The sequence below is a fragment of the Macrobrachium rosenbergii genome, chromosome 45 (assembly GCF_040412425.1).
Source record: "Macrobrachium rosenbergii isolate ZJJX-2024 chromosome 45, ASM4041242v1, whole genome shotgun sequence".
Classification (NCBI taxonomy): Eukaryota; Metazoa; Arthropoda; class Malacostraca; order Decapoda; family Palaemonidae; genus Macrobrachium; species Macrobrachium rosenbergii.
In genome coordinates, this window is record NC_089785.1 from 33,567,726 (window position 1) to 33,710,759 (window position 143,034).

The window sequence follows — 143,034 nt, forward strand, 5'->3', positions numbered from 1 at the left end:
ATGTTAGGTTGCTGAACAAGAATCTTCTGAACCAGATCTGAAATCCAGTGGCTGATAAACGAATGACAGGGAAGCCTTCAATACCTTCTATGGAGAAGCACTGGCCATATTTTCTCATTGTTCAGTTTACTTGGAAGAGGCAGCCGACGGTTGAAGGCAATATTACCCTAAACTCAAGCAAAGCAAACTGAAAAACGTCGGTTAGATCAGGCTACCTCATTCTAGCAAGATTAGGTTTTGTTATCGTGGATTGTTAAACGGTAAACAAACTGCCATCTTGGGTTTAGTAAAAGGGTGCCATATTCAGCAGGGCGGGGGGAATAATTTGAGATACTTAACAAAAGGTACAAGCTTGGTAAGTGTCTTTCGTTTTAGGTTTTCAGAAACATGGCGTTTAAATGACAGTTACCAAAAAATAATAACCTTGGCTACATGAAAAGCACTTAAACCTAATAACACCATAAATACAGGTGACCTAACTACAGTACTAATAAAGAAGATAGTTTAGAAACTGGAAAGGGGTGGCTAATTCAGTGCTGCCTTTCACAAACTTATGGAGCCTAGTCTTCGGGTCATCAAAGTGGATTTTAAAATGGGCTACTGCCAAGTACCCGCAGTTGTATCTTTTCGGCCGTACCTAGGTGTCGTCTTGGAAGTTCCCTCCACCTCCTCTCAATTTTTGTATTTGTATGCGCACCAGTTACTGGGTCCACAAAGTTCATGGAGTGATTGACGGTTAATGCACGTAGCCTTCGTCCTTCAGGCAGTCATAAGCTCTCCAGCAATCAAAACAATAGTTGTTATAGGATATTAATAGTCCTTATAACTAAGGTATTATAATATGACACAGGTAAGAGGCAAATTGCAACTTGGTTACAGGCTCAGAGGGCGGGAGGTTCCGGCATGCGTCCGTCATCATGCTGGGTTGAACAAAGTGAGTGAACTGTGCACGGTGAACTGAAGAACAGGGTAGGAAATATAGTTGGGGGGTGCTAAAAATGTATTTCTGCTTTCAACATGGGAACGGCGCTGCGTGCCTTATCCGCATTTTTTAAAATAATCTGCAGGCTAAAATGCTCTGGCAAGCGGTAATATTGCGCTGCGCGCGCCAACCAAAGGGCTTACAAAATATGTAAAAAAAGGTTTCTGTTAACTTCACTGAGAGAAAGTGGTAGAAAAACGTCCTGCAAGACCCTTCTCCTCCTACCCCATATACATTTCAGGTGTCTGCCAACAAATGTAAAGTAATTTTGTAAGTTATTTATGGTAAAATCATGTTGCGAAGAGACGTCAATATATTTGTGAACGGAAAAGTATTGAAGAACGTTGTAGGCACAAGCTACAAGAATAGGAATTGGTTATAAAACAGTTGAGCAAAAGGAATACATGTAACTGAGTTTATGTATCCCCCAAATTCTCCACCTGGGTGAAATGTAATGTTGGGGTAACGTTGCAACGTGATTGGTTGGGTACAGCCACCCGCCAAAAAACCCACCAACTACTCTCTCAATTGGAGGCATTGGTTGAATGAAAGCTCCTGTAAGACCGCGCATGCGTGACATGGCCTGCAATCAGCAGTAGTAGTGATATGTGAAAAGTACCTTTGTAACGGCTCGTGCTGTCCATTTAGTCCCACTTATTTTTACGCTTGTTTTTCGTGTTCCAAATGACATATATAACTGGAAATACAACAATAAGTTGCCCAAACCTTTTCCCAAGTTATTTACCCCACCCAGAACCCCGGATTCCCAACGGGTCCCCCTCACCGTGAGCTATTCTCGAAAGTGTTTTTACCCACCCAGGACCCAGATTCCCAACCGGTCCCCCTTACCGTCGGCTACAGTTCTATGGTAATTTACAGCTCAATTACAGCCGAGCGACAAAATATAGAAAAATGTCAACTGCCATAACCTAGTTCCACCGCGGACATGCCGGCTTAGATCTACCGCAGTACCTAATGCTGGATAAACTAGAGTCCGACATAATGGTCAAAAATTTAAATGAATAAGTCAATGAAGATCCAAAATTTTAAGTAGCTTCACTTAAAAACCAAATTGTCTTTTCCAAATAAAAGCTAATTTTTATTTTATGTCTAAAAATATCATGTTTTTCATCTTCAGTAAAAAGTCTGCAAAAGGGTTCAGTTACCAAAAGGTTTTAATGTATTTCTACGTGTTGATGCTATTCATGACGTTATGGGGGTCTAGGTTGTTTTATAAGGCACTTAATTCAACTCAAGTTGCAAGTTTTGGAACCAGTTACTGATGTCTTGCAGGTATACTTTTATTTATGTTTCCTACACTATTGATTGTGAGGCAGTGTTTCTATGTAACATTTACACACATTTATGTAGGAATGCATGACTACAAAAAGAATTGAGCTGCAGTTCTCTGTGCAGCACATACATCTGTTTACATACAGTATATGGTGCATCTAATAATATGTTCACGTAAACATGGAGCAGTTAACCTTAGTGGAATTGAACTTGCTCAGGTGCTGTTGAAAGTCATCAGATGAGGAAGAACTGGGTGTAGCATTTGTGGATTATGTTATCCGTAAATATTTGTCATCCATATTTTCATCTGGGAAAATAGTTGGATCAAAATCTGTCTCAGGCTGTTGAAGAAACCTTACTTATAGTGAGGAACCTTGTTTGTTCCTTCAGCAGGTAAATTAAATTTTTGTAACTCTCTCATTATTTTTTTTTCAGATAGCCATAGTAGAAGCGACTCAGAGTTTATCGGCAGAGGAATGCTTTGCTGTGGGGTTGAACAGAGCAACTCTCTTGTGCTCATCATGTGATACTTTAAAGGAATTTAATCTGGAAGCACTAGAGTGAGTAGCATTTCTGTTCATTGAGCCCTACCCAGCCTCTCTCCTTTGGGCCAGCACCCCAAGAGTTGAGAATGTTGACTGAATGGTCTGGCTAGGCTGTGAATTTTTGTAACAGATGTCATGGCAAAGTTTTTGTTTGTTAAACAACATCCTTTACTAATAATGCACTGTGATACAAGGACCATTAAAGTACTGTGTTGTATTTTTTTCATTGTATGGCCCAGCAAACTGCACTTTTGATTTCAGTAAATTTGTTTAGTGGTAAATCTGTTTTCTCAGTTTAAAAACTTGATTTCTTCCTTGTTCTGCAATCCTTTTTTTTTTATGCATGTATTTGTTCTTAAGGCTGCCTGTTCTGTGTGTTTCAACCAAAAAAAATAGTTTGTTTGGACACTTAATACTGCACTATCTGAAAGTGTTTGTTTGCTACAGGAGCAACTGTAGGCAGTGTTGCAACGTTGATGATGTTAATGCCACCCCAACAAAGTACCCACGTGCTCAGTTAGAAGTGTGTGGGTGACGACTGGGGGCATTCCCACAGGTCCAGGGTAAGCATGCTGTATATTCTCTCGAGTGTTGATTAGAACAAAGTTTCTTGTGTAAAACAGTTTTACTGACAATTGTTATTTGTATTTATATGACCTCTCTTCCTACCAGGATAAAAACCTTCGTCTTTTATGTGTACATATCCTCGGCAAAAGTTGGTCCAGTTGTTGAAGCTAGGTAACAAGTGGTAAGTGAGGGGATGGTGAACCTACCTACTCACTTAGCTGTTGTAGATATCTTCGCCCTGCTAGATGCAGCTATGGCTGCTGCTGTTGAAGTTCTGCACCCTTTTGATAATCTGTTTGATGGCTTTTGGCTCTCTTTGGTTGTGGTTATCTTTATGGTTCAATAAGGCTAAAGGCTAGGGTTGAATGGTCGAGTGACTAGATTCTCCTCCTCCTTCCTCCCCCTGCCTGGCAGCAGCTCAGGCTGAGTATAAAGTAGGCTGTGCAATTGAACATTCAGCCTTAGAGTTTTGCTCATGAAGTGCAGGTGCAAGTGTCTGTGCCCTCCCTTTACACAGGGGACCAGGGTTGGTTTAGAGCCCTAATCTGAGCTCATTAATTGAATTGGCCAGATACAGCTGCCTGGCAACTTGTTACTCCACATAAGGTCATAATTTGTTCTCTTTACATTTTCATATATGTAACTTACCAAGTAATTACATAGCTATATTTTTTACTCAATCAGCAGTTAAAAATTTAAAGTTCACGGTAGCGATTCAATTGTTTTAAGTGTAGGTAACAACCCTGCCCTTTGTCTGGGAATGATAGGTACAACAAAACAGAGAAAACAACTTTTCTGCTGAAATTCAATGCATCAAATGTTTTGGTGGTTGGGTTTGAAGTTTTCTTCATCGCTTTTCCAAGGAATTGGTGAAGTATTGTTGATTTTGGTAGCTTTTCAGCTTAGCTTAGCTTAGCTGTTATTCCTACAATATGTCTGATTCTAGCTTGCCAAGTTTTAGATATTGTAGCGAAGGGTGTAAGGCTTGTATGACTAAAGTGACTTATGATAGTCATACAATTTGCACTAAGTGTAGAGGACAAGAGTGCTCAAAAGATCTTACATGCGCTGAATGTGGTGGATGGGATGAGAAAAACTGGAAAGTTTTGAAATCTCATTTGGGTAAATTAGACAGGGATAAGAAGAGGAAGGCGGCTGTTAGAGCCGAGAGTAGGGCTGTGACTTTAGGACCTGTATCTAACATTCAAGTCTTAGACCTTAATGTTCCTCCTTCTACTGCCCTTGTATTATTCCCCATCCTTAGTCCTCCAAATATTTTTCCATCAACTCTGTTCCTGGCTCCCATGCTTCCGATCCCGATGCCGTAGCCAGCCTTGAGAGTAAGTTTGACCGTAAATTTGATCTTGTAGTCAACACTGTATCAAAATTAGGTGAATCGCTTAAGGTCCTGATGGACGAAGTTCATGGTTTTAAACAAGTGTCAGTGCCAGTGGAGGAGGTGGCTGTTCGTCCCTCTGATTCTCCTAAACAGAGGTCACTGTCTCACACCCCTGAACCTGGGGAGTAGACATACCAGCAAGGTTTGCCCACGGGCAGTTGCCCGCAATCCGATTCTGTGGTGCGTAGTTCCAACAGCCGTTGGAAGGGCGTCGCTGTGGGTGCTCACCAGTTGTCGTCGGATTCTGATCTCTCCAGTTGAGGGTAGAGATGTGTGTGATTTTCTGGGCAAATCTCGTCCTTTAAAGAGACCGCATGGTTGAGAGCCCTTTCCCATTTCTCCCAAGCGCTTAGAGACCCTGCTCTTAGTCCGCAACCAGGTTGCAGTGAGTGGCCCATCCCAGCTTGTTGTTCTCCTGATCGCTCCCATGCTGAGTGTCAGTTGTTGGTTCCTAAGCGCTCATCCAGCAAATGCTCATCTTCTGGGCATCCATGTGAGCGGTCAGTGTGTTCGCCAGAGCGCCATCCAGTCGCTGAACGCCAGTCTCGGACTTCCAACTGCCAGTCTCGGACTCCAGAATGCCCTTCTCATTCTCCGGAGTGCCTGTCTCGTAAGGTTCGGTGTCATCCGGGCGCCCCGCATCAGCGGAGCGTTCTGCGCCAACTAAGCTCCCATATTCTTCTGCTTCGCCTGTCTTAGTGTCAGAGAATTCATCTTTTGCACACATTAAGAAATAGTTGGAAAATGTGCTTGGCTTGCTGCACAAGGCGAGCCTTGCTGAAGCCTTCTCGAGAGGCTTCTTTGTCTCCATTGTCTTCTGAAGAGGAAGAGGTTGTCCAGAAACCCACTCCTACTGCATATATTTCTTTGATGAAGTATTTTTTAGCGTCTCTCCCCTTGTATTTTCAACCAGCTGCTCTGGTTTTGCCGCCTCTATCTTTCTGATGAGGAATCAGACAGACTCTAGCTCTCGCCTACCGAAGATGGTTCTTTATTCCACAGCTAGGAAGACTCTCGAGGAAGTAGAGGATTGGTTGTTTGTTAAGAGGGAGCAAGGGAAGGCCACTTCTGCTTTTCCTCCAGCAAGATTGACAGCTAGGAGATATCTCTCCTATTCTACAGGAGAAGCTCCATCCTTGGGAGGCACTGCCTCTTCCTAAGATAACTTCTCGGGATTAATCTACTTGGCAAGACGTTCAGCTTTTTCTTCAGCAAAGGTATTCTTCACCTTGTCAGAATTCGACTACGTAGTAAAATGCCTATTTAAGGTTCTTGAGGTGTTCAGTTTTCTGGACATGATGACAGGAGCGCTAGCTAGAAAGATTGAGGAACACGATGTGCTAGCAACTGACTTGTCTTCCAACTGGCTAGGTGTCTTATCCTGTGCAGATAGGGCAGTGGGGGATGGCCCCTGAGAACTGGCAGCTCTTGCTCTAGGGGTCCTCAAGATGAGGGAGTTGTGGTGCTCCTTAACCACCAAAGTAGTTATGTCCTTCCAGAAGTCTGCTCTTCTGTACTCCCCTTTGGACAGACATTTCTTGTTCCCGCAGTCGGCGGTTGAGATTGCCACTGACTTACAGAAGAAATCCATGCAAGATCATCTAGCCCAGTCAGCGAAGCGCCTCAAGGAGCCTTCTGCTTTGGTTCCATCCAAGTCGGTATCTCCTCTACAGCAGCAGCCCTTTCGAGGAGGCAGACAGGTCTTCTCTTGACCCCATTCCAAGGTGTGGTTTTCAACAAGGTCCTTCAAGAGGACTTCCAGCAAACCCTCTTCCAGAATGTGGCTTTCCCATCCTTCACGCACCTGTAGGGGCCAGACACTCTCTCTTTTGGACGAGGTGGAGTGGCAGAGGAGCAGGACCTTGGACGGTCAAGGTTTTATAAGAGGGTTGCTCAATTCCTTTCAAAGAGGACCCTCCTCTCGTAACTTCACTGATCACATTGATGGCATACTTGGAGGGCTCCGAGAGTTTTGTAGCTCTCATGGAGAAGATGTCAGCTCTTCTAAGAAAGAAAGCCATAGAAGTAGTGGAGGATCGTTCTGCAAGAGGTTTTTACAACCGACTGTTTGTTGTCCCCAAGTTTTGTGGGTGTCATACCTCTTTTGACTTAAGATAAGAGTTTTATCATAACTGGTGGTATTTGTGGGTGATTTCAGTTGGTCTCAGTTTGTGGCCAAGTAAGGGTTATCAAGTTGTGCGTCCAACAGTTTGTTCTAGTTCTTTCACTCTCGGCTTTCCTTTGTCGAGTTGCCGGAATTAGACTTTCAGGTCTTCTCTTTCAGTTGGCTTCCACCGTTTCATGATTATGCTTAATTAAAGGTTTCTTAAGAAGCCTTTGTCCAGCTCAAGAGTGGTGCCGTTAGGGTTCATTCTCCCTCTTATTCTGTTGTTTTGTAGCAATTTCATTGATATTTATTTTCAGTCACTGTAGCAACAGTATCTATTTTTGAAACGGGAATTCTGCAGTAGCTTCTAAAGATTTTGGAGTTATAAGAAAAATCATTAACGAAGCTATGCATGGTTTGATTAGACAGTTCACCATCCTTACCCTCCGAACAACTTTTACCTCCTTCCTGAAATTTTCTCTATCCTAACCTATCCTTAAATTATTCAATTATGTGATCCACTCACCTGTTCACGTTGTTCTTTTTACTCTATGCAATCCAGCTTTCGACAACAAAACCACAAACAGACTTACAACCCAACCATTAACGACCTAACCTTCAGAGAGCTCTCTCTACCTCTTTCCACCATGCTTTTAACACTCCCGCTCCTTGTTTGTTTACATTTTTTCTCCCTCCCGCCATTTTTGTCCTGTGACGTCACTTCCTCTGACGTCACAACAATAACATGCTCTTTAAACATAAGGAATGCTATGCTATAAAAACATCTTATAAAATTAAACATGTGCCTTCTTTTTATACATTCTGCAATACCCATACACTTCATCAATGCAGAAAATAAAATAATGACTAACTTATAAAACTAACATACAATCACACTTATCTCCTTCTCCCTCCCCTCCAGCCTTTTCTTATCCTAATCCCCTCTAATCTCCATTATTCTCCAATTCTTTACCCTCTACATAATTCCTAATGCTTTCCCCCGAAACTCCAGCTTTGGTTAATACATCAGCTATCTGATGCTTTCCTTTTATCCATCTCACCTCACTTATTTCTCCAGATTCTATTGTTTCTCTTATTGCTGCAATATCAATTTTTAATCTCTTACTACTTACTCCGGTACTTGATTTTATTGCAGTCATTAGGGTTTTACTGTCAGTTTTCACCAGTGCTTCTAATTTTCTCCCTCCTACTATCTCTTCCCACAAATGTTTGAAATATATCAATCCCTCTATGGCCTCCCCAACACTCAGAGCTTCTGCTTCAATGGTGGACTTTGCTACTCTTCTGGATTTCCACCATATAGGGCTTCTCCTCTTACCATCTGTCAATGATATCACATAACCTAATTGAGTATGACCATCTTCAATATTCCCGAATGAAGCATCTGCATAGGCTTCCCAATAAACCTTTTCTTCTTCTAACTCACTTATTATCACTTCTCCCATTATGCACTTAGTTTTTCTCACTATCTTAATCAGCTTTCTCATACCTTGAGTTGTTCCTTCTTTAAAAGCTTTACTTAATTCACTAACATCATATGATATTTCTGGCACAGTATGTAGCGATACCCAATTCAACTGTCCTACCACTGATCTATATTCTGTTAACTCCTTTTGTCCTAATACTCTAATACCTGTAAATCTTCTGGCTTCTGGTTCTCTTATAGAATTTATATACTGCCACTGATTAAGACAAATTCCATTTTCCTTATGCTCTACTATTACTCCTATATACTTAAAACTTTTACTTTCTTGTTCTCCTACTTGTAATTTCCTTTCAATTTCCCAATTGTTTCCTTTAAAAATCCTTCAGTTCCTCCATAGCAAAAAATCATCTACATGTGTACATAAAATACCATTCAATTTATTGTCTTTCTTCCAAAAAGAATATATTAGGTTCTAATCTACTCCTCTCACCTTTAAGCTCCTCCACCAGTTTTACCACCTTACAATACCATGCCTTTGCTGCATCCTTGAGCCCATAAACAGTTTTCTTCAATTTCCATAATCCACTCCAACCATCTTCACTAGGTGGTTTTAAATATACCTCTCGTTGTATTTCATCACCCTGTAGATATGCAGTTTTACATCTAACGTATAACAATTCCAATCTTTCAGTTTTATTACCGTCAAACAAAATTTTAAAATTTCGGCATTGCATGTAGGAGCATCTTTTTCCCATTCAGCCATTTCTTCTTCAAAACCTCTAGCTACCAATCTTGCTTTACATATCCTTTCCCCACCTTTTACCTTTTCAGTTACTATCCATCTTGTAGATATAGCTTTTTGTCCAATGTCATTTACCTCCTCATATACCTTGTTTTCTCTCCAACTTTGTAGTTCTTTTCTTTAGCTTCAATTACATTTCTATTTTCGAATCCTAGCAAAACCTCTTCTTCATCTTCAATTTTTTCTACGTTACTATAATCTCTTAAGTCAACCCATCCCTTGTCACCTGACTGTGAGTCTTCTACATTGTACGAATCAGCCCAAGATTGCTTGATTCTCTTTCTATTTTAAAATAGTTTTTCATTTTACTGTAATTTTCCATTAACGTATCTTTTAGATACACTTCATCTAGTTTGGACAGGATTATCTTTGACCCCTCGCTATCCTTAAGTTCATCTCTATCTATTCCTTCTGTTACTTCTAAAGCTTTCCCTTTTAAGCTCATCCTTATCTCTATCCCCGGATATTTCACTTCTTCTCCACACACCACAAGCCAATCTTCGACTTGTCCTCTCCATCCTTTATAATCGCCCTGTGCCCCGCTAAATCTCGGACAGATTTCATCTCCCAAAATTTACCATCAGATCCGTCCATTTTTAACGAACCACGCTCTGCTACCAATTGAAATTTTCTCTATCCTAACCTATCCTTAAATTATTCAATTATGTGATCCACTCACCTGTTCACGTTGTTCTTTTTACTCTATGCAATCCAGCTTACGACAACAAAAACCACAAACAGACTTACAACCCAACCATTAACGACCTAACCTTCAGAGAGCTCTCTCTACCTCTTTCCACCATGCTTTTAACACTCCCGCTCCTTGTTTGTTTACATTTTTTTCTCCCTCCGCCATTTTTCGTCCTGTGACGTCACTTCCTATGACGTCACAACAATAACATGCTCTTTAAACATAAGGAATGCTATGCTATAAAAACATCTTATAAAATTAAACATGTGCCTTCTTTTTATACATTCTGCAATACCCATACACTTCATCAATGCAGAAAATAAAATAATGACTAACTTATAAAACTAACATACAATCACTTCCAACCTCTCTCCTTCCACCTCTGTCCAACCTCTCTCCTTTCACCTCCGTCTCCTTCGTCAGTCTCACGAGCCAAATGACAATGCATGATGGTATTACTCAAAATAATTTCCCTCCTCTAAAGCGTTTTATATAATCCTGTCAAAAACACTCATAAACCCATTTTTCACGTTGTATATTGTTCACGCTTATTTCTTTTTGTCAGTGTATTTTAGTTTTTATGAAATACGTAAGTAAATATATGTTAACTGATAAGATGTCTGCACCAATCAGCCAGCACCAATCAGCCAGTAGTGTTACTACTTAACTACATAAACAAAAGCAGCATTGCCATTTATAATGTCTCGTGAACTCAAGGGGTAAAAGGAATCTTTTCCCCGACTGTACCATCTAAGGGTATGACACTTGTTGTATGTGTTCTGTTTACTTCAGAGGTGCTTCGGGTCTGTCGTCTCTCCTAACAGAGGTGCTTCGGGTCTGTCGTCTCTCCTAAATTGCAATTCAGGCTAAAATGATTAATTGGTTTGTACAACAAACTTCTTCAAACAAATTAAGTTTTACTGCTAATCATTGATCATAATATTCAGTGTCCTTCCTTCCCCTCACCAGTTGGAGGGTGGCACAGAAGAATGAGACTTGTTGCACTGCCATTGGACTCTACGCTGGTATGCACCTTGGAGCCCTCCTTTCAGCTTTCCACATCATTGTGGCTAGGTCCATTTAACTGGGACAAAGGCTAAATATGATTAATAAATTTGTATAAAAAGTTTTTAAAAGTGTCTTTAATGGCACTTGGTTTACAAATTGGTATTTGAATGACAATGTTAGTCCATGAAAGGGCCATCCATCACAAACCATTGCAGTCAGTGTTATCAGCAAGCTTTCTTTGTATGTTAGTTACTTAGAAACTGATGAATGTAATGTGTTTTAAGGTTTGTTTAACATAGTACAACAGCATTGTGTTTTTATTTATGTATATAACTTTTTTCATTGTATATAATTCAAATTAGTTTTGTCTAATGGCTGACTGTCATTTCAGCGTTCGTAAAGAGCGACCGACCTCTGGCGTTTCCAAACCTTACTGTTAAGTAAGTATAGATGAGTGACTGTTAACATTTTATACCTTAAGAACCACATTTCATTTTCTACTCAGAAATTATTGTAATTTTGTAATACATTTTTTAAAGTCCTCTTGCATTAGTTTTTTACTCTTGTTGATAAGTATGCTACTGTGAAACTTTATAGGCCTTATTAATTAATCATAAGCCATCCAAATTTATAATACTGTACTATTCATCTTTTTTTGTCCATACTTTGTTATGAGAGATGTTTTTCTTTTTCACTTGCAGTCTTTTGTATTGAAGTTTGCTTGGCAAGTTAATGGCATAATAGCTTTTTTATATGTTCCAAGTGAATGAGTTAACTTGGAATGGGTTACTGTAACACATCAAGTAATTACTTAACCTTCTGCTGCAGGTATGTTAGAGGGGCAGATCCAGTCATCAAACTGATGGATGAGGACGGTGACGTCATGGAGACGTTGGCAATTGACAAGTGGAATACAGATTCTGTCGAAGAGTTTCTCAACACTTATCTTATTCTTCCAGGGGACGAGGAGGAAGATGAAAAGGAAGAGGATTATTTGGAAACAAACAGGGTTTAATGTTAGCTGGGAGCATTTCTCATAGCACTGAAGGTCAGGTAGTTTTAAAGTTAAAAAATGATAGCATTTGATTGGCAGTTTTATTGATAGATCTTGCAATTCAGTTTCAGGATTTGTACATCAGAATTCTGAGTTCAGGTAATTACGGACTGTGGAAGAGCTGGAATTTGGTTGCTTCCTTAGGTTTGGTGTCAAGTTCGAGGAATAATAATTGGCATTTGATAGACTTGTCGAGTCATTTTTAAGGGATGCATATTGAATAAGATAGTGTTAGTTTTATTAATTATATACAACTCACATTGAAACATGTAATAAGTACCTTCCCTGTGCTGAAAGTATTTATAGAATTTCTATATCTGACTTGAATTAGTGTTTGTTGAGCAGAGGTGTTTTGAAGTGTTGTGTATGTATGTCTATTCAGTAGACGACAGTTTATAATTTAAACTTTTACATTTTATATTTGATTTCCACTGGTTTCTAGTAAGGGTCTTGGCTGATTTAACTCATAGAGTTCTGAGTGAATGTGATGAAATGGAAGCCGTAAACCTTTCAAGGGAGGCTCTTGTGGAAGTTGTTTGCTTACTCTCTGTGAGGTAAGTCAGCCACATTGCTACTACACCAAAATAAATTTACTTTTTCAGCTGGTTATCATTTCCTCCTATATCATTCTGTAAAGATATTTTTAAGTGTGTTTACCATTAATATTGAACAGGTAACTGCAGAATACCAAGATCTATATGGCTGGAGTGTATTCAGATGCCGAGATTACAAGTGAAGTTGCTGATATATGTAGTGTCCAAAAGAAAAAGATGGTTCAGGCAAGTGATGAGATGGGGAGATCTGGTAGTACTGGGGCAAAGACCTGGAGAAAGAGCTAAATTAAAGATAATCTGGATCTAATGGAAACTGAGGCAGGGAGGACAGGAGACAGCAACAAGAGTGTATTTAATTGCTTGACCTCCTGAAGGTAAAATCTGATGATTATGACTAAGGATGATGAACTTATTGCTTGTACTGGAGAGTTCAAACACAAATATCTACTTTTAAGAAAGCTAGAAACTGAAGGTAAAGGTAAGTGTCAGCAGTGTTTCTTTTCTTTTTGCCTTATTCTTGAGATATTACGCTGAGTGTGTAGTAGGAACTCTTGATAAGTCAATTCTAAGCTGCTCGAGTCCTGCAACACCAGTAAAGATGGAAAATTCCTGGGTTTAGTCTCTGGGCTTTAAGCATCTCTATCAGTATTTAGCAGTACTGGTGTGTTTTACTTTGCCTCAGCCTATTTCTTTTGTTGTGCAAAATCCCAGATGCTTAGTGTAAAAGAAAGAGCATTATTAGCTGGTTACAAGTTGGCACTAAGCACAGGCTCTTTGGTTACTGACTGGTTAAATGCACCCAGAAATTCAAAAATCTTAAAACTTAAAACTGTTCTAGGTCAGTGCATATTGCCTTTTTTTTTCTCTCTCTCTCTCTCTCTCTTAGGTTTATGAAGAGTGTTGGCAGGGTTTCTTCTCTAGGTTGGAGAAAGTCGGTGAGTATTTCCTGTCTCATACCATTTTCTATGAACTGATTTGAAATTGTTTGTAGAGCTGTTAAAATTAAAGTATTGTCATTTGTAAACTGTACTGTAGTTGTGAGTGTCTGACTGGCAAAAAGCTGTTAGCTTCTGATTTCAAATTAGTGACCTGTTGGTCCCTAATAGATAACTTGAGTGTGTTTCTTACAGTACATTTGTGTCATCACAAACCCATTGCTTTGCAGTATCCTAATTGTGTGCACAAACTTTCAACTACTGTAGTTCTTCACTGGAGGGGTGGGTAGAGCTTTTGGCTAGCGTGCTGTTGGCCCAGCGTTCGACTCTCCGACCGGCCAATGAAGAATTAGAGGAATTTACTTCTGGTGACAGAAATTCATGTCTCATCATAAGTGGTTTGGATTCCACAATAAGCTGTAGGTCCCGTTGCTAGGTAACCATCCGGTTCTTAGCCATGTAAAACAAATCTAGTCCTTCGGGCCAGCCCTAGGAGAGCTGTTAATCAGCTCCTCAGTGGTCTGGTTAAACTAAGGTATACTTAACTTTTTTCAACTACTGTACTCCACAGAAGATATACTTCAGTCTTTACAGTGAAATTTTTTTTAATATATTTTTTAATGTAAAGTACCTGTTCAGTGGTATTTATGAGGCATTTCTCAGTTCTGCAGTAGTTTCCACTCATCAGGCAGCCTTTTGTTGATGGCTTTTCAGATAACTATTTTAACCTGACTTTACCTTATTTATAATCTTTTAATGGTATCAAGTAAGTCTAGATTATTTCTAGTTTTAAAGTAGCTCTCTTACAGTAGCATAGCCTTTTTTCCATATTTCTTATTTGGATCTTTTGCCCAACCAGTTGAGAGAGGAGAGTTTTTGGGTACACAGGGAGGACTTCCTAGAATTGAGAATATCTTCTTGGTTCTGCATGCATTTTCTGTCAGGAAGGAGCCACACCCATCTTAACCCCAAATTATTTCTAGGCAAGCTCTTGATGTGGGCAGACACCCTTTGCAGGTGATAGCAGTTCTGCCTTGAAAATTTTCCTTGCCTAACATGTCCCAAAATGCTTCAATTATACAATCCACCCACCTGTTCCCGTTTTTCTTTTATTATACAGTCCAGCTTACAGCTACAAAAACCACAAAACACTTACAAACCAAAATTATCAACCTAACCATCAGAGAGCTTTCTCCACCGCACTATGCTCTATTCAACATTCTCGCCTGGGTGTGTTTAGTTTTGCTCCCTCATCTCCCACCATTTTTGCCCTGTGACGTCACAACAAGAACAGATACTTTTTAAACAAAGAATTCTTTGCTAAAAAACATCTCATAAAATTAAACGTGCTTTTTATACATTTTGTAATGCCCATACCATTTCACTATTACAGAAAATAAAAATAAAATACAGTAATGATAATTAACTTATAAAACTAACATATAATCATGCCTGTCAACTTGGCCATTTACGTTAAGCATGCAGGTGCTATGATAATTGTGGGGTTTTGCTCCTTCTATGGCACTTTTGCATACAGTCCAGATGTTATACTTCTGGTCTATAGTCTTTGCAGTCTACAAGATCATCATTCTTATTCACACAGGAGCCTTTGCAGATGGAAAATTATGCACAATCCTTTGCTGAAGGTTCTGTTGCTTGGGGACATGTAGCCTTCATGTTCAGATAGCTTCCAACAAGTATCCTCATTGCTGGAGGTTTCTGCTGATAAACTAGATGCATCAAGGTCTGGTGATGTCATTTTTTTTTTCCTAAATGTGGGAGTCCTTTAGTGCCAGAGGGGTTAGTATGCCTTGCTTCAAGATCAGGTCTGCCTTTTTTCTCAACCGGAAAGTTTTAGTAAAGGTTATTTCAGCAGTATATTAGGAAATGGTTCTCAAATTACTTTAGTCTTCTTAGCGGAATCTAGTCCTGGTTTTCAGGTGACTTCATTGAAGCTTTGGTATGAGCCGGCCTTTGGACTTCCCCCAAAAGAGGGCTTTCTCATGAGTTTCTTCTGAGGGACTTCTGTATTTTTATATAAGCCATCTCCAATTCAGCGTTTTTATACAAGTCACCTCCAATTCAGCAAGAAACATTCTCTTTACAGCTTAGGGTTACTTAATCCTCTGATTCCAATGAACTCACTTTGTAAATTTGGGTCCCTTTTCCTTGCTTGGGTGTTGGCATCTCAGTGCTGTTCTACCTTAACTGCCATACAGGTTGTTTTAATGGGGTTTATGATGAAACAGTGTTGTGCAACACTCAAAATAGGCTATGTTGTTGGGTTTAAAATATCAAGTTACAAAGATTACATTTCATACTCTTAACTTGCTGCTGCTCAGCCAAAGAAAAATAATGCAAGATGGATCAAGATCACAAGAGAGGGAAAATGAAAGACACTATTGTGAAAAATATTTTATTTAAAGACAAATCCTTTATGGATGTTTAACAAAACGCAGTTTGAATGGACGGAATTGGGATGGATCCAGTGAGAAATGGACATTGCTTCATGAAGGGTCCAAGTATTGCAGTGCAAATACTGGTTCCCTTCAATAGCATAACAGCATCATGTATTTCATACAAATTTGACTGCTGCTAATATTGCATATCTTCTCCCATTTGGTAAAATACTTGACACTGATATCGATAGCACGCACAAGAGAACATGTACGCTAGAATATGGGCAATCACTCGCATAAAGGACTGATCAGAGAGTAGCTTAACTTACAGTTTGCCTTGACATACACATGGCATACATACAGGGATTCCTACAAAGACATTGGAACATTACTACATTATTTTTTTCTTACAAAAGTACAGTACTGTATTGAGCTACGGAATAAGTCTTATGTTAATAACATAAGAGTGCTTTGGCGTACAACCTGAAGATAAAAAACTTCTTTACCATACACTCTATTGATCCTTCAAGACCACAAAGTAAGAGCCTTCAAGACCACAAAGTAAGAGCTTTATTTCCATTGTAACTGGAGATATGAAATATTTAACCAACAGGGCCAACTAATTTCATGCCATTTTAGGATCATTACTGCGAAGTAATGTACAAAAATCAACTTGTCATATTTATAAACCTATTGGGCTTGCCCAAAATGTGCCAAGTAATTTATGAAGATCAACTTGTCACATTTAAAAACTTATTGGGCTTGCCCAAAATGTTCTGTTCTTAAATAAATGAAAGATAGATAATCATGCTGCACAAAGCTTTGGTAACATTTGCACTGTGCCACCTATGGCCTGCTGCTGGGGGCAGTACTCCTTTACAGATTAGTAAGAATAGATACCTGTGTACATACCACCTCAATGTAATCATGCCAGCTCATTGAGAAAGTCAGCTCTGAGGTAAAACTACATAAACACTTATTGCATAATAAAATGACATTTCATTGCAAACCCATCCACCATACTGTACCTAATATCCACAGTTCTAAGTGTCCTCAGACATAAACTCTCTTTTATCCTCCAGACAGAAAATGGATTGTTCAAACATGCGACCTGTGGAACTGCTAGTAAGTACAAAAACTAAGTACAAACTATTATCCTCATAAATCATGTCTCAACAACACTTCTTTAAGAATGTCCACATTGTTTGCGATTGGCAATTTTTTTAGTTTTAATCAAACCTTTCATAGATCTTACCTTCTGAGAATGAATTGCCCACTATTTTTGAGGAAAATGTAACCCTATATGATTTTATACTGTGCTTTCAGTAAGCTACATTGGCTTGTTTTTACACTATTGCTGTGAATTTTGCCTCAAGGTGGTTGCTCGTAAAGTTCTGTTCAGGTTTTCTTACTAGTGTATAATTTGTGTATTTTTCTGTAGATGTCAGTTTTGCTTTTATTACTGTCCTTGATTAGTTAATCATTTTCTTTAAGCTATGTAAATATATTTTCTATATCACTTGTGTTGCTCATAAGTGATATAGTGTATTTTGTACTTGTGTTGCTTTGTTTTGCAACTACGGTATATAGGTTTCTTTTGGTGTGTTTGCTACTTTTCTGTCATTGGTTTGTAAGTTTGCTGTACTGTACAGTATGCCTTGGCAAGCTTCCCAAGGGTGAACTTGTGTCCCCCTGATTAGCACCTATCCTGAAACAGCACTTCTTGCCTGTATGGAATCCTATATTGGTTGCTAGCAAAGTGGTCAGGCTGTGAGAAGAGAAGATTCTCCAAGTCAAGGTAAGAGTGTCACTACAAACATGTCTTCTGCTTTTGCTCCCCAGTCTTTGGCCTTTGGAGTTTTCTTTCTTTGGTCAAGGTGAAGGTGCAGTCTTCTGGTGGTATGTTTCTGGCTGCTTGCCAAGACCACCCACTTGCATGCAATACCTATAATGCCCCCAAAAAAAAAAAAAAAAGCCTGACTGACCATTCTTCTGTCTATGTTGTTTTCTGCCTGCCCAACCATGACTTCCCTGCCATGGATTTTCTAGTGTCAGAGATTTTTTTATTGTTGCAGGAGAGTCTTGGAGTGATGATCAGGGCTAGCCTCAACCAGTTACACTGGCTGCAATGACTGCTGTTCTCATTAATTTGGCATCTCTTACCTTGGTTTTGCTGGTTACTGTTGTTGTTAAAAGTTTTGCCTACTGTTGGCTTAGGCTTAGCTTCACGGGCAACCTTTGCTGTGCCTATATCTGAGTTGTCAGCACTTATGCCTTCAGTACCTGTGACTTCTGTGGCACCTGCTGACTCTGTTGCTTCTAAGGTACCTGCTGTTTTACCTGCTGCTTCCTCAAGGTCTCTGGGTAGTCTGGACTATTTAACTGCTACAAGGAATGATCTGCTGTTCAGAGTAGACCTTCTACCAGAGCCTTCACTACCTCTTCACCTTCCTTTAGTGACATATAGCCTCTCATATCAACTGCCACAGCCAGCCATCACAAAAGGAGGCATTACCAGTTACCTAAGACCATCCTGGGTCTCATAACCATAGGAGGTACGACAAGATGCTCTTGTTTAGCCAATGATTAAGATTCCTACACTGTAATGCATCTAGAACATTTAGGTTGTTGTCCACTGCTCCTGCTCCCTGTAAGAAGATCCACTTTGACTCGCTCTTTCTGTAAGAAGTGTCAAACTTGAGACGATATATACAATGGAGTAGAGGTTCCTTTTCTGAAGATTTTGGATGCCCATTTCCAAAAATAATGGCCATTTTCTGAAGATTTTGGATGCCCATTTCCAAAAATAATGGCCAACGGAAAAGGATTCAGCAGCAGAACTAAAAGATGTGTTTTCAGTAACCCAACCCAACAGACTTCATCAACTGGGGCAATTCTAGATTTTGAGGCTGCTCATCTTGGGCATAACTGCTCATCTCAGGCATAACAACTTCCCAATTCAAGGAGGGAGTGTCCAAGATGGCTCTGCTTCCTTTGCTCTGTAACGCTTTCCCTGTCCTAAGTTGATGAGGAAATTTCTCCCAGAGTTCCTCACTGTTATCAATTGGCAGGAAAGGGTACTGAAAATCAACAATTCATTTCTTATGGAGGTGGTCAGCAGGGCCAGGAGTGCTTTAACTGGGCAAGAGACAAATGCTGCATGTCCAGATGGTAGTGTTCCAGTCAACTGCATGATAAAGCAGCGAGATGTAGCCACCTGGACTTGTCCAACCTGATATCCTGTTGAGAGTAATTTATAAATGGATGGGACTGTACTAATGAGGCCACTAGTCATGGCAGGACAGCTTTATATGAAGATGCAGTACTTTAGTCTCCTCATCCTCTACATCTTTTTAACCAACCTTTATTTATTATTAATGCATCTTCAAGAGGAGTGTTCTAAGAGGATCATGAGCTCCTACATCTCACTTCAGTCAGCTGATGCCTTCTCTGTTTGCAACACAGTAGTGCAGAGTTCTTGTTTTCCTCCTGGGTCTTTGGTCCCACTTGTACTTAAGTACTCTCCTGGACCCACTGGACATTTGCAATCAAGCTGGTGACCTCAACTTCTTTCTTCTAATTTGCAATTTGGAGACAACATGATTGATGGGGCTGCGATAAAACTAATTCACAAACCTACCAACCACGTATTCAGTGTCCACCTCCTGTTCCTTTGTATCTCACTGTTCTTCATCCAGCCTACACAAATTATGAGGAAAATAGTTTGTATACAGGGGAGTCCACGGGACATGCATGAATGATAGCCCTCTTCTGTCCGGAAGACAAATAGTGGCATGTGTCTTGGGACATTCAAGGACATGAATGTCAGCCCAATACAGATAAGTATATATAAAAAATCATTCAAAGCTATCCTGTCAATGCAAATTTAGGTTACATACTCAAGCTGCAATACCTCCCTTAGCCCTCATGATACACAAGACAGCAAGACTGGCCTTTTAACAAGTGGGAAAACTTGATGATGCAAAAATTACAGAGTACTTTGTATAAATATTAAACCATTATTATGCTGATACAATACATTTAGCTTACCCATTACAAGTGCTCTCGCCAAAAACTACATCATAATTTATTTTATATCAAATGAATGAATAACAAAAACATACTATGGAGAAATATTTTGGTGAAAACAAAAAGTTCAGTTGCAAGAATTTTATCCCCATGTTGAATATTTTTCACTTGAAAGTAATACTCAGTTTTTCAGTATTCAAGGGATAAAAATTACAAACAATGATAGTGCATTGTAAGCATAATGTTTGTGGCTATGAAATTTAGAACAATTGTATTTGTCAAACATGAGGTGTGAAATATAATTTTCGTCACTGAATGGTTCTATATGCTACAGACATCACAAGATGGCTGTCCTTTCAAGTGAAATTCATCCAGATATTACTCTCAAGGAAACACCCACATACATGTCCACACGAATACAATGAGGAAGAATAAAATTTTTATCGTTTACAGACAGATGAGTATTTTCATGAAACTTGAGCTACAGCCTTAAACTACAATGTATTAGCAAATACAGTATATAACTGCTACGTTATAATAATATAATGTTTGTACATAACTTGATATGAATTAATTTTGCAATTTGCACTACATGACTAGATAACCATAAAGCAATTAAGTTAGTTTGTTAGGCAGGACGTTTTATTTTGTTAGTTTTGATCTTCAGTGATGTGATTTGCTTCACAGCTGAAACTTACTGCAATAGCAAATGTTCCATTACAGGAAAAGAACTAATGAATGAATACTAATTTGGACCTTCGTTGTACGACTGCCTCAAAAATTTGTACAATTGTAAACTTAATGCCCAACTATTCCAGCTACAAAGAGGGAACTTAATTCAATTTTTTCCATCATTATTCATTGCATCAATAGATAAAAATATTCAAAAGTTTGCCTCTATTTAACCAGTGAACTTCACTCATACTGTTTCAACCAGTGAACTTCACTCATACTGTTTCTTCAATGGAACACATTTTTCTACAAATCTTATGATCATAAAATGCCTGTCTGAGAACATCTCCAGTCACACCAACTTTCAAGAACAGTTAATAAATAACAAAGTGGTCACTTGTATATGTTAAATGTTTATTTCTCTCTTAGTCTTCCCGATACCATTCACTCCTGATGTGTAGTTTGTGAAAAAAAGAAAGCATTATAAGAAAAAGTAACAAATATTACATCCAAGTTCTTGGTTTTTACAACAAATATTTGTAATTTTTAATTAAATCGCTAGGCTAGCTTACCAAGCTGTGTAATGTAGATTAAGAAGGCAAAACTACGCTACCAAACAGCATAAATAATTTCAACATGTACTGTAACAGATATATCATTCCTTTAACCCTTAAACGCCGACTGGACATATCGTACGTCGACTACAAAAAGTTTTTTTTAAATATTCGCAGAAAAATAGTTATAGGCCTAGTTTGCAAAAGATTTTAAATCACGTGCCTTGAGGGATGCTGGGAGTTCACGGATCACGCTGTTGTTTTCTTTACAAGCGTTACCCAGCCGCGCATACGCGAATTTCTTTCTTCTCGCACTACAGAGCATCAGCGACGCATCTCAGAAATTCTTTCGTCACTTTGTCGTCATTTTTGCACCGTTTTATATTAGCCGTTACATAAAGTTTTATATATGAAAATGTGCGCAATTTCATGTAGAATACAACAAAAAAAACAACTCATGGTTGTAGCTTTTATAAGTTTTGAAATATTTTCATATAAATCATGATAAGTGCCAAAATTTCAACCTTCGGTCAAATTTTACTCGACCGAAATGGTCGAAAAAACGCAATTGTAAGCTAAAACTCTTACATTCTAGTAATATTCAATCATTTACCTTCATTTTGCAACAAATTGGAAGTCTCTAGCACAATATTCCGATTTATGGTGAATTTTTTTAAAAACTTTTTCCTTACGTCCGCGTGCGGTAGCTCGGCCGAAAATCTCAGAAATTCTTTCATCACTTTGTCGTAATGTTTGCACCGTTTTATATTAGCCGTTACATAAAGTTTTATATATGAAAATGTGCACAATTTCATGTAGAATACAACAAAAAATAACTCATGGTTGTAGCTTTTATCAATTTTGAAATATTTTCACATAAATGACGATAAGTGCCAAAATTTCAACCTTCGGTCAACTTCAACTCAACTGAAATGGTCGAAAAACGTAATTGTAAGCTAAAACTCTTACATTCTAGTAACATTTAATTATTTACCTTCATTTTGCAACAAACAGGAAGTCTCTAGCACAATATTTCGATTTATGGTGAATTTTTGAAAAAAACTTTTTCCTTACCTCCGTGCGCGGTAACTCGGCTGAAAATCTCAGAATTTCTTTAGTCACCTTGTTGTAATTTTCGCACCGTTTTCTATTAGGCGTTACATAAAGTGTTATACATGAAAATGTGCACAATATCATGTAGAATACAACAAAAAATAACTCATGGTTGTAGCTTTTATCAGTTTTGAAATATTTTCATATAAATCATGATAAATAGAAAAAATTTGACCCTCGGTTAACTTTAACTCGACCGAAATGGTCGAAAACTGCAATTGTAAGCCACAACACTTACAGCCTAGTAATATTCAATCAATTACCTTCATTTTGCAACAAACGGGAAGTCTCTAGCACAATATTTTGATTTATGGTGAATTTAAAAAAAAAAAAATGTCTGCACATTATGAATTCATGCATCATTTTGTGATAATATTTTCTCTGTGTTGCTTTGATCGTTTTACAATTTGTTATATACCAAAATCATCGCAATTTAGTGTACAATAAAAAAAAAAAAAATAACTCATTAGCTTTAACCGTTTTGCTCACAGCACGATTTGTATACATATAAATTTTTTTTTGCGCTGTCATATATTCCAATATTTATATATGATAATGATATTTTTTCATTTCTGATAGTTGCATACTAAACTTCAGGTAGTGACAAAAAGGAGCCAAAAATTAACTCTTTAATCTTAAAAACTAAGTGTGCTGTGATTTTTTGAATAATCTTAAAAACTAAGTGTGCTGTGATTTTTTTGAAAAAAACTTTTTTTCCGCTTTGGCACTAACTCCCGAATGCCGCCGGCATATGACAGACACTTTTGTAAATAGAGGCTCGGCGTTCAAGGGTTAATATGTATCATACTGAGAATAAAAAATATACAGACGTTATACAGCACCAAAGGAAAGTTACACCACCAAAGTTTATATAGTATGTTTTAGAGTAACAAACTGAATGCATTAATTACTTTAAAGAATTATTACGTAAAAAAAAATGCATTAATAATGTCCTGATATCTTTCTTTTAAAACTTTTCACTGTCAAAATTAAAATGTAAAAATCATGTGTATGTCTGAAGGCAAGTAAAGTTCTTAAGGTATGCTATGTAATAAAATCGAATACAGTTAACTGCAAATACTATCGTGAATTAGTTGTATAATTGTATTTTTTGTATTATATTTTTCAGTGCCAGAGTTTAAAAGTAAAATAATAGCATATGTTTTTAAACTGTTAGTTCAAGCAAGGTTGGATATAAATAAAGTTTTCTTAACATTCAATCCAATTTCTGTGTCGTATTATCAATTGCAATCAAATGTTTTTAATTGTTTGACTGTATTTAATGTATTTGAATATCTGAAATGTGTAATTTATGAACTAACCAGTGACCTAATATACAATGAATGTAAATTATGCACTTGCAAGGGACCACTGGATTATGAACTTTTTCAACTTCAGTTTATTTATTGTTGTAGCATATTTTTAGTATCGTCTGTTCCAAAGATTTATTGGAGCGGATGCAGAGTAGGGAGACATAGGTAAGTGTGAGAAATCCTAATCTTTCTGAGAATACGTGTCCTGACCTAACCCTCATAACCTGACTTAGGGTGCCATATCCTGACCCCCAAGTAATACTGAATATCCCTGTCTCCCTACTTTTGCATATTACCCTATTTATTTAGGTAAATAAATAAAAGGTTACTAAAAACTACAACTCGCCACCTTCCTCGCCAGTGGAGTGTGAACTGAGCATGCACGAGAGGAAATTTCTTTTTTAAGATCTATCAAGCTAGTGTGACTGGAAGCTGTTTGCACAGGGGTATATATGACTAATGGGTTGTAGGAAAAATGTTTTATTGCAAAAACACTGCACAGTTATAAATTTTTCAGTAATGATCCATAAATTATCATCTGCTCACCCAAATGTGGATTAATGAGGTCTGGATTTTGAATTTTTTGTACTTACAACAAACCAGTAACAACTAAAAGACATAATAAAACCTGTTGAGCCTTGTAATCAGCAAAAATAAACTGGGTTCAAGCTTAGAATGGTCTTGCATAGGAGATTCCTCTGCATTCAAACAAACCACATCACTAGAAAACAAAGCTGACATTTAATATGGACATCATTGAACATTAGTTATTTACTACTACAATATTTAATTTAAAAAAGGGACATCCTGACAATGTCCTGATATTACAGAGCAAGCTAAATGCAATGCTAATTTCATACTGCAACTTTACAAAAGGAAACTTACACTTTATGTGGCAAAGCCCCAAGTAGTCCCTGTACAGTTATTACTTACTTGCTACATGTAAAAAATAATTTTCAGATTCACAAAAAAGTATTAAAACCTTAATGACTAACATAAAGCAATTGGAATGTGTGCTTTGTAAAGGATATACAGTTTATTGTAAGTTCTTAAAAACCACTTTGTCTCAAGGTGTGACTTCATCACCTTGATTCAAACTACGTTGTATAACGGTAAATGCCACGTCAATTCATCTCTGACCAAGATAGATGCTTACACATTTCTCTTGAATGGTGCAGAAGAGAAAGTATCCTTAAATAACACAGAACACCAACCACAGCATCTCATGACTACACAGTACCTCTAAATTCTGAGGAGTTAATTACAAATAAAGTGTTTTCCAAAAAAGCTTTTCATCCTAATGCCTTTTACTACCAACATTAACAAGGTTTGGATTTTCCTATGTGGCCTTACTACCCTTGGCAGACAGAAAAAACTGCCTCTAAGAAAATTATAAAACCAATACTGTATAAGAAAGGGTAAAAATATTAAAAAGTAGTGTAGTACCATAACTTACGTACGACAACTAATTTCAACTTTTTGACTGAGAGTGAGTTTGCTTCAATGTATGGAAAGAAAGGAATTGTTCTTTGTACTTACTTCATTAACATAAGATATGGGAGAAGCAAAAATAAAAAATGGAAAAAAAAAGTGTAAATAGTCTAATAAAGTATCAGAATACATTTCTTTGCTAAGGTCACCATGGTTACACAAGGACAATGAAAATAAAGTAAGAAAGAACCAGTATTTAGGGAGTGAGACACTATATAGCCTTTTATGACACAAAGGAAGTTTGGACTATGCAAAAAACCAACTCTGATTCAACTATAAATTCTAGCCATTGATGCATGAAGTGAAAAGCTCATTTGGTAAGCACAATTGCTGAACTTAGCTCTATACCAGTATGTATGGACGGCAACAGACTCAATATCACTATATGTCAAGTTTGGCTTTGAGCGAATAAAAAGTGATTTCTTTACTGAACAGAGTCCAAAGTGGCATGCCAATATGGTAACCATAATTCCTTATTCTATACTACTATATATGGATGGTAACAGTATAGCACTACTTTTCAATGATATAAATAATGATTATATAAAACTGTAAATCTACAGTAACCTCCTCCTCCTACTTATGGCAATGACTAGGATGGACTCATGGAGTGCAGCATCATTGCTTAAAACCTGCAAAATAGTGTTTGAATGACAAGAAAAACCCATCTGACTTTGCCTGGGGATTTTCAAGACATTCCACTTGAAAGATGGGATTTTGTTACTCAACGGGTTAAGGTTTTTGGCAAAATCAGTGTTCAGTGTTACATCCAAGACCAGGTATCTTACTATCACTGGTGCAGTACTCTGTTTTGGTAGTTGCCAAAGTTCCAGTGGCATGGTAATCTATTTCAGTAGTTGCCAAAGTTTTATTAATATAAAATAGTTTAACGAGGCCAATGAATTACATTTCAAGACTGATTTAGGAAGATGCATCGCATAATGAATGTCTTGGAGAGGCCTGAGCAACCAATGGTCACTAATGTACACTACACTGTTTTTTTCCCCTTTCCACTGGATCACTGTACCTTTCATGGGAATTTAAGTTTTTGGGCCTGGGACAGCCTGCACACTGTTCTTCTACTTGTAATACAGGCAAAATGGAAGCCTTCCCTTCACTGGGGGAGACCCCACCTACCATCTAAAAAAAATGTACAATAGAGGCTTTCCTTTGTCTCAGGAAATCCTGCCTATCACCTGCATACTGTACCATTTTCTTCATTTTCAACAGCTATATAACCATCAGTCTGCCCCATCCTACCTGGACACTTGACAGTGGGCAAATTTCTAGATTAATTTATCATAAATATATAGCAGCAGAGATGTTTAAAAATGTAAAACAATTATAACAAATAAAAATATACATTTGAGCACGTTATCATACATAAACCTGCAACCAAGATGTAACTCCTGATAGCAAAACAGTATGGAAAACTATATTATATAAGTAGATAGGACTTTAAGAAGCACAATTCGTCAGTACTGACTAGAAACTGGTAATGCATGTTCTCAGAACAAAAATTAAAAGGGAAAACATTAACAAGAAAGGCTTGAAAGTACCCACAACGAAACTTATGTCAATCATGTTCATTCATGAACTTTGGCTAATCCACAAGACCTAAAATATTCAAATTAATTTAGACTGTTTTCACTCTAATGGTCCTCTTATTTAAAAAAAAAATGCTTAAGTAAAAGTCATAGGTAGCACCTCAACTTAACAGACACTTTGGAGGTCTGGCTTTCTGATGAGTAACAGCCTGTTAAGTAACAAAGACCCTACAATATAGCAAGTACATGCTACATTTCCGTTGTAGAGCTAAAGATACAAACCATTTTTAAAATACCCCAAGACAAACTTGCCTCATTTACAGCTTCAGTGTAATGCTCAGAATATTAAGCTTCTTACATTTAAATAACTAGCAACAGGCCTACTAACCAGACTAATAAAATTATTAGATAAGTCTTAATTCTATTTTCCTGAATCGCTTGAAGATAACCAGAAGATTTTATAAGAGTCCTAACCTGTACTTGAATATTCTCTAGATATCTTACAGCTAATGGCAATTTCACATGATGTAGTTCCTACCCTAAACTTACCTGCACTTTCCACACCAAATTTCATTTAAGAGATAAATCTAAAAATGTATCACATATAAAATGGTGGCATATTGAAAAATAATCATTATATGGTAGCTGTTAAGTACAGAAGTCTGCTAAGTTGAGGTGTTACTGCACTCCAAACAAAATTAATGTTCTATTGAACAAGAGACTTGAACACGATACCAGATGTCCGGTGAAACAAAATCCTGCAGCCTCCAAAGCGATAATGACTTCCTTTAGAAAGAGAATTACAAATCTTCCGTTAACTATTCAGCAATGCCAACAATTCGTAGATCAGCCGCAGTGTTCAGTCTAATAGCAGATTACTGTCATGTGGTGGTAGCTGCAGAAAACCAACACGATATAAAACTGCAGTATTCGGGGTGACCTGCCTTGATTGGACTGTTAGCGTAAGATTACAAAGTACAGTGTGGAGTGTCACTTTTCGCTTAAATAGTCTCTTCAACAAAACTGGCACAGGACCTTGTTACTGTCAGAGGTGTTCAGAAAGAGGTGTTATATAGTCTTTATGCTACTGGGAGGGAACACAGTTGTTGACCGAGTCATCTCTCCCAGTTAACTGTCTCAAAGGACGCAAAGCCAAGTGATAAAGTCCAAGTCTTCAAATCCTAAACATTTCCTCAAAACAGGCAACTTCACGTGCTGCTAGTGTGAGGTGAGATTCACGATGACGTTGACTGGCACACTTGTTGAAGTTACAGGCGATTTTTTGCGTGTCTTCGTTGTGTTCAAAGTTCAACACCGTCTTCATCTTCTAGCCTACCAGAGACTATCAATCAAAGTCACGCTTGATCTGTCGCTAAAAGAAAAAACAGTACCTTGCCTTCGCAAAAGTACAACATGTAAAGACTTTTGTTGTTATACTATTATTAATTGTACGATGAACTTGTTATGGGAATTGAGATTCGTAGGTTCGCTTGAAAGCAGCACCAAACAATGGAGAGAGAGTCAAGTTTTCACAATACAAAATAAATTAGTCCGAATTAAAAACCATATAAAAATGTAAGATTAGTCATTAAAGAGAATAACACATTGTAGTATCGTATCTTTCGCTGAATTCATGTTCTAAAATTGCGAATGAGATCTTCTGAATCGAGAGCGATTGAAGTATAGACATTTGCCAAGAACGCTGACTAATGAAAATAAATTGACCGCACAAAGAGTCATCAGACAATGATCAATGAAAACAAGAGTTCAGAGTTGAAAAGGACGCAAGGTAAAGTTTGTTTTCGTTCGAAACACATAAAGATAACAATGAATTTCGCTGAACAAAATGCAGCATATATGTAGTTATACAAAAAGTCCTCGACATTTCCAACTGGGACAAAGTTGGCCACTGTTAACACAGTAGCTGGTCGCAAAACATATTGGGACTGATCAGACCTTACATATCAAACATCGATTTGCTGAGCCGTTATTTTAGAAACATAAACCACAGATAAACTTAAACAGCAATGGAATACACGCACTGACAATTCACTGTGAGAGCATGAAAATTAAGAGTTAGGTTTGTTGTTGCATTGTAGATGTAACTTCAAAGACATGTGGAGAATTACTCACAAATATTCGAGGCAGACACGCAACATGCCTGAATTTGAAGAAATGAGATAATGCTTCCTTTTTCAACAAGGAATCTCCAGCCTGCTGAATGTTAGCATGTATTCACCTCAATAAATTTAGCAATAATAGTACAGTAGCTGAAGCAAAGATGAGCACAACACAATAAGCAAAATGAGCAGCTTTGAGCAGGCCAGCATGAAAGCCAAAACACTGAGACATGACTCCAGAAGGACACATTATACATCAAGTTACTGCTGGAACCGGGTGCCATATCTGCTGCGAGTTGCTGTAATATACACATATAATGAAGTCGTGCCAGAACATCGCCACCGTAGATTCTACAGCAAGTAGTTTTCACAAATGACCACGAATCGTGTCGTTTACGATATTCATAGGGCCAAAAGTCGATTTTCAGCTCATCAATACCCGTGTCATGTAACGAAACTGGGCATTCCAACTCGGTCAATTCAGAACTTCGATAAATAATTGGTGAATCCTGACAATAATTGTGAGCCCAGCCAGCCTGGGACAAGCCGTAAACCGACCGTCAGTGGCCGCAACTTCAACATGCCGTTTGCCATCCGGGTGTTCATGCAGGCATGCCATACCGGTGCCATGAGCTTAGAAACCGTCATCCGATTATAGTCAAAAACGAACAAGTAAGGGCCGTCGTTGCTCTCCAGGAACGAACGCATATGTGGTCAATGGTATTCACGAGATTTTTGTCATTCGTGGCCAGCGATGCGACGCAAAATGAACCGGTATTTTTAGATCTCGTTGGTTCTCAGATAACAAAATCGAACAAACTTCTTGGCTTGGCTTTCTCTCAAAAATTATATACATATGTTCAATATACATCTTTCCTTTCTAATAAATTTAAATATTGACATACTTTTCTTTTACAATAGTTCGTTTTCTCATTGTACAATTTACTTCAAGTTCTTTCAGCCATTCATTTTTATTCGTTCGTGAAGTTTGCAATGACCACAAATACATTTTATTTTTTCCAGGTAGTAAACACAGCTCATTAGTCTCTTATGATGCCGATTTTTCTTGTAATACCGCATCAGTTCACAATACTTTGTTTTCGTCAGTAAATGAAATAATGCAGCTAAACATCGAAACATGTCAGTTATCGCCGTGCATTAAAAGACCAATAATAAGTCGATGTCACAGAAACAAACAGAACAGGCAGGAGCAGACACTAGTATGTAGACCATGGGACACAAATACTAACACAATTATATCGTGCAGTTCAACGCGTACTAAAAACAAACATGGTGAGAGACTGATTTTATAAAGTGAGAGGAAAAAAAGCCGAAAATGAACAATAAAACAGAGCAAAACATACACTCCAACAGCATATGGGTCGCGCTGGAATTAAATTACACCAGTACACTACAGCTAGCAGTAATTACCAGGAAATTTCCGTGATCGGTGCGATCGGGGAGCGGCCCAGAACAGCGTAACATGGTCGTGGCAGAAGAAATGGGAGAACAAACGCTCACCGACAATATGACAGAACATACCGGCAGTCAACCAACTTCAGCAGTGTCGTGCCGTCCTGCTGATTGTCACCAGTTGTTGACTACGCAGCGTACACTCAGCATGGGTCATCGACGATCAGGGAGAACATCTTCAGTACAAGAAAGACAAGAACACAGGAAATATAGCGTAATCACAAAGTCTACTCGCTCCAACAAATGGATCGCTCACAGGTATCATCAGCGAAAAGCGCCGTTCGGTATAAACAACACACTTCAACAAAAGAGCCGCAGAAGGAGTGGTGCTGTCGCAGCCTCGACAGGCCGGCACAAAAGAATGCGCAGAGAATCATCGCTATCAATCGGATTGATTACAAGAACAACATGACTACAGCCGCCTGAAAATACATGTGTTGATAATGCGTACCGGGAACTGAACAGCAAAGCTACACAATCAGACTATCGTCTCACAATTTTCATGATTTCATGACAAGTACAGTATGGAGGCACAATCATCTGGATGCTCATGGACATCGCCGCTGGTATGAAAGAGCGAAACAGATTAACGGGCGATTGTATCTGCAGGAGTCGTGCGCTCCAGTCACATAAAAAGGCAGAGGTCGATACATGTTCGCTACTCCACATTATAGAACAGTGGTTGCCGTTAGTAACAGCGCTTGTTACACAGCAGTTTTATAAATACATATTGGGTTGGCACTAATAAAGAGTTGGTCATTTGCTTCTTCTGGTTACACAAACATTATTCAAGCCCGTGTTATATTGGTTGATTAACAGACAGGCTGGGCTGCCGAACATGCAGTGTTTATCTTCATATTCGATTACCTGGCCGCGGCAGTTGCCAGACAAACACATAGAGGACCCGGGAGTCAGCCGCAGATAAAAGCACCGCAGATAGTTATATTTCGAATGATCAGAAAAGAACGCCATGCAGAGTGATACTGACTAAAGCCACGTTGCAATCAGACACAGCTCAGCAGCAGCGGAGGCAGCACAGATCACAAAACCAACATGACAACATATCGCACCACACCTGCCAGAACACTACATACCAAAAGGAAAGGAGGGAGTTCAGACCATGCCAAAGACGGCAGCGCAGCACTGGGCAAAACAGCGAAGATGAAAGTGGTTAAGGGCTTATAGATAGTGAGATGATATCTGCAAACAGCAGACACAGAGTAGCGAAAACAGAATAAGAAATGGCACAGCAAACTGGGTCACATGGACAGTTACGGCACAGACAAAGAATTTGCCAAACACAAAACATGTAAGTAACAGCTACAGCAGTGGGAATCTCAAGATGAAACAGAGAAGAAAGAACAGCCTATGCTCAAAGAACAACAAATTACCATCCAGCAAGTGAAATTAGCACATAGCAATAGTAAATCATCACAAAAGAAATATCAGTAGCAGCTCATCACTGAACCTGCACAGGCAGTTTGCAGTATTGGCAGTACGAACACGGTTCCGAGGAAGATACAGGGTCTCTGGGACTGTGGTATCGCTGAACAGAGACATGCAAGCACAGCCCAGACTTGAGGAAGGATTGAAAATCGCAGCCACCACCGATGCCAGAAACATCAGAATAGAGCGCAGCGGCCACTCAAAATGAAGAAATGCACTCATAACGTACGATCCAAATCCTGAAAATTAGTCGCGCAGTAGCAACAGCATAGTAAGAAAGTGATGACTTCTGCACCTGTAAACAGATGACTGGTGTTGAAAAAATAATAATAATACTGTAATTTAAATTCGTTTAAATTCCTTAACAAAGTTTTATATCAATAATACAAATACAGGCTTCCTTCACGCCTGTTCAACTTACTCAGCTGTAATGATACAGCACTCTTTCAACTTGAAAGCTAGAAGATCAGTATCATGACCGGTACAGCTCTGCGCGCTCAAAATAAGTGCTCCTCATTGCCAGGGGCACACAGAGGGTCATCACCCACTCGCAGCAGTCTTCACCCGCAACACTAATGACAAATACCAAAGAGTTTGGAGCGCCACTGGGTTCACCCATGAGAACACAGCACCGAAAGGGAAGCCGAGAGCGAAAAGCAAGTTTGAAAGGCAACGAGAAGAGAGCAAACCTGCGCCGCACTCGAAACATCACAGGCGCAAAGCAAAGACGGTTATATACAAATACCGACGTGCTCACAAAAGCACCATGGGCACTAGTCAATGCGGGGACCAGCATTAACAAAGAAAGAAGACCGTCAGATGACTACGTCAGAGGATGAATGTTAAAAGTCCAGTTTTTAATTCAAAGAAAATGAGTTACAGTTTAATATTATTTTAAGATCTGTGATGTTTAAGTTATGAACTTTTGATGAAGCCAAGCTCAATAGTAAACACAAACGCTTGAAATTACATTTTATACATCTACTAACAGTAAAGATATTCTCATCTGTATTTGCCAGTTTCATATCAATCAACACCGAAGGGAAATATTTGTCATCGTACTGTATCCAGCTCACAACACCTTTCAGTACCACGCAGGTACAGTGCGCGTCGATGCAATGATTGCCGGTAATTATCAAGAATCATAGTGAAATTATTTAATTTCGGTGAAGATAACAGGTTCTCGAGAGCCATTGTTAGAAAGCATACTGGCAGACACGATCTGTCGTGCAGTTGCCTGGTCACTTCGGACTTCGTTAGTGATATCACCCGTAAAATCTTCAGAACCGATTCATATTCATAAAAATTGTGTCTTCTTCAGTTCCGTATATCAGCCAAACATCCTTCCGCATAATACCGTAATACCTCGAACTGCCGCAGTTTTCTTCTCTTTTACTTATCATCCTTTCTGCCTGACTTCTGAGTTTTTCGACCATGATACCACAAATTCTGAGAACACCTGAAGCCATGCCCTCCTCAGCGGTTATCAGCCCATGTTTCACATAGCAGCCCACGCCTTGCACTCCGTTCACTTTACCAACTTGAAAGCTAGTAATGCATTCTTTTCCATTCTTCATCTTCCTTCCCCTTCATTTATCTGCTTTCAGCCCCTGACAGTTACCATTTAGTGCTTCAGGATACACATTCAAACTGACTGTCGACAAAGCCTTCCCAGATATGGTTCTAGATCCTAACATTTCAGCACTCAATTGTGTTCTGTTGCTCATCAAGAAACTTTGTGTTCAGTTAGCTTTCAGCTTAGCATGGCAAAGACAAAGTTGGTGATACCAGTTATCAACCAGATAATCGGGCAAGGAAATATAAGGCTTCGGCATCTCCTTCAGCGTCTCAGATTTGAGTCGTCTTCAAAGCCGACTGCAGTAAATAGATCCACAATAAAATCGCGGCCCTACCAGCAGCAATACAGAAACACAGCGCAGTAACAGTGGAGGAACTTAATGCTGTGTCTTCAGTGCTACTGCATGTTGGTGGATAACAGATACGCACAGCAACTGCAGGCTAGACATAGTGTGGGCCCTGTTCAGCCTGGCAAATCTGCTGTCTCCCTGTCCATGCTAAGACATAAAGATTAAAATACTGTACAGCTATGAGCAGTCCGAATGTGAGATACAGACCGACATTTTAGCTGCTTGTGATTCAGTGCAGAAAGAGACCGGGATGATATGCAGAAAATAGCTTTCAAATCGAGCAGATCTTGAATGTACATGACAGCTTCTTTCAGCCACATGAGATCATAAATACATTGATTATCTTCGCCATATATATATATATATATATATATATATATATATATATATATATATATAGAGAGTAGTAGTATATATAGTATCATCATGTATACAAATGCATCAAAATGATTATACTTCATTGCATAATACACAAACATTACGCCGCTACGAATAGCTTCTTTCCAGGCTCTCTAATGTTTAAAATCACACGTGCTTAGCAGCGTAGCGCTCAAAGCATATTCCGTCATACAGCAGATCCAGGACAGAATGTCTGCACCCGACGGAATTTAACCTCTCTCATTTTAGCTACAGTTCAGCATTTCTCCAGACCGATTGCATATAGACGTCCAACAATTTCGAGTTGCGTAACAATTAGTCATCAACATGATTTGCTTTTAATAATTCAGATAAACTCATTGCCAAAACTAAGACTCAGGTTACTTCGAATTCTAAACGCTGTACCTTCACTGGCCATTGCCGCAGCCTTCGGCTAGCGATCAGTTGTTCTTCTCGTTTTCTCTCTTATTTGAACCACTTCAACCCGTTACCTACCTTCGACGCAGACAGGCTGGGGATCGTTTCGCTGGGCCACCTTAGTGACAGAAAATTACAGCAGCAACTTCTTTATGTTGCGGCACCGCAGGAAAAAAGTCTTTCTTTGAGCAATGCTTGAACCACTTAAACAGTTACCACAAAGCCAGAACTTCGTACTTGAAAGGACCTTTCAGTGGAGATGTCATCAAAGCCCATATTTGCCATGCAGTCGCCAACACCATGGCAGCGGCAACTGCAGTTCAGCTCAGGTAGCAGATCGAGTATCAGCAGCTGTTCCTGACTCGAAGATAAATGTCTTTGCGCCTGTCACTGGTTTTACCTTATTCGCCATACGATACACCTGGCAGCAGCGCAGAGAAGACAAAGAAAACTCGTACCTCAAGACAGAGCCCTGGTCTCGTAATTTATTTAAATATCTATACAAACATGTTGACTTTTACAAAATAAAATAATTATTAGAAAAACACATAACTTCTGCAAATTTACGAGCAGTTTGCAAAGAAGTGCTCAGGTTGCAAATTGTCACCATTTACACTTCAGTTCGCATCTTCGGTGAGTTCTGCCGGCTTCTTTTTTCTTCAGTGAAAGAGCAGCATACCACACAACCGGACAGCCAGCGACTGGGACTATGAGAAGGAAAGGGGAATTGAGATAAAGATGTTTAAGATGTAACAGAGTGAAAACTCAATGACTGCACTATGACACGCAGGGCTCAGAAGTAAAAAGAGAATATAAAGCTGCTGTGATTTAGTTATGCTGAACGTTAAGAGTCAATACAGGCAAAGCAGTAATTTCCACTATATCAGTGAATAGGCCAACATCACATTTAAAATGTGTTGGTCATTAGGTGCCTGTATTTTTGCAGCAGCCAGCAAAACAAATTGAAAGCCTCACAACATCACACTGCAGTGAGTAAACAGAACAGTTATGTAAAAGTCAATATTTCAGTCTGGGCACATACAGTTTCAGCAGTTTGATGCTGTAGTCATGTTGGTACGGGACAGTAGTACAAACAGAGCAAGCTGACAGTCTCACATCTCACAGACATTGCAGCACGCCTGTGTGACACATCAATAGTATGTTTTGTCGCAGCTCAATTTCTTTTCATCAATACTGCATTACACATACTGTGCAGCTCGCTAACTTCTTGACCTGTTCAGCACAGAATTTGAGTGTACCGCCGGTCAGGATTGATTCGCTCCACCTTCCTCGACCAACAGTAGTTAGGAATTGCACCCGGTTCGCGGCTCACCTGACGTACGGCATAAAATGCACACACGCTTACTGAACACAACACAAGTTTACACGGCTGTTACTTCCAAGCCGGTTAGGGGAAAGGTGTCAAGTCGCAGAATGAACTTCTCAGCGACAAAGCTTGGGGAGAGAATAATTGGTCAGCATGGTCGTAGCCGTCATTTACGTGATACAGACAGTTACCGAAGAGCCGACCATCACCAGCCATATAACATTGCTGGCCATTTGCTCAATCAGTGAGTTACAGATTTGGGATAAGAGGCTCAGTACTGGTGCTTGGTTATCATGAAGCTGGCAACATACTGGGGGAGTTCGAGTCTCACACGCAGGCGCACATGGAAGTGAATAATCAACTCATACAGCTATTTAATGCACAGTCATTTCACCTCTTTTTGTTTCTGCTACCGTGTTTTCATTTGATAAGATTGTTTACGATGCACGTATATTATGCAGAGTAGCATCAAAACACAACAGGGTTAGTTTTCTCGCAAGTACGATTTTGTTTACAATTGAGTCTACAGCGTTATTAATGTAATGACACGATAAAGTCAGGGTAATTTAGTGCCCAAGATGACAAGTCAGGGTACCAGTGATCGCTCGCCCAGCCTCAATCAGCAGGCAAGTGGTCGAAGCGTGTTGTGTTGACGGCTCAGAACAAAAGTAAACTGACCAGACAACTTCCGCCCAAAACTTCCAAAGCACAAATGGCAATATTGTGACAGCTCAAGCGAACAATATCTTTCAAAGCCATAGACTTGTTCACACCTACAAACACGTATTCGCCCAATATACATGATATTAAAACACAGTGACTGCTCAATAAATACAGCAAATATCAATTCGAAATGCCAGCAATAAAGTTATTTCTTGTATGGACACACGTGATAAAAACTATTTACAGCAATGCACATTTTTACGCTTCGTGGCAAAATGGTATTTCCGATTTTCGACTTCGAATTGCCTGCTTCAGTTTGATTCAAAAGTTAATTCACTACTGTTTTCCAGTCATGTTGGTCAATTTCGATTGGGTAGGGTTCATCAGAATGAGCTTCTTCTAGCTCAGAACAATGCTGTGTCAGCTTGGCTAAATTTGTAAGTAGTTTCTGGTTCATTAATTGAACTGGGGTTATTTTATTAGGCCATGTTATTCTCAAGTTGGCGACCAAGATTTAAATGCAGATGACAGCAATTTTGGTCATCACCATGATATTTCCACCATTGCGCTATTTTTGGAAAGCCAGTGAAAATCTGAGCAACAATTACTCGTTAGTATCATGGCATGAGTGTGTTCATACAGGTAATTATATGAGTCACTGACTAGGACAAAGACACCTTCATTTCTGGCTTTCTACAAATGAATTTCGGACTCTCACAAATATCACAGTCAATATGGGATTAAACACTGTCGCTACTATGCTGGAAATTTTGGGAACCTACATTTAAGGGATCATGAGGGCCGAAAGGAAAATTGAGAGCAAAGGTGGGTTTGTGCTGCGGTAGTGGAACTTCAGAAACAATTGCTAGGAAGGGTTGAGAGGCAGATAAAGGCGTTGATGAATGGGAGGCAGCTGAACGAGGTTGCAGCCAAGCAGAGTGCACAAAGAACCTTTGTACGCCTGCCAGCACCCAGACAATAGTTTGCACGTTTCTCAACCGACCCAGCCAGTCAGTGTTGAACGACTTCCTTAAATGATGCGGTTCTTTTGGGACAAATTTTTGACCTCTGACCGAGTGATGTCAGTCTGCCGAACCCCGTGTTTCGAAGAACCAATGCATTACAGATGATTAAAGAGCAACAGATAGACAAGCTTCCTCTTCAGCCTTTCAGCTCAGACGTCAGTGTTATCGTCCATGTTGACCGACGGCGACGCCGACACCAATTTCCGAAAAGATCATCAAAATAACAGAGCCATTGACTACGTCATTGCGCCACAAAATGCAGCAAAGAATTATATCGTCAAGAATGTTATTCATCCTTCAGGGCAACGACATTTTCAGGATCCTGCAGCGCTAGTGTTCTTCAGCATCAGCAGCGACTGCTCAACACGTACTTTCAAAGCATTAAAGTCGCTCCGACATTTGAGAGCCCCACGCAAAATAAATTGCTTAAAATGGTTTAATAAGACTGTTACGGGCTACACACGACGACCTTTTGGCTTGGCTCAAATAATACGACGGCTGATCGTGGTCATCACAGGTATAATGGGGAAGAAAACTCACTGTGCATCAGTGGTAGTAATAGTTACATCACATAGTTGAGGTGCACTGATCATTTGTACTATTACAAAGAGTGAGTATTATTTGCTGCTAATAACAGACAGCCCCGTTATTGATATGGTTTCAGGTAGATCTTTCTACGAATAGTCATGTTCCCACAAACAAGAGGACAGAAAATAAGCTACCGTTCTTCTGAGATCACACCAAATATTTATCAAGTCAAAGACCAGGGCAAATACAAGGAGAACGGAATATGACTCCAGTTGTGCAGCATTCCTTGACACCCATGAAATAATCAAACACTGAGAAAGGAAGTCAAGGAATCAAATTTGTAAACAGCGTGAAAGGGTCCACAGCAGAACAATTACTGATGTCTCAGACAAAAATCTCTCAGTTTTCCCCGGGCGATCAGAGATCACATCAGCATGCCTGCTTCGAATGGATTGCCGGTGCTCCCGGAGCTGCGCCACCAGTCGCAGTTTACGACGATACAAGGAATAACACGTACTTCAACATTAAAAGCAAAGGTAAAAGTTAGCATTGGCGTTTGACTAAAAACATAGAAGCGCCTTTTACCTAATGAGCGTTAGATAAGCATTTCATATCGGGTAAGACCGACAGCACAATGACATGGGTTTTTCTTGAAGAGTTATTCTGTAAAACATCGGAGAGCGAGCTATAAATCACAATACTGCAATATTTTTAAGATCAGAGCACTGCAACAGTCATTTAATTCATTTTTACTACAGCTGATTATCTTCACATACACAAAGTCATTCGGGAAAATATGCAATGGGTAACACATCTCTGCCTCCATTTTCGATGCCGAAGTATTATGCTCCCTTATACACGTTTCAGAGGTGTTTATTCTCCTCCGTTGGGACAAACATAAACATTGCTCGACGACACAACAGCTCATCATCTTCGCTCACTAGTTCGTAACTCAATAAACACAATTTTCGAATGGAAAATTCGAAAACCTTTCAAATGTTTGTTCGTGCCTCAGCTGCAAAATGCCATTTTTGTCTTCAAAATAATGCTAATAGCTACTTACTGTTAGTTTGTTCAAGATCATTTATGTAATCACAGCCAGTTCAACAGTCGGCATCGCTTACTGTTTCTTCGTCGGAACAGGAATATTCAACAGCGCTCAGATTACTTCTGTTATTTGAAACCGGAGGAGGCCGCATATGCAACTATGCTATGTAAACATTATTTTAGAATAAAAATGTCATTTTAACACATACACTTACTCGTTAGCATATAGTTGATTACCTTAGTGACAGCAAAGAGTTGTTGAAACATTGTTATTAATGTAGAAATTTCTAAACCTCAAGGTAGTTGATTAGCACCTGCTATTCTAGAAACCGCTACCTGGAACAAGAGCTTGCTGGTCAGTCACTAGATGGCCGTGACAACAGCGTATGCTCGTGTCAGGTGCAGTTATCATGCATCTGTGTGTCACTCAATACCAGTAGTGGCATACTAAACTAAAATAACCGTGGGGGTAAAATCATGTTCACTACCCCACACTTCCAGTGTCGGTAAAGGCTGGTCTCCTTGCGCCTCATACGTGCCAGAGCACGTACTTAATGTGTGCTGCAATCATCAAACAGTACTGAGATACGCAAAGCAAAATACAGACCATTCAGTAAGCCGTACCGGGCTTCCGAAGGAAAGAGGCCTTTATAAGCTTGCAGCAGCGGCAGCAGCTCACTCGTGAGCCTTTCATTTCAATATTTTCGTGTCATTCTTCGAAATATTGAGTGAAAGCCAAGAAATCGCATCTCTGGTCGACATGGTTGGGACATCGCCCAACAGGCTTCCCTGACTACATCATATGAATCAAGCGCTCTGGTCATCTTAGTCCTTCAGTCAATACTGTTGCGTTTCTGACCGGGCAGAGAACCTCTCCCGCTACTCCATTACCTCAGACTTCGAATTGCTGCTTCTGCTTCATAAAAACAGCTTGAAAGAATTGCTTTAAAACAGAGAATCTCTTAATGACTAAGTGGATTCACTGATTCCTCTTAGCTGTGCTAACAAATCTGTGTTAGGGTTTTCTCAAGACTAGTTCATAGGTTCCTCTTCAGAATAGCGTTACCTCACTATTCATCGCTTTAAATGAAGTATTTAATAAGGTCTGTTACATCTGTTGACATCCAAATGCCCAGGCATACACAGTTGTGTCTTTTAAGCGTGACACAAGAAAGCGTCTTCTGTCTCTGGTACGAAAACCGCATCCGCCAACGGTGTCTTCGAAACAGTCGTCTTCGCAATCACGAACATACCACCGACTGCGACTTCTGGTTTACTTATTGATCGAGCCGCTTCTTCTCGAAAATCCTCGCTTCGAGCAAGATCGTGTCGATTAACCGAACTATTAGCTCAGGCCTTCCGGCCGTTCGAGTAAATTCATATTCGTTGGAAGGCTCCGTGCGATCAGTTACATCCGAGTAACCGAATCAATCCGGAAGCTGCAGAGGGTTAACTGGCAGCGATGTGCCGAGCTTCAACATCGCGTTCCACCTGAATCCAGGAAGGCCGATTCACGTTCGCTGCTGTCCGGGACAGAGAGTTAGTTAGCTTTCTTCCAGCCTCGGATCTTGCCGAGCTTCAATGGCATTGTCACTGTAGCGATATTCAGGCCGCCATTGGGAAAATCGCCACTTTATTTCCAGCTTTTTTATAAGACACTGTGGTAAAACCGACCGAAGATCCCGTGTTTAGTTGTGAGCGCACTGTGCGACAAAGCCGTCCTTCTGCGATACACTTTTTCACGACTCAGCAAATCTTACTTTATACCGCTCCTCATCCTACTTTCTGACGAGCTGCAACAGTCGTGGCTCGGTCGACGGAAGAGACTTCACCAATCACCTAGATTCTCTCGATAAGCCGAGCACGAGCGCAGTGAGTTCAGCGCTCGCACCATCCCGAGTAGCGTTCGTTTCAGGAGACAAACTTTTTATTGATCGCCAGAGCCTCTCAGGAGAAGCCATCCAGCCTTCGCGAACAGGCAGTCCATATTCACAGGAAGTTTCGACTTCTGCTAGACAAACCGGTCTGACGGAAAAGCTGCGAAAAGCGAACTGCTTCCAGTTCACTCTCAAATAGATTCTTGCCGCAGGGAGGTGACTTCTTCCGTCCGATTAGAAGTTCTAAGCTTGTGTCAGACAAATTTCTCCGTTATTCGAGACGAGATCGGGAGCCAATCGTTCAGATAGAGAGAGTATTTCCTTCGGAGATGAAGAGTTTGGCAACAAAAGGACATAATCCTGTGAATATTGGAGGGTTGTAAGACTGAAAGACAGAAACCTGAATCGATAATTTAGTTTAAGAAATCTTCGATGCTGGATGGACGTGCAAAGTACGCCCGCAGAGACCAGCTCATCTTTCGACTAAGAGAATTGAGACGATTGCATAGTCTCCAATGAGAAAACCAGTTTCTCGATGGAGACTATAATCCATCCTCACCCTTCGTCCGGATTGATGGTCTCAATAGACTACATCGCGCTGCTTTCACATTCCGATCCATCCCGCGTCTGGTGGTGCCTTCGCCGCTTTCGTGAGGACTTATCAGTTCAGGACTCTTGTGCTTCAGTCTGCTCACAGCCTCGGCACCACAAGAGTTATGTCCACTGCTGCCAAAGCTCTTCATCTCAGAGAATAAAGATCTCTCATTTTAGACAATTGGCTCCTTCGTTCCCAGTCTCAGTCTCAGTGCTTGGAGGATTTGAAAGCAACTCGATTCTGACACAGAAGCTAGGACTTCTAATTATGAAGAAGCCCACCATTCTCCTCTACAATCCAGAATCTATTTAGGAGTGAGACTGGAAACAGTCTCTTTTCTGGTTTTTCCGCTGATTTTAAAGAATCTCGGACTGTCTCGCAAAAGTCCAGAACTTCTGGATATGGATGTACCTGTCTCGCAAAGGCTTGACATTTCCTGGGAACTCTTGGCGTCAATAGAAAGTTTGTCTCCTGGGAGACTTCACATGAGGCCCTTCTACGCAATTCCTCAGGAGCAATGGAACAGGTAAACGCTTCCCAGACTCCTCTTTTTCCTTTCCAATCTCGACCTTATCAAGGAGGATCTAAGGTGGTGGTTAGATCGAAGAAAATTAGAGAAAGGTCTCTCTCTATTTCCGGTCGAACCAGAGCGCCACTGAACTGTCGCAGACTCGTCAGAAGTAGGATGGGGAGCGATTGGGTGTAAAAGAAAATTTGTGTTTGTGTAACGCGACAGAAAAAGAATACATCAACAAGAAGGAGTTGAAAGCAATCCACCTGAGTCTCGTACACTTCCTACCATTCGTACAGGGACAAACAGTTCTGGTTCATTCAGACAGCACCACAGCGTTGTCTTACATAAAAAAACAGGGGGGCACTCATTCTTACTCCCTCAGCGAGGTAGCAAGAGACCTCCTTTTGTGGGCAGAGAAGCACAAGATTCTGCTCCTTACGAGATTCATTCAAGGAGCCCTCAACGTGAGAGCGGACTCCTTGAGCAGGAAGCATCAGGTTCTGTCCACAGAGGGATTTTTGCACGAAGAAGTGTGCAAGTCGCTGTGGGAGGTTAGGGTCAACTCTCAGACCTGTTACGACGAACAAGTCGAACAGGCTCCCCAATCTTCTGCTCTCCTGTCCCGGACCAAGCAGTTTTCCAGACGGGACGCAAATGTTACTGAATTGGTTGGGTTCCGGGACTGGTACGCTTCCCGCCGTTCAAGATGTTAGGTGCGGTGTTGAGGAAATTTCAGCACCACTCCAACACCAGAATGATGTTGATAGCCCCCTTCTGGCCTTCCAGGGATTGGTTCCCAGTTCTCATGGATCTCTTGATCGACTTCCCGAGGAGCCTTCCAAACAGAGTAGATTTACTCAGACAGCCCCACTTCAGGAGATTTCACGAAAACCTGTCAAGTCTGCGGCTAACTGCGTCCGGACTATCGAACGTCTACTCAGAAGCAAAGAATTTTCGAAGAAAAGCGGTTCAATCCATCGCTAGAGCCAGAAGACCATCTTCGATCAAGGTCTGCGAGTCCGGCGGAATATGTTTCGTTCATGGTGCAAAGATCATGACATTTCCTCTTCCAGAACTCCTCAGACGCAGATTGCGGATTTTCTTTTTGTTCCTCGAATAAGAACCTTTCTGTATCCACATCTTAAAGGTTATCGTAGCATGCTGGCTACTGTTTTTCGTCACAGAGGTTTGGATATCTCTAATAACCAAGATATAACGGACCTTATTAAATCCTTCGGTACCTCTAAGAGGGCAGATGCTGTGTTGTTTCGTGGAATCTGATGTAGTCCTGAAGTGGCTTATGTCTGAGAAATTTCCAGAACCTATGGATTCTTTCTTCTTTAAGAGATCTTACGAGGAAAACCCTTTAGTTTTGTTAGCTACAGCTAAGAGAATCAGTGAGATCCACGCCTTGGATAAGAGAGTAGGATTCTCTGTTTTAAAAGCAATTTGTTCTTCAAACTGTTTTTGCGGCAAGAATCCAGACTCCTTCGCACTCCGTGGCCTGTTCTTTGAGATCTCCGGAGTCTGTCGGAATTGGTAGGTATGAGCAGGAGAGGTTCCTTTCGCCCAGTCAGAGCCTTGAAATATTATTTGCTATGACCAAAGATAATAGAGGTCCTTCGATTCCTTATGGTGTTCCTCGGGTCAGGAACCCTAGACCGGCGTCCAAGAATGCCATGTCCTTTTCATTAGAGATCTGATTTCTGAAGCTCACCCAATATTTCAGAGAATGACTTGAAAATGTAGTGAAGGCTCAATGAAGTGAGGGCTATCTCTACTTCTCTCGCTTATAAAAGGAACCCTCTCCTTCAAGATGACAGCAAGCAAACCTTACTGGAGATGTAAGTCTGTATTTGCTTGCATTATCTCTCGCAAGCAGACAGTGTTTGATGAGTGGCACGTTAGGCCTCTTTGTTGTATCTGGCACGGTATTGGTAAAGGGGTAAAGGAGGATTAACCTACCTTTACTTACTTGTTTTTTGGAGTGTGAAGGTTTTGTGTTGTCTGTGAGGGTAAGTGTTGGATAGTTTTACCTCAGTTGGTTTTGGTTTTGGGGTGGTTATGCTTTTTCTTTGGTATTGGGTGACCCCTTTGTAATTCATGATGTTTGTGCAGCCCTGAGCAGGGGCATACTTGTGGTATTGTCACGGGCTATGTCCTAGGTGACTGATACCCAGCTTAAGCACCAAGCACTCAGGTCATTATACCCCGCGGTTGCTCTAAGGATAGCAGGTTACTGAAGCAGTAACTGTGAATCAGCTACCCAGCAGGTGAGGAACTAAGAAATTTTCACATTAATAACCTTAATGTTTCCAACAACTCTTTAGCTGTCATTGCCCCACCCTAAAGGTCAATCAGCTATATGTAACTAACAGGTGTTGTATAAAGAAATGACACTTCTAAAATAATGTTTAACACATACTACCTGTTAGTTACATATACGAAAGCTCCACCCCCTCCCCACGGGGACAGGTAGCAAATTATTCTGAAGCATGCTGGAATAGTTCCTGGTACCCCGACAGAGGGCAGGTATGGCGATCACCGATATGTTGGACTGGAAAGCTGCCGCTGCTTTGAAATTTTGCCATGATGTCAAGACTAAAGCTATATGTAACTAACAGGTAAGTATGTGTTAAACATTATTTTAGAATAAAAATGGCATTTTATGCACAAAGAAGTAAGGGCCACTGGATAAACCTGTGATGATTTGAAGGTTTCCAGATTTTTCCATTCCAGAAATTTGTGTTTGTCATTTATGGAACTTTTGTGGGTTGCAGACTAGATGGGCAGAGATGATGGAGGCTGATTTGTGTCATCAGGCAATGTTTATGTCCTGTCCAATTAGTTTGGGAGGAGTAGAGTAGGTTGACACCTCTGGAAGAGTTGTATAGGGACATAATACTTCTTGGCATCAGAAAGTAGGTAGGATGTGGTACCTACATTGCATATTTTTCCCAAGTGGCTGTGTATGTGTAGAGATGAGATGTCAATGTAAGTAAAATGGGTCATGAAGCTGTTGCAGTTATGCAGTCTTGCAAAGTGGTGCAGTATTGGGTGATTTTATAAGCTCACTCTCAGAGAGATGGTCACACAGGATACAAGCCTAAGAAAGCCCATGTCCTCAAGGACGTACTGTCAGTCTTACCAGAGTAAATAGAAATCTTGTCTGTCATGCTAGAGATATCTAACACTCATTAAGGTAAAAGGTCTTCTATATGTTTTTTAATTCAAACTCAATAAAAAAATACAACCAGTAAAAAAATACAACTTTACCTTTGCTTTATAATGACAAGTACGTGTTATTCTGAATTCAACTTTATTTTGCAGATTGTATCAGTCATCGAGCATTACGACTGGTGAAGACTTTAGCTCCAGGAGCTGTGGTCCGTGAAGCAAAGGCATCTGTCCCCTTTGTGTGAATCTCACTGGTCTTCCTTTGTTCCAGAGCCCTGAAGGGGACACACACATACGTCAGGGACAGGATCAGGTGGGAAATCAGTGGTGTTCTGTAATAGTTCCCTTCCACAGCCATTTTAGGTTTGATTTCCATGACTTTGGAAGTGTTTGATGGGAAAATATAGTTATGTGTCTTTCTGCTCTCAATTTCTGTTTCAGTGCTGATTGACCTCATAGGTCAAAGTGCTTGGCCTTTGGCCTAAAGTCCATATTCCATTCCGTTCCATAATCTCCTTATGGTCATGGCTGCCCTGGATGTGACTTGATAAATGTTTAGTGTGGTCTGGAAGGTTGATCAGTCAAGCATTTTTTCCTTTATCATGCCAGGACAATTATCTTGTACAGTAGGGACATGACTATTCAGTAGAAGGTCTACCTGAGCCATACTTCTAATGAGGTTTGCCTGTTATTAACGTAATACACTTTTCTTTGTAATAGGTGCAATGATCAGTGCACCTCAGCTGTATTTACTCGTTGTGCAGATCCTTTTGGTGCGATAAAGACCTGAGTGTAGGCTAGGCTATACCACTGGAAGTACTTTAGTGTAGCTGCTGGTTTTCTTCCCCATTTATACCCTGTGATGATACATTTGATCAGCCATCAGTATTTGTTTAAGGCCAGAAGCCAAAAGATCATCATTATTATTATTATGGCTGTCTTATTGAAAACCATTTTTAAGTAATTTAATTTTTTAATAAATTTCAACATCAGACTTGGACTTAATGCCGAAAGGGACATGTAATGATTGAGAGCAGTGCTGCTGTTGCTGAAAGGACACTAAGGAACGGCCATTAACGCTACCTAAAGGATCCCGTGAAAGGCACACTGTCTTCTGTTCACCCTGAAGGATGAAGCTTATGCATGACTGTCTCAACATTCTTGACTGATATGAAATTCTTTGCTTCGGTTTTGTGGCTTTGAATGACTTGGAAAGTAAAGGTATCTTTCCCAGTGACTTCTGTTTATTTACTGATGTTTTTTCTTTCAGAGTTGAAGTTCTGAAGCGTCACTTTGCATCAGTCAACACGGACAACAACACTTCGGATTAATGCTGGCTATTAACTCACTGAGCTGAGGAGCAGGTAAGCCTTTCAGAGGGAAGCTTGTCTATCTCTGGTTATGCTTGTATGTGTAGTCTGTCAGTTGTCAACTTCTACATTTGATGTCTTCAGAACCACAGGGTTCATTTCAGCGAGACTTGGCATCACTCCTTAGGTCAAGGGTCAGAGTTTGTCCAAAAAAGGTGCCACGTCATTTAAGGGGAGATCGTTCAAAAATACTGACAACAACGTTAGGTCAGTTGGAAAAAAATTGTCTAAAATAATCTACGTAGGGGATTAGTGACAACACTGCACCTCATGCAGTGCACTGTAGGCATTACAAAAGGTTCTTTGCAGCACCCTCTCTGCCCTAAGCTGCAACCCCTTTCGTTCCTTTTACTGTACCTCCATTCATATTAGCCTTCTTCCATCTTACTTTCCCTGGGTCCTCTAACAATTGTTTCATGAGTAGCAAGCAGTTTCCCTTCTGTTACACCTTTAAACCCACCTTTGCTCTCAATTTTCCTTTCAGTGCAGAATGACCTCATAGGTCCATAAATCTTAGGTTCCCTAAAATTTCCAGACATGAAAAACTAACTTGACAGTTTCCAAAAGTAGTATATTGTAGATTCAGATGTTCAATCCATGGCTCCCAGGACTATGATAGAACCCCAGTAGGGGTCCAGGGTTCATTTGTAAAGTAGGAAGTGTGAGAGTCCTGTCTGTCCTAAGTCAGAAGTGTGATCAGTGATATATAATTTTCTGTATGAACTTACACTCATGCCATGATACTTATTGTGGTGTCAACAGGTAAGTTTCTATTGTTGCTCAAAAAGACAAATGTCAGAATGATGAGTTTGAAACTTTCCAAAATCGATCAAAGCACTGCAAAGGCCTGTGAGGTTGGATTTCTTCACAAGGAATTGTCATCAACCATGAGTGATGTTAGGGTTAATGTGCTGTCATCATCGTGTACTCACACATTTCCATTTAGGATAAATCTTGGTCCATGGCAAGGTAATGCTATGGCCTGTGGGCTTTGTCCTATTTTACAGTTCCAATTAATGGACTGTAAACCACGGCCATTTCCTAGGTTGTAGAGTTGGTCTGGAGTGTGCATTGTTCCTGAGCTAGGAACATTATGCAAGAAAATCATTCTGACAAAGTAAAGCCCTGCCCAGTCAACAAACGAAGAGTTGATACAGCATGACAGGAAGATGAATGAGGTGAGACAACTTTGAGATCAAAGAACTGAAGCAGGGAACAGTTCAGAAGTCGAAATCAGATACCATACATATACCATTTTGCCACAGGGACATCTTAAAAATGTGCATTGCTCCCTTAAATAGTTTTATCTACTGTGTGTGTCCATACAAAAAAGAGTAGCTTTATTGTAACTCAATTTCAGTTGATACATTTTTGCTGTAACATTTTATTGAGGCAGTCATATGTAGGGTGAGTATTTTAATGCTGAATCAGGTGCAAGTTCTAGTTTGGGTACATATACTATTGTTGGTTTCATATTCAGAAATGGGCTGAATACAGTGAGCATTATTATATTCCCAAGGTTTACACACATCAGGAACAAGTCCATGGCTTTGAAGATATTGTTCCTTTGAACATCACATTGTAATGTGCCATTTGTGCTTAACTGGAGATTTTGTTGAAGTTGTCCTGAATCCAGCTCTTCACTTTTGATTTGCCAATACAAGTACCATCCAACTTACAACCTGCCGACATACGACCACTCTGTACTTACAACTCCTTCTGGCAGTGGGGCTGGGCAGGCTGATGCATAAGAGTACCCGCCCTATAACACTTGACCACTGAGTTGCTTGGCAATGTACCATCTTGGGAGAGCTCTCTCATCACTCAGGCAGCATCACTGGGAGTTACCCTGGCCTATCAGTAGTATCATACAGTAATTATTGGCTGTACTGTAGACTCAATTGTAAACCGATTTACATTAAAATCAACTTCCGACATACTTGCAGGAAACTAACCCTGTTGTGACTTGATGCCTACCTGTACATAATATACATTACATAAATAAATAAAATATATCAGTAGAAGTACATTATGGTAAAAAAAATTGAAATGACTGTACATTAAATGGCTTCAATATGGGTTGGATAGCTTCTAGTACCTGTTCACCTCCTCCATATTGTAGGCTCCTTGCGCCTCTTATTATCTATTGGGACATCAGACTCCCAAGGTATGTTGCCAGCTTCATGATCAGGAACCAACTGCCTGTTGTAATTTTGCTCACTGTCCAAATCTGGACAAGACCCAGTGTTGCCCAACTTCACTGATTGAAACAAATGGCTTAGCAAATGTTATAGTGGCTAATTGATGAATAACTCAGTGACTGTCTGTATCCATGTAAATGTAAACAGCTGGGTTCCTATCATTTTGACTCCATTTTGACCAATTATTCTTCTCCCCAAACTTACAATCACTGGAAGTTTTATCCATTTGTTTTGCTTCCCACAACCACTTTTTCAGCTTGAGTGAGCTTAAAAGAAATTTCATGCTGGTATCATTTGCATTGTAAACTTGTGTTGTGTTCAAGTAAATGCCATTTGTGTGTGCTCATTTGGGGATGCCATTGTTACACTTGTAGGGCCATGAGGCCAGACAGCTGGTTCCTGTGACAAACTTCTGTTGAGTGGGAGATTAAGACAGACACTGTGTGTGTGTGTGTTTGTTAGGCAGATTTTCATTTTCAATTCTGTACTGAACCAAGTCAAAGTTGTAGGCTCATAGGCTCACCCTGAAAGATATGTCATGAAATGCAGTGTAAATAAAACAGTAGAATGAAAGAAATTGAACAGCTCAGTGTGAATTGAGCAAGAACCTTTATTACTGTGTGTAGTGTCACACAAGGCATGCTGCAGTAGATGTCTGTAGGATGATAGGACTGTCAAGCTGCTCCTGACATCTTCCTTGTCCAGTCTGAGAAAGCACTGAGCTCCTTTGAAAGCACAGCGTAAACCTGTTTGGAAGCTGTATGAGCGTAGCTGGGGAATATTGAGCTTTTTTGCATAACTGGATTCCTGTTCTCCTTTGAGTGTGATATAATGATGTGGAACTTTCAATTTGACTTGCTGGCTGGGTATGCAAAAGGAATTCCTCTGGTCAGTATTGCACTGGTACCTGGTATTAGCACAACAGTTTGTCTTGAGTCTTTCATCATTGTGATTAGTCCAGTATTCACTGATGCTGCAGATTTATTGCTACCTTGATTATAAGCCTTTTTTCTACGCAGGGGTAATGCCACCCAGCACACCATGTGGTGACTGTAACCATTACTTAGGTTCTCTGCGGCATCCCTTCAGTCCCTAGCTGTAACCCCTTTCATTCCTTTTGCTGTACCTCCTTTCATATTCTCTTTTTTCCATCTTACCTTCCTGAACCCTCTCCCGACAAGTGTCTCATAGTGCAAGTGGTAGGTTTTCCTCCTGTTACATCTTTAAAACCTTCTTTACTCTCAATTCCCCTTTCAGCACTGAATGATCTCATAGGTCCCAGTGCTTGGCCTTTGGCGTCAGTTTATTGTATTCCTGTCAGCCTTTTTGCATGCCACTTGTAACCCTTAAGAAAAAAAAAGCCAATCAATGGAAAGCGGAAGACATGCAAGTGCACACCAGGGTGTAAGGACAAAATTCCATAAAAATGTTCCCTACCTTCTGCAGGAAGTTGAAAGTGACCATTTGCAACCCCCTGTGGGGCCTCTTTTGCAAAACACTCGTAAATTTTACCAAGTTATACATGTTTTTTCTAATAATTTATTTTATTTTGTAAAAGTACAATTACAGCTCACACAATATCATAACTATGTTTCTTGTAAAATATTCACGTAAATTTACTGAGATTGGGAGATGCAGTAACTTTTTTGGAGGTACACAGGTTTTCTCTAATATTTCTCTGCACTTTTCTTTGCAAAATTACAATTATAACTGACATCATATCATATAACAGATAAGAATTAAAACCAACAGCAATCCCTGAGTATATTTATGAGCAAATAAATAAAAAGACATTTACTCTTCAAGTCAAGAACAATACTGATCTCCCCTGAGATGCCCATCACTTCACCTGAGCTGAATTCTATAGTTGCTCTTCATGTATGGGCCATTGACCACAACATTCATAATAAATAAAAAATAAAATAGGCCTTTGTTGTGGCATGTGTACTCCACTAAGAAGATCCTTTCAAATTACACAGAGACTGTAACTTGGATCATGACCTTTCATCGTGCTGTTTTAAGTGGTTCAAGCAGTACTCCAAGAAGACTTTTTTCCTCATATTCTGAGTGTTATATAACATAAAAAGTTACTGCTGTAGTTTTCTATCCACAAGTCCTTTCAAGGTCTTAGCAGAGCTGTCCCAATACATATCTGCTTTGCAATGGGAGGTAAAGATTAGCAAAAGGTGGGGTTGAAAGTGAGACAGGCAGGTCAGAAGAGAGCAAGGGGGAACAACTGATCCCTTAGGCCAGAGAGGACTGCAGCTGGTAAACCAGTGGGGAATTTTGCTTGTTTAGGATTCAAGCAACCTGAGTCTTAGTTTTAGCAATAGAGTTTACTCTCAGAATTATTAAAAATAAGCTAAATCATGTTATTAACCAAGGTATTTTTTCTAGCTTTCAGAATTGAGCAGGATGCATGCATGCAGTGTTGCTACTGAGTGCAAAATCTGGAACTTCTTAGCTAAAATGAAGAGGTAAATTCTAAATCAAGATTACCATGGAAGCTAGTCTGATCCCTGGATGCTTTAACATGGTAGGTGCTCTTTGTAGAGGCTTCACTCCTTGTGCAGCCTTTAAGTTTTGTGTGATTTTAAAACATTAGAGGAGCCCTGAAAGAGCTCCATATTCATGGCAACATGAAATGTTTGTATGTTCTCTGTGGGATATAATCATTTTGATGCATTTTGTACATGGTGAATTATCTAACTGAGATGTCCAAGTGTATTTATGAGTGTCCTCTTGTAGGCAAAGAGTACATCATGTACATTTGTAAAGATCTGCTCAGTTTGAAATGTCTGCATGACCTTCATCCAATCTCTTTTCTCATTTTGAATCATGATTTACAAACAGCTAAAATGTCCAGTCTGTATCTCCTGAATTCAGTCTCTGCCTGTTCTCTTCCAGTTTGATCTATAGTTCAGTTTTGTACAGTATTTTAAATTTATCCTTATCCTTAATCTTTATATATATATAGTCTTAGCACCCTTAGATGCTAGGGACTAGGGGCTGTTTTTAGATTTTGCCAATTTATGAACAGACAGGTTTACTGTAAAGGATAGCCAGTTCTGTCTAGCCTGCAGTTCTTAGCTTGTTAGGTCTAACTACCCTTGCTGTTGCGTATCTGCTTATATACAAGGTTATCCACCAAGCATGCAGAGTTTAAGCAAGGGAACACAGCATTCAAGGACCTCCACCTATTCTGCTGCTAATGATTTCTCTTATTATACTGAGCAAGGCCACAGTGTTTTATTGTGGATCTAACCTTTACACAAAGAGCCGTCAGCTTACAAGACGGCTCATCCTGAGCTCCGGAACCTAATTCAGGTAGTATCAGGTGGAGCAGGAATGCAAGCCCTTAATGTATTTCCATACCCCAGTTATCTAGTTGTGGTGCTGAGGAATGTTAGAGTTCCAGAGCACTACATATTGATAGTTATCACCAACTTGTCTGCTATGCTAAAGGAAAATGAGAAGCCCCTAACAGAAAGTTGACAGACTTTTTAGATCTTCAAAGTTTCTTAATGAGCATCAAGAGGAAATTTAATGATCAAGTTGAAATAGATTTGCAGTTCTAGGAACCATATCTGAGGAGGAGCACAATCAGTGAGGTCTGGTTTAACTTGATGAATGTGTATCAGTGTTCTGGGAAAAAAGCACACTGGGAAATGGGGTAACAGTAAGGAACAGCTAAAAGCAGAAGGTCATGGATAAAATGTCAGGAGGAGATGGAGAATGGAAAAAGAATGATTACAAACTCAAGTTGAAGTAAAGTTGAACAGATTGCAAAAGGCATTGGAGAGAATACCTAAGGAAACATAGGCTGATACGGAAGACGAAGCATGTATTTAGGGAGGGGCACATGGCTTGGGTGACCTCAGAATTACAGCTATCCATGGGTGAAAAATAAAGGGACAATTCAAGGCCAAAGGAAGGATGTGATGGCATAAAAAGGAGAAGAAAGAAACTGGTGCAGTTCAGAATATTTTTGAGCAATATGCAGAGGAGGAATAATGATATACAGGAACTGAAGAAAACCTGAATTTTCTATTAAATGAAATGAGTTTCTGAAGAGGGTTACACCAGGTCATGATGGAATCACTGTAGAGTTGATCTGAGTTCAGAGTGAAGCAACACCACTTGACAGCTGCGTGGATATTGTCTATAGTATGCTTTCCTAACAAATGGTACTCTCAAAGAACCTGTATGTACCAGAATTAAATGTCTGGGCCTTCACCTTGATTCTTGATAGGAATTACCAGCAGTCATTTGATAGCTGCATCATTCCTAGCACTGTAGCACTGTACACTGTAATGTGAAGGTACACTTGAAAGATTGCTGAGGCATTGTAACACTTGAACTATTGGATCACAATTACTGATGATAAAATATTTCCCTTCAGTGTTGATTGATATAGCTGGATGGGGAATTTGGTCAGCCAAAGGTGTCTGGATGGGGGATATCTTACTGTTAGTAAGATGTATAAGATATGATTTTCAAGACGTATTTATAAAGAATATTGGGTGATAAACAGGCGAGCTAAAATTCAAAAGTTCATGGCTAAAATAACATCTGAATCTTAAGAATATGTGGACAAAGTTTTGGAAATACCTTTAAACATATGTGATCAGTATTGAAGAAACCTCATTTTATTTCAGATTAAAAACTGAACTACAGTTTTAACACATTCAAAATCCCTCTGACGTGAAGTTCATCTGGCTGAAGCTTGAGGTCAGTCTTCTTGGAAATTGTGGCCTCTTCTTTTATATGCTAAAGGTTTTCCCCCTGTAGTGAGACTAGTGCCATGGTGCACTGTAGGCATTACTTGATAGGGTTCTTTGCATCAACCCTTCCATGGCCCCTGCCTGCAGTCCCAGTCATTCCTTTTACTGTAATTCCTTCTTGCCTTCTTTCTCCATCTTTCTTTTTGCACCCCCTCCCAATAATTGTTTTAAGCTGGTGCAGCTGCAAAAGGTTCTCCTATTCTAAGCTGCACCTTTTCAAACCTTTTCACTCAGCTTCCTTCCAGTGCTGAATGACCTCATAGGTCCCAGTGGTTAGTCTTTGCATAAATGTTCAACTCAAACTCTTATTATTTAATCATTAGTGTTGCAGCAGATTAAAATGAAATTTTATAGATATATATAAACACTGATATGAATAACAGTGACCAGATCCTCCTGTGTGCCCCTCTTAGTAATGAAGACTTGTGTACAGGATGCTTGAGGCCTGGTTGGAGCTAATTCTGTCCTCATTTGGAAACCTCGTAAGCAAAAAGAACGCAGTTTTCCATGATACTGACTCTCTTCTAACCTTTCCAGGTCATCTACAGCTTTCAAGTTCTGAAGGAAGTGCGAAACATTTTAACAAAGGCAAGAAGGAACGAATTTTGAAATAAGGTTTGTGGGGAAATATAGTATTTGTGTGTGATATAAAAACTGTTAAGGAATTTAAAACTACAGACGAGGTTATTATTACAGCACACAATTGGATTTTACCATGTGCGCTGTTTCTAGCAGCACACCTTCCGCATGACCCCCGGTGCTACTTCTGCATCTAGTTTCCGTTCCTTTCAGGATCTTGGGATCGTGCTCATTGTTCCTATGATTATGGGCAATTTCCACTGTCATATCTCATATCATTGTTTCTATTTTTGGGTCTTGATAGCACTTAACAATTTTTTCTCTTATCTATTCTGATGTCTCATAGTACTGTGGCATCAGTGAGTGACACTTTCTTCTTGATTTTGTCAATCAGCATCAAGTCTGGGCTATTGGCACGTATCACCCTATCTGTTCTGATACCACAGTCCCAGAGGATCTTTGCCCTATCGTTTTCTATCACTTCCTCAGGTTGGTGTTCGTACCACTTATTACTGCAAGCTACCTGGTGTTTCTTGCACAGGTTCCAGTGATGGGCTTTTGCTACTGAGTAATGTATCTTTTTGTAATGGTTCTGTGCAAGCACTGGACATTCGCTTGCTGTGTGGTTTATGGTCTCGTCTTTCATATTGCACTTCCTGCAGATGGGTGAGATGTTATTTTCATCTGTTGTTCTTGGACACATGGCGGTTCTTAGGCCTGATCTTGTGCTGCTGCTACCATTCCTTCTGTTTTCTTGAGTTCCCCTCTGTAGCTGTTGCCATGTTTTGTGGCTGGCCAGTTCTTTAATCTGTCTCATGTACTGTCCATGTATTGGTTTGCTGTGCCATTTCTCTGTTCTGTTTTTCATACTCCTGTGTCTGTATATTTCTGGGTCTTCGTATACCTTTATCAGTCCTTCTCATGCACTCCTTAGCCACTCATCTTCACTGATTTTCAAGTATTGCCCCAGTGCTCTGCTCTCGATGCTGACGCAGTCCTCTATGCATAGGAGCCCTCTCCCTCCTTCCTTTTGTGTTATGTAGTGTGTATGTATTTGCTCTTGGGTGTAGTGCTTTGTGTATTGTCATATTTCCTAGTTTTGTGGTCTATGCCAGGAGTTCAGCCTCTGTCCACTCCATCACTCTTGCGCTGTATCTGATTACTGGTACTCTGCCCATGTGTTTATGGCTTTCGCCATGCTTCCGGCGTTGAGTTTTAACTTGAGTATATCACCTTCAGCCTCTGCATGGCTCTTTCCTGATCATTCGAGTATACTTCATCTCTTGCGCTTTTTATCCTGCTATTATTCCCAGGTCACATCTATGTGTTTGATGCTATTCTCGGGTAGCTTATTGCTATATCCCATCTGTACTTGGTGGAATAATCAGAGATAATACCGATGTCCTTAAACCTTCTTTATTTGTCTTCAACCGAAGCTACAGTAATCCTGTTAATCCAATAGCTATATACAGACTAGTGAGATAAGTATTTATGTAGCCAGAGGTAAATGTTAACTGCTCTTTGGTAAGTGATCACCAACCCAATATAACATATTTATAAAACTGCTGTACTTAAACAAGCACTGTTATATTACTAACAACAATAGTTATACTCTCTTGTTCTATCATAAATAAATATGAATGTAAGGTATATCATTTATGCCTTCAGGCCTTGTCACTTGCCTTTTTGTATGTTGACTGAGGCGCATTTTCTATTCCAAACTCCATCCTGATGTCCCCAGATACAATCCTTACAGTCTGGATTAGGGTATCTGTTTCCTTGATGCTCTTACCATACAGCTTGATGTCATCCATGAACATCAGATGGTTAATTCTGTTGCTTCCTTTCTTGAGATGGTACCAGCATCCATCTTCTGCAAATACTTTGTCATGGGAATCATGGCTACTATGAAGAGTTGTAGGGACAGTGAGTCACTCTTGGAAAGATTCCCTCTCCTGATGTTAACCTCAGTTAGTCTTATCCCCGAGCTTGTAAGCACTGTATTCCAGTTGTGCATTGTATTTTTTAGGAAGCTGATGGTGTTTTCCTCTGCCCCATGTATTTTCAGGCAGCCACATGTGCGGTATCATGTTGAAGATTCTTGTAGTCAATCCACGTTGTGCTTAGATTGGTTCTCCCTTCCTCTTACTATTCTTTATTACCATCTTATCTATCAGGCTGGTCTGTGCCCCTACACTTCCTTCTGCAGTCTTTCTGTTGCGGGGAGATGGTGTTTATATTCTCTAGGTAGTTGTACAGCCTTTCACTGATGATACCTGTAAGGAACGTCCACGTTTTTGGTAGGCAGGTGATGGGCCTGTGGTTACTTGCTATATTTCCTGTGTTCTTGTCTTTCTGTACTAAGGATGTTCTCCCTGTGGTCATCCATTTGGGTGCATAGTGGTTTGTGATACAATGCTGGAGTTGTACTGCTATGCATGGTGTAGGACCTTTGGAAGTTTTTGAGCCGTATCCATGGACTCATTGGGACCTGGGGCTTCTAGTTGGGCATTTTCTTCAGTTGGTGTCTTGACTGCTGTGTCTGTCATGGTGTTTGTGAATCTTTGTTTTGTTCTCCCATTTCTTCTGCCTTGACTTCCTGAGCCATGTTGCATGTTTGTTGTGTGATACCAGATTGTCAGATGTTTTCCCAGTCACTTACAGTCACACTTAAAAGGTTGTCATCCCCTTAGCTGGTTGTAGTGTATAGTCTTTTGTGGTTGGTTCCGAAGAGTTTGTTCTGTTGGTATCCTTTATTCCTGTTCATGTACTGTTGGGTCTTATGTTTTGGATTTAACCCTCTGTTTTATATCTCCTGTTTTGTTGTTCAGTCCTTCTCCTGTTCTTTGTATTTCTTGTTCAGCCTCTTTTCTGCCTCCTCTCTCACTTTTACTCAAGTCAGATCGATCTCATCACCATGATTTGTTTTTTGAGGTGCCTTTTCCAAGGGAGTTTCTGTTGGGTTGGTTGCGATGGTGGTGTTAGTGTTTGTGTCCCATGAGTTCTACTACTAGTCTTGCTCCTGCATATTCTGTTTGTTTCTGTGATACAGTCGACCCCCAGTATTCGTGGGGGATGTGAACCACAACTTTTTTTTTTAATCACAACTGATGGCTGGCCTTTCCTGTTTATCCGCTGCGGTAGCTACAGCTCTTCATTGTCTTCATTTTTACTAGGAAGTAGTTATTGATTCAATCTCAGTTGTTGCAAAAGAAAATCAGCATCATTAAAAATTCAACAAGCAAATGGGAGCTGATGTTTACTTCTCGAGAAATAATTTGAAAATCGTGTAATTTGTGAGTCATTGCAAATCTAATGAATTAAAAGATAAAAGTAGATGAAAGTACAGAAAATTCTTAGAGAATAGAGAGATTGTTTGACACAGATGGGAAACCCAGGCTTGTACTAATCTATTGTAAAAGAAAATTATGTCAAATATTTGCTATTAAGGAAAGGAAAAGGCCAGTTCAGTATGTGAGAAGATTTTGCTATGTATATAATTTTTTGAGGAGAGAAATTTTGTAAGAAGTACAGAGACCAATTTGTTCAGTTTTGTTATCATTGAAAATTATGGGTCTAAAAATGCAGTTCATATTTTGCGTCAAAAATCCTTAATATGTTGGAATGACAAAAATCTCGTCGTCTCGGTTACAGTAAGCCATATGCATTTCATTCCTGAATTATTGTTATTTTACTTGATTCGTTTTGACTATAATCAAGTTTGTGGTTTTCTAAACTCATGAAAACAGCCTACCATTATGGCATGCCTACCATGAACCCAGATGTAAATACATGTTAAAGTTTGCAATTTTTGTGAGTCAGTTTTCTAGACTAAATTGAAGCTTGTCCCAGAACTATTTGGCTAGATCCTGAATTATTTATCAAGTTCCTGGAATTATTTTATCAAGTTCCTGAATTGATTATCTGGGGTCATGAGTTATTCATCTAGTTTCTGAATTATTTGCCCAGTTTGTGCATCTCTGCATGACAGATATTGATGAAACTGAAAGAGAAAATCGACTTTTTTGCCAATTTTATGAATATCATGGCAGTACATTCGTGAATCATTTCAGTAGAAGGCAGATTCTTGCTGTAGATTCTACAGTAACTGTTTGGGTATCAGTGCAGTCATTGTACATTTCATTATATGGTATAATGTTCACAGTAGCTTCCTTGTGAGATGCATGGCACAGTTCCCCCAGCCTAGGCATTAATACATTGTATAATGTCATCAGCTTTGCACAGGTCATATAATGTATGCATCTCAGGGTGGTATTTTTTTGGCATACGATATGCCTAGCCTGGCTCAAAAGTAGACTCATTTTGCTTATCATTATTGTATTGTGTACTTCATCTTACTTCAAGCTCTGTACTGCTTATTATAGAATTATTAAGGGTGAATACATTTTGCTTTCTGAATTCCCAGAAAGTATCACTAACATTCAGACATAATTTTTGAAATTCCTTGATTGAAAAAGGAAGCATTTGACTGGGAAAGGGTGGCCAGTTTATCCCTCATTTCTTCAAATTCAAATTCATTTATATTATGGTGGAAGAGTACAACATGTGTTCTGGCTCTTAATATTCCAGGTATGGTTTAGTAGGTGAACTTCACCTAATGGATGCTTGGGACATCTACAGTAGCCTTTGAAAAGCAACAAACCTGCTCTTGAACTTCTTTTCGCTTCTGCCAACAGTAATTGTCTTTTTTGTGTCTAAACGCTAAATTGTACCCTACGTATATTCCATTACTGTATAAGATTTATCTAGCAGTTTTATCTTTCCTAATGGCAACTCAGCTAAAATCAGTCATGATAATTTAGCTGATATGTGCAGTTGTCCTATGATCAATTCCCATTATGTTGAGGGATTACTGCATTGTACTGTATTACAGCAGTGGCTTTTGTATTTAGTTGAAAATGTCAGGTTTTTGTATAACTGCATATATGGCATTTTGTTCAACGGAATTTATTTGTTATCTTGTGAAGTGTTTCAGACGAAAACCAAACTTTTTACTGTACGTCGCTTCCATATTGCTGGTCTAGCTCTGAAGGTCTTGCTATTCTGACATTTTCATTTGACTTTTACATTCAGGTATCTGATTGGTTTCTTTGTGCAGTTAATTTATTTTCGTAAGGTGTTCAGCGTTAGCTTTTTTGGCAGAAGCTGCTGAACAGCAGCACCAATATGCAGCAAATGTGCCTCGCTGTCGAACTTCTCAGTTCCAGAGGTCCTTCATTCCTCACACCGTTGGACTGTGGATTTTGTGCAATAGGAACCTTAAAAGTTCAAGCGAAGATGCGACACACACACCCTAATGGTAATTCCTTTGTATTTCACCTTTACTTACATTTTTCTCCTTAGTTTTTAATTCGTTCATTTATTTTGTATTATCTGAAAACTGATCTCTCTCCCATTACTGTTTAGTGCTGCTTTCAAATGAACCCCACATCCTGTGGATCTGTTCCATATTAATAGGGTTCATCATCTGAATAATAATAATAATTATAACAACAAAAAGTCTTTTTTTTTTTTTTTTTTTTTTTTTTTTTTGTAATAAACCTGACATGCTGCAGAGGCAAAGGTACTGTTTTCTTTAGCGATACCTGTGATCAAACGTTTGCAAGAAGTGCCACCATGACTTGGAATGATTGGTATGAGGGTTCCACTCCACACTTTCCTAGTAGAATATTTCCCAGGAATATTGTAAACAGGGGAGTGATTCAAGTGGAAAAAGACAGTGAACAGGACTTTGAGACCTGGCAGAAGACAGCACTGATGACAAAAATCAGCCCTCTTTGCTTGCCTGTCCTTAACCAGCCAAAATTGAGGAGGACTTCTAGGCCGAGGTATGCCAGTGGCATTGGCTTTCATCGATGGAATCTCACCACGCCTTGAAGAATGTGGAAGGCTCGTTTTGGGAAGTACTTACCCAAGGACTCACAGAAACGTTTGGTTTCATGAGACTTTGGACTTTTATCCTTGGCTGCTCTAGTCAAGCACGTCTTTTGCTCCGGTTGTAGAACCCGGTTCTTTGGGAGATGTCAGTCAACTTCAACTGTGTTCCATCCCAATGGCATAAGTAAAAGGAGCTATATACAGAAGCACCTCAGTTTCACAGACACTTTGGGGGTCTGGCTTTCTGACGAGTAGCAAAGTCCTTATATTAAAGCCTGCACTGGAATACTGTGTAGTTTTGATAAGTAAGGAAGTTTGTTTAAGTAACGAAGAAGACCCCATATCACAGCCTCCACTTTAATACTTTCTGGATATCTTACACTAACTTAAATCAATCAAAACAGGTCACCCTAAGTAGATACCTGCAGTTTTGTATCGTGTTGAGACTACCACATACCACCATGACAGTAATCTATAGTAGATGATCTACAGACCACTATAATGATCTACAGATTGTTGAGCATTGCTAGTGAAGTTCTTGGAAGTTTGTAGTCTCTTCTAAAAAGGAAATCATTATCACTTTGGAGTACAGTAAGAGTTTTGTTTCTGGACGCTCTAGTTATCGTGTTCAAAAGTCTCTTGTTCCTTCAAACTGAAAGTAGCATTTGTTCTTTGTTCCTGAATGTGTGCCCTAACCTTCAGATCTCAAATTCTCTGCATAACGCAGGAATCAAGTAACAAAACAGTATCAGGTTTGTTTTTGTGAAACCTTGGATTATCGTAAACTCACTTTTGTGTTTCATGTTTGACCAACCATTTTTTTATGTTCTCCTGTAGACTTTTTATATATATGTTGCTGCTTAATTGTATACAAGAGGGACAGATTTAATTGTTAAATACAACAATGTCAAGTTGAAATCTCTGTACATTAAAGCAAAGCTTAATTTGGCCACCTGAAAACCAATTTATAGAATTGCAGGCCATTTCAAAATGGACTCAAATCTTTAAAAATCGCCTGTAACTTAATATTGTTAAAAGAGAACTTAAGTAACATTTGTAAATGAGTAAACTGCTTTTGTAAAATTCTTGACATAAGTTTGGACATGAAGATCCTCTCTGCCAGGGGAAACTTTGAGTGTTCTGGAGTGCAAGCTACCTCTTCAAGAAATCTTTCACTGATGAGCTCAGATAAAGTAAGAGCAGTTAAGAATGATTGTTTGATTAACGAGCAAATGGTTTTTATATTTATAAGATTGGTGGTCATCAGATACAACAATAATGATTCACTAGACAACGATTTTAATGTCTTCGTAATATTCTTACAGTTTCAGATATTTTTAGGCGACTGATTGTTTAATTTTTATAAGTCACAAGAGTCCAATTAATTTGTAAGTGGTATCAATAGATGCATTGAGGGAACACAGAGAAAGAAGGAAAGTTCTAGCTTACTGTTTCAGAACACAAAGACAATTTTTTCATTCACAACGACGAATTTATATTTCCTGACAGAATCCTGGTTTTGGTATGATTCTCAAGCTGAGTAATTGTACTTCATTTATTTACTTTCATAGAAAGTATTTTTGTAAAAGCAATATGATGTAACTTCCATTTGCTCCATGAGAAAGTGTAACAGATTTCTTTCCAATGACTCCGTATGTTTTGCAATTTGTGTTTTGCCTTAAACAGCAGGAAAATCAGTTACCATTTTCTTTAAACAGACAGATTTGCTTGGCACAGAAATAATTTTGAAATCTGTTGTGTATTTTAAAAATGATTAAAAATTGGTAGATTTTTCTTTTCTCAGCTAAATTCAACCTATCGTTCTAGCTTATAATTTTTGAGTTTTGTCTTCAAGGATGTTATGATATGCATAATTATTTGGGTTTCAAAAATGTTTTGTTTTCAAAGATATTAAGATAAAAGTACAATTATTTGAATTCGTGCGTGTTTGGTTTTTCAAAGATATCAAGATAAAGTACATTTGGCTTAAAAATGTTTTGGTTTTTCAAAGATATTAAGATAAAGTACAGTCATTCGGCTTCAAAAGGACACCAGACCCAGCGTTCTACCACGATACGTAGATTCATAGAGAGTGATGTAAGAAAATGATCTCGAAGCTCACGAGCGATGAGCCAGAACAGCATGTTTTACCTCAGACTAGAGCCCACAGGATTGAGCAATAGTAATATAACCGAGTGTGAAGCAGGTTTATCGAAAGGGTACAGAGTTCGGCATGGCCCCAAACTTACGTCAGAATGAAATTCATATCAAAATCTCTTGGCATATTTTAATGTAAAGTTGAAAGTTCTAAATTTTAAAATTCTAAAATTGAAGTTCTCTTCCAGATGTGGTTTGTTAACCTGAAAGAATAAAGGCTTGTGCCCACACTCCAAGGGGGCTGGCTTTGTGGAACTGCTCCGTCACTCTGCTGTTCTGCTGTGCCACCAGAGTCTGCGTAGGAGTCACATGCTGTTTTTCTCTCTGAACTGGAATGGCGTTAAGATATGGCATTTAATGGCTGTTTGTTTACTGAGAGCATTTCTTCACTATGACATCATCCAGTGAGTTAATGTTTGCTATGTGTGTCCTAAACAGCTTGAGAATTTTGTCTAGAAATTATTATAGCTTGAGACTATGTTACTGACATTTTTTCTTACTGATAGAGTTTATTTTATTACTTTTCTGAAGGGTTTATCAGTCTTTTTACTTGTGTGACCTTGAATGCAAGATATGTAGCTGGTTAACATAAAGCATACTTAAATGGAAATGCCTAGGCTGTAAATAATTTTCTTTGTACAGATGCAACAAATGACATAAACTTGAGGTTATTTATCAGGTCAATCACATGCATCAATGCTGCATTGCCTAATTCTTGGGTGACGAGGACTCAAAAGTGTTCATATTCAGGACAGATTAAAGAAATAGATCTGCTTGAAAGTCAGAGAAATACTTTAATACTTTTCTTTATAATCAGAACATTTGATCTTGAGTAAAAGGGAAAGGTTTGCATGATGCCAAAAGTTTTATGCAAGATGCTGTATGTTTCTATGTTGGTGAGTTTGGCATTTCTACAGCCGTATTTGTTCTGCTTGTCTGAGTAAAACCCCTTTCAGTGTGGAAGAGTTTTGGCTGATTAAATCGCTTTTTGAATATTCTGTCATCATCAACGGGACTTAGAGTCTTGGAATCTATTCTGTGGAAGTTAGGATATGTGGCAAAACTGAATGACCTTTTTAAAATTAAAAGGACATATTTCGGCTCTCTGGTAAGGTTACCAAAGAACTCTTCTTGCAGTGTACTTGGAGACGTCTCATCAGTCATAATGTGAGAGAGTCAGTTAGTTAGTTATTAATGATTTGTTTAACCAGACCTCTGAACTCTATTAGGGTTCTTCTTCGGGCAGGAAAAGAGATGAGTCACGAAACGCTTTTACAAAGATGGTTCTTTTTGACCACTGAATGAGTTTTAAAGTCACTAAGTTCCTTTGGTCATCATCAGAGGCAATTTTGCTTTCTCGTTAGTGAACTTTGAGAAAAAGAGAGAGAGAGAGTTTAGTTATGAGTGAGACTCGAGATCTTCCTCTGGAGACCTTTTTGTGTCAGAGATTTTATGGGATGCTTTGGAAACACCTGAAATTCAGCCAAGTACAAACTTGACTCTAATCTCTTTTCCTGCCCGAGAAGAACCCTAGGCAAAGTCTGTCAGTAGCAGAGTTTCTATTCAAGTTATAATAATCCTCTAGATATTTATCAAGCTTTTTTTTTAAGAGGTTATTTCAGTGAAAGTTAACCAAACGGACGACATTTTGAAAGCGTCCAGGAAGCAGACAGTTGTCAAATACCTACCATATAGACCCTCTATATATGTAGGCCTACTACACAGGCCTCCAGTCCTCCCATAGGGCCAGCCCCCATTTTGGGGGAGGACACTAAATATAATTTGAATTTTTATTTATTAATAATGTGATTGTATTGATTTCTCTGTTGGTAAATAAAAGTGTGTTTGTCATCATTTGTTTTTATTGGTTATAGTCTCCTTAAATGTACAAGGCACCAGCATGTTATAAATATACCATCAATCATATATAGAGCTAGGCTCCCTGTACTGCATATTATGTAATATACGCCTCTGAGACTTCAGTATTTAACTACAAAACCGTGCATATCAAAATGAAAGTTCTCTCGCACACTACTAAACTGAAAATATCGTCTCTCGCACACTGCTAAATTGACAGTATTTCTCTCGCACTCTCCTAAATTGCTAAAATTTTCTCTCGCACACTCCTAAATTGCTCAAAGTTTCTCTCACACACTCGTAAATTGCTCAAAGTTTCTCTCTCTTGCACACTCCTAAATTGCTAAAAGTTTCTCTCGCACACTACTAAAATGACAAAATTTTCTCTTGCACACAACTAAAGTGACAACTATTTTCTCTCGCACACTAATAAACTGGCAATATTTTCTCTCGCACACTAATAAATTGACAAAAGTTTGCACACAACTAAAGTGATAACATTTCTCAAAGACAACTAAAATTACTATTTTCTTGCACACTTAATTTGACTGCTTTCTCTCGCACACTACCGAATTGAAAATATTTTCTCTTGCAGTCGCCCTGAATTGCTGGAGGTTTTTCTCTCGCACTTCTAAATTCAATATTTTCTCTCGCACACAACTAAAGTAAAATTTCTCTCGCACAAACTGACAATATTTTCTCTCGCACACAACTAAAGTAACATTTCTCTCGCACAAACTGACAATATTTTCTCTCGCACACAACTAAATTGACAATTTTTTCTCTCGCACACAACTAAAGTAACATTTCTCTCGTACACCACTAAACTGACAATATTTTCTCTCGCACACAACTAAATTGACAATATTTTCTCTCGCACACAACTAAATTGACAAATTTTCTCTCGCACACAACTAAATTGATTAATGCGCCAAGACACCATACTAAATTGATTACGGTGACACCACTAAACTGACAAAGCTACTCTTGCACACTACTAAATTGACATTTTCTCTTGCACACTTAATTTTTGCACACTACTGAATTAGCAAATATTTTCTCTTGCATTCTAAAGAAAATATATTGTCAAATTTAGCAGTGTGCGAGAGAAAATATTGCCAATTTATTAGTGTGCGTGAGAAACTTGTCTTAATTTAGTAGTGTGCGAGAGAAAATATTGCCAATTTAGTAGTGTGCGAGAGAAACTTGTATCAATTCAGTAGTGTGCGAGAGCAAGTATTGTCAATTCATTAGTGTGCGAGATATAATTTTGTCAATTTAGTAGTGTGCGAGAGAAAATTTAATACATTTATTGAGTGTGCGAGAGACTTCTGATAAGTTTCTGCAGTGTGCGAGAGATAATTAATCAATTCAGTAGTGTGCGAGAGTGAGTTTAATAGGTTTCTGCCTGAGACACAGCACAGCAGAGAACCTGAGCAGTGAAGTTTATGGCGTTGCGGACTTGAAGGTCGTCATCTGGGACCTGTAAAGAGTCCAGATATAAATCACAGCGTACAGAGTTATGGTGAAACTAAGGTCAATGAGGCCTATTTCAATGCATCAGTCGGCCTATAAAGGACCCATTTCATACAGATGGAGATTTCCTGTACAAGTATTTAACCTGAATATGTAACGATTTAATAGACTTTTATTATTATTACATAAAACTGATACAGAAAACAGACTGACTTGTAAATCATTTCAGTCAACAGAAGATATAATAATTGCACAGCAAAGTTTTGCTTGTTACACCTGTATCTTAGTAAAGCCAAACTGCAAAGGTTCAACAAATGGCACCGAATACGCCTTTTGGACAGACCTACGCAAGCTAGGCCTATGATTTGTGGAGTATACCCTAGCTGCCTACTCCTTTCTCAACCTGTTTAAGCTAAGCTCAATTACTCCTTTATAACTGGGTGAGCAGCAAGTGGGGACTGGACCCTTAGATCTTGCAAATGTGAGAGCTATGTGCACTCTACCACTGAGCCATGATAATCCTAATTATTATAAATGAGAAAATCTCTGTTGACCAAAAAGGAAAAGTTTGGAGGAAATACATCATAAATGAAACGGCAAGAGTTCTAATAAAGATTTTATTAATATCTATAAAATCCTTATCGACCATTTTCCTTAAAACACCGACCCTCAAATTAACTGAAATCTGTTAGAAAAACGGGTATAAATGCCCTTAAATAACATTGAATTAAAGAGAAACATTTCAAAGACAACCTCACATTTTGTACAAATGACCCAACCTGGATATTCTATCTGTATAGAATATTAAAACTGAATAATACTCGAGACTTCAAATATAATCCCTGATTACACACATTGCAAAGGAACTATAATACAATACAATAACTGCTTTTTCTTGTTACAACACAGCAACACCTTGTGTCTAAAACAACTTCAACAAAGAATTTCTAAACTAACTTCAACAAAAAATATCTAAACTTCAGACAAACTATTTAACATGTTTGCAAATTCAACTGCATTTGAGAATTCTGATGACTAAACCAATTTTAGCGGGGAGAATCAACCTCTTCCTTCCCTGGGATAAACTTGATGATTAGAGAATCTTATCGCTATACTTGCGTGAGACTCCTGCAAGTACACAGAATGCAACCTACAATTAGAGAAAAACTGCACGACAGAATGGGGAGAGGACACCTATGCAAAACTGTGACATTAAACATTAAATCAAAGTGCTCGTTTCCCAAAAAGTGTTCGACTTCAAAAGTGACATAAAAACCAACAAACGTTACTGAGACAACCTTATCCTCTATGAGTCACTGATTTCAGACAAATGTTACAGAGCATTAAAGCATTTTTAATGTTCCATATATACAAACCTCTTATTTTACTTCAGCCCAAAAACTAGTGGGTGTAGCCAACTGTGTTTTTACTTATCTACATCCCATGAAACAAGGCTACTTTTGGTCACAGGGCAGATGCTGAAATTTATCACATCTGTAGAGAACGAAGGACTGTCTTTCCTCTTTGAGGAAGAAGAGATTTCTACAAGAGACTCTGTGGGCCTTCTTGCAAAGGACAGTCTTCTCAGCCTTCTTTCATTTCCCACAGTGAGGAGGAGGAGCAGGAGGAGGAAGAGAAAGAGGAGGTCGCAGATGAGAAAGAGGAATGGTGCCTGTGCTGCTTTGACCTTCTTTCCTGGCCATCAAATACGGAGTCGAGGCAGGAACCCTGACTAAGAAGGAAGTGCCAACAAGGGCAGAAGCAGCAACAGCAAATGATTCTTTGGCCAAGGGCCCCAGGAAGGCCACAGGGCCCCAGGAAGGCCACAGGGCCTTTATTAACTTCTTAGTCTTTGTTGGACACCTGGAGAAGCCACCAAAGCAGAGGATGAAATGACAACCGTGTGGGAACACCCATAGCACAGCAGATGGTTTGGTCATCAACCTCGCGACCTTTCCTCCCTAACGGACTGGACAGCCAGAAGGGGGAACACCCAGGAACAGTCCAAGAGCAAGGCCACAGAGGGCAACATCCAGGAAACAGTCAAAGCATCAAATTATTGAAGAAAATCTCTGAAAGGCACTTGATAATCATCCCACAGTCACAAGCAAAGGAAAAGCAAAAGCAAGCACCAAAAGAGTAAAGTCTTCAACAACCAGAGCTGAGTGACAAATCCAGCAGCGCAGGCATCATCACTCTGGTAAGGCAGAGGAAAAAGCCAATGCAAACAGTCAGGTCGGCCAAGCGGGTGGGACCTGCAACTCTCTGCTCACTTCCTGCCGCTGGATTGACTGCCTGGCTGCCAAACTTCGATAACCAAAACCATACGAAAGACTTCAAGTTTGTATTCTTGCATGAATGAATAAATTTCCTAATTAACACGTTCATCATTTTCTTATCCAATGAAAACTTTTACATTTCTCTTTCTATAGTTTTACTCATATTTCCAGACCTTCGCTACGAGTTCAGGGACAAACTCGAGCGTGACGGAACCTCATTCCGGCGCTGTAGTCTTCCTGTGGGCTGAGGTCTCTACAGACAAAAAAGACTAGGCAGGAGAACTCCTCCAGGTGAGTTTACCTGTGGGTTTGCATTGCCCTTCTGGGGCCCTGGTGCTGTTACCACATGAGAATGTGCAGGGGGTGGGGACGCACCCGTGCGTTGTCTTACACTCTCTCTCATAAGGTCGGGCCTGAGGCAGTGTTAACTCTATTGAGAATACTTATACATGACATTGTGCTTCTCAAGTGTCTGCCATTTGTTTAGGTTTGTTAATGTTTGTGGGCAGAAGGAGGGCCGTAGCGGTTGGTCACGAAGTAGGCACTCGGTGGGTCGGATCTCCGAGATAAGTAAAGACAGTTTTTTCTGTCTGCCTTTCATGTCTCCTGCCACACTGGTCTATACAATCAACAAAATGGCAGCAGAGCGTGGCTGTGGCAGGAAGGAAGAGTAACGAGTAATCTAGAAGACAGGACGACGTAACCGTGGCTGTGTCAGCAAAGGTTATGACAGCTGGAAACAAAGAGCCGAAAGCATGGCAGCTTGTCACAAGTATCAATAAACAGAAACAAGCTGTGGTTGCTGCCCTGTTGTTCCCAGAAGGAAGAGAGGTGAGGAGCAAGATTTTCTAGGAAGTGGATAATGAAGAGTTGACAGTCGAAGACGGAATGAAAGTTTTGTTTCAACACTTGGACAAGTGGTACCAGGTCTGACAGCTACAAAGAGGAAAAGGACCATACACTGGAGAAGTACACTTTGGAATTTGTGGAGAGAAGTGCAGTTCTGGAGAGGTTCAGTAGTATACCAAATGTATTTTAGCATTGAAGCTACTAGACAGTGCAGGGCTAGAGGTTAAAGACAAACAAACAGTGCTGATGGCACTGTCCTTTAGTGAAACAGATAAAATGTTTGATTCCATGCAGCAAGCCCTTAGGAAATCTTTTGGAAGTCACGAAGTGTTATCCTTGGGTGCAGTGTCAAACAGGAGTGAGAGAGAGAGAGAGAGAGAGCCCTGCTGTGGTGATAAAAGCCTGAACCAGTATTTAGCACGGAGGAGCTAAATGTCATTACACGTGGAGAGGACAGGGAAGGTTTAGAGTAGAGGAAGAGGAAGCACAGCAAACAGAGGTGAAACAAATAGGCAGAGAAACCCAGTTGACTTATAAGGTAAGGTTAGGAAATGTCATGAGTGTGGATCAGAGTACCATATGCCCCCAGCATGTCCAAAATGTGTATGTAAGTAGTGTAACCAAGAAGTGTTAGTTCATATTCTGTTATTGAAAATCCTAAATGATGTCAGTGTTGATGACAGAATCTGTTAAGTATGCTATCCTGGACACAGCCTGCAGTTCTACAGTGTGTGGTAGTGATTGGTTGAAAGTACACAGTCTTTGTCGGATGAGGAAAAAATGAGAACAGAAGAGGAAGAAAGTGAAACAACCTATAAGTTTGGTGATGGTCATGTGTATAAATCAATGATGAAAGTCAAACTTCCAGAGAACATTACAGGTGACAGAGCAAGTGTGACAGCAGATGTGGTGAACTGCTCTATTCCCCTTTTATTCAGCAAAAACTCGAAGAAGCACAAATGAAACTAGACTTAGAAAAGGATACTGCAGAAATTCATAGAACAAAGTTGAAACCGAGGGGCACTTCTCCAGGAAACTACTGCCTTCCACTAAGGGATGAGAAAGAGGCCTGGAAGAAAACAGAAGAAATAATGAAGAAGAAGATAGGAAAACTGCACCACTGGTCATCCCACATCTAAGAGACTGATCTAGCTGTTGAAAGATGGCAGGTTTTAAGGACAAATGTGCTACAAGTATAAGTTGAAGAAGTATCGATAGCTGTGAGATATGCATGAAATATAAGAAAACCCCATCAAGGCCAATTGTTAGTGTGTTAATGAAGAAGTGCATTAGACCTCAAGGAGCAAAGTGCCAAAAAGGGGATGTACATTTTCTGGGTGTATGGTGGATGCTGAGCAACAAGGTTCCCAAAATCTTGTGTGACAAGAAGTAAAGAACCCAAGGAGATAATAGAGAAAATTATGGAGACATGGTTGGAACTGGTATGGGACCCCTGTGAAATTCTTGTGTGATAACGGTGGGGAGGGAGTTTGTCAACAACATGCTTCTGGAAATGTGTGAGAACATTCAGTAATGGCCTGTGAGCACGTAATCATGCAGTTGTGGACGAAGTGGTGACAAAAATGATGGCAGAGCAACTGAACTGTCTTTAAAAGTGGCTTTGCATAAGTAGTCAATGCAAAAATTATCTCCAGATGGTAGGGGGTTTTAGCCCACATCGATACATGTACAGGCAGAATCCTAACCTGCCATGTAATATGAATGATGAACTTCCTGCACCAACATCTAATGAAATGGTTGCCAAGCATCTCAAGGCTAGCCACTCTGCAAGAAAAGCCTTATTGCTGCTGAAACTTCTGAGAAAATACAACGGGCACTAAGGCACAATGTAAGAACCACTGGTGAAGCCCTTCAGAATGGAGGAGATCAAGTCTATTTCAAGAGGGAAGAGCAAAGGAATGGAAAGGACCAGATACAGTCATTGGTCAAGATGGCAAACAGCTGATCTTAAAATATGGTTCAAATATTGTGAGAGAACATGAAACACACATTCAGGAGACACCATACAGTTTTGAGTGAGACACTAACGAAGGAAGAAATGCACTGCTTGATATGTTGAAGCATCCAAGAAGAAAGGATGCAATGGACAAAAGGAAGAAGAATGAGACAGAACCAGTTATAAATCCAGTGGAAAATGAAAAAATGAGGAGGAAGAAAAAGAGAACCACACCAAAGTGGAGGAGGACACTTCATCTGAAGACAATTAACAAATCATGGTATCTCCAAAGACTGACAGAGAAAGATTCCTGCCAAAAAAGAGACTGGACAAATGACAGACAGGAACCATCACAGCCATGCTGGAAAATCTACAGGAAAATACAGTGGTTGGAGGAATACTGAACATAAAGATGGACATGACAGCCATTGACTAGAACAGAGATGTAGAAAAATGGGTAACAGTTTTAGAAGATGGAGTGCAGGAACCCAGGGAAATAGTAATGGCTTGTGAAAACACAAAGTCAGGAACTTGACACAAACAAGAAAACTAAAACCTAAGAATTTTGTGCATCTGAGGAAATTCCTAACTAAGGTCAAAAGGCACTGTCTGTCTGCTGGGTGGCAACAGAAAGTGGAAACAGTGATAGGAAAAGAAAATGAAAGCAAGGCCAGACGCCAGACGTCTTTATGAAAGGAACAAATCCAGTCAGATTTCTCCCACTGTTAGCCAGGAAGCATTGAGGTCCTTTTTTTTGGTATCTTATTCCACAAGATGGGTGGTGAATTCAATTAACGTTAGCGCTGCACTTACAGAGTGAACAATTTGAGCGTGAAGTGTATCTCATTCCACCTGCTGAAGCTGGCTGCAGATATGTACTGTGGAAATTAAAGGAAATGTGTATACTGTGTGGTCTAAAATGATGCTGCTACAAAATGGTACCTCATAGTGAAAAACTTTCTCACAAGATGGGATGTAATTAAGTGGAAACTGACCCTGCAGCATTCTACTGGTATTGTAAAGGAGATCTGTGTGATATGTTCTTGATGCATGTGGGGAAGAATAAAGAAATTTGAATGTGAGGTCACTGCCTAAATCTGAAATCACTTTCTGGTTAGGAAGCAAAGTAATGCTATATTCAGATACAATGGCCTGATACTGTACAGAATGAGCATGGTGTCACACTTCATCAAAATGACTGTTGTAAATCACTGGAATCTATAAATGTAGTAAGTGCAGAGAGAGGATTAAATAAGAATAAGGAGTGCAGTGAAGAAGAAAAGGAGATATAGAGGGATCAGAAATTTGTTTTTATTTAGCATTTCCCAACGTTTTGTGAGAGAGAGAGAGAGAGAGAGAGAGAGAGAGAGAGAGAGAGAGAGAGAGAGAGAGAGAGAGAGAGGTAATTGTCATTGTGGAGTGGTTCGGGTTGTTGGAGTTGGTTTCCATGGCTGTCTCTCTGTCTGTCGGTCTGTCGGGGTTTTTCGGTTTTGGGGAAGTCTGGGCAGTTGAGTCCAACCTTGAAAGTGAACGGGGAGTTCGTCTGTTTTTTTGGTACCAGCATTGTTTGTCTAAGTGTCTCTTCTTTTTTTTTTTGTTTGTTCGTTGTTGGTGGAGGGTCAGTTTAAGTTTTTGTTTCTGTGGTTGTGTGCTGTGATTGGCGACCGTGGACCTTATCCATCTCCAGCAACCAAGATCAGGGTGAGTGTTGGCGGTTGTGTTGTTTGTGTAGAGGTGAATTCCGCCACATAATATTTGGCGCCTGAACGTGGGCAGCTGGCATGCAGCTGCAAGTGAGATTGGTGGCTGGTAGTGGACTGAAGAGAAGGGATGGTGAGGAACTGGTGAGGTTGAAGAGGAGAATACGGGTTGAGGTGAGAATGAGAGATTGAGGAGTCAGTTGAGGAGATGGGGGAATGCTAAGAAGTGCGAAAGAAGAAATGAAAGGAGAGATGAAAGAGCTGAAGAGAGAATGAAGAGAGGATGGATAAAAGTTGAGGGAATGATGAAAGGTGTGAAGAAATGATGAAATGTATGTTCAAGGGTGTTTTTGGAGAGAAGGGGCTGTTATGTGTTCTCTGGAACGTGTGAAGGCCAGGAGAGAAAAAGAAAAGGAGGAAGAAGTGAATGGAGCGTGAGTGATGAAAGTGATATGGGAATAGGAAGTAAGAAACGAGGGAATGAGAGGCATGGTAAGGGTGGAAGAAAAGCAAGGGAAGGAACAGAGGGAAAGTAAGGATAAGTCAGGAAGAAAAAGGGAAGAAGGGAAAGGGAAAGGAACTGGTAAGAAGGGTAAGGAAGTGGGAAAGGCAGGAAAGAAGGGAGAGGGGTGAAGGCAGTAGTATAGTGAGGTGATGGAGTGTGAGTGGATAAAAGTGGATAAAAGAGGGGGGAAGAAGAGGTAATGAGTAAGATGAATGTAAGCAGAAGTGGACTCTTGTATTCGGAAGAGGGTATGGAAAGGACAGAGCGAAAGTAGCGAAAGTGAGTGAAAGTGAGAAAGGCTATGTATGTGAGGGAGGTACTGGCAGGTGAAAAGTATAATGAGTATGGAAGTAGGGATGCATGATTTCTTAGGAGTATGGAAAGGTTTTGTCAGGATAGCATGGGGAAAGTAAGAGAGTGTGGAAATGAGAATTAGGAGAGATTTGACTGGGTTTCTACTTGATATGTATAGGGTTATTATGAGTGTGGGGATGTTGAGTATGACAAGGTGAAAGCTAGGACTAGTTGAGCAAGCGGAGTATGCATGAAGGAGTAAGTTAAGTATAAGAGGAAGAATGAATTTGATGAGGCAAGAATGAAAGCTGGGGAAACCTTGTCACTATATGCTTGTAGGCTGAGACGTTGGCAAGGAAGAAGTTTGGGGATGATGGATAGATGAATGTAAGTGAGTTAGTACGAAGTTGTTAGGGGACAGTGCCAGATGGAGTTGTGAGAATTTGTGAACTTGAAGGAAGGAGAAGAAAGTACAGGATGAATGAAAGGTTGACTTGGGGAGAAATTTTGAAATTGTGGAAGAAGATTATGAGCTTGGACAGGGTTATAAAAGAGAGCAGAAGTGTATGTAAGGGCTGGGGTAGATGAGAGAGTACCAGAATTTGGAAGCTGATGCAGTGTTGAGGGGCCCAATGAGAATGGGCTGATAGGTAATAGATAGGAGTGTAAGAGCAAGTAATGGAGGTGCCAGTGAGGATGAATGGTGGGTTTGTAAGGAACAACGGGTTGAGGGGTTAGGGATAGTAGTGTACAAAGGAAGTTAATGATGAGTGGAAGTCGAGCGAAGTGTTTTAGATGGGAAAGGAAGGACATACAAAGAATGAGTGTAGGTGGGGCTTTAGGAGCGTGTTTGGGTGTGGGCAACCGACATTTGGTAAGGGAGTGTACGAAAGATAGGGGTTAAATGCTACCGTGCGGACAGGTGGGTCATGTTGCTAATGGTTGTAGGGGAACTGAAAGGAATGTACTATGGAATCAGGTAAGAATGGGTGATTATGCGAGAATGTGTTCAGAACCGAGAGCGAAGTGTGAATGAATGTGGAATGGAAGGGCATGTATCAAGCGGTATGTAGACGAAAGAGGGTGACGTGACAGCGGAATTCGGGAAACTGGAGTGTGAAGGGGGTTCAATGGTGGATCCTCCAGATGCAAGCGCGTGTGATGCATGTACGAGGGGTTGGGTTGTGATGAGGGAGGTTTTGCTGGAAAGACTGATGAGTGCATGAGTGTAAAGTGTGTTGTAAGGGAGTAAGATTGATTTGCCTTAGTAGATACTCGCAGTATGAATGTCATATTTAAGAATGGATGTGAGAAATTGAGAATACGTGAGATTAGGAAACTGTCAGGGGAAGTAAGAGGGATTAGAAATTTAGGGTAGCAGAAGCAAGAGTGTGTAAACGGTTAGAAATTGGGGGGGTGTAGTGATGGATGAAAGTGATTTTTGTGTGATTGAGAGTAATGAATGATAAATACATATTTTATTGGGATGAGTTGGAAAAAATGCGGGATGGTAGTGGTCCGTCCTAGTATGAAATTGTAATTGAATTACGTATGAAAGGGATGTGCTTGGGGATTTGTATTTGGGGAAGGATGGTAGGTTGGAGCAAAAATTGTGGAAGAGAGTGCCTGTAATTGCGACAGGTAAAAGTGCCACATGATATTGGAGAAGTTAGAGGTGAAAGTGGCATGGCCACGATAGCCTCGGGATAGCCAAATGATAGGTGTGGAGTATGTGGTTGGAGGGAATAGACATAAATAAATTAGTCAGGCAAATGTGTATATGATGGGTTTTGAACAGGAGATCCGTGAGAGTATATATAACATTGCCGAAAGTGGCAGGAAGAAGCGAGTCCGAGGAATATGTGGAGGGATTATGGGAATATTACGACGTTGGTGAATGTGGAGATGAGAGGTAATGTGAAGGTACGGCAGGTGATGACAGGTGATTTGAAAGGAGCTAATGATTGGACATGAGGAGTTGAATGAGAGTAAAGGTATTGAAATGTAAGTGATAAATGTAAGAGAACGATTGAGGAGAATGTTGGGGATAGGCGGGGGCATTGAGTTGTGGAGACGAGGATTTTGGGGATCGAAGCTTCCTGAATTTAAAAATAGTTCTGAAGATGACACCCCATATATCAGCTGTCCTCTACATTTTTCTCTCGTCTATCAATCGTGAGATAGAGAGCAGTGTGAGGAGCTGAGAGGGTGGGAGATTGAAAGGAGTACGAAAGGCCCTGGAATAGCCCTCTTAACGGTACATAAGCCAGATGGAAGTTTGCGGATGTGTGTGGATTATCGGAAGGTGAATGAAGTAACTGTGAAAGAGCGATTCCCGATGAATGTGGTGTCTGATTGTGTATACAAGATGAATGGAATGAAAGTGTTTACAAAATTAGATCTGGTAAGGGGCTATTACCAGATGCCTCTGGAGGAGGGGAGCAGGCATATTACGGCCTTTTCTAGTGGTTCCTGCCACTACCAGTTCCGAAGATTGAGTTTCGGACTGGCTAATGCGCCTGCTGCCTTCCAAAGGGCAATGAATGTGGTTCTGGCCGGGTTTGATCGCAAGAAGGTAACTGTTTTTATAGATGACATTTGATTATGCAGTGAGACTGTAGTAGAATATGGAACTGCTTGAACGAGTGTTAGAAAGATTGGAAGAAGTAGGAATAAAAGTAAAATTTGAAAGTGTGCTTGGTTGGCTGGGGAGGTGGAATTCCTAGGGCATATGGTGAGTGGAAGAGGGTAAGGAAGAGGATAATTTCTGTGACGGCAGAGGGAATTTCCACGCCCCCCGACCGTGGCGTGAGTTGAAAGGATTTTTGGGTTTAATTGAGTTTGGAAAGGAAGTTTATAAAAGATTGTTCAGGGATCGGGAAACCACTTACTGAATGGACGGGGAAGAGAAATTGTGTAAGATTGAAATGGGATGAGCGAATGATCGAAGCGTTCGAGAGATTGAAAGAGGAGGCTGCAAGAGACGTGATGTTGGCTTTCCCGGACTATGTGAGAATGCGAATAAACTAGAACCGTATAATGGATGCAACAGGTATGGGAGGATGCTTGGTACAAATGCAGAAGTTGGTGAATGGGGGAGAAACAATTGAGAGTAATTCGCGTGGTATGTGAGCAAGGCGTTTGGAAAGGCAGAGTTGAAATATCTGGTGATTGAAAAGGAATTGGCTGCAATAAGGTTTTTGTGTGGAAAGCGTTGAAAGTATTTTTTTGAAGCGTGGTAGATTTTAGATACGGACGACCATCGACCGCTAGTATATATGGTTAAAAAGGAGAGGAATGTGCTAGAATTGGTGAGAATCGATGAGGATTTGAATGAGCTTAGTTTTAAAAGGCAGAGTATGTACAAGGTAGACAGAATATTGTTGCAGATGCTATGTCGCGTATAAAACTGAACGAGATGATAGAGTTAGAGCGACTGGGACCCGGACCAAGCACCTGTAGGATCGGTGGTGGAAGCAACAGTATGTAGGGGAGAATCATGTGTGTGGGAATGTCTGTTTGGGTTGGGTAGTTTGGAAATAAATGGGTTGATTGACGAGTACTCCAAGTGAGCATGAACGAGTTATGGAAAAGTTGATGAATGAGATGCCGGAAGGAGGAGGTGAGAAGGAAGGGAATTAGATGAGGAGGAAAAGTTAGTGAAAGTGTTGTTATGGTATGAAACTTAAAAATTACAGTACGATTATTTTGATGAATAGGCCGGTAGAGTATAAAGAAGGGTGAATGAACGGTACGAATGTGATTTTAAATGTTCACTGTGGAAAGGATACTTGTAGCTGGCTGGTTAAGAAAGGTGATTGTGGGGAAAAAATGAGGGAATAAGGGGTAGTGTTGAGGATATCGCTGGAAGATGAATGCGATGAGGATGGCTGTGAGGAAGCTAAGCAGGTGAATGTAGCCGTGAGAGCGTGTATGCATGAAGCGAAAGGTAAATTAGTAACGAATGTAGTGGTGGATCAGAATAAATATCTGTCGTTAGTGAGTAGTACAGTAGTTAGTGAATTGGAAAGGTGCGATTGGGATATAAAAAGAAAATCAACGAGTGTAAGGATACATGGTTTGGGACAAGGGAATGTGTTAGTATGGGAGGAGGTACAATTAAAATCCAGTTAGGGGATTTGAAATAATACACAATTTTGTAGTCATGGATGAGAAATGGATATGCCAACATGTTTTTTATTAGAATTGATTTATGGAGAATGCATGATATAAGTGTGGATGTCGGGAGGGGAATTTTAGGAAAGGGCGGCAGGGAAATAACGAAGGTTAAAGGAGGGATGTCTAAAACTAGTTTTGTAGGTATGGTAGATATTGCAAGGAGTGAAAATGATTTGTTGAGTGAAGAGGAAATTAAGCAGATGCAAAATCAGTGCATGAAAATAAATATGTTAAGAGAGTGTGTGTTAGGGGGTGTAAGAGTAGGAAGTTGGCCATCTGAGTTAGAAGTGTATATAAGCGAAGTGTTAAGAGATTTGTTGTATGTAAAGGCATAGTTTATTTTTTGCATCAGGAAGGATATGATGGGGAAGTGTATGTGCTAGTATTTTCGAAGACGCAGCTGTGGGTATGTGTTTATTGGTGCATAATAGGTTTGGGGTATCTGGGGAAAACAAATTATGGGAACGTGTATGAGAGAGAGATTGTATGTGCTCGATTGAGTAAATTTAGTGATGTAGCGATTATTGCAGCGGACTGTCAGAAGGGTAAGTATCAAAGTAGTATGCGAATCCACCTGTGTTGCGATTGAGATGAAAGAGTTATTTGAGATGGTTGTGATTGATTGTGTGTCGTTGCCTGTGACTGCTAGAGGACATGTAAATGGTTGTAATGGTAGATCATCGGAGTAAGTTTGCACATGCGGTAGCGATTCGAAACAAAAAGAGTGAGACCAGCGAGAATGGTGGGTCAAGTGATGTTGCCAATGTGTGGTGCGTTTCATCGCTGAATGTTGAGTGACATGGGTCAATTTGTTGGATGGGAGTTTGAGCAAATGTTGCGTGATTGTGCATAGAACATGTGTACTCTACGTATATGCCCAGTGCGAATGGATTGGCGGAATGAACGTAGAAAACGTTGACAGAGATATTACGCATGATGAGTGAATGTGATAATGATTGGGATAAACGTTATGAAAGGCGTTGTGGGTGGTATACAACGCCACCGTGCATATGGGTATTGGTATGTCTCCGTGTAAATATGTGTTAAATTTTTGAAAAGATAGTGAGACTGAGATTGGGGCCTGGTCTGATAATGATAGGGAGGTATGGAAAAGGCGCATGAAAGGTTTGAGTTACGTGGGCGAGAAAGTGTTGAAAGAAGTAATCGAGAAAGCTGGCGTTGAATGTAAATAAAGTGCGTGGAAAAATTTGAGGGTCCGTATGAGGTGGTTGCTGGTCCCAGTGGGCTTAGTTATGTTGTAGGGGAAGTTATGTGTAGATGGTAGTGTGAGAAATGCGACAAGATCACAACCAATTGCGATGGAAGGACGTACCAGAATATGTGAGAGAGAATGGTGGAGTAAATGGTTGGAAATCGAATGTGGGTGAACCAAGCATGCATGAGAGCTTGTATGGAGGATCAGCAATTTGTTTGATAGAGTATGGTAAACGTAAGAAAGGGAAGAAACGTAAGTAAACTGAATGGTCGTAAGTTAGTGATAGGGGTGTGAGTGCCAAAGTGGAAATGAGTGATAAAGCTGTAATACGTGGATGAATGGGATGGTATGGATAGAACGTAGCATATGCGGGTTTGATATAACTGGAGTTGACGAAGTTCTAGGAGTAGTAGAACGGTTGGAGGTAAGCGAAAGTAAGAGTAAGAGAGCGTAGCAGTGATAGACGAGTGATTGAAAGCATGAATGAATCAAGTTGCAAGAATTGAAAGGCCAATGAGTGAATGGGATGGGTTAGTTGAAGAATTGGGGGAGGTATTTGGGAACGAGTTAGAGGGTATAGATGAGATTGTGGATGAAATTGAGAGTGGTAATAGTGAAGAAGATAGCGTGAATCTGAGAGAGAATGGAGGAGAAAATGTAAATCTGAATGTTGCTGGAAGAGAGAGCGAGTCTGAGAGAATGATTGGCGTGCTCGCGAACGCTGATCTAGAGGACCTGCTAGGGAGCATCCGTGGTGTTGGTGTATATGATTTGAAAGAGGTGTGAAAGGTGTTGGTTGGGAAATGCTAAAAGGGGGGAGAAATATAGAGGGATCAGAAATTTGTTTTTATTTAGCATTTCCCAACGTTTTGTGAGAGAGAGAGAGAGAGAGTGTAATTGTCATTGTGAGTGGTTCGGTTGGTTGAGTTGGTTTTACGGCTGTCTCTCTGTCTGTCGTGTATTTTTCTACTTTGGGAAGTCTTGGGCAGTTGGAGGTCCAACTGGAAAGGAACGGGGAGTTCGTCTGTTTTTTTTGGTAACAGCATTAATGGTTCATGCCCTTCTTTTTTTTTGTTTGTTCGTTGTTGGTGGAGGGTCGGCTTGGCTTTTTGTCGGTTGTGTGCTGTGATTGGCGACCGTGGACCTTATCCATCTCCAGCAACCGAAGATCAGGGTGAGTGTTGCGTGTTGTGTTGTTTGTGGGTGTGAATTCCGCCACAGAGAATTTTAAGAGTCTAGTAGGCCAACTAGGATGGTTATGTGTTAATTCAAGACGTGACTTATCTGTCATATGAAGTATTGGAACTTAGCTGTAAAACAAATAACCCTGATTGTGGCAAACAAATGTCTAAGAAAAGCCTGTCTCTTTAGAGCTGTAAGGATTTCCCAGGACTGGGTGACAGCTTCAAGTTCAAGTTGGCTGTGCAAATCTCCCTGATGGATTTAGTGGTGCTGGAGGCTTTGTGACTTTCCACGTGGGAGTCAAAGAAAGAAAATAAGAAGTGTTGTCAACAGCACTTCTTACTATCTTGGAAACATGTTGTCTCAAATACTGTATGATGGAAAGCGAAATCTGCCTGTGGAACCCTATGTGGATAACCGTTCACTTCATAAGAATGTGTACTCTTGGTTAAAAATGTTTCCAAAAAGAGATTGAGAATTGACATAGATATTATCAAAGAACTGGTTCAGAATGCAGAGTTCAAGATATTTTGGGTGGACTCAAAGCACAGTTGGCTGATGTGTTGAACAAAAAAGGGGGTAAATTCTTTGAGAATAGTGAAAGTACTTGAGAGTGGATCCCTGAAGTCTTCAACGGCTTTTATAAGTAGACAATTTCATTTTTTCTGTACCATGTAATGCTTATTACTTTGGAAGTAGATTTTTGTTTCATTTCAAAAGAGAAGGAATATGTTAATTCTGTTGAGATTATCTGTACAAGATGTTGCGCTTTGCGCTCGTATTTGTTTATGTTTAAGTTGTTTGTTTGTTTACGTTTATGTTGTAAGGAGGCCTGAACGAAGCGTCATGACGGTAGGCCGGACCTCCGAGGGAAATAAGTAAGTCTTTTTATGCCTGCCTTTGATTTCTCTCGCCACACTGGCCTGCAATCAGATCAAAATTCAAGCATTCTCAATGGCTCTGTTTTCAGAAAGCATATTCCTGCTGGCACTGTACTGATCCAATACCATACCATTTCAACCCCTAATAAAAGATGCGTGTTCATTAATACTTACCTTTGTTACTGGGCTATTTTCTTCAAAAATCCGTATATTCATTTCTTCAAGAATCTCAGGCTATATTCACCAGAAAAGACAAGAATAAGTTGTTACATCACATGAAATGGATGTCTTTTTGCTTACAAGGTATCAAAACAAACATCACCATTAGTTACAGCCAGGTCTCTATTATAAAACCTAAATAAAAAAAAACCACAGCCTTTCAGGATTAAAACACTTTCTCCCTATAAAATTAATGCATAACAAAATGCTTTAGTATTCTCACCTCCTTTTGCTAAATGTAACTATTAAGCATTTCATACCATCTTTTCCTGTCAAGACTGCTCACTCTGAGAGCTACTCGAAGTGATAGATTCTTTGTTTCCTCAGTCCCCGTCCGCTCCTATTTTATCATACTGTCTGAGTACAATGACTGTCATTATTACAATGACCTGCATACCTCTGTACTTTTCGACCATCCCACTAACTACTTCCATCATACTTAGGTAATGCATTTCCCACAGAGCACTTATATACTTCATTATGGACTGTTCATTAAAATGCCTGCATCTCTTATTTTCAATCCATATCTGGTGCGAGATATTATCCAAGATCCTACCCAACCCTCCCCTTAGATACTGAGTTCTAGCAGGCATCTTGTATTACCCAGTGCAGTTCTACAATTACAGAACAAGGTTTATTCTGTGCACACATGACACCCAATATTCAGAACAGAAGCTTCTGCCTTCAAGTTTAATCCATCACCTTTAACAGAAATATTCCTGAGCAGATGAATCAAATAAGTTATGATGATCTTGACCCACTTCAAATACCTTGTGTTGTCCAATAAAATTAATGTAGCAAGTTCTGGAAACTTTAAATATCAAGACACACCAAAACAAGTCTAAAGATTTAAGACATTCAAACCTACTGTCTCATTTCAAAGAATGATGGCCATTGTTATTGTACAGTATCAATTTCTATTATTATCAGTACTCACTTTCTCACACATCCATACACCCCACTCTCAACCCCTTCAAACTGATCAGTATGTAGTTCTACATGCAACTGCTAACCCATTCAAAATGAGCAGTGGGTATTTATTTCAACTTGGACATTTCTGCCCACGGTAACTAATCTGGATCCAAGTTCTACCCATCTTATCAGTAGCCAAAATCAAGATCAAAAAGTCAAAACAAAAATCATGAATCCTTACTAGCACCCTGAACACCTGGTCTCAAAGCTTTCTACTAATCTTCAAGAACATGAAACTGTTCCACTTGCTTATACACTCTGAGGGGCTTTTCAGATAAAGTACATTTCACTCCACAGTACACGAGAACTCAAAAGTAAAACACTATTACTGTACAACCAATAACATAAGGCAGTAAGATGGCTACAGTAAAGAACTGTTCCAGAAGTTCTCCAATATACTAACTACGTCATCCACTCAAACTTAGTAACTGAGAAAAGGTTTATTATTATGAGTGGGATTCTTCTTCTCTCAGATTTGGAACAGAATCTGTTCTAATTGTTAGAGAATCAGGATTATTGTTTCTGAAACATGGAATGGAATACAGAGTTTAGGCCAAAGGCTAAGCGCTGGGACCTATGAGGTCATTCAGCGCTGAATAGGAAACTGAGAGTAGGTAGGTTGGAAAGGTGTAACAGGAGGAGAACCTCAAAGCAGTTGCACTATGAAATAATTGTGAGGAGAGGGTTAAGGATAGCAAGATGGAAGAAAGATAATATGAACAGAGGTACAGTAAAGGGAACGAAAGGGGCCGAAGGGACGCTGCAAAGAAACTTGAGTAATGCCTACAGGGAACGAAACTACTGAACCTTACTATGGTAAGGAAGGAAGCTGGTCCCTGAGGTAGCATATCGCTCTCATATCTGATGCCCACCTGCTCTCCCACCCAAGGTCATGACATGAACCTATTTACTATCTAGTGCTTCCTCTCTGCTATAAACCAACCCATAACAAGGGCCTCCTTCTCCAGTTCCTTCATTTAGAACAATTGAAATTTCTGTATTACAGACGTCCATGACAGCACTTCAAGGACTTGACAACTTTAACAAATCCATGATATCAAAAAGCAAGTTTCCTATTTTAATCTCAAGTAATCTTTCTCAGGCCAATGTTATAGATAGAAAGTTTAAATTACATTAACTTGAAAATTATATTGTTCCACTTTAAAATTTTTCTGGAACCAATGTTACATATAAAATGAATACATTAATTTGAAAACGACAATTATTTAACTTTGAAATTACAAATTTTCTCAAAACATTCATACATTAGAAAAATACTTTTTATTCCCAGAAACCTTACTCTTCCACTTAGATATGAGACCTCCTATCACAAGTTAATTAGAAGAAGTTCTCAATCTGGAAATAAAAAGTGTATATTTTACAAAAAGATCAGGTATTTTCAATATTTTTAACAACCAATCTGGATACTACATTAATTACAGACCATTTGGTTTTTAGTGCACACACAGCATCACTGTTCAACAAGTTTAACACCAACAATATTAAAAATCAATCCAACATTGAAGACACTAACATCAATAATAGCAATTGTTACTTCAATGACCAATGATTAAAAATTCTTACAGTAAATGATGAAGTGTGTCAAAATTCACCCAATTTCATTAGCTTACAGTACATTTCAAACATTCTTCCAAACATCTAAACATCCTCCTTCCTCAACATTAAGACAATTACCCTAAACAACTTGATTAGCCAAGTAATTATAAATATTCTGCTCTTAATTCAACAAATGTGCCCTTAACATTTACAATGTAGTCATGCTCTTCATTTAGTTAAACTAATCTGGAGACCAAAGGTATTAGGACTGTACATTAATTATATTGTACTGACAGACCACAAACAAAAAACAATCCAATAAAAATAAAGCCATGACTCGATGCAGCACATCGCTGCGGATATCAAAGATCATCCAGAATCCTTGTGGTTCTCCATTCAATGACAAAACCCTACACATCAACAGGAAGTTAAGAGCTGTGTAGACCTGAACACTGATTCTGCAAAAGAATAACCTGCATGTACATCAGAGGCAGTCCAGTAATAAAGTACAGGCAGTCCCCGGTTTACGACGGTTCCGGCTTACGACGTTCCGAGGTTACGACGCTTTTCAAATATATTCATCAGAAATTATTTCCCGGCTTACGACGCATGTTCCGGGGTTACGACGCGTCGTACGCCGATCCGACGGAAGAAATATGGCCCCAAAATGGCAGAATAATCATAATTTGAAGGTTTTTTTGATGTAAAACTCAATAATAATGCAGTTTACATCGTTTTCAATGCACCCAGAGCATTAAAAGTAAGGTTTTCTTATGATTTTTGACGATTTTCGACGATGTTCCGGCTTACTACGATATTTTCGTTACGACGCAAGAAGAACGGAACCCCGTCAGAAACTGGGACCGCCTACAATTCATGAACATGACAGAGGCCTAGAGATCAACATACAAACCTAACAGACCTCCTCCTCGCAACTGTCAACAAGCACTTCAGTGTAGTCATCCAAGTGGGAACATATTGGGGTGATAATATACAGCAGACTATAATAGTGAAGATGATTTGAAAGTACTGTACTGGGAAATGCCAGGCAATTAAGGGGGCATGCAAGGAGTACATACAAACAGTGTTTATGGACAGATCATCTAGTTAGACAGTGATCAGAACTGCTGTATGTGCCTAAATGGAGTGGGAAGTCATTGTTGGGCAGAATGGAGCTGCAAAAAGTGTTCAGAGAAATTACACAACAGCACTTTTTAAATGGAAGAGGTCCAGCAAAGCAGACTGTACACCACTACAGGGTCCAACAATCATGAGAGAGAAGACTGACAAGAAGCCTGCAAGGAAAGAGCCCTGGTTGATTTGCCAAGAGCACTGGGAGGGGGTTTGGGGAGTGGAGAGAATGTGCATGACCATGGATACAGAATGACTAATGCTCAAGGTGAGGTTTTATAGACAGTTCCCATAGATAAAGGGCATTTTAGTATGGTGTGAATATAAGAGCAATCTGCATTCCTACAGCTTAAGAAAATAATAATTTTGGCAGTACTAAGTCACTGCAAATCTCATTAAGGTTACTAACTAACACAGGAACTTTCCTTAACTAATACAAAAGCAGTGTCCATGAACATTAAGCATTATTAGCTTAGTGGTTCTCCTGCAAGAAAACAAGACTGTAAATATAGTATTGTGCCATTGAGAACATCTTGGCTGTAATTAAGAAACATCATTGCACAACTTCAGAGGTGACTAGCAAACATCAACTGTACCAAATTTAATAGGTCTCCCCACATCAGAATCGACAGAAATTCTCTACAGCCTCAGATGCAGCCACATGCTACTATCCAATCATAGTCTGACTGATGAAAGGAAAGAGTCAATACCTCCAACTTGCCATTTATTACTATTTCAAGCCTTTCACTGTTTGGCCTTTTATTTAGTTCTGGACCATTTTTATTTTAATGAGTAGCCCCTGAAATTTATTCACTTTAAATACCTGTACTGTAGAATAAATCATTATGGCTTTTAGGATGTAATCAAGAGCATCTTTTAATAAAGTGTTATGACTGTTTATAAACTTTCTTTTTGTAGAAACCTGGAGTTTTTACTTGCCTAGGTTACAGGAACGTCTATCATGTCCTCTCCAGAAAAACCATGTATTAGAAATTTCACAAATTATACAAGTTCATTGTGTAATTGAAGAAGAGAGAGACCAGTCAGATTTCTGTGGACAGAACTTCCAACAGACATCTAAAATTACTCCACCATTTTACAAAAAAGTTCACATACATTTTTAGCATAATTACTTATTGACCAGGCTGAGGGTACTGAATAGCAAACCACAGCCGATCTATAAGTAATTCATCAATCTCTCTCGCCTATCCTAGTGTGAAATAACTATACTAGCCTAATTTGTGTGGGGATTTTATTTCACAAGATTCAAGTACAGTATAATTGTTGTAAGAGAAACCAACAGAAAAATCTTATTAATCTTGCTGTGCAACCGACAGCACATCCAGTATTTAGATGAAACAAGGAAAATGCCATCATTTCAATATCTGAGTGTGAAAACTGTTCCTGGTATTCTATATCCTAATGCACTTTAATGATGCACAAAGTATCAAAAGTGTCAAAAGATGAGGTTCAGTTAGGAGAGCAAAAGATCAAATCTTGATCTTCTAAGATAAATCACTCATGCATCTGTACAGAATTCTGTATTCGACTGCTTTCTGTGCCAAACCTCAAGTATGAATATGTTACACAGTGGGTCAAGAATACCACCCTGAGGAAAACCAGCTACACATATTAGTGCGATATGTTCCCTGACTTCAAAGTTTGTCAACTAGCACCACCCAATACTGCACTTAGAAGCCGCTCTGAAAAAAAGCCCCACAGGAACTCAGCGAAGAGATTCAGTAACCTGTGAAAACACTAGAAAAGGAAAAAAAGTGCACCACACACCCGGTCCTTGCAAAAGCCCACCTGTAAATTAGGGAACAGCTCCTTTCAGCATAGGTACCCAGATGTCATGCTTGTAGTTACTTAAAAACTTGAAGAAAAACCATGCATCAATCTCTCTCTCTCTCTCATAGAAGCATGATTTGTTAACAAGTATGAAAAGGACCATCAATGATATGGAAGGTACAGCTAAGTTCCAAGTTACTTATTTCATATGCATATTTATAAAGCAATAAAAACCTTTTAAATGAATCATTCTGATTTGCCTTAAATTAGTAAACGTGTGTCATACAAGTTGAAATTCGAGTGAACCTGAACTTTGTACACATACTTTTGAGTGGAGATAAGAGGGTGTAGACTCTTTATGGTAGTGTGATATACTGATTTATTTCGAAATCAGGACCTATAAACTTTTTCTTTTGAGACAGTATCAGTTTTGAGCTCTGAACATTAAACTTGACAGTGTGGCTTCCAAACTGAAAGGGTATGTGGGGAGCACCTCCCCTAAGAAGCCTCAACCATTACAGAAAGAACTACAGTATGTGGCCGATGATAGAAGTGGAATGGAATATGGAATTTAGGCCAAAGGCCAAGCACTGGCACCTATGAGGTCATTCAGTGCTGAAAGGGAAATTGAGAGTAGAATGGCTTGAAAGGTGTAACAGGAGGAGAACCTCTCAGTTGCCCTATGAAACAAGTGTTTGGAGAGGGTTAAGGACAGCAAGATGGAAGAGAGAATATGAATGGAGGTACAGTAAAAGGAATGAAAGGGGTTGCAGTTAGGGGCCGAAAGGATGCTAAGTACTGTAAGTGACACCTACAGTGCATCTCACACACTAACCCCCATGGGGCATGATAAAGTGGACAAATGTATGACTACTCACATCTCGCCCTGTTCAGTGACAACACCCAAATGTTTAGGGATCAACTGGAATGTAAAATGACGGTGAAATAGAATGCCAGCAAGGAGTGTTTCTTCAACATTAATGCTTTGGAAAAGTAAAGATAGTAGAAACAGAGGTACGGGTAAGTAATAGATGGCAAAGTAATGTAGATACTGTACCCAACAGCAATTGGAAAGGGATTACTATACTTCCTAACTTCTACATCGAAGAGACATCCAAGTGTGACTACCAGAAGTGTGTGACAAGATAATTTTCTATGCACGCTCCGTTTTTACCAATGAAATTTAATGATAGCTGTTGACATGCAAACTGCCTCTGTAAAACTTAAGTATCCCACGACTGAGATCCGGAACACTTCCTACTCTCAGTCATATTATGCACTTACTAACAGCTACCATGTTATCAGCAAAAGACTAAACTAATATTCAGATACATGTGGAAAAGGTCCACAAAGTATTGAACTGCACAGAGTCATTCATCTGGCACATTTTGTTTGGTTAGGCAGCACTAAGGCAATTGACAACCCACTTGAGATGTGGGTCACAAGGTGGCGCTCTTCCCTTGTATGTATGGCATGTAACGTATGTCCTTCATGAACCTGACGAATTAAATACAAAAACGTCTAGAAACCCTAAAATGAGCAATACTTGTTACTTCTTTTCCAATTGCGCAGAAACTACAGGGCTAAACTGTGTAGTAGAATCCTAAGATGAAGTGATGCTTGAATTTCAGTTCACTCGTATTACAAAATATTATGACCCTGCAAAAATGTTTTTGAAAAATTTGATTGCATCAACTAAAAGCTTTAATCTGTAGCATTCTACCATTATCAAATTGGAGGTGTGTGTGACAGAGCCTAATTTCATTAAATCAAGGTCATAACCTTCAATACTTTGTGGATGCTATATGTTTCACTTTCAGAATACTGTCCTGTAAACAAGGTTATGGGTACGTAAGAACATAATTCAAATGAGGTCTTTTATGTGAAGCTTCCAATGTGTTTCGATCCTGATGACCTGTGTTTTGAGGGCGGGGGATAACTATGAAGCAACCTCTGTGAACATTAGCCTCAGCTATATATAAATTGTCAGCAACCGCAGTCCTTATGAGATTAACAGCCTCAGTTTGCCTTGTCTGGAGTGATCATATATAATGACAACAGACAAACAGTTAAATTATGTATACAACATTTACGATGCCCTTAAGAAAATCATATTTATACATAGTCAACATCAGCTGTTTATGCAAGATACAGTTTGGTGGACATAAGCTTAATTCGCAAGATTCAGTTTGCCTACAAAATGCTGGGAGTAAGTTTGAAATGATTCAGCCATGTTTGCCTACAGGATCTACAAAAATCATGTGCACCTTTGAATTGACAGACTACTGATGGAATTCAAGTATCCTTGGCCTAATTGGGCCAAATTGTCCCCACATGAAAAATGCATTATGAAAAACATGGAAAAGGTGGAGATACAGCCAAGAAGAAATGGCACTTGTTGTAAACAAAAGGTCAGACTAAAAAATGGCTACAAAAACTGTCAAAGTGGCTAAGAAGACATGTCAGAAAATCCATCATCCAGCATCCAAAAGTGGTCACTGTAAACTGTCAAAGGCAGTAGTAGCAGAGTGCAAAGGAGAATTATTCCAGTTTAACCAAAAGATTGGTTATAGAGAGACCAGGTGGCTGAACTAACAAATGAAAGGCTATTAAACAAGACTACAGCCTACAAACTCTGGCAAGGGGAGGCTAAAACACAGGTGGCAAGGGAAAGAGGTAGGAATTGGGAATGATTTGCAGCACATCTCACTTAACAGGGAAAACATGAAAGGATACACAAAACAGAAGATGAAAATATTAATACATGCTGAAAGTAACAAAATGACACTACAGAGGAATTACCTCGAAAATGTCTCTATGAACACTAACACAGACTGGAAGAAGAAGCTGGAAAGTGAAACTAGACCAAAAGATTATAGTATTAAGAGGTTTAGAGCCTCAATGCTAGTAAATGCTCAGAAAAAAGGCCTCACAAGACAACAAACCAGCGACCAACTTTAATGTCTTCCTCAACAAGTGTTAGCATAGTAACTTTGCAGGTAAACCCCCTTTCCCTCCCTCCCCAAAATTTGCTCACTTTTAAGAAAAGTGAAGCCAGTACACAACATGCATAAGAAATTTTCCACAAGAGTCTGTACCACCAGTAGGCAACAAAAAAGTACAGCCACAGGTACCCTCATATCCTGGGCTGGGTCAGGAACAAACTAACATCTGCACCCAGACCTCAGACCATGCAGAAAGACTATGCAAAATCTGACTCACTATATGACAAACATTATCTTTTCAAGCACTGAGGCTGAAGTTACAACCGCGTCTTCAAACAAGGCAAACCCAGGTTCATAAAAACTACAAAGCCCGTTTTGGTTAATCTAAAGCAGCATCTGCCAAACAATCAAAGACTACCTAGAGTAAAAGCTGTCAATTTCCAAACGTTATGGACAAATGAATGAGAATCCCTTCGTGATTTGTAATATGTCAAATCACAAATTCGAAAAATTTGAGCTGGATTCTTGCCCTTACCAAGTCCAATGAGAAGTTGGGATGGCTTGCTCTACAAAATGAGTTTGCAGTGACTATGATTGGCTGACCTCACACATTGCGCATAGCCTGAAGTTACTAGGCATATCCTGGATGCCACAAGTGTTGCAGTATGGCACCTGCAGCTGCAGAAAGGCTGGACTGAGATGCTTGGGGTTTTGCTAAGAGCATTTTCAAACTTGGGCATAATCATCAATGAAGATGATCGAAACTCCAGACTGAACATTAATATCTTTTAAGCAGCAGACGAATGAATGAAATAGGATAAGAAACTGCTTCTAAAGCAACAGCAGACAGTACAGGTAAAAAGAGAAGCAACTAATATAATGCTGGCTTCCAGAACAAGAGCTCTTTTATACACTTGGATGGAGAGCTCAGTCAAGGAGGTCAATCGACCAGTGAACTCACGTCTCTTCCAAAACACAAAGAGAAGAGGAATGACAACTATGTTCACATTCCTCAAGCATAGTTACCAAAAGACAGAACAGGAAAAGGCTGCATTTGCTAAAGCAGCCAAGTTAACCATTTTCAACACGACACTGATGACAGGGATGTGGGAAACATGGCAGACATTCTTGCGCTCTCTGTGGCGATACAATGCAAAGTGCATGAATAAGTACGTTTTATAAAAAGTACCTTTAATCTAATCCAGTTCACAACAAAAGCAGACAACCAATTTTCCAAGTAAGAATATAAACAGGAGCAATCATAACCAAACCACCTGTGTTGATTGATGCATGAAAGATGGTAACAAACATGTCAAATAAAACATCAGGCAACACAAAACGACGCTGAGGACCAATACAAACGCTGTAGACATATGTGAGAAAGAGGGAGTCTATCCTTCCAGTGGGGGATCGAATGGAATATAGAATTTAGGACAGTGGCCAAGCTCTGGGACCTATGAGGTCATTCAGTTGTGTAAATAAGCGAAAGGTGTAACAGGAGGTGAAAACCTCGCAGTTGCACTATGAAACAATTGTTAGAGAGGGTGGAAAGTAAGATGGAAGAAAGAGAATATGAACAGAGATACAGTCAAATGAATGAAAGGGGTTGCAGCTAGGGGTCGAAGGGATGCTGCAAAGAACCTTGAGTAACGCCTACAGTGCACCATGAGGTGCACTGATGGCGTTAAAACCTCACGGACCATTTTAAAACTGAAAAATTTGGCAATACTTAACCAGTCGTCCAGACACTTAAATGAGCTGACTTGATTGTACACACAGACACCACTGATTCGCCAACATTGTATGAAAGGACATTAGCCTTTATTCATACACCTCGATGAATACACTACATGTTACGAACAAGTATGTAACTTAAACCTTCAGTGCAAACACATCAATGAACTGATTTCAGCTTATAATACAAACTACACCTCAATGAGCCCATAGTACAAACACCGATTGATAAATACCAAATATCTAGATGAATAGACTTAAGGCAGCTGAATACCAATGGGCAATTCAGCACGCGTTCATTGACTGATTTTATAATGAGGAATCAAGATGTCTCTGTATTTAAGACAACTTCATCACTGTTCTCCTGCCTCTGAGATGAACTGATGGAGAGAGCAACGAGGCAATACCTGTACTGTACCTAACATAACACTATGTAGTACAGTACTGTACTGTACTCCAGTGGGGCAGACAAAAACCTCCAGAGGAACTGTAGGTCTGCAACTGAATGGCTTCTTCATTATTACAAAACAAGCCTCTACATAGAACAAGCACAGACATACTGCTTCTAACTTCAAGATCAACAAAAAGCATAAGGGAAAACAAGTTGTGAGAGGAGAGATGAACTCAACTCATTCCAACACCTACAGGATGGGCCAAGACTTGCTATGGCTATTGAGGATATGAAGATGCTGCTTGCAAATGGATGCTGAAAAATCTGTCACCACGCATTAAAAGTAATTTCCACATCACAACATCACAAATTAATAACCAGTGGCTGTGTAAGGTCAGCCCAAAACAGACTCACCTGGAATACTGTACAGAGTTACTGAGACTTTCAAGCAGGAAGAGTACTATATAAAATCTTGACAACCTGACGCAGTCATACAGGCATCCCATTCCTTTGCAGACGGGCACACTATACGAAAGCAAGTGTTCAAAAACATCAGATACCAGAGTGCTATCAGCAGGGTTATAATACTGCAACCATACATACATAATGAAATAACATACCATTTCTCCAATGTGTGCATCAAGAACTGACAATGAAGGAACTAAGTAACATCACCACTTCTCTGACGACAAGAGCAAAAAGACGTGACACTTGAATAAGCAACCCAAAGGAGCCAAGAAATCTGAAGACTGAAAACATAAGTGTCTGCATCCACAATCACTAAGGCTCAGGAAACAATTCTCAAATACCATGGTCCTTACACGCCAAATTTGAGGCAGTTTAGCCTCAGAGAAACAAGAATGAGGTATACCTAGCTTCTCATTTCTCCCCTTACTGCGAAACCCCTACGAAATAGTTGACTTTCCTTCAGACAGTGAGTGACACAGCTATATGGTTATACAAAGAACGACTGTCCAGTCTACAAAAAAATAAAAAAAAAGAGCCGCTTTCCTGAGTTACATTGGATAAGTTTTCATTTAAGAGTAACTCAATCTTTTTCAGCTGAAGAATAAACTTATCATAAAGAAGTGTGTACCTCAAAAGCAGGCCATTCATTCATTTTGTGAATAAGATGTTATTACAGAACTGGGGCAATTACTTCACCAACTGAATAACAGTAGTACTGTGTAATTAGTTAACAATAGCAGTAGAATACTACTCTCCTAAACTCTCTTTTCAATACTCGAGACAAAAGAGTACTGGTTCATTTTCCCTTCAGAGCCAAGAAACCCAGAGGTCTTGGGAACCTCATTCTATCTTATCTTCCACTGTAACATACTGTACCATTCAGTACTACAAGGAAAAGGGACAGCATTCAATCACTACTACTTTCAGCACAAAAAATATATTGGCTCAAGTGTGTGACAACATATTGAAGCTTGCTCTAGTTTGGGTAGGAAGGAATTTTCATGAAACCTATTTGGAACTACTCGAACTGTGCTGACCTTGAATGGATCTCGCACACATCATAGGATTGGAATGGCTTATGGTTCTGTTGAAGGTGTATTTTGTGCAAGTACCTAGAACCTTGAGTAGAACAAAATAGCATATAGGACTTAGGACTAGATCATTCAGCCCTGAAATGGAAATTAACAGTAAAAAGTAAAGGAGCGAAAGGTTTAACAGGAGGAAAACCTCACATTTACACTATGAGTTCAGTGCTAGAAGAGGGTTGGGGAAAGTAAGACGGAAGGAACTGAACATGAACAGAGGTACAGTCAAAGAAATGAAAGGGTTGTAAGCATGGCAGCTCAAGCTCAAAGAGATGCTGCAAAGAACCTCGCACGCCTACAGTGTACCACATGAGGTGCACTCGAGGCACTATCCCCCTACGGAGATGAACCTAGAGTAAGCAGATAAATGATCAAACCTCCTCTCCCCTCTGCTTCCAATGTGAAGGGAGACAAAATGCCAGTTAGTATTTGAGCTGCTGGTCTCATACCCACTCCTCTTATTCCCTTCATTCCACAAACAAACTCAAGGAGACTGAACTCAATTTGGACTAGCTGAGTACACTGAAGGAATATACCAGATCTGGACCATCTGTGGACTTCTGAGGATGGAATATACATGGAGAAACACAGAGATGGGAAATACACAAGATGGTGTTGTCCCTCATTCAACTTAATGGACATGACAAATTCAGATTGAAGACATCCCAACCCCCTTCCACAGCATACCAGTGACACTGTTATCCAGACAAAACTTATAAAGCATCAAAGAAGTAACTTCAGTCTTTGTGATAGCACTGTCAACTGCTCACAAGACATTAGTAATAAAGGGAAGTCACTGAAAGTCATATGCCACAAGTAGAAGGGTGCAACACTTTAGATCTAATATACATTTGGATCAACAGGGGCCAAGATGCAGCAGCACTACTTTATTCCTACTTGGAGATTCTCTTGTTCCGATTAAATTATAGAACAAGTCTATACAAAAGCTACTTAGTACAGCCACCAGTGCAGTGTTAGGGAAGGAAAGTCTACGAAAAAATGTTGGCTATTGCGCAGATTCTGGATCCCTACATGAGGCTTAAGGTTACTCAAAAGGTCCTACTATCAATGGCTTGTGGTCAAGCTAAGAGTTGATGGATTAAGGCAAAGAGAGGTATCTTCAGTGAGAGCATTGTGGAACAAGACACTAACATTCCCTTTTACGCCTCCAAGTACACTTGCCTCTTCCACCTCTTTGACACAGAGGACAGCAAAACAATGAAACACCAACAATAATTACAGAAAACTTCTTATAGAAATCATGAACACAACCAGCCGGTTCTCCATCAGGATGGTAAATGGAGGCTCAACCACCCAGGAAGATATCTTGGGAATAAATCTGGCTTTAACAGCAATCAAACAAACATCCAGTCACCTGTCTCAGACAGTACAGTACAAATCCCTCTTGACAGCAACTCAGAATGTGGTACACTTACAAGAAAAATGAAGTTACTTCAGGTGACGGGCAGTCTACAGCTTCAAGGCAGACAAGACAATTTTACTTGGGAAAATTTTACCTGGGTCTCTTCCTACAGTGTACAGTACAGTACTGGGATCCAGGCTATGAGAATGAAAACACTCCAGGTAAAGAAGGAGCAATAAGAGCAGAGTCACAGAAAGAGCAAAAAGAGCTCAGTTGAAGAAAGTGCAACAAGAGCTGGAGTCTGTAGGGGATTCAATCCCTGATAAATAAAAATTCATCACCACAGCAACACAAACCACTGAGACTACAAACTCACTGGAGAACAAGCAGAAGACAGCAGCAGACTTCAGAGCTTTATCAAAATGCATCAAGCACCAAATCTACCACTGGAGGCATCAAGTGTTCAATATTTCTGTCATGAAGTTGAATGTCATACACTCTATTACCACCTCTGTTGTGTCCTTGAAGCAACTGGAGGTACTTTTCTGCAATTATCCACCCTGTAAGTTTGGATGCTTCAGAACACTTCTCCCAGCCATTTTACGCCCACTGACAGCTATCTGAAAGGTTTAAAACCAATGAGAAGGTGAGAGAGCAAAACTCCTTACATTACAGCACTGAGCCTTACATTATCACAGCCTTGACAAAAGAAGTAACTAGTATCTGTAGTGCAGTGTCCACAAAGTACTGAAATGCACAGTCATCAATTTGGCACATTGTGCCTCATCAGGCAGGAAAAAGGTTGACTGACAATCCACTGAAAAAGCTCCATATGACAGCTATAAAGATGAACCCTAATGTTGTTACAGAATCAGAGACTGCAAACAAATGAAAGAAGGTAAAATGACTAAAATATCAAATAACAAAACAAAGACAGTGACCAGAAAGTAAGCAAAGGAAGAGGCACAATCAGGAAAACTACAGGGAGGTTGCGGGACAAGTGCAGGACAACCTACATACCTTGTTACCTTTTCCACAGGTTAATCCCTAGTTGGAGTGGCTCTTGTTCATGAGCCTTTTCCAGCAGCTTGCTTCCTAATTTATGCCGACAGATGTCCCTCCTGTCTGTGTGGTCCTCTCCTCGTTTCCCCAGTTTTGGGACGGATGAACCACGTTCTACATTGTCAGAGTCATGAGTCTAGTCAAGGGAAGAACAATGGTGGGCAACACCTACATCAGAAATGGTGCTGCATGCTACAGTTATATTAGAGGATCCAGAATCCTCTAATATGTCCCACCGCCAGGTTTCCACATGCAGAAGCCACCAACCAGGAGACACGAAATGATGCTCAAGACTTTCAAAGAAAATTTACTGGCAAAATGCCACTGAACAGTTTTAATAATTGATTGGGGTATTAAATTCATTTCATGCCTCCCTGGGGGCCACCATCACTGACCGGGATAGTTACGCATGTAGTCAGTCTTCAAACAGCAGCAAGTTTAAAAGTTGTATGTCAGTCTCATTTGCGCAATCCTTGTAAAAAGAAAATGTTAACATCGACACTTTAAGATCAGATAACGCTTATTCTCTAATATCTAGATAAATTCTTGTCCCAACTTTCCAGCATTTGATTCAAGAACTGTCTCCGCTCAAGTCTATACAGAAGCTTTCTCACAAAAGCCACTCAAATTTAAACTTACATAATCAAAGAGAGCAAAGTTGCTAAGCGCCTGAATCGCCAATTCCAAGGGAGGGACTCCTGAATCTGCTGACGACACTTGACTTTGGTCAAGGTTTGTGGAATGGACGGTGAGCCCCCCTGCAGACCCAACAGAAGGGACTGCAAAGAAAAATACTTTATATACAACTCTGAGTGAAGAATATTACATTATGCTTTACATTCTAAATTACAATTATAATTTACATTCTAAATTACAAGACTCGCATACAAGCTGCAAGAGAGAATGTGATTATGGAGCATTCATCAAATAACTCAATACAAGAGAATTATACTAACAGAAAACTGACCTAGCCTAACCTAGTTAGCCTGCAGATGCTGGAAAAGCTACAGGCACGCTTTGCACAACAGTAAAACATCCTAAAAATTACATAAAAAAGTCCTGTTGAAGCAAATACGAAGGAAAGTCCCCCAAAATGCTCTTACAAACAATATACTCAAGTAAAACTTGTACGTAAACTGGTGTGAGGCCACACCATTCCCAAGGGAACAGCACTAACAGATAAAAGAGGAAGAAGTCACTGAAGGGGGTATATATATGTATGAGCTGTAGCATGATGGAATAATGTGAGACAATTTCAAGGGCCTGGGCAAGCACACAGTTGGTCCAAATGATTTCCTACAAAGACAAAATCCTGTGGAAATCTGCAATTAGCCCTAAGCATGGCTCATGAAAGAGGCACGGATGAAAAGGCCATGTTCAGACGACTTTGCACCAGCCTCCCAGGCCACTTAAAATTGCAACTGTATAGAAGGACTCTCAAGTTAATAATCAGCCTATAGCCTCTTCATCCCACTACAAAATTTGCATATCAAGAAAAAAAAGAAAAAAAACTCAAGCCTACACCAAATGAAACAAAACCAGAAGAGCAGACCAGTGTAGCAATGAGTAACGAACAAAAGCCACTGACCTATTATTATATACTCCTGACACAGATCACTAATATCAATTCTGAAAGGCTTTGAACTGACAGGCTAGGGAAACCTCTTACAAAAGGAACCATGCTAACCTAATGTACCCTTCCTAACCTAACCTGGTAGGCTGTGTTACTTAGACTGGGGTGCTCCAAAACCTCCAGTGAAGGGTACCCACTTTGACTACAAAAGTTCCATGAGAGCATGCGAAATAAAGTTACAAAAAATAGAACCAGTTCTGGAGGTTGATTACTGGTTAATTACAGCTGACTGAAAAAAATGATAGACTCTCGAGAAGCAGCCATAATAAAACACTATATATAAAAAGAAGTCACTTTCAAAGGGAATACCTGATGCAGAGATAAAGCTTAGGGTAATTCTAAGTATTAGCTCTACACTTTCAGGGCTTCTGACACTGGCGGTGCATCTGTTTGTTGTCGGCCAAATGGAATGTCCCTTTGCCGTGTTTAGTACTGGCCCAAAAGTGGTACTCATACGTGTTAACAAGTTAGCACTTGTCGATGGGATATGAAACGTTCCAGAGGACAGACGTTTATATATATGTGCTTATATCTGTCTTGTGAAGATCGTGTATGGAAGCCCCTTGCTGGAGGGACTTCAGGGGTTAATGACAGGTTAATTACATTCTGCGACAAAAATTGAAGGTCAATTCATAAATAGCAGCCAAAAACCTGTAGAAAAAGTCATGTCAGAAGGAAATTGCCGCCATGGTGCTACTGCTTACATCTAACAATAATAATAATAATAATAATAATAAGGTATTTTAGAAAGAGGGAACCAGCCCAAAATGACATGAAAATATGTTTTCTAGGTGATTTTGATGTGTTTTGTACGAATATCACCTTCATTTTCCTCGAAATTAACGGTTTTAGACTTTACTCGAGCACCTACAGTTTCCGGGCCCCTCGACCGCCGACGAAATCGGCGGAAGAACACGGCCTTACTGTAACCTCCACATCTGGCAAGCAACATTACCTCTTGCCAGAAAATGTCGTGCTTGCCAAGAATCTTTAAATATGCGGATAAGGCGGCGCCGTTCCACGGCCTTACTGACAGCACACACATAAACAGGACGACATGTTGGTTTTGGTGTTCTTCCGCTGATTTCGGTCAGCGGTCGAGTGGGCCTGGAAACTGTAGGTGCTCCGAGTAAAGTCTAAAACCGTTAATTTCCGAGGAAAATGAAGGTGATATTCGTGCAAAACACATCCAAATCACATAGAAAAACATTTTCATGCCATTTTGGGCTGGTTCCTCTTTCTAAAATTTACCAAAAAAGTTGTCATTATTTTGTATCTATTACAACTACAATTAACGGATGTATTTTTAAAAATTGAACTATTTCTTACTATAAATCACTGAACTAAATTATATCCATACCCATGGTTATGTTAAGGAATATCTTGAGAAGTCTGTTACATATCAGCTGAACTTCTACCAAATGGAATAATGGATTTTACAGGGATAAACATACTTTACTCTATTTCATGAATGTTTCACTTCACTCATGGATGAATGACCCCTCTTTGATTCCCTAAGCATAGCTTAGTCCATGAAACAGAGATGAGACCCACTTCAAGTTTATAAATGGGCGTTTCATACAACTTTAACACTTGACGGAACTACCAACCCCTGCAGAAGGCGCTTACCAATAGTATAAAATGATAGTACCAAACATTTCTAGGTCAGTGACTCTTGATAATTTCCATATCTTTTAATTTTCCCATAGTATAATTAAATCCTTTTAATGGACGACTTGACCGACTTACTGCATTTACTTGCTATTTTTTTTGTCTCAAAAAATACAAAAGATTTAAAGTGAATCTGATCTTATTTGGTTATTTTTCGGAAGACTCCAGCCACCTCCCACATTAAAATTTATATTTTTATTGGGTAAAACATCAAAACAAAAATTTCTTCTCAATACATAATCTTCGCAAATGCCTAATGACATAGAAAATAATCAAAATTATGACTTAAAAGTCAAGACAAAACCAGGCGTCCAGCCCCTCCATAGATAATAATATGGCAAAATTGTGGCTAACCAGTAAACACCCTAGGTTGAGTTAGGTTGGTATTTTTAGGTTATTTTAGTGCCCTATCATTTCCTGGCCATTTCTGCACGAAAAGCTTTCGAAATGGCTGGCTGGAGTCTTCCGAAAAATTACCTTTTCTTTTTACAAAAAAAAAAAAAGTCACGTAAACGACTGCAACCTTCATTTGAACAGCGTGAGTTAAATCACACTGATGGCAAAGATTAATCGTATAAACTATCCCGAATTAAATTAGAATCCATCAAGACCTGCTACTGGAGTTTTTATCTGTGGATTTCCAATCCGAAAAAATCAAAGCCCTGAGTAAAAACACGAGTAGGCTACACCGACCAATATCATCATCATCTATCCATCTTCCTAACTACTCAGTGGTGAGAGAGATATTTTCACTAACAAAATTAAACAGCCTGAAATTTACCTTTTTCTTGGAATTACCACCAAATTTTCATTAACGCAAAGCCATGCAAATTCTTCAACGTTCGACACGAATAAACACAATACAGTTACAGCATAGAGCAACGAAACCCCAGACATCATCGAAGTTAATCTAGAAATCTCGGCAACCAAACTAGCGAGACTATCATCTTAAGAAGGTACTACGTAGGAAGTACTGTATACTGGAAGAAAACAAGGAATCTAAAACTACACTCCCACTTTAGCAGACGTCACATCAAAGGTGGCACCGACATCTATTTATTGGTGACCGGACTACAAAAATCACTTGCACATAACACATTGTTTTGATGAATATCTAAGCGTGTTAAGATTTTTCAGTAATATTTCTGAGTCGTCGAGTTTCTTATCCTATTGATACTTCAATTTAAAAAATGTTAATGAAAAGTCACGTTTCTTTAAAACTCCACTGTCAGACAACGATGCTTATTTACAGTATATGTCTACAGTCAAACAAAATTCAGTGTTTAACGTTTATCAACTGGAAAAAGTGACAGACTTAAATGTAGTTGTTGTCTTCCAGCTTGTCTTACGCATCTCATTTCAAATTTGTGAATTTAACTTACCTTTACTTCTTTTAGTTTATCTCTGAAATTCCTTCAATTAAACCCTAACTGACCCTTTTAATTTGTCATGTAATTTTTTTATGAATAGCTGAATCAATTCAAGTAGTTTATTTTCTTAATATCTTTAATTCATTTTCTCATCATCTTTGAGTTCCTGGACGAGGCGTGTACGAATACTTTCCTCCAGAGCTGCTATATATTGACTCCATTGATGAGAAGCCTACACAATTGTTTATGTATATGTATGTGCCGTCGTGGCTGAAGGGTACAGTGTTCAGGCTCATGATTGCTAGATTTGCTGAAGGCAGGTTGGTAGCCTGGTAGAATATTCAAAATGTCAGGCAAGGAAAAAACAATATATATATATATATATATATATATATATATATATATATATATATATATATATATATATATATATATACTGTATGTGTGTGTGTGAGTGTGTGTGTGATGGATTTCTTCCCTAGGATAGTACAACAGTTATCTATTTTGGTATGGCATGTCATCTCCATCTTTCAGCTCAACTAGCTGATAGAAATTATACAAGTTATATTAGGTAGGTTCTATAATTTTGAAATATCACAGATATTTCAAATACAATGTAGTTTTCTCTTGTATTATGGATTGGCTTCTTAGGAGAACCATTATTAGTAGCCTACTGAAGAGCCACTGGGACAATTTGTTGTCGGAACAACTACAATGAACAAATAAAGGTTGCCTTTCTTTTGGGTGTATGTTGAAGTCATATTTGCTTATAATAAAACAATTTACGAATTTAAAAAAATCAGCTTGGCTGCTTCATAATATTCTCCTTCATCCCCACTGCTATCCCTTAAGTAAGTTGGTTGCCCTCATACATCTTCAATAATTTCTGCAAAAAGCATCTTCCACTGCTCCTACGCTTAACAGGTTCCACCTCAACCCTGAAGCTCTTATCATATCAGTAATCTATATCACCCAACCACTCAAAATTTCTTCATTTTTTCAGCCTCTCACCCAATGTAATTGAATGTTATAAAAGCATTTGTGCCTATGATGTCATTCAGTGATGAAAGGAAATTGAGAGCAAAAAGTTTTAAAGCGTAACAGGAGAACAACCTCTTTACGAAACAATTGTTAGTAGATGGTGGAAAGTAAGACAGAAGCAAGAGAATATGAAAGGCAGTACAGTAAAAAGAATGAAAGGGGTTGCAGCTTGTGGTCGAAGGAGCACTGCAGAGAAAACTCAGTAACGCCTGCAGTGCACTGATGGTACTGTTCCCCTAAGGGCCTCAGACTACGAGATCCATACAGTCCACCTTAGCATCCTCATATGTGTGCTCCAGTTTCTGTTCCTCCTCCATATTTAAAGCCAATGTTCCTGAACCATACATTATCACTGATCTGGTTACGGTAAAATAGATCTTTCAGTTTATTGGCATTCTTTGTCCCTCAATAACTCTGCCATCTCCCTCCATTTCCCTAAGCCGCTTTTATCCTGCTTTCACAACCTCCCTTCTGCATTAAAGTAGGTCCTAAGGTTTGAAATTCTCTGCCTGTTTTAAACCTTGGCCTCTTCTATCTTATATAAATAACCTGTCCCTCCCTGGTTGCTGGACAACCTGACCTCACTTTTTACCCACATATACTTTCATACAACCACATTCAAGGGATTTCTGCCTCTCTTTTATCGTTCTTTGCAGTTCTTCAGTTTCCATTGTAATCACCAGATCATCTGCACATAAGTTCCAAAGACTTTTGTTCATAATTCCTTCACTCAATACATCCATAACCACTACAAAAAGAAATGGGTTAAGAGATGACACGATGTAAATCAACTCTGCTTTGAAATATTTCTGATCCTATCAAAAAGAACTTATAATGTGCTGAGTATAGGAAATCTACATATAGAAATAATTACTATAAAATATTTTCAGGTAATAAACCACCTACATTCATTAACATTTAAAGACATCACTTTAGCAGCGGTTCACCTATATATCACAATTTCTTTACAAGCAGTCTGTTCATAAACCACACTTTAATGCTGTGTTTATAATAATGTTAAACGTTCTATATCACTTCATAAAATCATAAGAAAACAAGTATTTCATTTATCAAAAACCATAGGTTAAATGTAAATATCGAAATTAGTGCAAAAGTACCTTATCCAGGCGGTTAATAGAGTTTGGTGCAACCACTGGATGGACAAGAAGCAAGAGTTTTCTGCCCTCCACACAAAGTGTGTCACCTGTGAGATTTTCAACGTGTGGCATCTGTGAGATTTTCAACGTGTGGCATCTGTGAGATTTTCCTTTACTACACTTGCCAGAAGAAATTCAGTCTTGGACAAAGCTAAGCAGCAAAGGTTCCCTTCTTCAGTCTTTGAGGCTGTTGGAGATTTCAGGCATTACATACCCAATCCATTACAGCAGTTAAGGTAGCCACTTACTGCATACACCAGCTGCCTCCTTATCCTCATCAGAGAACTCCACTAGGTAGATGATACCTCAGGCTGTATTGAAGTGGGCTTTATTCAGAGTAATTGACCAGAGGCAGCCAAGGTCATCTTTGGGGTGTCAAGATGAGAACCTCCTGGCCAGGTCACAAATGCCACAGAGATCATGGGTGATGGCGATAGCTTTCTTTTGGTACAACTAAAAGAGCTTCAATCCACAGAGAAAGGATTACTAGAGGACTGAAACAGTGTCGAGGGAGATGAGCTGACAACAGGAGTTCAATGTAAAAAACATGCCTGGAGCAGGTTGCTAGTAGAGATTCTTCAATTAACAGCTGGAGTCACCAGGGACAGGTTGATTACCAGTAAGGAGTACAGTCTAATGCCATCATTCGGTCTATAGGATCAATGCCTTTGGTGCTGATAAGATATGAAAACTTCAAAGAGGATGTCCACAAGAAGAGGAGTGAGAATCCCTGCAATATACATCGTCTGTCTGAGGAAGAATCCTTCTAAAATCCAATTATTTATGGGAACAAATTCTTCTGCTTGCACAACAGCATCAGACGTAGAGCTTGGAGATGACTATCTTGACAAGAATGCTGAAGAATACCATCACCCTAGAGGATGAACCAAAATATTAATTGGCACCACAGCTGGTACTGTTTGTACTGTTAGCAGGCCATCAAAAGCAAACCCAGCATTAGCAGCAAGATGATTCTTAACTGGCAAAGCTATTAGCCAATTCAAAACCGCTGTTAAAACAGTCATGAGTTCTCAGCAACTGCAACCCTCCGAGATGACCCACTTGACCACCGGAGCTGTGATACCAGGAAACCTGAAGCCGCCCCCTAATACTAGTAACCGGAATGAGCTGACCAACGAAGGACCAGCCACGTGCATCCTTCAGCCTGCTGCCGCCCCCTACCGAGCTGGCTAATAGCGATCATGTCCAGTCATCCTTCAGCCCGAGCCGCCACCAAGGATCATCCGACGCACCTTCAACCAGCTCCCGTCCTCCTCGAGCTCCTGCACCCGTGGCCCTTCAGCCTCCTCAGGAACTCAGCCCAAGCCCTTCGAGCCAACCACAATTGCCAAGACAATTTCCGCATCGCTGCATCGCTTGTGGGGAACATTGTAAGAGCCCGCGCCCAGTGTTTCCAAACAATCAGACGCTTCTAAGAGTACTTAAGAGCCCCGGGCAGTCTAACTTCCAAACACGCAAATGTGTTTGGTATACAATATCATCGGAGTCACAGACAAAAAAAGGAGCGCCTAATTATGCTTTCTCTACAGGAACGCAAAAAACCATACAATATTTCCGTCTGTTTCTCCTAAGCATTGCTGTTTTAACGTATGTAAATCACCACTACTTGCATTGCGTGGTTGTTCTTCAACGAATCTTCTGTATCAAACTTGTATTAAATTTAGACAAGGGCTCATTTGCATTGTATCACTTGAATCTCATTGGATTAGAATTTCCTGTTCTTTTTCACAGACAGAAGAAAAGGGGCTGGTTTACCTTTTGTTTCCGCGCTAACGTCGGTAATTTATCAGGATGTCAAATTAGCCTAACATCATCACTGTATCACCTTGTGTTTTTTGTTGGTGAAGGCTTGTTCCTTGAATTATTTTTAAGAGTTTGCTTACTGTTTTTGCCGTATAGCCTGGTAGGGCCTAGTGTTTTATATAATTTTTCTTGTTGTGTTCTAATGAATAGCCCACACAGTTTTTCTTGCTTTATGTTGATGCACAGCAGAGTTAGGTTTGGTGTAGCCTGTATATAATATTTTCTTGCTGTTTTTGCCACGTAGCCTAGTAGGGCCAAGTGTATAAATATTTCTTGCTGTGTTCTAGTGCAAACCCTAGTAGGGCCAAGTGTATATATAATTTTTCTTGCTGTGTTCTTATGCATAGCCCATACAATTTTTCTTACTTTGTGTTAATGCACAGCCGAGTTAGGTCAAGTGTAGGATATATATAATATTTTCTTGGTGTTTTTGCCACATAGGCTAGTTTATCAAAATGTCAATAGAAGCCAGTGATCAAGGTTTGCTCCCTTTGGTTAGGAAGAGAGCAGGTTTTAAATCTCGTGTTACGATTGCTCTTGATCTGTTGGAAAAGGTACCTGTGGTGACCTTACTCAGGAAAATTTTGTAATCAAACTGAAAGGTATCCAGTCCTTCCTGGACAAAATTGAGAATGTCAGTGAACAAATTTTAGATGTTTGTTACGACAGTGATATGTCTCCTGAAGAACTGGTGGTTCAGAATGAATTTAAAAGTCAAGCTGTATACGCAGATGAAGTTGGTGTAAGGTGATTCAAGGAGTAGTGGGGTGCTAGAAATAGTATTTAGTGATGTTTGTCAGATTCCTGAGCCATCATCGAATGGAACTGGAAGCCACTACTTTGGCACCTTTCTCGAAGACCATTCAAGGTACAATGAAATTGCTACCATGAAGGAGAAAAGTGAAACAATGCAGAAATTCAAGAAGTACATGGCCAGGGCACAGAGAAAACAACAGACCTTTGCAGTGCCTCCATACTGATAATGGGAGTGAGTATGTCAGCAAGGAATTCTCAGCTTTTCTTACAGAGAAAGGAATTGAGAGACAGCTGACAATCCCGTACACTCCTCAGCAAAATGGAAGAGCTGAACACCTAAACCAGAGTTTACTGGCCATAGTAAGACGCATGATGATCGAGTCTGAAGTACCACAAAAATTCTGGACTGAAGCCATTCTTCATGCAAATGACATCAAGAACATAACAATGTCAACAGCCATAAACGAGATTCCATTTGTGATGTGGAATGGGAGAAACCTCGACCATGACGATCTGAAATTGATCAGTGTTTGGCTGTGAAGCTTGGGCTAAGCTAAGGGAGACTCCAAAGCTGGAAGTTTGAGCAGAAAGATGTGTCAACATGGGAGTGTGTCCCAACCAAAAGGGATACAAGTTGCGGATCATCAACAAACAAATCATGATCAATGCCATTAATGTTTACTTCAAAGTAGAGATATACCCTTTCAAGATCAAGGAACCAGCTGTGAAAACCACAATAGAGAAGCAAACAACAACTCTCTTTGTATCTGACTCTGACACTGACAACAACACTGATTGGGAGAACCTTTTCTCTAATGATGAAACTGTCATGGGTAGATGCAATAATGATGAAATATATTGAAAAAGAAATATCTCTTTTCCAAGACGTGACTGCTTCCTGTGTTCGATCACCAGTCAGTTACCATTGTCAATGCGTCGTGGCCAAATAGCAAGTCGATGAAAACCCCATTTGTGGAAATGACACCACGTGGTATCTCATGCCATGCCTTTGTAACATGGCGCAATATTCGATCCACATTGCATCAGAAAATTTGATCTGGAATCTTCTATGGCATGGCTGGAAAGGGGCGGATATTAGGAACCAATCATTGTGCAGAAAAAAAAAGTCCTAAGTCCTTATATGGGAATGACAACTGTCTGTCATTATTAGCTCTGCCCATACAGTGGTATATAAGCTTCCAGAAGAGACTTCCCAAGACAGAGATATAGACAGACAGAGACAGAGAGGACACTCAGAGGTCGGACAAAGCAACGTTCCGACGGGAGTATCCCCTTCAGACGACCATTACTCTTCTTCATAAAATCTTGTCCTGCCCAAAACGAAGAGAAGCAGCCAGCCCTTCCTGCTTGTGATGAAAGTTCCTAAGCCCTCCATGCTCAAGACGAGGTGAAGCAGCATCCCTATATATCAGTGACGAAGAAAAGTAGTCAGTCCTTACTGCTTGTGTGGAGGAGTAGTCGCTAAGCTCTTCCTGCCTGTGACAACGTGAAGTAGTCAGCCCTTCCTGCCTGTAGCGAGGACGAGTCTTCAGCCCTTCCTGCCCTCCATTTGCACCATCTCCAGATTCTTGAAGAAACAGCATTTGCTGCCTCATCTTAAGGACATCCTTTTTGTGACGTCTACGAGCCGCGGTCATCGTACCAGCAACATCTCTGCTGAGTTCCCAAGCGCCCTTCTGTGACGTCTTCAAGCCCGAGGTCATCGTGTCAGCAACATCTCTTCAGCTAAAACCCCAGTCACGAAAGGATAACTCACCGACTCGCCATTTAAGTATTAAGATTGCTCTACCTTGCAACCTGTTCCCCTATTTATGACTGCTTAGATTTATTTTGTTTAGTGTTACGTTGAGTGAGACCAAAGGGGAAAAACATTTCATTTTCTTTGTAAATAAGGTTGTGAATAAATGTGTTGTAGTGTTGTGAGAGTTTCTTTTTATATTCACTTCCCATATTTCAATTGCTGGTGTTGAAACATTGTTGTTTAGAGTTTGAAAGAACCTGGAGTTTGAAAGAACCTGGAGTTTGAAAGAACCTGGAGTTTGAGAGAACCTGGAGTTTGAAAGAACCTGGAGTTTGAAAGAACCTGGAGTTTGAAAGAACCTGGAACGATTCTTGGATCGCGACAGAAACCAACAACAGAAACCTGGAAAACAAGTAAGAAAATCAAGAAGATATTCCAGAAGAACAATAAAGTCAAGAAAATCAAGAAGATAATCAAGAAAATCAGCAAAAGAACCATGATGAGGAACCCAGGTTGAGAAGGTCTCAAAGGACGAAGAAACCAAAGAAGTGCCGTTGTTGCAAGGTCAAGACAGATTTCCAGCATTTGCCAAAAGATCCATTGGCAGTCGAAGAAGCACTCAGTTGTCCTGACAAAGACAAGTGGGAAGCTGCCATGCTGCAAGAAATGGAAAGATCAGAAAGCATGGACACCTGGAAAATAGTGCCAAAACCAACAGAGCGTAAAGTGATTGATTGCAAGTGGGTAGTCAGAAGAAAATCCAACGAACTTGGTGAGGTAATGATGCATAAAGCAAGACTTGTGGCCAGAGGGTTCTGCTTAACACCTGGTGTGGACTGTCTCGAGACTTGCGCCCCTCAAGTGAGAAAATCAAGCATCAGACTGCTATTGGCCTTAGCTGCTGAAAATCCATGGACTGTTCAACAGTTTGATGTAAATTCAGCCTACCTAAACAGTGGACTCAAGGAAATCATATTTATGGAACAACCAAAGGGATATGAAATTGCAAACCGAAAACATTTTGTTTGCAAAGTGGAGAAAAATATCTATGGCTTGCCGCAAAGCAGTAGAAAATGAAATGAAGAACTGAACGAGAAGCTGACAAAAATGGGCATGATTAGATCTGAATTTGACCGATGCATCTACTATAATGAAGCAAAAACAACCATTATTGGAGTTCATGTAGATGATTTCATCATTGTTGGAAATTCAGATGATATGACTTATTTCAAGAAAAAATTCATGAATTATTATGCCGTAAAAGATCGGGGGGGGGGCATCAAATATTCTTTCCATTAAATACATCAGAGAAGATGCAGCAACAATTCTGATCCATCAGAGAGACTACATTCAAGAAGTGCTGATAAATCAAATTCTTGATGAATCAAAAAGGTTGTCACCCCATTAGCCCTAAATTTTAGACAAGAAGTCCCAGAATATGAAAAATGTGGCGCAACAGAATACAGAGGAATCACTGGTAGTTTATTATACCTATAATTATAGTAAATTGCACTAGGTCTGACATTGCTTTTGCCACTGGAGCACTGCGCAAGGAAAAACAAAAAAAACAATAACCTCACAAACAAGATCTGAAGAATGCAAAACATCTGCTACAATATCCCATTTGCTACCAGGAAACTCAAGAACGCCTAACAGCATGGGTGGCTGCAGACCATGCAAATGATCATGATGGAAGACAATCCATCACTAGATTTGTAATAATTCTAGCAGGTGGACCAATATCATGGAGAAGCAGGAGGCAGAGAATAACTACACTCTCAACAAATGAAGAAGAGTACGTAGCACTTTGTGAAGCAACAAGAGAAGTAGTTTATTTCAGAAAACTGATTTGGGAGTTAGGATTCAAGAATTTTGTCGACAGACCAACAGAAATAAATGTTGACAATCAGGGTGCCATAGCCTTAGGAAATGACACTCATTGCTCTGAGAGATCAAAGTACACTGACACCCAAAAGCACTTTGTACTAGAGCAAATCAACCTGAGAAAAATCAGCATCAAGTACGTTCCATCAAAGAAGAATTTGGCTGATCTCCTTACGAAGATCATCTGTGCAGAGAGAGAGAGAGAGGGGACCTAAGAACTAACCACTAAGGTGGGACTATGTCTGCTGTAAAAGTGCCATGGACTTAGACAATACCTTACTTGTCACTTATACCGAATAATGGCTTATTATTGTGAAATTTGCAAGTTCATATTTGCCAATTAATTTTGCAATATTAATTTGCAGTTTACTTTTTCTGTTGCTAATAAGCATTGTTTACATAATATACCCATCATCAAAAAATACTCATAGTAGTATGAGTCTTAAAATGGAGAAGCAAATCCACAGTTATGTATATACATATATTTAAAGATACATCAGCATAGATAGCTTTCGGGAGCAAGTCCCCGAAAGCTATCTATGCTGATTTATTATCTTTAAATATATATATATATATATATATATATATATATATATATATATATATATATATATATATATATATATATATATATATATATATATATGTACATATACATAAATGTGGATTTGCTTCTCCATACTCATCATTATTTAGTAGTTTCAAGTGCAGCTGTAAACTATAGATGTTTGACGTCTAATCAGATCATTTTCTTACAGCATTGTATTCCCTTTATCATCTTATTTTTGTGTACTTACATGTCATTTCATGTACTTACATATTTGCATTTACTTAATTAGAATATTCCCTTTACCAGATAATGTTATACAGCATTATTTCCTCTTTATCACGTTGTTTTTTGTGCTTAAATGTTTGTTTGCATGTACTCGATTGGAATATTTTGTTTGTAATGTCAAAGCAAAATATTTTTTTATAGAAATTTTTAAATAACTTTTATCTTTACTCAAGTTATAACAAAACTGTTCATCAAGGAGAGGTGCACAAATATTAGTCTAAACATTTGATTCTGTTTGGTCTCTTCTTTAACGTGTTTGATTTTAAATTTACCTCCTGGCATCAGCAAAGGCTCAAATTGGTCATTTGCATACCAGAATATGAATAAACTCGCCCCATAGCCACTCATAACCAAAACACACTCTAAAAGTTTCTACTTCACAGAATTGAGTCTGTAATCAAATAAACCAAATATCTTAAAAAAAGGCAAAAGGGCATTACAGAAAACACCGATAATAACCGAGACAGAGAGAAGACAGGAAAAAAAAAGCAATAATGAATTGAGTAATCCCAGATTTGGTTGCAGACGGAAAAGCTCCACAGCCTTTATCCCATATGGTTGAACGTGAAGTCATCATTTTACTGTAGCACTGGGCAAAGAACTAATGGAAATCTGGACCCGCCAGGTGACTCTCGCGCACCATTACATTAACTCGATAGCAACCATTGACCAAATTCATAGAAAAGTGAACGCGAACATTAATGAAAAGGGGAGCCCATAGAGGTGAAACTTGTGAAAAATTATACCCGGTTTGGTATCGTATGATTAACAGACAGAACCCCATATATATGGAGGTTCCTAGAGCAGTAGGTTGTTGGAAGTAGGCACCAGGGTAGAGAGTGTTGAGATGTGTGCAGAGTGACAGTAAAGGCCCAAAGTTATTTGTGAATTTATATAATAATTTCTGAGTGCCCAAAGGCTAAGTTAGAATTCTAAGTCCATGTTTACTGACTTATAAAATCTACATTGTGCCTTTTAAGATAAAGACTCGTTTCCTACTACCCATTAAAGGTGGAAAGTTTATAGAAATCTCAAGACGCTAAATGTATAAGGGAAACATAATTTTCATTGAAGCCAAGATTTTAAAAACACTTTGTCTTTTCCAAGATAGCTGACATTTAAGCACGATAAGGCAAGTTCAAGCAAGTTTGCTCCTACTTATGTGAAAGCCCACAGTTCCATAATGGAGTGGTAGGACCAGCTATGCTATATGGTACAGAAAAAGCAAGTATGACATAGACAGAGGAGAAGAAAATGGATGTAGCAGGGATGAGAAGAGAATGTTAAGATGGATGTCTGGCGCAATGAGGGATAGGATAGGATTAGAAATGAGTATATCAGAGGGTCAACCAAGGTGGCTGAAATATCAAAGATGGTAAGGACACCTGTAACTGAGAAATGAGACGGGAGGAAGACCATATTGGAAGGCATGCTATGGAGATGGAAGTGCAGGGTAGAAGAAGAGGACAAAGAGGAAGACCAAGAAAGATGGAGAGACTGTGAGGGAAGACTTTGAGAGAGAAGGGACTTGACAGAGCAGAAGTGCACCACAGAGGTAGATGGCTGGGAGCAGCTAATCCAAAATACCTTGTGGTAGGGGTGTAAGAATACTACCACCAAAGGTCCTGCGTGTCATAAAAGGCAACTAAAAGGGCAGCTGCTGCCTTCCAGTCTTACTTTTCAGTAAAAGGCTAGGCCCACTGCCAATAACTGTGGAAACTGCTGCCTCGCAGTCTTACTTTTTAGTAAAAGGGTAGGTCCACTGCCAATAACTGTGGAAGCTGCTGCCTTGCAGGTGGACTTTTTAGACAAAGGCGAGGCCCACATCCAAATCCATGGTTGATGACAGCATGGGCATGCGGTCGTAAAAACCCCTTTGCCAAACAGCGAACCATGCCTGATGTAAGAAATATGAATGCAGCTAGGGCGTCCCCTGTAAGCAACGCGAGTCAGAATCCCCCTAGTGGTGTGATAAATGGGCAAGAGGGTACCGCAGGGTTCATGACTGCAACCAGGGAAGTTAGTGAAAAAGTGGAAGAATAGAGCAGCTACGTGGAATGTTGGTACTCTTAACAGGAAGACTGGGGGAGATAGTAGATGTGATGGAGAGGAGACGATAGATTTCTTGTGTGTGCAGGAGACTAGGTGGAAAGGGAGTGGAACTAGAGAGATAGGATAGGTATAAGCTTTTTTACAGCGGATCACAAGAGGAAGAAATGGAGTTGGAATTTTAGTAAGTAACAACTGGAAGGAAAAAGTGATAGAAGTAAAGAGTAAATGATAGGTTTTTAAAGATTCCAATAATAATAGGGGACAAAATAGTATATATAATATCGGCATACGGTCCTCAGATGGGGTGCCAAGAGCAAGAGAAAGAATTATTTAGACACAAGTTTGAGGCTGTCATTAGAACAGTGAGGGGGAGGAGAAACTAATAATAGGAGCTGATATTAATGGCAGGGTGGGAAGAGAAGAGATGGGTATGAGGAGGTACACGGAGGCCATGGGTTTGGAATTAGAAATGAAGATGGGGATTATATATTGGAGATGGCTCAGAGTTTTGAATTAGCGTGTATGAACACATGGTTTCAGAAGTTGGATAAGTACTTGATAACGTATGAAAGTGGAGGAGTGCAAAGCCAAACAGATTACATCCTGGTTAGAGAAGCCAACAATAGCAATGTGGCGAACTGCAAAGTGTTCTTGGGAGAAGCATGTGTTAAACAACATAGGTTGGTGGTGATGGATTTGAAAATGAGAGGGAGGAAACCCAAAAAGGGAAAGAGGAGATCAAGAATTAAGATTTGGGAACTTGAAGGAGAAAAGGGGGAGCAATTTAGGAGGACTGTGAGAGAGAGATGGCAGGAAAGGGGGAACATAGAAGTTGGACAGGGTAACACAGTTGAAAATATGTGGGCAGACATGAGAGAAATATGTGTGGGGGAAGCCGAGGAACTGGTGGGAAGAACCAGCATGTATAGAGTGTTGAGTGGTGGTGGAATGGAGAGGTGCAAGAATCAATTAAAAGAAAACCAAACACATTTAAGGACTGGAAAGTAAGGCCTGCACAGGGTGCAGGGGAATGGTACAGAGAAGAAGAAAGAGATGTGAGGAGGGTAGGTATTTTTATTGGAGGGGCAGCAGAGCAGTTGAATGAAAGACTAAGAACAAGAGGAGAAAAGGATATCTATAAGATTTCAAACTTGAGGAAAAGGCAGAGACAGGATTTGGGTAAATTGTGTGCCATCAAGGATAGAGATGGAAACATATTGTATAGGGATGAAGACATTAAGAAGAGATGGAGAGAGTATTTTGAACAACTTTTAAATACTGAAAATGAGAGAGAGGAGATGGGGGGGGAGCACAAAGGGTGGGGGGACCAGCAATGGAGATACAGGATAGAGAAGTGAAGAGAGCATTAAGTAAAATAGAGAATGGTAAAGCACCAGGTCCATCAGAGTTCCATATTGAAATGATCAAATTACTACGTACAGAGAGGGAGAAATGGATGCTGGGTTTATTAAAAGCTAAATGGGAAGAGGAAGAAATGCCAAGGGACTGGCAGGAGAGTCTAATGGTATTTATATACAAGCAGAAGGGAGATGTCATGGAGTGTGGTAACTGCAGAGGAACTAAACTAACAGAGCATGGATCGAAAGTTTTAGATAGGATACTGGATGAGAGATTAAGAGAAATGGTAAAGATCGGGAAACAGCAGTATGGATTCATGAGAGGAAGAGGGACGGTGGATGCCATCTTCATAGTAAGACAGCTACAGGAAAAGAGGCTAGAGGGAAACCAGGAGCTTTATTGTTCTTTTATAGACCTGGAGAAAGCATACGATGGAATCCCAAAAGAAGTGATGTTTTGGTGTTTGAGGAAGAGGAAACCCCCAGAAAAGTTGGTTAGGCTGGTCGAGATGATATATCAGAGAACGAGCACTAAAGTAACAACAGCAGTTGGGGAAACAGAAAACTTTAAAGTTAGTTTTGGATTACACCAGGGGTCAGCATTAAGCCCATTTTTGTTTGTGCTGGTCATGGGTGTGTTAAGTGAAGAGATCAGGAATGAAGTGCTGTGGGAGTTGTACACTGATGATCTGGTGATTACTGCTGAGGGTGAGGAGGACCTACAGAGAAGGGTTGGAGAGTGGCAGGCGTCTTTAGAGAGGGGTGGCTTACGGGTGAATGTGAACAGAACAGTTGGCGAGACAGAGATAGTGTTGTAAGGACTGGGGTATGAGCGACATACTGGCTGGGTGTTTACTGGTTTATTGGTAGTTCCTTACTGGGATAAATGTACAGAATCTTGAAGATGTTATTGACGCCAGCGAAAGCTGTAATGTAAGCGTCTACACACAGACAGGTAAAACAGAGATAAAAGGTTCAGACATCTGTGTTTGTCGGCAGACAAACAGATGGCGATATCAAGAGATATGATTAACATACAGTGATGAAACATACATCAATGGAAAGCCAGGAAATTCTACATGTGGCCAATTGCATGAAATTCAAGACAGATTAATGGATACAATGCAGTAGCATAATATAAGTGATATGGAGAGACATTTGGCGTCTTCACAAACAGAAACGCACGTACAGTTTGATACAGAAGATTCGTTGGAACATTATGAGTACATGATTAGAATGCTTGCATGGCAATGCAAGTAGTGGTGATTGTACATACATTAGGACAACAATGCTTAGGGAGAAACAGACGGAAATATTGTATGGTTGAAATCGCGTTCCTGTAGAGAAAGAAAACGAGACGCTGGCTTTGTCCTGTCCGCTTTGATGATGATGATTGACGAACACACGAACACACACACGTGTTTGGAAGAGGCAGCGTCGGGGCTCTTACAGTGTCATGATGGCGGCCCCCCCGCCCCCCCAAAATAAGAGGTTTTAGTGAGCAGTTAAAAAAGAAAAAATCTTTCCATTTCAGCATTTGAGTGGGGAAGGGTGAAAGCTAATGTTGCTAAAACAACTAAATTTTTAAATACAAGCACATCATCAAAATTCTTAGCATTGGCTAGGAAACCCAAAATTCATTTTTAGGTCTTGTCAACTGAGTTTATAGGCCTAAAAGCTTAAAATTTCCTTTAGTTAGCGTATTTTCTGCATCACTAATAGACAAGTCATGGTAGGGAAGAATCAGTTACATAATCACAGCTGTGACAGCTCAAAATTCTTACCTGCAGCCATTCGTCTCTAAATTTTTGTTTCCTGGGCTTGTCCTTTTCTTCCTTTGAAAGTTCACTTCAGATACTACCTTTTCTTTTTAGGCGTGGAGGGACCTGCATCCATCGCACTTGCACAAATTCAGTAAGTTAGGTTTAAATGTTAACAAAGTTGAAATGCACAATTCTACCAAGACGAATGACTGGATGAAAACTAACCGCCTAAACACCTTATAATGATTGAACACATCGAGAATCTGAGATACACGATTCATACGAGTTAGATTTCGAGCGTTGGTTGCAGCGTTTGCCTTGATGCACTAAATTAAAAAAAAAAAAAAAACAGGAATACATTTTTTTGCCATATATCTTTTGCACACAAATAAATAAATAATATAAAATAAAACAGAATAGAAGACAAACATCTTGAAATTACCCTATGCATAGAGTAATTACCCCACAGTTGGCAACACTGAATTCTAACATGGAATTTTCAGGCTGGTAACTTTCAATAAAAAGGGTATCAGTTAATATATCATAGATGGTTCAGTGCTCCAGCATAATAGTTTATATCTTGACGGGTCTCACCCGAAGTACAGGGTGTTTCAAAATTAGAGGCCCCCCCTTGTACAGCATAAACTAAAATTGATATGGACGAAAACAAAAGTAATTCAGAACAGGTATTTATTTAAGTTTCTCTCTGAGTATTTAATATTTTGTGTGGCCTCTATCTGCCTGTACCACAGCCTCCATTCTTGAGGGGTATGATTTCAGTAAATCGCAAAAAAGCTGAGACTCAAACTCCATTTCCCTGAGCACTTCGGTCACCTCTCTTCGCAGGTCGTCAAGGCTTGGTATACTATTATAGTTCACTGTGCGCGCTTCAGCACGATCCTTTAAGATACTACTAATGTTTTCACACACATTAAGATCAGGGGAGCTACCTGGAAATTCACCTGACGAGAAGAAATCGATACCACTGTTTCGAAGCAGCTCCTGTGTCTGAAGAGCCTTGATACATGGTGCCTTATCATGCAGAAATGTGACTTCTTCAACAGATAACACATTTTCAGGATCTTTGAGGAAAGGAAACACTCCACCAGTAAGCACAGTTTCTCTGAAGTATTCGCCATTCCATGACTGTCCTTTTTCTTTGATGATCCAGAGAAAACAGAGAAAAATTCCCAAACATTCAGGAAATTTCACAACTTGGTGATAGCGCACGTCATCGCTGATATCATCCAACTTGGCAGCCCAAATGATTTCATTTTATGATTTGGATTCCTGACTGTGTAAATGAAGAATTCATCTGATGCAGCAACATGTAGAAATTCAGCTTCATCCCAATCTTTAAGAAATGAACCACAAAACCATGCACGGTCTTCTCTCTGTTGCTGAGTGATGTTGGGCTTGCTGATAACATGAAATGGCTTGATACCAGATTTTTTCAACTCGTGATATACAGCACTATAACTTCTCTTCTTTCCCCTTTTTGTTTCTAGTTCAAGCGTCAATTTATGTAAAGACTCTCTTGGTCTAACCACTGCCTCAGCTATGATGTCTTGAGTCCTGAGAAAGGACTTCAGGCCTTCCAAGATTCTCACTCTTTTTGCGGTGACAGTCATATGGATTTTTGTTCCAGTTTCTTTTAACAAAGGATTCATCTCTTTTAATGTATTCAGCTATCCAGGAACATGAAATGAAGGATGCGCCAGCACCCATGGCCTCTCTGAAGGTTATATCCCGGATTCGGTCAATCCATCTGATTTCCTCCGAGTTGTTAGCCATGGCTGTATCTAACTCCGTCACTCAGTCTGAAAATACAAGAAATGTAAAATGAAAAATAGCTTAATAGAAACTTGAAATAATGTACTCGGAGATAGGCTATAGCAGAAAACTTCATAACTTTCCTTTTGTTCTGTGGAAGTTGGGGGGGGGTCTAATTTCGAAACACCCGGTATATTAATGATTCCGTTTTCATATGATATTATGTGGTACCTTTCGTGGAAAGTTACCAGGCCAGAATTTCTTACCAAGTAATTACGTTACTATAAGTTTCAGTTTGACACCACCTTTGATAATAACCTGACATGCCCTCATATCCCAAATTCAGGGCAACACGATATGTATGCAAATTTTTTGTATAAAGCTGTTTCTATGAAGCTGGTGACATAACAAAAGAACAGCCATTCAATTTTACGTTTTTTAGAATGAAATGCAAAAGCTCTAAGATCTTCCAACTTTTTAAAGAATATAATTGATTCACTTGCAGACCACGACCCTATACTGGCATAGGATGCCTTAACCTCTTGGTCAAGAGACCATCAGCACTGTTATATTACTTGTCCAGGAGTTTCCAGTGATGATTTCATGTTGCAACAGATACTAAGTCATAAAGTCGGAGGAAAATAAATCCTGTTAAAAGTAAAAAAAAAAAAAAATTCAAATCAAGAGAAAGTGAGAATTAGGATCCAGGTTCCCATTTCTATAAAAGAAATGAAAAAAGGGCAAAATTGACTCTCGTGCACATTTGTCACCAAATGGGTGTTTGTTTATCTTCTTTATTCATTTATGGAAGCAATTTCCTTCATGTAGGTAATATTATAACAGAAATTTCATGCAACAGAAAACGTACATGCTTCTCTTTATAGAAAACGTTGTTTTTACATGATGTGGTAAACTTGAAAAGATTTGTAAACGGATCTGAGAAAACTATTTAAATGAAACTCTGTCTTGTTGGTTTTCCTTCTATTTATATCCACATGATAAAGCTTCTTTCTGTCAACCAGGCTTCTGTATACTAAGCTTAAGCTTGTGATAACTCAAGAGGTAACAAATTACTAGTTTTTTAAAGGATTCATTGGAAAGTTGTAATGTAATGATTCACCATTCTTAAAATGGAACCTACCAGCACCTGTGATGACACAAAAACATCACAAAACACCAGTTTTTTTTTTCAAAGAATTCCTTGAATTGTTGCAGTGATGTGATCCAGGTTCTTCAAAAGGAACCTACCAGCAGTTTAACCCTTAGAGTGATTATGAAATGTCCCTGACAGATTGGTAGGATTGAATGCATGAAATATAAACCGTCCGGCCCAGTGCTAAAGGCTGAGTTAATGTGGCTTTTTCCTAGCAACATTCACATCAGGGTGTGACGTCCCTGCCTACACGAGTTAGGTTAGAAGAGGCTCTTTAGTCTTGGAGAAGGAGACACTGAAATTAAACCAGAGGGTGGAAAGAGTCCTTCAGCCTTGGTAGGTAATCCTTCCAAGAGAAGGCCACTCTGAATAAAACCCCTGTTCTCCAACCTTGGACTGTGCCACAGCCATTATACCATGGCCTTCCATCTTCTTGGGCTTGAGTTCCATTGTTTGAGGGGACTATCTGGCATTTTCACCCCCTTTTTTTTTTTTGTACACTTTCCTGTTTTTTTTCAAGTGTGTAGACAGGCTGATGAGGAAGCAAAAGTTGGTTGGTAAATTATCGGGAAAGCACCTTCTTCATTACTTAATCCTTTCCTTCTCAGATTTTTAAAAAATTTCTGAAGCCATCCTGACTGTCCTCCTCCCCCAGTTGTTGTGGCAAACCTGGCAGGTTTTTTATGTGCCCTACAAACTGTGCTGGTCACAACTTGTGGACAAGTTGCTTCTGGCACTTTTTTAATGATATATGGTCATTTTTGTACAACGTTTTAAAGAAAGTTTTGTAAATGGCATAAAAAACTGTGCAAGGAAATAAAAAAAGAATTAAGGAAAATAATTGACAGACATTTCCCTCACTTAAATACTGTTGTTGTTGATCATATTGTTTGTTGTTTTGTTTAGTTTTACTATGTTGCTGTTGTTATAAATCTATTAGTTTTGCTTTTAATTTTATGTTCTGGAGACACTTGAGATGAACCCCGGTTAATTAATTTTTTTCTGGAAACACTGAGCTGAACCCTGATTAATTAATTTTTATGGAGACACTGAGCTGAACCCTGGTTAATAATTTTTTCTGGAGACACTGAGCTGAACCCTGGTTAATTAATTTTTTCTGGAGACTTAGCTGAACCCTCGTTAATTAATTTTTTCTGGAGACTTAGCTGAACCCTGGTTAATTAATTTTTTCTGGAGACACTGAGCTGAACCCTGGTTAATTAATTTTTTTCTGGAGACACTAAGCTGAACCCTGATTAATTTTTTCTGGAGACACTGAGCTGAACCCTGGTTAATTTTTTCTGGAGACACTGAGCTGAACCCTGGTTATTTTTTTGGAGACACTGAGCTGAACCCTGGTTAATTAATTTTTTTCTGGAGACACTGAGCTGAACCCTGATTTATTTTTTCTGGAGACACTGAGCTGAACCCTGGAAAATTAATTTTTTCTGGAGACACTTTAGCTGAACCCTGATTAATTTTTTATGGAGACACTGAGCTGAACCCTGGTTAATTAATTTTTTCTGGAGACACTTAGCAGAACCCTGATTAATTTTTTTGGATGGAACCCTGACTGGACTGAGCTGAACCCTGGTTAATTAATTTTTTCTGGAGACACTGAGCTGATTACACCTGACCCTAATTTTTTTCTGGATACACTGAGCTGAACCCTGGTTAATTAATTTTTTTCTGGAGACACTGAGCTGAACCCTGATTAATTTTTTATGGAGACACTGAGCTGAACCCTGGTTAATTATTTTTTCTGGAGACACTGAGCTGAACCCTGGTTAATTAATTTTTTTGGAGACACTGAGCTGAACTCTGATTATTTAATTTTTCTAGCCACTTAGCTGAACCATGGTTAATTAATTTTTTATGGAGACACTGAGCTGAACTCTGATTAATGAATTTTTTCAAGAGATACTTAGCTGAACCCTGGTTAATTAATTTTTTTTGGAGAATGAGCTGAACCCTGGTTAATTAATTTTTTTCTGGAGAAACTGAGCTGAGCCCTGGTCAATTAATTTTTTTTCTGGAGACAAAGCTGAACTCTGGTTAAATAATTTTTTCTAGACACTGAGCTGAACCCTGCTTAATTATTTTTTTTCTAGAGACACTGAGCTGAACTCTGGTTAATTAATTTTTTCTGGAGACACTGACCTGAACTCTGGTTAATTAATTTTTCTGGAGACACTGAGCTGAACCCTGGTTAATTAATTTTTTTCTGGAGACTGAGATGAACCCTGGTTAATTAATTTTTTCTGGAGATACTGAGTTGAGCCCTGGTTAATTATTTTTTTCTGGAGGCACTGAGCTGAACCCTGGTTAATTATTTTTTTTTCTGGAGACTGAGCTGAACTCTGGTTAATTAATTTTTTCTGGAGACTGAGCTGAACCCTGGTTAATGAATTTTTTCTGGAGACACTGAGCTCAATCATGGTTAATTAATTTTTCTGAGGACACTGAGCTGAACCCTGATTTATTTTTTCTGAAGACACTGAGCTCAACCCTGGTTAATTAATTTTTTCTGGAGACACTGAGCTGAACCCTGGTTGATAAATTTTTTCTGGAGACACTGAGCTGAACCCTGGTTAATTAATTTTCTCTGGGGGCACTGAGCTGAACCCTGGGTCTGGGAGAGTGCGACATGGCCAAGAGAGATTGAGTTAGCCTTCTGTCGGCACATGGGGTCGTGGTATTATCTTATGCAATAATATTTTTTTAGCAGGTTAGGAAATATCTTCATTATTGCATTTGATTTCAAATAATCATTGTCTAGTTTTATATCTCTATTATTATATTAATACACGAGTTTATCGAAAAGTTGCATGCAAGTTGTGGTATCTTAGTTGTGGGATATTAAGGCATAATTGGTTAAGTATTAGCATAAAGATGGCTAACATTGTCTTGTTTAATACATTTTTATCGTTATCTCTAAGCTGGTAACCTTTTCTTTATAGGTACTGGTTAATTTTATATCACAGCATAGGCAAGAGTTCCTGTTTCTTAAGGTTCACTCCACAAACACAGTTGCAGTGACACCATATTATTCATGTGAGGTGCAGAGCTTTGTAATTTGGTACAGTTTTACTTTACAGCTTTTCTCTTTCATTCTGTTATTACATGATTTAAACTGACACTGAAATGCCTTGCTTTTATAATTTTAAACATCTCTAGCTTTACTTTATTTAATAGTGCATCAAACTGTTCATTTTAATCCTTGACTATTACCCTTTTCTGCTACAAGAACCCCAAAAGTTAAGAGATATTTCTAAATTAGTTATTACCAAATATTGTCAATAAATTTCTACTTTACTTTTAACCCTCACCTTTTCACCAAATATTGTTAATAAATTTCTACTTTACTTTTAACCCTCACGTTTTCATTTCTCTGATACTGAGGCAGTGTCATGTTATTGGCTTTAACAACCAGAGCTTCCCAGGTTAGCAAATTTTTAAATTTTCAGGGCTAGCCTAATGTATTCCCCCAGTTTTCTGTTAGGGGATTTCAGGGTCCGTAATGTCTCTAAAGTAAAGTAAGGATCCCATGGAGGCATACCCCATCCTTCTTCTTCTTAGCTTAGTCCCGTTTCTATAGGGGGTTGCCCTTTTGGATTAGTTGCTTCCATCTATCTATCTCCACAGTGCACTTCTGCTTTGTCAAGTCCCTTCTCTTTCAAAAGTCTTCCCTCACAGTCTCTCCTCTTTTTAGGTCTTCCTCAGTCTCTCCATCTCTTTCTTGGTCTTCTCAGTGTAGCTGTCAGTAGACAGCTATGTAAGACTTTGTGAGAAGCATCAACAACTTGTGATGGGTGGCTTCTTGTTAATGTTAAGAAGGTGGCTTCTTCTTAATGTTAAGAAACATCATCTTGTGATGGGTGTCTTTTTCTTGAAAAGAAGTCTGCCTGTTTGAGAGAAGCGGCTTGGTTAGGGGAAGAGTGAATGCCATGAAGCGCCCAATTTGTGGTAAGATATTCTCTTATTATTGTTTGTGAACTTGTTTGTGGTCATCAATTGTTAGTACCGAAACATAAGCACTCAAAATTGTCTCTTTCTGTTCCTACAGTTATCTTCACACATGGGCCATTGTTAGACAAAATAAAGATGAGAATAATGAACTGTGTCTCTTTGGACCACGAAGTATAATTCATAAGGCAACATCATGGCACACTAGAAGGCAGGTGGATGAAAACAAAGTCAAAGGTCTCCATCACACCGCCACAGAATAACACAAATTACTCTGCGACATCTCAGAATAACAACAAAGCCAGAAAACGTTGCATTGCCAAGATCTCCAAGACAACCTCTCATCATTCACAGCAGGTTATTTATATCCTTTAAAGTTAACACTTCATGTAAGTACGACAGTTGCTAGGCTGTGTTCACGAATTTTTATCCAAATTGTAAGATATGTCAGGTAGGGTAAACAATCGGGCACGACACACATCAGTGGATGAATTTTCACTTTTCACTTGATATTTAACAGGAGAAATTAAAAAAATTAAACCTTTAAGAAAACCTTTCAAAAGATTGAAGCTTCATTAACAGAATGATCTATAAGAAATTGCCATATGAACTAAAATAAGCACGTAAAGTCTTGGTAAAATAAGTGTTGAAGGCAATTTTGAATCCAATATGGCATCTCCCCAAATGCTGATGCAACCTGAATGGAGACTGGACACTCCTTCCCAGCGCTCATTTTAATGGTGTACTGAACACTAATTGCGTATATATGTAATTCTTATTGATATTACTCAAGATTTTAGTTGTAACCATCTGTCGTGGTTGAACTGAAATGCATTTTTACCTTTAATCCGTGTTTTATCCTTACTGACATCAAAACTGAAGCACCACAGTACTTATTTGATTGTAGTTATACACATTTTGTTCTTAATTCACTCACAATTCCAATTAAAATGCATGAGAATGTTTGTTTACAGCACTTTACTCCATCTTTGACTTTGTTTTCATCCACCTGCCTCTAGTGTGCCATGATGTTGCCTTATGTATTATGCTTCGTGGTCCAAAGAGAGACAGTTTGTTATTCTCATCTTTATTTTGTCTAACAATGGCCCATGGGTGAAGATAACTGTAGGAACAGAAACATACAATTTTGAGTGTTTATGTTTCGGTACAAAATTGGTACAAACAATTGATGAATACAAACAAGTTTACAAACAATAATAAGAGAATATCCTACCACAAATTGGGCCCTTCATGGTGTTCACTCTTCCCTTAACCAAGCTGCTTCTCTTAAACATGCAAGCTTTTTTCCAACAAAAAGACACCCATCACAAGGTGGTGATGTTTCTTAACATTAGGAAGAAGCCACCCATCACAAGTTGGTGGTGCTTCTCACAAAGTCTTACATAGTTGTCTACTGACAGCTACACCATCAAAGTAGTGAAACTGTGGCAGGAACAATTTTCCAGCCTTATTGTACATCTGGCTGCCACAAACATCTGAGAGTGGACGACGTATTAGTGAATTGTTTATGATAGAAATGTAATGTTTTGTTGTTAGGACTTTTCATTTATTTAAGTCCATATTACTATGTATACTTCTGAGACATGTAATGTGTACATATAAATGTTACCACTCTGGCAGATATGCAAGAAAGTTGAATATGGCAGTTTATCTACAACTGGTACGAGAGTCAAGATGCCATGACGTCAAAATACAGGACTGAATAAAGGTTTTAAATCCAAAATGATTACTTAAAACACTATTATATCTGACAAAACTTGCACTGTGTATGTGATATATATATATATATATATATATATATATATATATATATATATATATATATATATATATATACACTGTATGTAATGTATATTAATAAATAAAAAAAGACAGGAAAATGTTCACAGCAAAAGCGTTGAAATTTGTCTCAGGAATCTGGTTTGTTCCAAGAACGAATATTTTCAAATGAATTATAATGAACACATAATACATTTACTCAATTTATAACCTTATTCTGGTGTTTAGCTACCCAATTATTTAAATATCTAGCGGTCTGGTGTCCCGAAAATTCGCTAAAGTTCCCCGTCCAAGCCCCATAGGCGCCAGCGTTTACCACTGATGTCAAGGAAATGGTGTCAGCATCTATGGGTACAAATATTTGCAGATTTAACACAGGAAATGGGCAGTTTGTTCACACAAGTGACTCAGCAAGTATCGAGATAGCGTCACTTGTCCACTTTTAAAGCGTTTTAAGTAAAAGTTTTGAGAGCATCATGGCCAGTAAGCTGGCTACGTGCATGGCTAAATCTTAATGAACCTCTGTTTAATCGGAAATATGCCATTATTTCGTAATTTAGGAGAAAACAGTTACTTTGATAGGAACACAGAGGTCTTGGCTTGTTGTGTAGAGGGGCACAAGTCTCACTGATGCTAATGGGGGCATGTTCAAATGCATTTTCTGGAAGTGTCCAAACAATGGAGGAATTATGCAGTGTGTCACGGCCTGAGCATTTACCCTACCCTAAATATGGAAGGTGAGTGCATTAGTCCCAAAGGCTTAGGCAGTGGTAGCCTAGATGAGGGAGATGAATGTTTGGGCACCGAAGGCTTAGGGCATGGTATGAGGACTTGGCACCCAACAGAAAGGGGAAAACAACATGAATTAGACTTAGCACTTAGCTCATTTAACAAATGTAAAGCCTCAAAGAGTGATAAACTGAAGGAAGTTGACCTTAACATGGCAGAGTGTGATGAAGACAGAATAAAGTCCATGGCAAGTCAGCTTTCACTAGAGGTATCTCAGTAGCACATATTCAAAAGTACTGGAGCTAAGTGATGAAGAACCACAGCTTATGACAGATGTAAAAAGTTAAAATGGTTATGCGAGTTGAAGTCTTCTGAACTAGAGGACCGTCTAAAGTTGCTGCATGGTGATAAAGTATCTGTTACATCCAAAAGGTCAAAGGGATCAAAATTTAGCTTATCAAACAAGTTCTAGGTCACGTGTAGCTAGTTCTAAAAGAGTAGAGTGCAAAGCTAGCTAGGCTAACAACAGAAAAGAAGTATCATGATAATGTTGAGAAAGCTCATGCAGAGGTTGAAAAGGCTTGTGGAGATTTAAGAAAACTAGAAACAAATACACAGATAGAAGTGAATACTGACGAGATAAATGCAACTGAATGATATATAGATGACATGGAGCCAGGTTCTCCCATTCTTAACTCACCTGGAAATAATTACCCAACATCCGAATTCATGCATCAGTATTTAGAAGATAGTAGATTGTCACCTCTTTCCCATTCTCAGTCACAAGCAAACTGTGCAATTCCTCAAATTGAGTCATTAGATAATTTTGAAATTACTGACAATAGCCAAAGGGTTGAAATTCAGGATGAGGAGGAAGTTCACGTTAGGACAGAGCTTAACCCACTTGCAAAGGCATTTGAATCAGAAACAGGTAGTACAAGATGAAAGGCCTAGGATAGACTTTAATTTCCAAACTGAGCATACGTCAAACTTCCCGAATGTAGATAAGGTTAGGCTAGGCCATGATTCAAGGCAAAATCCAGAGTTTACTTTACTTGATATGTCTGGGTTAGGTAGGCAGTCTGAGTCTCCTTCAGTCTGTGGTCAGGTCAATAGGCCAACTCAATCAGAGATTCAAAGAAGTTGCTCAGGTTGCATGAATCAGAATCTAGAGAGGTCAGGCGAATCATCTACCAGCAAGCAGCGAAAAGATGATTTGCCTGTCAAAGAGCCCGAAATGTTTTCAGGGGCTTGATGAAATATCCCTTGTGGAAAGCATCATTCAAGACATTAATTGAAAACAGAACAGATGATACTAGAGAAAGGTTATATTATCTGGGAAAATACACTGATGGAGAAGCAAAGGCTGCTTTCAGTAATCTTATACCTTTTGGCACACAAGAAGCATATACAAAGGCTCTGAAGATACTTCATGATAAGCATGGAAACCAAATTATAGTCACTGATGCATTTAGGAACAAACCTGAAGGTTGGCCAAAGATTGCAATAAATGATGATCCTGGTCTCAGAGAATTTTATGATTTCTTGGAACACTGCAAAATGGCTACGAAGTCAATAAGGTATCTCTCAGTTCTTGATGATCCTAAAGAAAATAGAATTATGCTTCAGAGAGAGAAAACGGGATGCTCTTGCTTTTGTCTCGTTTCCTTCGATGGATGACGCACACACAGGTGCGCCCGAAAGACCGCGATGCGGTCTCTTACAGGCTAGTCTTGAGTTGATTGTCCTAAAATGAATGGTAGCCTCCAAACGTAAGTCAAGGACAATTGACTTATCAAGCAACAAGTTGTAGTAATAACAACCTTATTATTAAACAATTATTACACTGTGTGCAGATAGGAGGGAGGTTCTGGATGGGAAGTTGGAGAGGTGGAGAGTAGCACTGGGGGATGGAGAAATGAGGATAAGAAGGCCAAAAACCAAATATATGTGTGCCATCATAAAGGGGGATGGCAAGGAGAATATGAGGTTGGACAAAGCAATAAACAGAGTAGACAAGTTCAAATACTTGGGTTCTATAGTAGAGGCTGGTGGAAGAACGGATGAGGAAGTAAAACATCAGATACAACCAGGTTTGGGACAACTGGAGGTCTGACTCTGGAGTCTTTTGTGACAAAAGATTGCCATTAAGACTAATGAGAAGACTCCATAAGGCAGTGATAAGGCTAGCTATGCTGTATGGTGCAGAAACAAAAAGTATGACAAAGACGGACGACAAGAAAATGGGCGTAGCAGAGATGAGCATGTTAAGATGGATGTCTGGCATAATGAGGGAAGAAAACATAGGAATGATTAGAGGGTCAACAAAGGTGACTGAAATATCAAAGAAAGTGCAGGAGTGGAGACATGTTACGGACACCTGTAGCTGAGAAGGCATGGAGAGGCATAAATGCTATGGGGATGGAAGTGCAGGGTAGAAGAAGATGAAGAGAAGACCAAGAACAGGATGGAGAGACTATGAGGGAAGACTTTTGAGCGAGAGACAGAGAGGGATTTGACGAGGCAGAAGTGCACCGCAGAGGTATACAGAGGGAAGCAGCTCATCCAAATTGGCAACAATTGTATAGAAATGGGACTAAGGTGAGAAAATGAAGAAGGATGGTGTGCTCACAACTGTTTTGTGGAGTGAGCACTCAGGAACCAGGAACCCTGGCCTTTGCTATGATATAATATTACCTGATAACTTTTTGAAAAGATTACCACCACCAATATGACAGAGAAGAGTTATGGTTAACCAGATGTCTTACTATCCCACAACTAAGATACCACAACTTGCATGCAACCTTTTCGATAAACTTGTGTATAATGAAATAAGAGAGATGTACTAGACAATGATTATTTGAAATCAAATGCAATAATGAAGATATTTCCTAACCCGCTAAAAAGAATATTACTGTATTGCATAAATTGAGACCACGACCACATGTGCCGACAGAAGGCTACCTCGATCTCTCTTGGTCATGTCGCACTCCCTGACCCAGGGTTCACCTCAGTGTCTCCAGAAAAAATTAATTAACCAGGGTTCATCTTAAGTGTCTCCAGAACATAAAATTAAAAGCAAAACTAATAGATTTATAACAACAGCAACATAGTAAAACTAAACAAAACAACAAATAATATAATCAATAACAACAGTATTTAAGTGAGGGAAATGTCTGTCAATTAATTTCCTTAATTCTTTTTTTATTTCCTTGCACAGTTTTTTTTACGCTATTTACAAAATTTTTCAAACGTTGTACAAAAATGACTGTATGTCATTAAAAAACTGCCAGAAGCAACTGATTGACAAGTTGTCAGCAGCACAGTTTGTAGGGCAAATAAAAAACCTGCCAGGTTTGCCACAACAACTGGGGGGAGGAGGACAGTCAGGATTGCTTCAGAAATTACAAAAAAAAAAAAAAAAGCTGAGAAGGAGAAGATTAAGTAATGAAGAAGGTGCTTTCCTGATAATTTACCAAGCAACTTTTGCTTTCTCACCAGTCTGTCCTACACACTTAAAAAAAAAGTTAATTGTGCAAAAAAAAAAGGGGGGGGGGTGAAAATGCCAGATACTACCCTCAAGCCCAAGAACATGGAAGGCCATGGTATAATGGTTATGGCACAGTCCAAGGTTGGAGAACAGGGTTTGTATTCAGAGTGGCCTTCTCTTGGAAGGGTTACCTACCACGGCTGAAGGACCCTTTCCACCCTCTGGTTTAATTTCAGTGTCTACTCCTAGAAGAGTTGCCTGCCAAGGCTAAAGAGCCTCTTCTAACCTAACTCGTGTAGGCAGGGACGTCACACCTGATGTGAATGTTGCTAGGAAAAAGCCACATTAACTCAGCCTTTAGCACTGGGCCGGACGGTTTATATTTCATGCATTCAATCCTACCAATCTGTCAGGGACATTTCATAATCACTCTTAGGGTTAAACTGCTGATGGGTTCCTTTTGAAGAATCTGGATCACATCATTTCGACAATTCAAGGAATTCTTTAAAAAAAAAACTGGTGTTTTGTGATGTTTTTGTGTCATCACAGGTGCTGGTAGGTTCCATTTTAAGAATGGTGAATCATTACAACTTTCCAATGAATCCTTTAAAAAAACTAGTAATTTGTTACCTTTTGAGTTATCACAAGCTTAAGCTTAGTATACGGAAGCGTGGTTAACAGAAAGAAGCTTTATCATGTGGATATAAATAGAAGGAAAACCAACAAGACAGAATTTCATTGAAATAGTTTTATCAGATCCGTTTACAGATTTTTTTCAAGTTTACCACATCATGTAAAAACAACGTTTTCTATAAAGAGAAGCATGTACGTTTTCTGTTGCATGAAATTTCTGTTATAATATTACCTACATGAAGGAAATTGCTCCCATAAATGAATAAAGAAGACAAACAAACACCCATTTGGTGACAAATGTGCACGAGAGTCAATTTTGCCATTTTTTTATTTCTTTTATAGAAATGGGAACCTGGATTCTAATTCTCACTTTCTCTTGATTTGAATTTTTTTTTTTTTTTTACTTTTAACAGGATTCATTTTCCTCCGACTTTATGACTTAGTATCTGTCGCAACATGAAATCATCACTGGAAACTCCTGGACAAGTAATATATCAGTGCTGATGATCTCTTGACCAAGAGGTTAAGCCACCCTATGCCAGAGTAAGGTCATGGTCTGCAAGTGAATCAATTATATTCTTTAAAAAGTTGGAAGATCTTAGAGTTTTTGCATTTCATTCTAAAAAGCGTAAAATTGAATGGCTGTTCTTTTGTTAGGTCACCAGCTTCATAGAAACAGCTTTATACAAAAAATTTGCATACATATCGTGTTGACCTGAATTTGGGATAGGAGGGCATGTTAGGTTATTATCAAAGGAGGTGTCAAATCGAAACTTATAGTAACGTAATTACTTGGTAAGAAATTCTGGCCTGGTAACTTTCCACGAAAGGTACCACATAATGTAAATATGCTAACAGAATCATTAACATTCTTGGGGTAAAACCCCGCAGTCGGCCTCCCTGTAGCACTATAACATCTGTGATATATTACAAGTTGGATATATTTGAATTAATATTTATAGCCATCAATGAAATAATAACCCACCTGTGGCACTGGACCATCTGTGATATGTTACAAGTTGGATATATTTTAATAATATTTTTAGCCATCTACTTGGCACCTTTAATGCAAACGCAACCAGTCTAAGAGCATTTATTTTCTTTTACTTTGTAGAGACAAATTTCATACCAGTGTGTGGCGCTGAATGCTGATAGTAAACAATTATGTTTTAGTATCCCTCAACTAAGATACCAAAGGTGACTGAAATATCAAAGAAAGTGCAGGAGTGGAGACATGTTACGGACACCTGTAACTGAGAAGGCATGAAGAGGCATAAATGCTATGGGGATGGAAGTGCAGGGTAGAAGATGAAGAGAAGACCAAGAAAGGGATGGAGAGACTAGGAGGGAAGACTTTTGAGCGAGAGACAGAGATGGATTTGATGAGGCAGAAGTACACCGCAGAGGTATAAGGGAAGCAGCTCATCCAAATCGGCAACCTTGTATAGAAATGGACTAAGGTGAGAAAATGAAGAAGGATGGTGTGCCCACAACTGTGTTTGTGAAGTGAGCACTCAGGAACCAGGAACTCTGGCCTATGTTATGATATAATATTACCTGATAACTTTTAGAAAGGTTTACCACCACCGATATGACAGAGAAGAGCTATAGTTAACAGTTGTCTTACTATCCCACAACTAAGATACTGTAAAGTCATCTGTAAAGTCATTCGTAAAGTCTCTGCTAAAAGTGTTAATTGTAAAGTCTCTGCTGGGCAAGTTTTCTGTGGTGACATCCCATTTTCTTTGCTTACAATTAGTCACGCCTAACGCGCCAGGTCACGCAAAATTCAATCATTTAAACTATGTATATATTTTGTCTACCTGCTGTCAAAAATGTATCACATGTTTCTTCTTTCACAGGCATCAAGATTGTATCCAATTCCATTTCTGTCTGTTCTTACATTGTAAAGTGTGCTGGTTCGCTGTATTTATTGTTATTTATTATCGACCTCAGGTCACTGAGGTTTTCATTGTATTCCGCGGCGCGACGCCAGTCTGTCGCTATATAAACTGCCTAGGTCATGAATAAAGTAGCAGTAACCTTATCCTGCTTGTTTCTTTTGCACCTCTTAAAATACCACAACTTGCATGCAACCTTTTTGATAAACTTGTATATAATGAAATAAGAGAGATATAAAACTAGACATTGATTATTTGAAATCAAACACAATAATGAAGATATTTTCTAACCTGCTAAAAAGAATATTATTGCATAAATTAAGACCACGACCCCATGTGCCGACAGAATGCTAACTCAATCTCCCTTGGTCATGTCGCACTCTCCCAGACCCAGGGTTCAGCTCAGTGTCTCAAGAAAAAATTAATTAACCAGGGTTTGGCTCAGTGTCCAGAAAAATATAATTAACCAAGGTTCAGCTCAGTGTCTTCAGAAAAAATTAATTAACCAGGGTTCATCTCAAGTGTCTCCAGAACATAAAATTAAAAGCAAAACTAATAGATTTATAACAACAGCAACATAGTAAAACTAAACAAAACAAATAATATGATCAACAACAACAGTATTTAAGTGAGGGAAATGTCTGTCAATTATTTTCCTTAAATCCTGTTTTATTTCCTTGCACGGTTTTTTTTACGCTATTTACAAAATTTTCTTTAAAACATTGTACAAAAATGACCATATGTCATTAAAAAACAAGTTGTGACCAGCACAGTTTGTAGGGCACATAAAAAACCTCCCAGGTTTGCCACAACAACTTGGGGAGGAGGACAGTCAGGATGGCTTCAGAAATAAAAAAAAAAATACAAAAAAGCTGAGAAGGAAAAGATTAAGTAATGAAGAAAGTGCTTTCCCGATAATTTACCAAGCAACTTTTGCTTCCTCATCAGCCTGTCTACACACTTAAAAAAAAAAAAACAGGAAAGTGTACAAAAAAGGGTGACAATACCAGATAGTACCCTCAAGCAATGGAACTCAAGCCCAAGAACATAGAAGGCCATGGTATAATGGCTATGGCACAGTCCAAGGTTGGAGAACAGGGCTTGTAATCAGAATGGCCTTCTCTTGGAAGGGTTACCTACCAAAGCTGAAGGACCCTTTCCACCCTCTGGTTTAATTTCAGTGTCTCTATAAGAGGTGCTAAAGAAATGAGCAGGTAAAAGTTACTGCTGCTTTATTCAAGGTCCAGGCAGTTTATATAGCTGCCGAATGGCGTCAGGCCGCGGAAGACAATGGAAGCAAGGGTGACCTGAGGTCGATAACAACTAATAAATAAATACAGCAAACGAGTACAATATACAATGCAACAATAGACAGAATTAAAGTTGAGTATAATCTTGATGCCTGCGAAAGAAGAAATACACGGTACATAGTTGATGAACAGATAAATAATTGCATACACAGTTTAAACAATTGAATTTTCGTGACCTAGCCCGTCCACCGTGACAAATCGTAAGTACAAAGAAAATGGGCCATCATCAAAGAAAACTTGCTTAGCGGGGACTTTACATCTCCTTCTCCTAGAAGAGTTCCCTGCCAAGGCTAAAGAGCCTGTGAGAGGGTGCGAAAGAAAGAGCAGGTAGACAATAACTGCTAGTTTATAGAGGAAGCGGCCCGCTTATAAAGCAGCGTGTGGACATCGGCATATATGAGGACGTCAGTACAAAAAAATACAAGTGACCCGAGGTCAAAACTATTTCTCTACACAAAACAGGAAGCTCTTTGTTGGGCTAGTCGGTAGAGTTGTGGGCTTGCACTCGCTAGGCCCGCGTTCAAGTCTCCGGCCGGCTAATGAGGAGTTAGAGGAATTTATTTCTGGTGATAGAAATTAATTTCTCGCTATAATATGGTTCGGATTCCACAATAAGCTGTAGGTCCCATTGCTAAGTAACCAAATGGTTCTTAGCCACGTTAAATAAGTCTAATCCTTCAGGCCAGCCCTAGGGGAGCTGTTAATCAGCTCAGTGGTCTGGTAAACTTAACTTTACACAAAACAGGACAGGTACATACTGTATAGATATCGTGATGATTAACAATAGTAGATTAGACACAAAAATATTCTGACACATACACTATGTATAAGGGCAAAAATGAATAGGTAATAAATGTACAATTACATAATGATAATAAGGCTGAGTACCGCGACCTAGGGTTAGCTGTGAAGGCACCGTAGAAAACGGGAGGTTCTCCATAGAAAACCCGTTGAGCGGGGACTTTACAAGCCTCTTCTAACCTAACTCGTGTAGGCAGGGACGTCACACCCTGATGTGAATGCTGCTGGGAAAAAGCCACATTAACCCAGCCTTAAGCACTGGGCTGGACGGTTTATATTTCATACATTCAATCCTACCAATCTGTCAGGGACATTTCATAATCACTCTTAGGGTTAAACTGCTGGTGGGTTCATTTTGAAGAACCTGGATCACATCACTGCAACAATTCAAGGAATTCTTTTTAAAAAAACTGGTGTTTTGTGATGTTCTTGTGTCATCACAGATGCTGGTAGGTTCCAATTTAAGAATGGTGAATCATTACGTTACAACTTTCCAATGAATCCTTTAAAAAACTAGTAATTTGTTACCTTTGAGTTATCACAAGCTTAAGCTTAGTATACAGAAGCCTGGTTAACAGAAAGAAGCTTTATCATGTGGATATAAATAGAAGGAAAACCAACAAGACAGAGTTTCATTTAAATAGTTTTCTCAGATCAGTTTACAGATTTTTTCAAGTTTACCACATCATGTAAAAACAACGTTTTCTATAAAGAGAAGCATGTACGTTTTCTGTTGCATGACATTTCTGTTATAATATTACCTACATGAAGGAAATTGCTCCCATAAATGAATAAAGAAGACAAACAAACACCCATTTGGTGACAAATGTGCACGAGAGTCAATTTTGCCATTTTTTCATTTTTTTTTAGAAATGGGAATCTGGATCCTAATTCTCACTTTCTCTTGATTTGCAAAATTTTTTTTCTTTTTAACAGGGTTTATTCTCCTCCGAATTTATACTTATGACTTAGTATCTGTTGCAACATGAAATCATCACTGGAAACTCCTGGACAAGTAATATAACAGTGCTGATGATCTCTTGACCAAGAGGTTAAGCCATCCTATGCCAGCGTGGGGTCATGGTCTGCAAGTGAATCAATTATATTCTTAAAAAAGCTGGAAGATCTTAGAGTTCTTGCATTTCATTCTAAAAAACGTAAAATTGAATGGTTGTTCTTCTGTTATGTCACCAGCTCCATAGAAGCAGCTTTATACAAAAAATTTGCATACATATCGTGTTGCCCTGAATTTGGGATATAAGGGCATGTCAGGTTATTATCAAAGACGGAGTCAATTTGAAACTTATAGTAACGTAATTACTTGGTAAGAAATTCTGGCCTGGTAACTTTCCACGAAAGGTACCACATAATGTACTATATATGGTAACAAAATCATTAATAATCTTGGGGTAAAACCCCGCAATCGGCCTCCCCGTAGCACTATACTATCTGTGATGTATTACAAGTTGGATATATTTTAATTAATATTTATAGCCATCAATGATACATTAGCCCACCTGTGGCACTGGACCATCTGTGATATATTACAAGTTGGATATATTTTAATAATATTTTTAGCCATCTATGATGTTACTTGGCACCTTTAATTCAAACGCAACCAGTCTAAGAGCATTTATTTTCTTTTACTTTGTAGAGAAAAATTTCATACCACCATGGTGTGGTGCTGATAGTAAATAAACTGTTTTGGTATCCCACAAATAAGATACCATGATTTGTATGCAACCTTGCCGATATCCTTGTATAAAGTAATAAGAGAGATATAAAACTCAACTGTGTGTTATTTGAAATAAAAACCATTATAGTAGACTTTCCCTAACATGCTAAAAAGTATTTTTTTTTTTGCCCATATTAAGACTAAAAAACAATCAGTACTATTACTATTCGCCCAGGAATAGTAATGATAAGTAATGGTATTATATGGTAACTTTCGTGAAAGGTTTCAGGCTTAAAAATGTACTCATGAAAAGTTGTACATATCCATACTCGTGAACCCAACTTATAAATAATCACCTCTTATTCCTTACGTCCAACATTCAAGATGACACACTTAGTATGCTACTTTTTTGATAAACTTGTCACTTCAAGTGACATATAAGAATGTCATAATGTTTTAAGATAAATGTAAAAACCCCTCGTTCTTCCAGACCATTTAAAAGGTATTTCAAAGTATTAGTTCCGTGCCTGTTTTTACCTTGGAAATCGATTTTTCCTATACTTTTAGGGCTGCTGATAAAGGAGACGCATTTGTTTGTTGTTGGCCAAGTGTTATTTGCCCCCTAACTCTACCCAACGGTAAAGGGGGACTGTGGGAATTCGGGGTTTTGGGTGAGGGAGAATACGGACAAATGTAGTGGACATGTTTACATTGTGGAAACACACTCCGGAAGTGTAAATCGCCAGGGAGCCATTTGTTGCAGGGAGTGGCTGAGGGAAGGGGAGGAACGTGAGGGAAGGGAAGGAACGTGAGGGAAGGCAGGGAAAGAGTTGCTCACATCCCCCCAAAGTGCGGGGAAAGGTGAGAAGTGGCCATGGGGGAGGCCGGGGTTTTGCGCAGAGGCAAAATGTACCGTCACCGAGGAAAGGAGGGGGAGGTCCGGGGGTTAGGTAGGAACACATTAGGAAGAATAACAGGCCGGCAAAAAACAAAACATCACCTCCTTTACCAACAGCCCTAAATGTATAGGGAAAACCAATTTCCAAGGCACCAATCAGTCCGCAGGAGTTCCAAACTCAAAATAATCTGGAAAACAAAATTCAAAACCCTTAGACACCAAGCCCCAATAAACTTACCTTAGTGACTGAGCCTGTCTCTGGGGGAGCAGAATGCTTTTTGCTGAATGACCAGCCTGCACTTACTACCGCACCGGGGGCTAAAATTCTCTCTCTTTTTAAAAGGCCGTGATCACGACGCAGCTGAATTAACATCTCGTAATTGCCATAACAATATGTTAATTTCCCGGCAGATGATGTAAGAGTTTTCGCAGGTAACGGCCAAAGGGTGGCGTGTAACAGGTTCAAAGGAGTGTACAGCAAGGAATCAGCCAGTGTACTGAAATGAAATGCTTATGGACCGCTCCAACACGAACAGGTGGGTGCAACAGTTGGAAAGAGGGCTGTCTAACCTGTGAGGATCGTGTATGAATACCCCCACACTCCTTCAAATGGTGGGAGAAACTTCTCAATTCCTACTGAAACCCCCTTCACTGTGTTCAGTACTAGCCCTGGGGGTTCAAATGTATTTCACTATCTTCAATATGAGCCCCTGGAGAATCAAATGTCCGTAAGTGCATTTCGCAAAATTGAAACTTAAAAGGACCGGAAACGAACATTATCCCCCCAGCCCCCTTTTTCCTCAGTAAGGAGTCAGCCTGTGTACCAAAAGCTCCCCTATAAGAGTGCACATGCGTGGCAGCATTCAAAATAGCAGTAGTGGTGAAAGTTTTTGTCTTTGTAACAGCTACCTTTGTTGTCTTGTTCCTCCTGTGTTTGGGTAAGGGTTTTTCGTCTCTGTAATGCATATACAGTGAAGTTTGGTCGTCTTCTCACCCCCGTGGTCTACCCCACCCATAACCCCACTTTCCCTAGGGGTCCCCTAAATTGTAGGTTAGTAACAAGCAGGGGAGCGAATCACCTTGTCCCAGAGGTATACCCCACCCATAACCCCGCTTTCCCACCGGGTTCCCTAGCTTGTTGGATGAAGTTCTGTGGTTAATTACAGGTTAATTACAATCGTGCGACAAAAATTGAAGGTAAATTCATAATTAGCAACCAAAAAACTGTAGAAAAAGTTAAGTTAGAAGGAAGTCACCAACACGGAGCTACTACTTAGTTCTACCGATTATTCTAAGACCATGACCCCATGTGCTAGAATAAGGCTGGCTAAACCTTTCTTGGTCAAGGGGCTATCAGTACTAATATTGGTAGAACTATGTAAGAGTTACGCATCGGGTATTACCTTGGAAATTGACTTTTTCTATAGTGTTTTGGTTGCTCATTAACAATTTACCATTTTTTTTTGTCAGTCGACTGTAATTAACCTCAAAACTTCATCCAACTAGGTAGGGAAACCCTAGGAAAGGTGGGGTTATGGGTGGAGTAGACCAGGGGGAGAGGGAGATGATTTGTTGTTGTATGGTGGCCATTTTGTACGTTATCGCGCATGCGCAGTGTCATAGGGAAGCTTTCGGTAAAAAGGGGTTCTTCTAACTGAGGAAACTTGGGGGAGAGAGAGGGACAATGACGTGTTGGTACAATCGGGGAAATGATCTCTTTTACCCCTTGAGTTCACCAGACATTGTAAATGGCAACGCTGCTGCGGAATTTCCATTTCATCAATTGATACTGTCGCTACAGTAACTGAAAATAATTATTGATGCAGTTGCTACAAAATCACATTCATTGTCCACAACCCATTTTTTCAAGATGAGAGAGAGAGAGAGAGAGAGAGAGAGAGAGAGAGAGAGAGAGAGAGAGAGAGAGAGAGAGTTGATATCACGTAATCACACAAATATCTAGTGAATGTAATTGCTTCTTAATGACATCACATAAATTTATTTGCTCATCTACTTGAATGAATGTGGCCAGCATTCTTTTATGATATTAATGAGTGAACAGCCAAGCCATGCCATTGCTCCAGGATTTTACGTGGAAAACAAGTTCTTTCCTTATTACTCTTTTGGAAGCTTCGAGAACCACTGTCAGGCAACCTCTATCAAGGGATGAACACCGAAAATATATAGCTTATTAAATATCGTCTAACAGCTTCACCTGGTGATGTTGACCGCGCGTTTATTGTGAAATATGCACGATATTAGTATACATTAAATGCTCTCTGCTATGCTATTCTTCTACTTCAAACACGCGTGCAGAGGGACCTTGGGTGGATGGACTATACTTAAACTACTAAGATTGGTTGTAGATGAATGACACTTTTCTCAATTAACAGAATCCAGATCCACGGTCTTAGAATATAAACCTATGAAATCGTGGGAGGTCACATTCCACTTTTGGTCTGATGGTTGGCTGCAGCATCAATGACTCTTGGCTCTGAGACGCAAATATTAGCTTTAATAGCCATTAAGACACGCCAACATATAAATGAGCAAGGTGGTTAGGCAGTAACTACCACCAGGTAAGCGGGAATACACGCCTGCCCGGATGTAAACATTCCAGGTTACCTTTTGGTCCAGGTTCAGATTGAGGGGTGGCATGAGGCAGGCATACTATGTAATGTAAAGGACCTAAGGTTTGTATAGTTACAAACAATACAATTTACTTTCAAAAACTGTGATTTGTTCCGACACGATATACAAACCATCGGTCCTTTACATTAGGAAGACTCACTGGTTGGAGGGAGGAATCTGAGTGAGTCTCCTGAACTGACTGGAGTTCTGCACACCCGGTCGAAAGAGCAAGAAGTACCCGAACCTCTGACATATTGATCGGAGTGTAGGAACTTAAAGATCAAATGTCAGATACTGGACCTTTTCACATGGGTGAGGAAACATAACTCATACGAAATAGGTTGGAAGGATCTAGATTCGGAGGTAGTAAGGAAAAGCTGAGACAGGGTTCCCTTATTGCCAGTTTCTCCTTCCTCCCCCTTCAGAGGAAGGAGCAGAATTGCTTCTATGATTCTAGAAGAAAAACAGAACGGGTGGTCAACGTGTAGTCTTACTACATCAGCACCAGATCCAGCAAAGTTTTACAGGTGACCTGAGGTCAAACTATTTCTCTACAAAAACAGGACATACAGAAAACATAATGATTAACAATGTCTGGTCTCTTACAAAAATACTGTTACATATACATAATGCAAGGCCACTTGAACAGACAACAGAATACACAATTCGCAATAATGATAATATGTGTTGCGCCGACCCCAGGTCGCATGTGAAGGCACCGCAGAAAACGGGATGTTCATTACAGAGAACACGTTGAGTGGGGACTTTACAATACGTGATCAAAGCAGGTATCTGCTGGGGCAACGGAGGGGGCCCCGCTTTCTCGATGTTAACTGGAGGGGGTGGTCGCCTTCCCCGGCACCCTCTGGGGCTGTGTGTTGGGGTGCCTCCCTGTCTGGTTTCGGGGTTTTCTGGGGACGCCCACGACGTTTTCCTGTGCATGGAGCTGGCTGGGGGGTTGCTATATCCTGCGGGATGCTTTGGGAACCACCCCCGACGTCCTCCTCCAGGAATGTGGGCTTGAGGCGGTCTATAGATATCCAATCTTCCCTTCCATGGACGGCTACCCGGAATGCCTTTTTTTCCCTTTCGAGCACAAGGAAAGGTTCTCTGCAGGGCCTGGTTAAGGGTGGCCGCACGTCGTCCCTAAGAAGATGTGGGTGATGGAGGATAGACCGGGAGGCATGAGGTGTATGTCCTCTGGCAGGGGGCGAACTTCCCAACCCTGTCACGGAGCCTCTGTGTTGCTATGTCGTCCCTGTCTTCTGTGATGAGTTCCCCACGACTACCAGGGTCTCCCTGTGGACTTTTTCTGCTGAGGAGGGGTCGCCGTTGGCTCTGGGGGTGGTTCTCAATCCGAGGAGGACCCAGGGCAGCTGGTACTTCCAATTCTTGGAGGTGCAACAAGCCATGAGGGACGCTTTCAGGAACCTGTGGAACCTTTCCACCATTCCGTTGGCTGTGGGGTTGTAGGTGGTGGTGATGTGATGAGTGGTCCCCAGCAGGCGTGCCAGGGCAGTCCACAGCTCGGATAGGAAAGTGGGACCTCTGTCTGTCGTTATGTGGTCCAGGACACCAAACCGGCTGATCCAGCTGGAGAGGAGGGCTTCTGCGCACGCACTGGAGGTGGCTTCTTCCATGGGCGTGGCTTCGGGCCACCTGGTGGAGCGGTCGACGACTGTTAGAAGGTACCTTGCTCCTCCTGATGGGGGAAGAGGACCCACCACGTCGACGTGGATGTGCCCGAAGCATCTTTTCGGCTGGGGAAAGTTGCCCACCCCCGATTTGGTGTGCCACCCTACTTTGCTGGCCTGACACCGCATGCATTGCCTTGTCTAGGCCGTCGTGTCCTTCCGTATGCCGTGTCAGATGAACTTCTCAGTCTGGCCATCGTCCTTCCGGAGGGGTGGGATAGGCCGTGGATGACGTCGAAGACCAGCCGATGTCGGGAGGCGGGCACCAGGGGACGGGGGTGGCCAGTGCTCATGTCGCTCAGCAGTGTTGACCCTCCAGGGCCGAGGGGCACGTCCTCCCACTTCAGTGACGTAACGGCTGTGCGGTAGGCTGGGGTCTCTGGGTCGGCAGCCTGTTCGCGGGCGAGGTCCTCATAGTCGATCCTGAGCTGTACTGCCTTGATCTCGATCCTCGAGAGGGTGTCGGCTACCGGGTTCTTCCTGCCTGGGAGGTATTTGATGGTGCAGGTGAACTCTGCGATGGCCGCTGCTGCCTAGAGGACCATGCTTCCCCCAGCTTCATGAAGGCGTGGACCAGCGGCTGGTGGTCAGTCCAAATCGTGAAGGGTATACCCTCCAGGAGGAACTTGAAGTGACGTACTGCCTGGTATACTGCAAAGAGTTCCCGGTTGAAGGTGCTGTAGTGGGACTCAGTGGGGCTGACCTTCCTGCTGAAAAAGGCAATGGGTTGAGGGGTCACGCTGATGACTTGTTCCAGGACAGCTCTGCAAGCGACGTTGCTGGCGTCTGTCGTCAGCTGGAGGGGAGCGCTGGGGTCCTGGTGGGCCAAAGATGTTGCTTTGGTGAGGGCAGCCTTCGTCAGGAGGAAGGCCTTCTGCTGGTCAGGGCCCCACACTAAGGTCTTTGGACAACCCTTGAGGACCTCTGTCAGGGGCGCCATGGTGTGCGCGATCCCCGGGGTGAATCTCCTAAAGTAGTTGACCATTCCGAGGAATTCTTTTACGGCTCTGATGGAGGTAGGAGTGGGGAACTTCTCGACTGCCTCGACCTTCGACGACATTGGGCAGACGCCCCCTGGGGATATCTCGTGGCCCAAGAATTCCATCTTCTCGACGCTGAAGGTGCACTTGTCGAACCTGACGACGAGGTCACTTTCCTGCAGGACCTTCCAGATGTGCCGCAGGTGTTCCTTCTGGGATCTGGAAAAAATTAGGATATCATCAACGTAGCAGGCGCAGAAGTCCAGGTCCCCCAGGATGCCGTCCATCAGACTCTGGAAGGTCGCGCCCGTGTTTCTCGGGTCGAAGGTGGAGGAGGCGAAGGAGTAGGACCCGAAAGGTGTGACGATGGTGGTTTTGGGGATCTCTTCTGGCACTACTGGTACCTGAAAATATGATTTTAAGAGATCTAACTTTGAGAATATTTTGGTCCCATGGAAGGAGGCCATTAGGTCCTGTATGTTTGGTAGAGGGTAGTGGTCGGGTTTTGTAGCGAGGATGAGCAGCCTGTAGTCGCCGCAGGGCCTCAAGGTGCCATCCGCTTTCTGCACCATGTGAAGGGGGGGAGGCCCATGGGCTGGGAGCCTTTCTGCATATGCCCATCCTTTCCATTTCAGCAAAGGCCTTCTTGGCCTCCTGAAGGCACTGTGGGGGAAGCCGTCGGAACTTTGCGTGAACCAGGGGGCCTTTGTTTTGATGTGATGATATATCCCGTATTTGGCAGGGGCCCTAGGCACCTGGTGAAGCTCGAGTTTGAAGACTTCTGGGAATTCCTTCAAGAGGGAACCACACTGGTGGGGCACGACGGAACAGACGGCGGGCTCCCTGGGGGCCGGCAACAAGGGCAGGACTCGGTGTCCAGCAGGCGTTTGCAGCCGACGTCAACTGCCAGTCCGAAGTGGGTGAGGAAGTCCGCACCCAGGAGCAGGGACCTAACGTCCACAACCATGAATTTCCACCTGTACCTCCAGCCAAGGATGGAGATTGACAGGAGCTTGGTGCTGTAGGAGAGGATGGGGGACCCGTTGGCGGCCGTCAGGGAGGCAGTTGGGTCTGGCGGACGTCTGCAGTCCTCTCTGGAAGGCAGGAACACTGACCACATGGCTCCTGCCGGAGATGGTGTCGCAGATGTAAAAGCCTACTGGTGCAGGGGCCCTGGGCATTTCAGTTGCTGCTGCCATGGCAGCCTGTTTGGGTGACCGCAGCCTTCCCCATTTTTTGGAGGGAAGAAAAGGCAGGGGCTTCGCATTTCCAGGCAGCTTTCCCAAACCTTTGGTGGTAGTAGCAAAGCCCCGGCCTCTCCTTCTTCTGCGGGTGGGATGGCTTCCTCTGGGCGACGACGTTGACGCCCTCCGTGGTGGGGTCCTCCAGCTGGATGTAATTGATGGGGTGTGTGGGCGTGGACACCCGCTTTGCCGCCTTCGTGGAGTCCATCAGCTGCTGCGCCACCCTGATCAGGTCCTCAGCCGGCAGGGTGTATGCCTCTGTGATCTGCCCATGGACCTCTAGCAGTAGCTGCCGCAGGAAGATCTCCCTCGACAGGCTGATTTCTTTGCGCCTGCCGCTGCTGTCAGTCTCGGGGAGGAGGAGGAGGAGGAGGTCCTGGAGGGCATGCCACATTTCCAAGAGGTTTGCCTCTTGCCGGGGGTTGAGGGCGAGGTCGAGGGCACGGGCAGCTCTCTCGGAGACCGGCAGGGAGCAGGTCTCGACAAGGGTGGCTTTTAGTTCCTGGAAGGTGGCAGGGCTTGACGTCATCATTAACCACAGGGTGATCTTTTTGTATATCTCCTCCGGGAGGCATTGATGGCGATGTCCGTCTTCAACACCTCGTCGGTTAGGCCTGCTACCCTGAATTGCCCCTCAACCCTGTAGAACCAGAACGCTGCATTTTGATGGGTGAATGGCGGCAGCCTTATGCTGAGGGCCGCCTTTGGTTGGTCCGTCAAGGGGGTCATCGCGTGGAGTGCAGGTACCGGCGTGGAGAAGCGCGCAGGAGGGGGTTGCGCGAGGGAGGTGTCTCCCTCCGAGAAATTCGCGGTAATTTGTACGTGGGTGGGAATGTCTGCGTCCATGCTCATTCTGCGCTCTTGTAAAGTCCCTGCTGAGCGGGTTTTCTGTGGTGACGAACCGTTTTCTTTGCTTCTCCTAAGATTGCCGCTCCTGGGTAATGGGTCACGCAAAATTCAGACATACCCAATCAATTAAATTGTTTTATGTAAAAACTTATCTGCTACCAAATTGTATGTTATGTGTTCCTCCTTTCAGGTATCAGAATGTATTCAACTCTGCTATTGCTCATTTGTGTAACTCAAAGTGTGTTTGTTTATTGTATTTTATTGTTAAATGTTATTGACCTCAGGTCACCCTTGTTCCCATTGTATTCCTCGGCGTGACGTCAGTCTGCCACTATATAAACCGCCTGTGTCCACAGTAAAGTAGCAGTAACCTTATCCTGCTCATTTCTTTGACAACCCTTAAACTCTCACTTGGGAGTGTGAGGGAACACTCGCGTCAATAAATGCTTGGGAGCGTGCCGTGTGGGTCTGCTAATGACGCCGGTGACCTGCCGACAAGGGTCGGTAACTCCTGAACGCTTTGTTAGAGCACCGTAGTTAGTCCATTAGGGGCGTGGGTTGGTTCATCGGGCCAAGACTTGGTCGCCGTTTGGGTCCGTTAATGGCTTCCGGGAACCACTCCGGGGGTCACCACTGTGAGAGAGGTGCGAAATAATGAGCAGGAAGACAAGTACTGCTGGTTTATTGATGAAGCGATCCGCTTATAAAGCGGCATGCGGACGTCTGCGTATAATGCAGAGACCATGGGTACAAAGATTTACAGGTGACCTGAGGTCAAACTATTTCTCTACAAAAACAGGACAGGTACATACAGAAAACAAAATGATTAACAATGTCTGGTCTGTTACAAAAATACTCTGTTACATATACATGGTCACTTGAACAGACAATAAAATATACAATTCACAATAATGACAATAATATGTATTCGGCCGACCCTAGGTCGCATGTGAAGGCACCACAGAAAACGGGATGTTCATTACAGAGAACGCATTGAGCGGGGACTCTACACAGTCACCACTGAGAGAAACTTCTCAGTTCCTCCTAACTCCCTTTTTCCTCAAAGTTCCTGTAGGGTGCAGGCTGTTCTTCGGAGGGTTATCCTCAATTGTAGCATAACATTGTAACGTTTATAGGGTAAACGTCACCTAGCGGAAATGCGTTAATGTACAGGAGCAGTAATAATTAAGAATAAGGAACTAGAAATAAAAGTAAGCAAAAAGAAAAGCCGGTTATAAAAAACAAAAACAGAAAAAAATATAAGTAACTAGGCGTATGAATCCCCCCCAATTTTTCGCTCAT

The 143,034-nt window shown here is 40.1% G+C and overlaps 2 protein-coding genes and 2 long non-coding RNA genes across 5 annotated transcripts in view; 3 read left to right on the forward strand and 1 right to left on the reverse strand.

The window, feature by feature from the left end:
* The window catches only part of LOC136829902 (selenoprotein F), a 14,041-nt gene extending 1,545 nt beyond the window's left edge, over positions 1-12,496 (forward strand). The window contains 4 exon segments of the mRNA XM_067089026.1: positions 2,711-2,835; positions 3,268-3,383; positions 11,233-11,281; positions 11,670-12,496. Coding sequence (XP_066945127.1) covers positions 2,711-2,835; positions 3,268-3,383; positions 11,233-11,281; positions 11,670-11,856 — 477 coding nt within the window. The 3' untranslated portion in view covers positions 11,857-12,496.
* A 32,671-nt stretch (positions 12,497-45,167) lies between these two features.
* Positions 45,168-63,788, forward strand: LOC136829903 (uncharacterized). 2 transcript variants are annotated; one of them, XR_010850522.1, is made up of 5 exons: positions 45,168-45,330; positions 46,288-46,381; positions 50,986-51,124; positions 53,910-53,960; positions 62,195-63,788. It is a non-coding gene; the product is annotated as an uncharacterized lncRNA (long non-coding RNA). The 2 variants fall into 2 exon arrangements; XR_010850523.1 differs by lacking the exon at positions 53,910-53,960.
* A 2,154-nt stretch (positions 63,789-65,942) lies between these two features.
* Positions 65,943-96,264, reverse strand: LOC136829904 (uncharacterized). The gene is made up of 4 exons (XR_010850524.1): positions 95,058-96,264; positions 82,868-82,928; positions 80,556-80,615; positions 65,943-66,467 (listed from the first exon to the last, which is right to left on the reverse strand). It is a non-coding gene; the product is annotated as an uncharacterized lncRNA (long non-coding RNA).
* Positions 96,265-111,579: 15,315 nt separating this feature from the next.
* Positions 111,580-112,092, forward strand: LOC136830005 (uncharacterized). Its single transcript, XM_067089181.1, has one exon. The coding sequence runs from the start codon at positions 111,580-111,582 to the stop codon at positions 112,090-112,092; it is 513 nt and encodes a 170-aa protein (XP_066945282.1).
* Positions 112,093-143,034: the final 30,942 nt, after the last annotated feature.

What these genes read in the sequence shown, in the direction of transcription:
- LOC136830005 (XM_067089181.1), top strand. Translation starts at nt 111,580, where the DNA reads ATGGCTCAGAGTTTTGAATTAGCGTGTATGAACACATGGTTTCAGAAG.